At 31.7% G+C, this 138,872-nt stretch overlaps 20 protein-coding genes and 1 non-coding gene across 27 annotated transcripts in view; 7 read left to right on the top strand and 14 right to left on the bottom strand.

The window, feature by feature from the left end:
* LOC114185402 (U11/U12 small nuclear ribonucleoprotein 35 kDa protein) overlaps positions 1 to 3,516 on the bottom strand; it is a 3,681-nt gene extending 165 nt beyond the window's left edge. The window contains exons 1-8 of one of the 2 annotated variants that reach the window (XM_028073106.1): positions 3,271 to 3,510; positions 3,091 to 3,188; positions 2,605 to 2,656; positions 1,833 to 1,903; positions 1,516 to 1,606; positions 1,355 to 1,430; positions 726 to 804; positions 1 to 565 (exon numbers count right to left, since the gene is read on the bottom strand). The exon at positions 1 to 565 is cut by the window's left edge and continues 165 nt beyond it. In XM_028073106.1, the coding sequence (XP_027928907.1) occupies positions 71 to 565; positions 726 to 804; positions 1,355 to 1,430; positions 1,516 to 1,606; positions 1,833 to 1,903; positions 2,605 to 2,656; positions 3,091 to 3,188; positions 3,271 to 3,415 (1,107 nt within the window). In that variant the 5' untranslated portion in view covers positions 3,416 to 3,510 and the 3' untranslated portion in view covers positions 1 to 70. Of the gene's footprint in view, positions 610 to 725; positions 805 to 1,354; positions 1,431 to 1,515; positions 1,607 to 1,832; positions 1,904 to 2,604; positions 2,657 to 3,090; positions 3,189 to 3,270 lie in introns of both variants that reach the window. The other variant, XM_028073107.1, reaches the window with a different exon arrangement.
* A 121-nt stretch (positions 3,517 to 3,637) lies between these two features.
* Positions 3,638 to 7,746, top strand: LOC114185403 (translation initiation factor IF-2-like). The gene is made up of 8 exons (XM_028073108.1): positions 3,638 to 3,900; positions 3,981 to 4,109; positions 4,184 to 4,318; positions 4,517 to 4,609; positions 4,709 to 4,915; positions 5,342 to 5,439; positions 6,699 to 6,909; positions 7,464 to 7,746. Exons 2-8 carry the CDS (start codon positions 3,998 to 4,000, stop codon positions 7,547 to 7,549), a joined length of 942 nt encoding a protein of 313 aa, XP_027928909.1. The 5' UTR covers positions 3,638 to 3,900; positions 3,981 to 3,997; the 3' UTR covers positions 7,550 to 7,746.
* A 5,834-nt stretch (positions 7,747 to 13,580) lies between these two features.
* Positions 13,581 to 22,748, top strand: LOC114184077. 2 transcript variants are annotated; one of them, XR_003604544.1, is made up of 3 exons: positions 13,581 to 15,192; positions 16,010 to 16,076; positions 22,102 to 22,748. XR_003604544.1 is itself a non-coding variant. In XM_028071317.1 (1 exon), exon 1 carries the CDS (start codon positions 14,217 to 14,219, stop codon positions 14,985 to 14,987), a length of 771 nt encoding a protein of 256 aa, XP_027927118.1. In that variant the 5' UTR covers positions 13,581 to 14,216; the 3' UTR covers positions 14,988 to 15,298. The 2 variants fall into 2 exon arrangements, 1 of the variants encoding a protein (XP_027927118.1); XM_028071317.1 differs by lacking the exons at positions 16,010 to 16,076; positions 22,102 to 22,748 and having other exon boundaries at positions 13,581 to 15,298.
* A 1,689-nt stretch (positions 22,749 to 24,437) lies between these two features.
* LOC114185082 lies at positions 24,438 to 28,986 on the top strand. The gene is made up of 5 exons (XM_028072583.1): positions 24,438 to 25,141; positions 25,270 to 25,325; positions 25,435 to 27,213; positions 27,738 to 27,849; positions 27,978 to 28,986. The coding sequence occupies exons 1-5, from the start codon at positions 24,991 to 24,993 to the stop codon at positions 28,694 to 28,696; spliced, it is 2,817 nt and encodes a 938-aa protein (XP_027928384.1). The 5' UTR covers positions 24,438 to 24,990; the 3' UTR covers positions 28,697 to 28,986.
* A 315-nt stretch (positions 28,987 to 29,301) lies between these two features.
* On the bottom strand, positions 29,302 to 30,305 carry LOC114184047. The gene has a single exon (XM_028071281.1). It carries the CDS (start codon positions 30,266 to 30,268, stop codon positions 29,579 to 29,581), a length of 690 nt encoding a protein of 229 aa, XP_027927082.1. The 5' UTR covers positions 30,269 to 30,305; the 3' UTR covers positions 29,302 to 29,578.
* Positions 30,306 to 31,801: 1,496 nt separating this feature from the next.
* Positions 31,802 to 35,072, bottom strand: LOC114183494 (chloroplastic group IIB intron splicing facilitator CRS2-B, chloroplastic). The gene is made up of 9 exons (XM_028070525.1): positions 34,841 to 35,072; positions 33,898 to 34,114; positions 33,730 to 33,814; positions 33,556 to 33,623; positions 33,397 to 33,447; positions 33,225 to 33,298; positions 32,561 to 32,619; positions 32,404 to 32,480; positions 31,802 to 32,131 (listed from the first exon to the last, which is right to left on the bottom strand). The coding sequence occupies exons 2-9, from the start codon at positions 34,108 to 34,110 to the stop codon at positions 32,015 to 32,017; spliced, it is 744 nt and encodes a 247-aa protein (XP_027926326.1). The 5' UTR covers positions 34,111 to 34,114; positions 34,841 to 35,072; the 3' UTR covers positions 31,802 to 32,014.
* Positions 35,073 to 36,369: 1,297 nt separating this feature from the next.
* Positions 36,370 to 37,306, bottom strand: LOC114184056 (zinc finger protein 6). The gene has a single exon (XM_028071293.1). The coding sequence runs from the start codon at positions 37,072 to 37,074 to the stop codon at positions 36,529 to 36,531; it is 546 nt and encodes a 181-aa protein (XP_027927094.1). The 5' UTR covers positions 37,075 to 37,306; the 3' UTR covers positions 36,370 to 36,528.
* A 7,227-nt stretch (positions 37,307 to 44,533) lies between these two features.
* Positions 44,534 to 50,004, top strand: LOC114186039 (plastidic glucose transporter 4-like). The gene is made up of 13 exons (XM_028074036.1): positions 44,534 to 45,039; positions 45,555 to 45,669; positions 46,019 to 46,086; positions 46,271 to 46,403; positions 46,487 to 46,586; positions 46,673 to 46,785; positions 46,938 to 47,031; positions 47,651 to 47,804; positions 48,094 to 48,240; positions 48,332 to 48,405; positions 48,935 to 49,023; positions 49,137 to 49,251; positions 49,695 to 50,004. The coding sequence occupies exons 1-13, from the start codon at positions 44,892 to 44,894 to the stop codon at positions 49,875 to 49,877; spliced, it is 1,533 nt and encodes a 510-aa protein (XP_027929837.1). The 5' UTR covers positions 44,534 to 44,891; the 3' UTR covers positions 49,878 to 50,004.
* A 3,383-nt stretch (positions 50,005 to 53,387) lies between these two features.
* Positions 53,388 to 55,137, bottom strand: LOC114184285 (bidirectional sugar transporter SWEET9-like). Its single transcript, XM_028071574.1, has 6 exons — positions 55,010 to 55,137; positions 54,709 to 54,745; positions 54,390 to 54,600; positions 54,097 to 54,258; positions 53,890 to 54,009; positions 53,388 to 53,794 (listed from the first exon to the last, which is right to left on the bottom strand). Exons 1-6 carry the CDS (start codon positions 55,056 to 55,058, stop codon positions 53,588 to 53,590), a joined length of 786 nt encoding a protein of 261 aa, XP_027927375.1. The 5' UTR covers positions 55,059 to 55,137; the 3' UTR covers positions 53,388 to 53,587.
* Positions 55,138 to 60,697: 5,560 nt separating this feature from the next.
* On the bottom strand, positions 60,698 to 67,179 carry LOC114183427 (pseudouridine-5'-phosphate glycosidase). 2 transcript variants are annotated; one of them, XM_028070447.1, is made up of 13 exons: positions 66,989 to 67,179; positions 66,740 to 66,857; positions 66,549 to 66,659; positions 66,032 to 66,114; positions 64,610 to 64,669; positions 64,456 to 64,516; positions 63,705 to 63,811; positions 63,540 to 63,617; positions 63,377 to 63,422; positions 63,180 to 63,300; positions 62,960 to 63,045; positions 62,691 to 62,772; positions 60,698 to 61,134 (listed from the first exon to the last, which is right to left on the bottom strand). In XM_028070447.1, exons 1-13 carry the CDS (start codon positions 67,058 to 67,060, stop codon positions 61,125 to 61,127), a joined length of 1,035 nt encoding a protein of 344 aa, XP_027926248.1. In that variant the 5' UTR covers positions 67,061 to 67,179; the 3' UTR covers positions 60,698 to 61,124. The 2 variants fall into 2 exon arrangements, with proteins under 2 accessions (XP_027926248.1, XP_027926249.1); XM_028070448.1 differs by having other exon boundaries at positions 66,816 to 66,857; positions 66,989 to 67,162.
* Positions 67,180 to 68,223: 1,044 nt separating this feature from the next.
* Positions 68,224 to 73,711, top strand: LOC114186013 (chloroplastic group IIA intron splicing facilitator CRS1, chloroplastic). Its single transcript, XM_028074005.1, has 9 exons — positions 68,224 to 69,024; positions 69,563 to 70,058; positions 71,046 to 71,176; positions 71,628 to 71,978; positions 72,063 to 72,219; positions 72,404 to 72,696; positions 72,802 to 72,861; positions 73,014 to 73,197; positions 73,347 to 73,711. The coding sequence occupies exons 1-8, from the start codon at positions 68,317 to 68,319 to the stop codon at positions 73,062 to 73,064; spliced, it is 2,247 nt and encodes a 748-aa protein (XP_027929806.1). The 5' UTR covers positions 68,224 to 68,316; the 3' UTR covers positions 73,065 to 73,197; positions 73,347 to 73,711.
* A 3,324-nt stretch (positions 73,712 to 77,035) lies between these two features.
* LOC114185704 (proline-, glutamic acid- and leucine-rich protein 1-like) lies at positions 77,036 to 77,707 on the bottom strand. Its single transcript, XM_028073578.1, has one exon. The coding sequence runs from the start codon at positions 77,576 to 77,578 to the stop codon at positions 77,114 to 77,116; it is 465 nt and encodes a 154-aa protein (XP_027929379.1). The 5' UTR covers positions 77,579 to 77,707; the 3' UTR covers positions 77,036 to 77,113.
* A 4,009-nt stretch (positions 77,708 to 81,716) lies between these two features.
* LOC114185233 (LEAF RUST 10 DISEASE-RESISTANCE LOCUS RECEPTOR-LIKE PROTEIN KINASE-like 1.4) lies at positions 81,717 to 88,408 on the bottom strand. Its single transcript, XM_028072846.1, is given in 6 exon segments — positions 81,717 to 83,034; positions 83,194 to 83,514; positions 83,597 to 83,626; positions 83,856 to 84,667; positions 85,394 to 86,073; positions 86,993 to 88,408. Coding segments are annotated over 6 exon segments (3,528 nt in total). The 5' UTR covers positions 87,749 to 88,408; the 3' UTR covers positions 81,717 to 82,105.
* A 5,271-nt stretch (positions 88,409 to 93,679) lies between these two features.
* On the bottom strand, positions 93,680 to 99,416 carry LOC114185230 (putative receptor-like protein kinase At4g00960). The gene is made up of 7 exons (XM_028072843.1): positions 98,522 to 99,416; positions 95,341 to 95,520; positions 95,136 to 95,257; positions 94,858 to 95,068; positions 94,465 to 94,702; positions 94,222 to 94,375; positions 93,680 to 94,114 (listed from the first exon to the last, which is right to left on the bottom strand). The coding sequence occupies exons 1-7, from the start codon at positions 99,264 to 99,266 to the stop codon at positions 93,779 to 93,781; spliced, it is 1,986 nt and encodes a 661-aa protein (XP_027928644.1). The 5' UTR covers positions 99,267 to 99,416; the 3' UTR covers positions 93,680 to 93,778.
* A 2,780-nt stretch (positions 99,417 to 102,196) lies between these two features.
* Positions 102,197 to 105,687, bottom strand: LOC114185231 (putative receptor-like protein kinase At4g00960). The gene is made up of 7 exons (XM_028072844.1): positions 104,889 to 105,687; positions 103,966 to 104,145; positions 103,761 to 103,882; positions 103,483 to 103,693; positions 103,112 to 103,349; positions 102,867 to 103,020; positions 102,197 to 102,755 (listed from the first exon to the last, which is right to left on the bottom strand). Exons 1-7 carry the CDS (start codon positions 105,619 to 105,621, stop codon positions 102,423 to 102,425), a joined length of 1,971 nt encoding a protein of 656 aa, XP_027928645.1. The 5' UTR covers positions 105,622 to 105,687; the 3' UTR covers positions 102,197 to 102,422.
* Positions 105,688 to 108,669: 2,982 nt separating this feature from the next.
* On the bottom strand, positions 108,670 to 110,894 carry LOC114185232 (putative glutamine amidotransferase GAT1_2.1). Its single transcript, XM_028072845.1, has 4 exons — positions 110,522 to 110,894; positions 109,642 to 110,372; positions 109,335 to 109,541; positions 108,670 to 109,203 (listed from the first exon to the last, which is right to left on the bottom strand). The coding sequence occupies exons 1-4, from the start codon at positions 110,607 to 110,609 to the stop codon at positions 108,958 to 108,960; spliced, it is 1,272 nt and encodes a 423-aa protein (XP_027928646.1). The 5' UTR covers positions 110,610 to 110,894; the 3' UTR covers positions 108,670 to 108,957.
* A 4,631-nt stretch (positions 110,895 to 115,525) lies between these two features.
* On the bottom strand, positions 115,526 to 115,599 carry TRNAV-CAC. Its single transcript has one exon. It is a non-coding gene; the product is annotated as a tRNA-Val (tRNA).
* Positions 115,600 to 116,085: 486 nt separating this feature from the next.
* Positions 116,086 to 116,704, bottom strand: LOC114183238 (probable non-specific lipid-transfer protein AKCS9). The gene has a single exon (XM_028070173.1). It carries the CDS (start codon positions 116,617 to 116,619, stop codon positions 116,326 to 116,328), a length of 294 nt encoding a protein of 97 aa, XP_027925974.1. The 5' UTR covers positions 116,620 to 116,704; the 3' UTR covers positions 116,086 to 116,325.
* A 3,708-nt stretch (positions 116,705 to 120,412) lies between these two features.
* LOC114184912 (RAB11-binding protein RELCH homolog) lies at positions 120,413 to 130,137 on the bottom strand. Its single transcript, XM_028072307.1, has 20 exons — positions 129,738 to 130,137; positions 129,004 to 129,153; positions 128,170 to 128,354; positions 127,146 to 127,253; positions 125,792 to 125,962; positions 125,139 to 125,705; positions 124,719 to 124,793; positions 124,517 to 124,645; positions 124,366 to 124,440; positions 124,069 to 124,278; positions 123,699 to 123,851; positions 123,381 to 123,595; positions 123,057 to 123,174; positions 122,812 to 122,944; positions 122,540 to 122,741; positions 122,352 to 122,457; positions 122,135 to 122,275; positions 121,918 to 122,041; positions 121,660 to 121,776; positions 120,413 to 121,196 (listed from the first exon to the last, which is right to left on the bottom strand). Exons 1-20 carry the CDS (start codon positions 129,934 to 129,936, stop codon positions 120,817 to 120,819), a joined length of 3,558 nt encoding a protein of 1,185 aa, XP_027928108.1. The 5' UTR covers positions 129,937 to 130,137; the 3' UTR covers positions 120,413 to 120,816.
* A 1,004-nt stretch (positions 130,138 to 131,141) lies between these two features.
* On the top strand, positions 131,142 to 133,951 carry LOC114183303 (protein PLASTID MOVEMENT IMPAIRED 2). 3 transcript variants are annotated; one of them, XM_028070275.1, is made up of 3 exons: positions 131,142 to 131,627; positions 131,750 to 131,839; positions 131,918 to 133,951. In XM_028070275.1, the coding sequence occupies exons 2-3, from the start codon at positions 131,780 to 131,782 to the stop codon at positions 133,688 to 133,690; spliced, it is 1,833 nt and encodes a 610-aa protein (XP_027926076.1). In that variant the 5' UTR covers positions 131,142 to 131,627; positions 131,750 to 131,779; the 3' UTR covers positions 133,691 to 133,951. The 3 variants fall into 3 exon arrangements, with proteins under 3 accessions (XP_027926076.1, XP_027926075.1, XP_027926074.1); XM_028070274.1 differs by having other exon boundaries at positions 131,144 to 131,627; positions 131,777 to 131,839; XM_028070273.1 differs by having other exon boundaries at positions 131,145 to 131,627; positions 131,780 to 131,839.
* Positions 133,952 to 135,013: 1,062 nt separating this feature from the next.
* Positions 135,014 to 138,872, top strand: part of LOC114183304 (lipid phosphate phosphatase 2-like) — a 3,969-nt gene continuing 110 nt past the window's right edge. Inside the window, exons 1-9 of one of the 2 annotated variants that reach the window (XM_028070276.1) lie at positions 135,014 to 135,406; positions 136,507 to 136,599; positions 137,166 to 137,390; positions 137,472 to 137,559; positions 137,645 to 137,754; positions 137,832 to 137,922; positions 138,102 to 138,290; positions 138,386 to 138,445; positions 138,571 to 138,872. The exon at positions 138,571 to 138,872 is cut by the window's right edge and continues 110 nt beyond it. In XM_028070276.1, the coding sequence (XP_027926077.1) occupies positions 135,344 to 135,406; positions 136,507 to 136,599; positions 137,166 to 137,390; positions 137,472 to 137,559; positions 137,645 to 137,754; positions 137,832 to 137,922; positions 138,102 to 138,290; positions 138,386 to 138,445; positions 138,571 to 138,776 (1,125 nt within the window). In that variant the 5' untranslated portion in view covers positions 135,014 to 135,343 and the 3' untranslated portion in view covers positions 138,777 to 138,872. The remainder of the gene's footprint in view (positions 135,407 to 136,506; positions 136,600 to 137,165; positions 137,391 to 137,471; positions 137,560 to 137,644; positions 137,755 to 137,831; positions 137,923 to 138,101; positions 138,291 to 138,385; positions 138,446 to 138,570) is intronic. The other variant, XM_028070277.1, reaches the window with a different exon arrangement.

The following is a 138,872-nucleotide window of genomic DNA, read 5'->3' on the forward strand; positions in this document are numbered from 1 at the left end:
AGGATCCCATGCATAGACGGAACACAACACAAAAGCACACAGAAGGGTAAGAATAATTTGTGGAGTGGAGTTAGTCCTTGTGAGGGGAATGACGACTATATTTACCCTGTGTTTGAGACCGTTCATCTCTTTCTTTTCTCTTCCGTGAATGTTTGTCTTTGTCATTAGAACTCCGGTGGTGTCGATGTTCTTTCTCAGATGAACTCCTGTTGTCTTTGTCTGTAGATCTCCGGTGAAGATGTTTGTCTTTGTCATTAGAACTCCTGTGTGGAGGTTCTTTCTCAGATGAACTCCTGTTGTCTTTGTTTGTAGATCTCCAATGAAGATGCTCTTTCTCGGATGAACTCCTCTCATGGTACCGACCACTCCTCTCTGATGAGCTCCTCCCACGGGAGTGATCATCATCTCGGTGTCTTGAACTCTTTCTGTGATGTTCTTCTTTAATGTCCACTGAACTTCTGAGGGTATCTTCCTTTCTGTTTCTGTTGTCGGATTCCCTTCTATGTTTATAATATTGTTCTTCCCTATCTGAAAGACTCCTTTCTCTTCTAGGAGGCGATGGAACCTTTACAAGCATTGACGAAAGCAAAAACAATTTACCAAACAATCCTAGACAAATTAAAATGATTTTGTAATTTTAATATCTTGAAATATAAAGATCAAATCATTATAAATAAAACATCTTGTCCAAATGAGATATGCTCCAAATGGTAAAATAACACCACCTGAAAGCGTGACATGTATCTTCCTTCTGGCGGATGGGGTATGCCAAGCTTCTTCAACTCCTCATATGGGATTGGTTTCCTGGTCAAGCAATAGAATCAGAAAATGAACATAGCCAATAAGTATGAGTACCAATAACCCAATAACCACATATGTATCGGTTCATCGTATAAAACTGGATGAAACCATTGCTGGCAACATGACAGTATCAGAATATTTTGAAATCGTGTCACAGAATATCATTGCATTTTGGCCAAATTCCACCCACATTCTCTCTTGTTTCAAAAAATCACATAGACCTTCTGTGAGAAAGAAAAAACTGTAAATGAAAATATAAAAACAACCAAGTCTCATCTCATGTCACAAGGTGCAATTGGGCCATTTTAAATTTTTGCAGTCCCCCTTTGTACAGCCTTCCAATCAAGTGAGAACACAAAAAGTTTGTGCAATGCAGACATATTTCTAGGAAAGACAGTGTAATCTTACTCTGATAATCAACCAACTTTGATAATGGTTCAATATTCACTTTTTTCATTTAACACAGATTATCACAAATCTTTCAAAACTAGGATATAACAATTCAGAAAAATACTTTTCAGATATGACTTGGGACAAGTGAATTGAAACTTACAAGGGTGCACGAAATGGTTTTTCTCTTCCCCCAAAACGAAGTTGCCCTGATTCCTTCTTACCACTGAGACCACCACCTGTAGAAGAGAACCAAATGTAATCAGACGGATCCTGGTCCATTAGATAGAAATGCAACTTGAAGAATGAGTCACTTTAACTGACCTAACCTTCTAGGAATCCATCCAGGCATCAATTGTTGTCTGTTGTAATCAACTATGATTTCACAATCATCAACAATCAAATGATGAGCATCCTGCAAAACGAGAAAATTCAATAATTTTCTATGCAGTATCGTTTAATAAAAAGCCATTTTTCAAGTCAGATGAAATCCTGATGATTTAATCTGCTATTTTCCCTGAGGATGTAAATTCAGAAGATTTTAGATTCAAAACATGAATGGTATGTTCTAATTTGTTGTTGAGTCATAAAGATTTGCTTTTGTAAGCTAAAAATTAAAGAGTTTTAATATGTTACCACACCATATATGCACGTCGCATCTCCCTTTCAGTTTCATATTCAACAAAAGCATAACCACGAGATGCTCCTGTCACTGCAACCAAATATAAATAATTTCAATGTTAAAACTTAAATCCTACAGCTTGACAATAATATGGCTAAAAGATAACTATATACATCATTCAAGGGAATGAACTCATAAAGTTGCCAAATCAATGGTAGGAATTTAAGACAAAAAATGTGGCTACACAAAATGTGGTACAAATAGCCCAGCTGGAAATGCTACATCTTTTTGTGAACGAACATTTAAAGAGACTCAATACGTATATTTTTCCAGTAGTTGAGGCAGATTATCAATAGACCAACAAGTCATTCCCAGATCTGTTGATAATTCTAACAAAAACAACTTCATGAATGAAATACATCGTTTTCAACCGTGTACAAATGCTACGACCACTATATTATCTACATAACATGGAAAACAATTTGTAGTGGAAAAACAATTTGAAAAGAACAGTATCCAGAGATTCCTGAGAGACTAGTTTAACATGGTTCATAAAATGGCTTAAATACAACAAAACGTAGTCAAATGCAGATCATTATACAAGCAAAAAATCAAGAAATCAAGAAAGACTCAATCATATTGACCTGCATGCTCAAAAGAAGCACCACTTGCATGTTTTTCAAAAGCATACAATATGAAAATGTAAGATATTAGAGCAGGAAGAAGAAATAACTAACAGGAACTGACAATCAAAGAAGGGTTAAGAAGTAAGGTAGATCAAAGAATGATACCAATGTCCCTGACCAAGCGCAAATTCTTCACCTGGCCATATTTACTCATAACCTGAAAGTTGAAAACACATTCCAAAGGCACTCGAATTAAGCTAGCGGATAAGTTAATTATGCTTTAAAAATGAGGTAGCAGAAGAAAAAAATGACAATATCCTCCATTATTTTGACAAAAATTGTAATAAACTCATGTCCATCCTGGAAGAATCTCACGAGCTTCAAGGACATAATTGATTTCAAATGTAGAAGCTATATGTTCCATTCCTACTATTGTTGATCGATTGTTTATGGGGTTAGGAAGGGTTAGAATAGAACCCTAAGCACGTATCCATTATTTCTTATCTCCCTTCTACAGAAAAATAAAATATCTACATTAACTAGAAAATAGGAAACAATTTTCTAGTTATCTGTATTTATCATGTATTGAAGGCAATATCGCTTGAACATATCATATTTGCACCCCATAGAAAAGAAAAGAAAAAATTGTACTTTGTGGAGAGTATCCTGTGTGGTGAGGCGAGAGAGACGAGCGACGAAGAGAGTGCAATAAGGGTCTCCAGTGGCCTTAGGATCACCAAGTGGGTCATCTGCAAAATTCAAATTTTAAGAATAGAAAGGAACCAAAATTGAAATAATTTATTAAAAAAGGAAGGAAAAAGAAAAACAGACAGAGGCCAATAGAGGAACATAATTGAGCACGATAAACGGCATTGTCGTGAGGAACAACATCGGTGCCGTCGATACTGCCAACTTGAATGGGATGGTACGAATCTGCATAGAATACTGAGCTCAAGTTTTTCGACCGAACACTCATAGCATTCCGATCTTCTTCACCACTAAAGGATGTAATGTTCTGGAGTCTATGGGGAAGAAGAAACAGAGAAAATGAAGATGAGGAATAATAATTTTGTTCAATAATATAGTTTTAATTTTAGAATTATGATAAAAGTTATTTTTTTATTTTATTTTCTTAACTTTTTTAACATAAAAAACAAAAAAGTGAACAAGTATCTTCAATAATGATATTAATAAATAATAATTCTAGGGTTCATGATTCTCTCTCATAATCACCTTAAACCCCGCACCTTCCTCCTCGGCGACTCTTCTAGGTTCAGCTCAACCTTGCACTTCTATCCTCTTTACTCACTTCGTGTAATTCTCAATCAATTTCACTCTTCCACATGTGCCGATTCTAGCAATTTATGTCACTTTTGAGTTAATCTGTTAAATCAATTTTCGTCGTCTTCTCGCGGAGCTTCTCCTTCACGGGCGCCGTCATCCTTTAGTTGCTCCTTTCAGGTTCGTTCTTATGAGTTACCAAAGTGTATACTTGATTCATAATTTGCGGATTAACCATAATATTATTGGTTGATTCACAGGGTGAGTATTTGCTACAATGAAGGTAAAGAAGGCTAAAAGAGACCTCCATAGAGGAGAAAAAAAGAAGAAAAGGAACAGGGAACAAAATACTGAAGTTGAGATGCATGCTACTGTGGAGGGCCTTGAAGGTGACTGTGCTTTGTTTTCATAATCATCATCACCCTTTTGTTTGGCTGTGTCTGATGTACAGTGTTTGTTTCAGCGGATAATGAAATACATGTTAGTGACGCAAAGAAGGAGAAGGCTTCTATCAACAAAAAAAGGAAGAACAAGGACAAAAGTCTACTTAGGAAACGAAAACCAAAGGGTGAAGAGGTTGATTTGGAAGAGAAAAGTGGTGAGTTGTAGAACATATATTCTATTTTCGATTGTTGTAGAACAATTGCTCGTACTCCTCTAATACTATATTGTGTTATTTTTTATTTGCTAGCAATGTTTGTCCCTGTTCTGGCATTTCGTATAGACATCTTTTTATAAAAGATTTGTTAACTATGTCATACTGGTGATGTTCATATATTTGGTTAAATGGTAACAGATGGAGTAGTAGACAATTGTCATTCTAGTGCTGAGGGGATCCAAGACTTTGGTGGTCATAGAGATTTGGATATTGGGGCTGTTGTCAAACCCGGTAAGAAAATACATTTTCTAGTTTAATTCGTTTTGTTGTTTTGGAATGTAATATTTGAATTTATGCATTGGTTTCCCTCATGAACTTTTTATCTTGTAGGTAGGTCAAAGAAAGATAAGAAAAAAAGGAAAAAGGAGGTTCAAAATTCCCAGGAAAAGGGAGAAGGGTACAACAATCAGAAGGAAGTTGAAAGGAAAAAGGAGGTCCAAAATTCCCAGGAAAAGGGAAAAGGGTACAACAATCAGAAGGAAGTTGAAGTTTATACTATTTCCTCTGGAGATGATGACTGCTCAAAAGGAATGAAAAGTATGAATTGTTAATATTAAGCACATTTCTTTTTGTTTGATTTAAAATCCAACCTCTGGACATCCATAGCTTTCACTTGTGTTATACATATATGAGGCGATGGGCATATATGTTTGCAATGCCAAAAATTGTGTCATATTTACTTCATTGCATTGCAAGTCTATTTAAATGCATTTTTGACTTTATTTGCAATAGTAAATGCCATATTAAAGATTTTTTATATCTCTGTCATCATTGGCCATCATCCACCACTACTACCTTCAGTGTTTGAACATTTAGAGATATCTTTTAACTTTATTCTTTCAATCTGTTGGACAGAATGGATTGTGATCCCTCTTTTTATGTTGTCCATATTTATTACCAATTTACTATTAATGATTATACCTAGTATAGTTTTTGAATGGGGCCTTTTGAATGAAAGTATAGAATGGATCGTGGAATACCATCAAAGCAGACCAGGATTGGAAGTATTGCAACATCAAATTGATGACTTTATAATTGCTCATGAAGAAAAACTGGAAGAGGTAAATTTTTTGACAAACATGCATGAAATGATAACAGAATGATTAGACACATTTATCATATTAATTTATTCTGTTTTGTGGCTAAATGGAAGTGCCAGTTAACCTTTTCCTTTGGACATAATTATAATATGAGTTTTGTGTATATAATATAATACTGACGTTGGCTATTATGTATTCAACTGGAGCTTCATATCCATGCCTTTAAAAAATATCTTCATTACAAAAATTGGGGTTTAACATATGAATCCCAGTTATAGTTGTCTCATTTTTTAGAGTTGTGTTGCCTCCATGTATTGTGCATAGGGTGATGCTTCCAGCTGATGAAGCTTGTATTTTTTGAGAATGGTATTTGGATCTGGAAGGGTGTTAGGATACAGAGTTATTCCAATTTGTACTTTATGGAGTGTACTCAAAACTGAATTTATGTAGTTCTCTGAACTTGCAAATTCAAACGTTTATGAAGGATTAGAAGTTCATTTTGATGTTGACTTTGTGGAGTGTACCATTTGTATAATTTCTTTCTGGGATATTTTTTTACTGCACAGATCAAGATCTACGATATTTTATTGTCTTATATGTTGAGTCAGTGGTAAAGAGCCAACAAGAGAAGCTCATGTTAGTGTTGTTGCAGACTTGAGGATGTTGTGGTTGTTATGAGTAAGTGGGCATAAAAGACTCGGTAGAATTAATAATGGATATATTATATAGAAAGCTAGGTTAGCATCTACTGAGGAAAGAAATGGTAGAATACTGCTTAAAGTGGTTTGATTGCAGTAGAAGATGATAGAATAGAAATCTCAATAAGGAGAGTGTCTCAGATGCAAGATAGCCCCAATAGTTAGAGGTGGAGAAACCAAAAAACAAAAAGCTTAGGCAAAATCATTCATAAAGGACTTAAATCTGAATGGAATTATGAGGTTTTGGTTTGTGATGAATCACAATGGTGCCCTTTTTGGAGGGGAACTAATGTTGGATTGGAATTGTATTTGCAGTGTCTGACTGCAAATCTAAATGGAATTGAGGTTTTGGTTTGTGATGAAACACAATGGTGCCACTTTGGGAGGGTACTCTGTTGGATTTGAATTGCATTTGCAGTATCTGACTGAAATGAAGTTATATGTGCATGTGACGAATTCTCCATTTTATCCCATGAGCATCTTTTTGAATTCCTTGAATGTTTAAGATTTTATGTTCATGACGTATGAATGCTCCCACTTTTTTTGTCTTTAATTTTGTTTTACATGTTATGATCTATGCAGGAAAGAAAGGAAAAAGAAGCCCTTGCTGCAGAAGGGGGGTGGACGGTTGTTGTACACCATAAAGGTAGAAAGAAAACTACCGATTCTGAAACTGGAATTGCAGTAGGTTCGGTTGCTCAAGCAGCCGTGGAAAATAAAATGGCCAAAAAGAAACGTAACGAAGTGGGTCTAGATTTCTACAGATTTCAAAAAAGAGAAGCACAGAGAAATGGTATAATTTCTTTTCTTGAAATTGACCTAAATGTTGATTACGGAGCTTTCTATCAAAGTTTGATAAAATTATTTTAGAAGCTGATGTCATTTGCTTTTCTTTTGTTTCTTATGAATTTCTTAATGTGTAAGAAAAGAAAACCCTAATGATTTCCGTTTCTATTCCCATGCTTGATTTATTTATTTGACTTTCCTTAACTTCTGTTGTGGTGAAGATTCACACCTCATCTTGGTTCACAAAATGAATGTCGTGTTGCTGTGGATTGGACTCCCTTAAGGAATATTTGATTATGTTTTGAAGTCTCTTGCTTTGTACCATGTATTGTATCATTCATAACTGCTGTTTGTTCAAGATTTTAAACCCATTGTGCTGCCAAGTTAAGATTTTATTCACAAATGACTGTCAGGAAAGAATATTTCTGGATATTCATGAAATGGATCTTATGTTGTTGCTATTGGTTGGAACTGCTTGAGGAATTATATGATTTTGATTAGATTTTGATTATCGTTGGTGGTCAAAGTGAGATTGATAAACCCTTTTTATTTTGTTTGCAGAGATCATGACACTGCAAAGCAAATTTGAGGAGGATAAGAAACGTCTGCAGCAGATGAGGGCTGCGAGGAAATTTAGGCCTTATTAATCAATGTTAAGATTTTCATTCCAATTTTGTCAAACGTATTTGTAGGCAATAGTTCATAACTATTGATAGAAAGGAAGATGGTTCTTGAATGTTAGACTTTCTTTGATGTTACAATTATCGAGGTTCTTGAATTCTTCCGTTATTACAAGATGACCGGGAAAAGATGGATACAAAAGATAAATATTTTTTGTGCAGTACCACTATGGTCATTAAAAATGTTTAAAAAGTCAACATAACTAATTTCATCGAAATTTCATTTCCCTTATTCACAAACTTGCGTAAAAAAGAAATAAAACTCATTAGATATATATGTACTTTATTTCTTCTCTATTTCGTACAAACATGACTCTTTCATTCTTTATAATATCAATTATAAATTTACATTGAAATGTGCATTTGTTTCGTTAAAATTGTGAGAAATAATTTTTTTTTAACACCAGTTCTGCATTCTCTGTATCCAATCCAAGTTATGCAATCGAGAAGGAATCTAACATATCACAATACAAGGCTTTGATATCACACTGACACTGTTGTTGATATGAGCATGTCGTGTCACAACTACGATTCACTTCAATCAATTACAGTATCAACTCATGCACTGTTCGCTGTTCAGCAACAACCTCGACAACACATTACATGTCTTTCGTTACGTGTGAGAAAACAGCCACTAACATTTCATGGCTTCTGTTTATGTATCAAGTTCATCACTAGGGACCCACATTCCATGCTTCTTCTTTTTCTTTCGTTTCAAAACATTGCATGCATGCATGCTTCTGAACTCTTCTCTTATTCTCCATCACAGTTTTTTTTACTTGTGTGCACTTTTAGTTGATATTGATCGTGCATGACACTGCCAAAACACGTCACCAACCAAATCGGAGCAGCAGAAATGTGGTTCTCTCTGTGTAATCACTCACATCATCTACACACATCCCCAGAGAAAAACTTTAATGTAAACCAGAATTTGAAACATTCTAAAGATAAAAACCGAGTTCACACAGCTAAATTAGATTTTTTAATTGAGGGGCTTCAAGCATTTCTTTTCATTTATCAGAAAATTATAACTTGCTACTAATGGATCAACACAGTACTAATGAATTATAATAAGGATATATGCAGAGTAAATAACCATAATAGTTACATAGGAAGCTAGTAAGGGATCTTCAGTTCCCACTGGAGTACATTAATGACCTGCAATCAATGTTATGTTCTATCATTAAGTGCATGTTTGTTTGATTTTTTAGATATTTAAAATGACTAAGAAAGACCATTCTTTTATATTATCTAAAGTAAACCAAACACGTGCAACTGAATCACCTGTGAATCTTGAAACTCATTAAAAAAAACTAATTATATTAGATTCCACTTTTAAATCTGAGAGAAAGTATTAGAAAGTACTGTCATTGGTTATATTTTTGTTGTAACAATCCAACACATAAATGGTAGTTGGTTTTTGGTGCCTAATTATTCACAAATTTCAATGCCACACTCACACACAACCAAAACAATACGCCAACGAAAGATCAAACAAAATCATGTAATCCAACTTTCTAATACTGATAAAAACAAAACAAAAAAAAAACAAAACTTTCTAATTCTAAGACTCAAGATCAACCACCTCAATATTATTAATGTGTTAAACATCTGATTAGAAATAAGACGAATTAATAATATATAAATGAATATACGAACTTCATTTTATAAGCAGTGTTTAATGTTATAAGATTAAAATAAATTTAAAATTCACATTTTAATATGATATCAGACTTGTGAATTGAGAATTGAGGCAACAATATATCATTAAAGACAAATCTTATTTTATAGACCGATATTACAAGAAATTTGCAACTTTGAATAGGTTCAAGAAAGTTTCTTTGACATGAAGTGGTAGAAAGATTATTGGCGTGTGTGGGAAGATCGGAACAGAGGCAAAGTTTTTTCCAATGGTCCAAAATGATTTGAAATAATATCTACTACAGTACAATTATATAAGGGTAGCCTAGCCTTCATAACCACACTAATTAATGAACTTACCAAAACCTTGTAATAGGAGTAAACTCCAATTAGTTATAAGAGAATAGAGAGTAATGGATGTTATACAAAAGAACCTAACCATGATCTAAAGTAGACAAAAATGAAGACTCACCCAAGAAAGTAATAGAGTGCATGAAAGTGACATTACATACTGTGGGCAATGACCCAGTCAGAAGAGTAAAGAAAGCAGGGATTTTAGTTGGAGATTGAGGAGGAGAAACTGTAATAACCAAGTTGTTTCTTCTTATCAAGCTGCATATTTATACCAATTAATAATCATAATTTAATACTAGCTAGTTAGACTTCAGATTCTCTACGAATTCTTTTGATAATATCCTCTACTGAATATTAAAAATACACTGTATTAATATTTTAAATATCTTTTTAATATATTTTAAAACGTTAAAATAAGTGATAATTAATTTATTATGAAAATACGATAAAGGCACAGTAGAAGAGAGAGCAAAAACAAAACCACCAGCACATAATCCAAATTCGTTAGTTACCAAATGTGCATAACTTCATTCATGACTTATAAATGCATTTCAATTCCTATGAACTGGTTATTATATTTATCAGTTCTTGGTTTGCATACTTTGTCAATCAATGACCAAATCTTCATTGATCAGTGAAACTGTTTTGTTAACACTATATAAGTAAGACTTATTCAGAAGAACTTTCTATAACCACTTTTAGGAAGAGAAAATGAAAAAAAAAAAGTCGTATTTTTGTAACTTAAAAAATATATAACTGCAAGAATTGAAAAGTTTTAATCTTTGAAGTGTAATATGTATATTATTTTGAATAATCTACCAAGTTATTGCATTAGTAACCACTAAAATAAACTAGTAAGTTATTTAGGTTGCTCCTTGAATTACTCGTAGTTGCTACTCGAACTACCCCTTTTCAATTATCTTAGTCATTACTAGTTTGTTATGTATATTAAAAACTTTAATTCGGTCTAAGCAATCTGTTAATTGAATTAGCATTTCTTAATTTAAAATGTGGATTCAAAAAATTTTGTCTAACCCACATATTAAAGATTTTCTACATTAATTGAATGAGCAATCTCGATTTTAAAGGTTTTCTACATTAATTGAATTGGCATATGTTAATCTAATATGTGGGTTAAAAAGTTTTTATTTAAGATTGTCTCATCGGGCTTTGTAGTATGAAAAATATAATATCAATAAATAAAAAGGTATAAAGTAATTAAAATAAAAATCTAAAAAATATATAAAGAGTTTAAGTAATTTTGCTATGGTTGTTAGGTGGTGATATGTCACTTTGATTTAGAGTGAAAATATGGATTAGATACACCCTACAAATGTTTCTAGGTGACTTAATATGGAAATTATGTTACTGTTTTTGATAAATAGTTTTTTTATTAAGCAATTCATACCTAGATTTGTTGAAAAACCGACGTACATGTTCAAATTCTAAATCTAATATTGAACATATAGAGAAGTGTTTTTGTAAAGAAAAAGGTTTTTTATATCATTGATTATTTAACAACTCTTATAAAAATAAAATTGTTTTATAAAATTGTCTTAATAAAAGTTAATTTCATATCTCTAGAAGAAAGAGAAAGTGAATAATAATAAACGATAATGTTAAATAATAATAAAAAAAGATGTGGTGTCAAAATATCTGCATCTAAAAAATTTTAAATACAAATAAAAATCAAACAATTCGTAATGTAATAATATCTTCCTTGCTTTTTTACCTCTATAAATATCGGAGAGTTAGGATAATTACAAATTAATAAAATTAACGCAAAGATGATTTATGTATACCTCCTTAAGTAATACATGTATTCATAAAAATGTTGTAATGTTACAAAAATAAAGAGTTTACAAAATCATTATCATTTTAAAAAGAAATATATATAAAGTATATATATTCATTAACTATGCAATAAACTTTACTATGGATTCACTCATATAATAAATATAATCACATTATATTTTTACATAAATAAAAAATGATAAGATAATATTAATAATTATATATAAATCAATCATAAATGAGTCTTAATATAAAATCGTAACCATTTCATTACTTATAGATCAACACATGAGTTCAACATAAAAGATATTCAACAAGGAATATATCTTTATGTTTTCATAAATATATATATATTATATCCTAGTTTTCATAAATCAATAATATATATTATATGTTCTAATAAAAAAGATTAATATCTAACAGATTCTAAACTCTTCTGGTTAGCAATTTTAGGTTTCAGAAATCAAAGTAAATTCAGTGTATTCTATTCAAATACATAAATGTGTTAAATGTAAAATAAAATTCCTCTCCAAGTTTCTTACCACTTAAGATCTAAATCTATATGTATGATTTAAATGTTCATTGAAACTAGGATATCTCTATACTAAACTAAGGTTCACAAATATACAAATTTTGAATCACTATAATATTCGAAAGAATCTCTATTTGAGTCATATTTGAATCAGAAAGATGCTTAGAGAGAATGTCTAAATTTATATTATATGAAAAATACTTAAACCTTATATTACTAACTAGCTTTCAAACAAGTAATAATATAATTAACACACACAAAAAAAAAAAAAACTTTTTGAGAATAGAAAAAAGAAAATATTTTTTGTTAAAAAAATGTGCAAGGTTGAGTAGTAGTTCTCCTTAAATCTATATTTATCAATGGTTTAGGGTTTCTTACAAGACACGAAAGTAATTAATAAAAGACTTTATTACTTGTAGAATGTGTAGTTCCACATACCTCTATGATCTATAGAATATCTAACAACACCTCAACATTTCATTGAATTGCAATTACAATTTTCAACTAACCAAAAACACTTGTCAAACACTTCTATGTAGCTTAACTGCACATATTGTAATCATGAATGTAATAAAATAGAAAGAAAAAAAGATATGCAATTTTTTTCTTCTTCATTACTATATATACAACTTTAATTAAATGCAATTCAACTCCTTTCTAATTTTAAAAATCTAAACATTTGAACGGATAGAGTAGGCTGTTAGGATGTCTATTTTCATAATATATTAATCTTTTAATTTAAAAAAAAAAGTAGAAAACGTGTATTAATTATTTTTAAACTTAAATATGAAATAATTATCGTGTTTATGATTTTGGTTTGATGTAATTAAAAAATTAGAGGGTGAAAATTGCATTGCATGATTACTTCTGCCGTAGTTACGGAAACACCACGGCGTGTTCCCCTGTCGTTTTAGGAACCTGCTAAAGGTACAAAATTTAGGGTTTTTTTTTTCATTTCAAAAATATTTTAATAAATTTTTATAATATTAGTTAATTATATTTAATTTTAGACATATTTTTAAATGATTATCATAAAAGTTAACATTCTTTTTCAATTTATATTTAGATTGTTGTAGTCTTTTGCTTATTAATTAATGTACTTAAATTGAATTATTTATTTAATATCTGACATGTATTTATCTTTGCTAGTTTATCCATAATTTGCAAATTATTCTTCATTAACTCAAAATAAATAACGAAAATGCAACCGATTAAAATTCAATTGAATTACACATATCTAAATCTTTAGAAATTAACCTATTCTTCAACCAGCAAGAAGATGATACTTTTTAAGATAAAAAAAAAAAAATCAAAACAAGAGTAATCAATGTATAATTATTATGTAAATATAGAAGTCACATATTATCTCTCCTCGTAATGAAATTCAGTTATCTAATATAATCAGAAATGTATATTAAGTTAATTTAAAATTAGAAAAAAGAAATAGGTTATATAATTGATGAATGATGATGCAAGTGTATATTAAAAATAGGATGGATTTAACAGATGACAGGGACAGTCTTTTTGACATTATATGTAAAACAAAACAAAGCCAAATGTAATTTAGTTTACACTTTATGGATTTGGTTTTAGATAACAGTGAGGAGACCCTAAAGCTGTGTGTGTATTGAATAAAATGCATAATTGCCTGCATAATAAAATTGGTGTGTCTATGATTGAGTACCAAATGGAGTACAAACTCATGCGTTGGCATCTTTCTGGTTTTGTTTCTTTGTAGGTGCGGCAATAGCTATGTTATTCTGCATAATTTTATCATTTTTTCTGCATAACTCTATCATTTTTCTGCATAATTTATTCCTTCTTTCTCTCTACTCGCTACTTAATTTCACATTTAAAACTGGTTAACCAGTTTCAAGTTTCAACTGAAGCCGGCTTTTAGCTCACAACACAACACAAACACTCTCTGCACGTTCCTTCATCAAAAAAAAAGTTTCAAACTTTGCTTCACTTGAAACAAAAACCAGAAGGCATATCCTCTTTTAGCCATCCCTCTGATCCCGTTTTGTCCACTTTGGACCACTCAGTAAAGTTGCAAACTCAACATCCTCCTACCTTTTTTAATAATTCAAACCCCTCTTTATGGCATTCTTTTTCATTTCACTCTTAGATGCTTCTTTTATTGCATTCCTTGTTAGGTTTGAATCAATCAAATTCACTGCTCTGCTAACTTTTCCAACCATTTAAATCCTCTGCTGTACTCTCCTCTTTCTCTTATCAAACACTTTCCTTTTTTTCCTTTACCCTCTCACCCTTTCACCCTTCTTCCACCTTCCAAACTTTTTTTTCAACCAAATGGCCGTTGATCTTTGCTCAGAAAACTGCGGAGTTTCTTCCTCTTCCGTCAGTCCAAGAATCTCATTCTCACACGACTTTTCCCACTCTGATGTCATTCCCGTTGAGCAACTCCCTTTCAGATCAAATTTGAATTCCGGCATTGATTTTGATTTTTACGTGAGTGAGAGCTTCGAGCTTGAGTCATCTTCAGCTGATGAACTTTTCTCACACGGGAGGATCCTTCCCACTGAGGTGAAGAGAAAGAACGTTCCTGCAAAGCAAACGGTGCAATCGGCACCGAAGAATAATCCTCCATTGCCTCCTCCTTATGCTGCTTATGCTCCACCTAACACTATCTCAAAGAAAGAGAACCCCAAAGAAAGCAAGTGTTTGAACGATGAAGTGTACGAGAAGCAAAGTTCCAAGTCCTTCTGGATCTTCAAAAGAAGTAGCAGCTGTGGAAATGGACACAGAAGGAGCTTCTGTCCCTTGCCACTTCTATCGAGAAGCAATTCAACTGGGTCATCAACACCGAGTGTTAAGAGGAATAATCCACTCTCAAAGGAGGGTGTTGTGAATGTTAAGCCAAATTCCCAGAAACATTCTTCCACAAGGTTGACTCACCCCTACGTGGGTTATTATCAAAAACCTCCGTTGAGTTACAAGAATCATGGATCCTATGGTAGCAGTGTTAGAGTGAATCCTGTCCTGAATGTTCCTCCTGCAAACCTATTTGGTTTGGCTTCAATCTTCTCCGGCAATAGAGACAAGAGCAAGAGGCAGCATTAGTTTTCTTGGGGTCGGTCTATGTTGTTTTTTCTTAGGTTTACCAGTTACCATGTGAACTAGAAAAAAAAAATGAGGTATAGGTAAAACTTTGAATGGTGAATGGTTTTGCATCGTGAAGACAAAGTGGTACAAAGAGAGATGCGTGTGAAGGTGATGGACAAGAATGATATAATGCAAGCACATGTTTTGGGGCACAAAATGACAGGTAACTGTTGTTTTCGTGGCTGTACCTTGTTGTTCCTCTACTTTTGTTCTTTGGACTATGTGTAAATACATTGACTTTCATTTTAGTATCTCTTCTTCCTCTGTTACCCTGCATCTCTCTTTCTCTACATCGATAAGAGCCTAAATGGAAAAATTAATCATGCATTGTCTCATTCAGTCACGTCAGATTCTACAAAATTTACGTTCAAAGTAAATCTATGTTTAAAACCCAATCTTATTTATTTGGATAAAATATCCTTCATCTTAAGATTAGTCTTAATCAAAATCAATAATTCTTTCAAATGAACACGACGTGTTTCTCTTCTGCATTCAGTTGTTGTTGTTGGTGTTGCATGGATTCATTATTTTCAATAATAATGCTTTCTGACTAAATTTTTCATGATGATTGTTCGAAGTTTAATTTACAAGTTAAATCCCCTATTGGATGCTTTTTGGGTGGCTTCAAATAAGTCAAATTGAACTTCAATTCCCAACAAAATAAGGCATTACTTCATGTTTAAAAAGTAGTAAGTACCTTGAACTTTAAGGAACCAACTACACAAACATTCTTCCGAAGAAATCTTCAACTATTTTTGTTTTGAAGATATTAATTTGTTGAAGAAAAGAGAAAAAGGTTAACCCTTAATAATAAGAGGTGTTGAAGGAGTAAAGACAAGAAGAATAAGAAGAAGAAAAAGGCAAAAAAAAAAAAAGCTTGAGACATAGTTGTAAAGAAAAGTTGATAGATGGAATAAAGAAGCATGAAAATGGACAAATAGAAAAGATGTGATTTTTATCCTTTCCTTTTTCCTTGCAAGGACAAATTCTGCGCTACTCAAACTTTGGTTCAAAAGTTTATTCAACAATGTGCTTTCAATCAACTAGGTACGTTCATTTTCAAGTCACTTCATACCATCATTATTCTTCGTCAATCTGCACAATTACCTGTTACTTTCAAAAATTTCATGACTTATAATAAGGTTGTGTTATTTTTTTGGAAAATGATATTTTCAGATTCAATTTTTATTCTTATTATTTATTTTTTGACGTGACGTAATTTATATGTATTATTAATTTTTTTAAAAAAATATAATAATAAATTAATCAATAAGTCATATTAAATTATATCTAAAAATAAAAGATAAGAGTCATAGTATTATTGTTTTTTTTTTATCTGACTGTTTTATTCTTTGAAAAAGTTCATAATTTATTTTCAACACATTTTGAATGCAGGTAAGTAATGTTACAAACTAAAATAGATTAAAATTTAGTATTTAATAAACAAATTTAATAAAAATGAAATTTAAAAATGTTAAATTTACAAAAAGTTTAAAATTGAATTAGAAAAATGAAAAGTAAATGAAGATGATTTATGATAATAAGAGAAGGATGATTGATGTGTGTGGAAAAGTAATGAAAGGATTTGTAGCAGTGGAAGGTAGAAGTCATATCAGATTGTGAAAAGAAGTAAAAGAAATGGAGATGCGAATTGCACACACTTTCTTGCCCAAAACCATCAATCATGTGACACTTTGAAATGAAGGTTGCAATGACAAAACATGGACGGTGGAAATCACATCTTATATAAATACTTCTTTCATACAAACTTTCTTCATTTTCTTCATAAATAATTTTTCGATTATAATAAAACTAAAATGTTTCTAACTTATTTTTATTTTGTTTCACTTACATTTTTTTCTTCGATCTTTAACCTTTTCTATTTTTACGTTTTAAAATTTGTTTCTGGCTTTTATAAAACATTTTTAGAAGTAAAAAAAACAATTTTTAATGAAATATTGTTGAAAATCTAATCTGGCTGTTTGAACTTAAAGATGGATTTTGAAAAGTAAATTTAGAAGGAAAACGAAGTGTATGTGAGATTGATTGGATTAAAAAAAAAATAGTTTTAAAAAAATTAAAAATTTATAAAATTTAGTAAATGATTTTCAAAAAAAATTGAAAATCTAATCTTTCTATTTGGGTTTGAAGATGGATTTTAAAAAGTAAATTTAGAAGAAAAGTGAAGTGCATGTGAGGTTGTTTAAATTAACAGAAAGACATTAAAAAAATTAAGAAATTTAAATTTAAAATTTATGAAAATTAGTAAATGGTTTAGAAATTAAGATTTAAGATTTAGGATCGAAAATAAAATGTATAATTTCATTATTTAAGGTTTTGAATTTGATATAATATCGATTCTTATATATGAATTCAACTCATATTTTATTATTGCGTCTCTCTGTATCCTCTTTGTAAAAAATCAACATCAAAAGAGGAAAGTTAAATATGAACATTATTTTAAAAGTCATTATCAATTAAAAAAAAATCATAGATCCCGGTTTAACTTAATTTAACATCAAATTTTTAAAAAGTTGCTTTTATATTTAACATTTTTGTAATTTAATATTATATTTAAATATAGTATATTTAGAATTGTGTGTGCAAAGCTTTTTCAGACCATTAATTTTGTTATTTCAATTTTTTTGTAAATTTGATCTTTACTATATTTCTTTTGTATACATATGACTTCAGTGCAAAACTTTTTCAGACCATTAACTTTGTTGGTTTATAATGTTGTAAATTTGATGTTACTATCTTTCTTTTATATACATATTGAAACCTAAATACAAATTCGGCTTAGATCAAAATTTTCTCTTGGATGACACTATTATTTTAAAAAAATTTACACTAATAATATTCATTCCTATTTACATGAAAATATACGTATATATAGTGTGAACGTAGTGTTGCATTATTAAATTTATCATATTAGCAAATTAGTACATTGAATTGATGCAAGGACCAATATCTTAAAAAATAAATACTTTAAGTATCACAATGAAAAATTTTAGATTGAAAAAGAAAACGATACAATTGGTTTTTTAGTGAATTAAAATAATTTTAACAATTCAGTTTGATATTTTGTTTTGTAAAAGTTCAATTTTAAGAATTTTAACTAAAATAAAATTAATCATAATATACTTAATTAAAAACTCTCAAACAAAAAGGAGAAAAAACTAAAACTACACCTGATTACCGGAAAACTTATGAGGAAGGCATCAACTTATATTGACAGTTCAGTTTTGCAGGTCACTTCCATTACATTTTTTTTTTACTTCAGGATTATTATTATTATTATTATTATTATTATTATTATTATTATTATTATTATTATTATTATTATTATTATTATGGGTTAAATATAAATTTTAAAATTAGATAATTTCGAAATTTTGGACCAATATAATCCTAACAAAATACGTGAATTTGATGTTTGGTACATATTTCATGATTGTATTTGATGTTCTTTATATTGTTTGACACATTTTTTTAATGTTAAGTCAAATATTATTATGAAACACGTTTAAAATGTCAAATAAATTTAATAAAATTTGATTAAAATGACTAAATTTACATATTTTGAAAAATGAAGGACTAAATTGGTCCAAAATTTTGGAATGGAATAATTCCAAATTTACTGAAAGGACCAAAAACATATTTAACCTATTATTCTTATTATTATTATTATCATCCTAAGAAAAAAATTATATAAATATTTTCTTAATAAAAAATGTTTTAATACATATGTCATATTTCTAAAGTTAAAAATAAAAATAAAAATTCATAATATATCCCATATTAAAATATTGTTTTTATTAATAAAAAATTCATATAAATATCTGGTATATATTGATAGATAGCTATCACGTTCTATAAAATTTATCTACTGAATTAGCTTATATAAAATGAAATGCAAAATAATTTATTGTTTCCTCTAAAATTGGTAGCACTGTACATGTGGACGAAAGATATGTGTAATTTAAGTCGGTGCAAGTTGAATGTTTTTCCATGTGCATATTAATTTTTTTTCTTGTATAAACCATACCTATTCTGTATCAATACTATTCTAATTATACAGAATTATCTTTAACAACAAAATCCCTTCCAAAAATATTTAAAATATTTATGTATTCGGAATTTAAATCGGAGAATATTAATAAGGATATAAATACTTGATTTTTTTTTTTGTTTGTTCACAAAATGAGTAAATTATACAATCAAAATAGGAACAAAAATAGTAAGCAATGTATATGATGTGATGGGTATGCAGGTAGTTCAGACAAACACATGACTTGAAGAGTATAGTGTGCCCTACCGTGCTGGTAACGAAAACCTCTTATCAACATCAAATACAAAAATTTAATTAATAATTTAATTTATATATTTAGGTTTTTGGCTCGTCTTTTATTATTATTATTTTTAATTATTTATTAAAATATATTTATTTTTTTGTAAAAAAAGTTATTATTGATATTTAAATTAAATTGACGTTAACTTTAAGAGTGTTACACATATAAATCTAAGTCTAAAATTTATGACATTTTCCATTTAAAAGTACCATGTGACAAAATTATGGATTTTGACAAATTATACTTTTTTAAAGGATGTTAACATTAATCTAACAAAAAAAAAAATCATATTAATTTCTTTTACGAAAGATAGACTTCATCGAATAAAAATAAATATAAAGACCACAATATTAAATTAAAAGTCTAAATATATATAAAAACAAAATTACTGATTAAACTAAAATACAAATGAAATTCAAAAGTTTATATTATATATTTTTATTCGTATATTATCTAATTGAGTATTTGATATATGTGAATTTATTGAAATCAATATAATTGCAGTCATAATATCACAAAAAAAATTACTTTTTGATTTAGGATTAGTAACAAAAATTACTCTTTGATACTAAAATATTGGTTGAAAAAAAAAATGGTTGGACAAAAGAAAACAATGCATGTATCTATCTTCTTCGATCCAAATTCTTGACACTAACAGGTCATAAACTATTGTCACCCAAGTCTAAGACCAACAGCATGTGATATCTTATTCATATGCTGAGTACAACAGACACAGTACATAGAACTCTTCTGTCTCCATTTCATATTGCTAAGGATGTAAGCATAATGTGAAGTTAATAATCACAAAATAATTTCATTCTAAATCAATAACATAATTACTTGACTTAAAGTTTGATAAGAAAGACTAATATGCTTAAACACAGTGATGAAAAGAAAAATTAATGTATGCATATAAAATATGGAATTTATGAAAGTCATAAAAAATCTCTTTTGTGTTGTTATGTAAAGAAAAAATTATTCCAACCTGTACAAATATTCTTAGTCCATCTTTCATCTTGGGTCTTGCTTTTCACAATCATGTTGTGATCCTGTCTCTCTTTATATTGATGCAGTTTTATAAATTAGGATGGGTAACATCCATAATGTACCATTAATAAATGAATAATACAGTACATGTCCTCTTTGACTTTTCCTCCTGTATCATTGCACTGATATTTTTTATTTTTACATCCTAAGCATATTTTACTTAATCTATTATAAACTAATATAAGTGTAATTATATTTGCTTGGATGGTAACTATTGGATTGATGAATATATTTTTTAAGTCCATATCATTAGGGTATGTCTTAGAATAGGTGTGTGGTTATTTAATAAATTTATTGTATACTAAGGATGTTTCTTACTTAAAACATTTTAAGTTTATTTGACTTTTTTTTCTTTTCTTGTAGTGAAATACGGTGAAATTTAGGTTAAATTGTTACTTTGAGAATGTAATTAGGAAGTTTGGGAGTTTTGTCTGTGTTGTAAGAATTTTCACATATTATTATTTTGGTTAAAATACTCTTTTAGTCTATATTTTTGTTGAAAAATCTCAAATAGGTCCTAAGATTTTTTTTAGTCTCAATTAGATCCATATTTTTGAAAATGTGTAACAATTAGGCCCATTTCGTTAATATGATGTTAACGGTATTAAGGACATGCCACGTGTCAGCTCCTCATTTTTTTGAAGTTTTATATTGAATTTTTTATTTTTTTAATTTTTTAATTTTTTTTTGAAAATTATTCATGTCACGTGTCACATCAATATTGTGCCACGTGTCAAGTCAGTAAGGTGACACGTGTCAAGTCATTGTTTGAATCTCAATTTGGTCCATATATTTGTTATTTTAATTATATTTTAGTCCATTTTTTTTTAATTTTCAATTTCATCTTCTCCAAATTGAGATCAAATTTAACTTTTATATAAATTTTATAATGATATTTTTATTAAACAATTTTAATAATATTAATTTTATTTTATATTTTGTTTTAAAATTTTAAAATATTTATTTTAACTTGTTACAAAATTGTTTTAAATAATTTATATACAAATGTTAGAGTTGGTTTAAAAATAAAAAATTTATAAATTTAAATATAAAATTTTAAAACAATTTTGTAAAAGGTTAAAATAAATATATTTAAAATTTTTTTAAAAAATGGACTGAAATGTAATAAAAATAACAAATATATGGACCAAATTGAGATTCAGATAATAATTTGACACGTGTCACCTTACTGATGTGACACGTGGCACAATATTGACGTGACACGTGGCATGAATAATTTTCAAAAAAAAATAAAAAATTAAAAAAGAATTAAAAAAAAAATTATAAAAAAATTATAAAAAAATCAAAAAAATGTGGAGTTGACACGTGGCATATCCTTAACACCGTTAATATCATACTAACGGAATGGGCCTAATTGTTACACATTTTCAAAAATATGGACCTAATTGAGACTAAAAAAAATCTTAGGACCTATTTGAGATTTTTCAACAAAAACATGGATGAAGGGAGTATTTTAACCTATTATTTTTTTAGTGGTTTTTCTCTGTATTTGAAATTTTTACATTTTGTTCTTGTGTTGATTGTGTTGCTTATATTTATTTGTTTGTGGAGTGATTGAGTAGGAAACATTGATTTTTACCAACAAGTGGTATCAAGAGTCTTTGGTTGGGTAGGATTTTTTCTTAACATCAAAATTATTAATTCCTTGCTAGAGAATCATCCTTGGTTGCAATGATATTTGCAAGGGCGGTCAAGTGTGACATGGATAAATTTAATGGAAGGATCAACTTTGGCTTGTGGCAAACTCAAGTCAAATATGTGTTGATACAATTCTGGATTGCACAAGACTTTAAAAGGAAAAACTTCTAAATTGGAGGAAGAGAAGTGGGACTTGAAGGCTTATATCAGGCAAAGAGCATCTCAAATCGGTTGTTGTTAGAGAAGTTTCATAACCTACGCATGAGTGATGATACAAAAATCTCTAATCATCTTAGCAATTGTCTCTAAACTAGAGATGATTGGAGATAAGATTGAAGAAGAAGATGTAGCTCTAAGGCTCATTTGGTCTCTTCCGTCTTCTTACGAGCTTATCAAGCCAGTCTTGATGTATGAAAAGAAAACCTTGACCGTTAATGAAGTTGCTTGTAAGATTTATTTTGAAGAAAGGAGGATGAAAAGTGATGAAAACATGTCAACTAACTCTATAATCACCGTTAGGAGTGGAACACATGTGAACAAGAACTACAAGAAAAAAGTAATATATTGGAAATGTGGAAAATCTAGGCATCTAAAGAAAAATTGTCCAAATGGAGGAACATCATGGAAAGATAGTCATATTTAAAAGGAAGAAAGAGCTTTTTACATTATTATTCCAATTGAACCTGTTATGTGGACGATGAGGGAAAGCAAACCATGAGACCAGATGAAATTGATCTTGATAAGTATGGAACTGATTCATACACATATATTTTGATATATCGATTCCAGAAAAAGAAAACAAGGAATTGATCCTATACTATAATGTAAAGTAAAAATTGATTCTTATTTAAGTTTTACAAAATAAAATTTCTCTTATATATTGTATTTCTGGTACATCTTGCATTTTCTTATTAGCTTTTTCGAACATAGATCCTAAAATATATTGAGAGTTCGTGTTTCTATTGGCTCTTATTCTGTCATGGGTTGAAACCAAATCTAACGTGAATCTGTAGCAGATTTGTGTGCAGTCTAAATCTAACATCGTAAAAGATAAATCATTGGAATCCAATTAGTATATAAGAACAGTTAAGAACAACGATGATTCGATTGGACACTCTATAAAACTTCACTTTCAGGCACTCTTCTTGTGACCACACTACTTTATTCACTACCACACACATATTTTTACCTTTGTTACTGTTTTGCCCTTCTTTTGAACATGGGTCCACCAAAACTCACGTGTAACTTCTATACTTTGTTTCATTTTTTTTATTCAACACCACCTTTTACTTCATAATAGTTACCATATATAGCCAACAAACAATGCATTTCACTCACTGTCAACAATATATTTTAATTATTACTACTTTACAATTTATTCATAAATTAACATAATATGATGAATCGATTAATTTCATAAAATGCTTAGAAAGATTTTAACCCCAAAAGTGTAGCACATTACACTGTGCATTCTGCATTCTCACACCCTTTTCTTGGTGAAATAATTGGTAATAATAACGGAAAAGAAGGAAAAAAAGTTTAGAATGATTAATGGTATCCTTTTCGAACTTTATGCCATTGCAAAGTGTTCTGCTTCAGTTTCATCACTCATTCCTACAAAAGATAAATGCTCTTTGTTACTTATCAAAACTTATCTACATATATGCCGTTTTTCTTTGGTTAAATATGTTTTTTTAACTTCAATTTTATACCAATTTAATTTTTTATTTCTAGAAATGTGTATGTTTACTTTTTTTTATTAAATTTTATTAAATTTATTTGACAGTATTGAAACATAGATATATCAAACGGTGTAAATAATTCAAATACTATCATAAAATATATTTGAAATGTCAAATAAACTTACCAAAATTTAATTAAAAAAATTAAATTCAAATACTTTTAAAAATGAAAGATTAAATTAATCAAAAATTTTGAAAAAAAATTAAATTGGTTAAAATTTTGGAAAAAAGATTAATTTTAAATTTTACTTGAAAGAAAAATATATTTAAATTTTTTTTTTTTATAAATTTAGATGAGTGTGATGAAAAAAGAGCGTAAAGCATATGTCACGGTGACAAGAAAGAGCGAGTGGAATGAGGGCGCGTGAATTAGAAGCATGAAAAGCGATGAATTGGCGCCCCCATAGCGCAGAATAGCAGAGAGACGTAGACCCAACGTTACCCAACAAACCAGACCACTGTTCCCTGTTTGTTGTCCCGATGACGAAAATATTAATATTTTTGGGTGTGTTGACCGATGCTTGCATGCGCATGGGTGTCCCAGTTGTCTGGTTCGCCTTATCCTATGCACCCATGACACACTCTCTTATTCCCACGCGCCTCACTACCATAACCACAAGAACCTTACCTTACCTTAACTTTTTGGTTTGCAGTAGCATTAGCAGCATTGGTGCTGCTTGTGATTTAACTTGCCATGTAATTGTATTACTGTTCTGGAAGGGTATTTGCCTTTTCTTTTTTCTGTGTGCCTTGTGACGGTGTCGTTTTTTGCATCAAGAGTTGCTTTCTGCCTCAGTCTTTTCGTGGCTGTCACAGAGGTCGAGCAGAGTTGTTCCCATGTCTTTTGTGGATAACATTATTGTACCTTGTTTCCATAAGTGAGAGTCAGGTTTTGCAACTGGGTACCTAAAGGGAAGAGAAAGCTGCTTTCTTTTTTCCTCTTTTTTTGTTTTGTTTTCTTGGCCAGGGAATGTGAAGAAGTTCTTTTCTCATCGGTGTGAAAGAGAGAGAGAGAGAGAGAGAGTTTTCTGAAAACTGAATGCGTTTTTTGGTTTTAACAATGTAGAGTAGAGTAGAGAAGAACGACACCCTTTGCTGAGGAAGGTGGTTTTGACTTTTGGTTCCATTACAGTGTCGGTGGTTCTGGGGAGTGTTGCAGAAATGAATGATTCCACGGCGAAGAATTTGGCCATCACGGAGAGGAAGGTGCAGCAGAAACCGGGTGGTTGTGTTGGCATTTTCTTTCAGCTCATTGATTGGAAGAGGAAACTCTCCAAGAAGAAGCTCTTCTCCAAGAAGCTTCTTCCTCCTGGTTAGTTTCTTAGTAAATCTACGTTCATACGATGTAATAGTATTATTCAGTATGATATGAATTTGGCCTGAAATGTGTTCTTGGTTTGTGGTGACTGATATGTGTTCTTGTTGTTGAGTGTTTATCAGCTCGTGCGAAAAAGTTCAAGGGGGATGAAAAGATGCCAAATTCCAAGATTCACTTGGTAACATTCTATGCTTGAGTGGTTGTATGAATTCTTTTTTTCTATTCTGTTCAGTGTTTGGCGCTAACGATTGTTTCGTTTGGGTATTGTGGCTATGTTCAATATGCAGATTGCTAATGAGAACAGTGGAGGTTTCCCAAGTGCTAATAAAAAAGGTGGGAATCATGGCGTAGATGTAGAGCAGAAGAGTGAAATGCGAGTTCCGAGTCTGGTAGCCAGGTTGATGGGTCTAGAATCTATTCCGACCGCTCAGCGAGATAAGTCCAAGAAAGCGTTGTGTGCTGATGAGAAGAACGAGTCTTTGGGTGGTGAGCATTGTGAGTTGGAGAGGCAAGGCATGGGTTTGGAAATGGGAGTTGTGAAGCATGATTCAAGACCTCAGAAGCTTCAGAAAACCGGGTCCTATGAGAGAAGGGCAGTGACTAGATTTGGAGCTGAGGCTTTCCAAATTAAGAATGTATTATCACGAGGAAGAAAGTATCATCACCATCATCATCATCATCCGAAGCTTGCTTCTTCTTTGAAGAGCCCGAGAATTCCTTCCGGAAAGAGTGCTTCTCGAAGCTCTAGGTTAATAGGAGCAGCTACTAAAATTTTGGAGCCTGGACTGCAAAGCAGAAGTAGGGCCAAAGGTTCTCTTACATACACTGCTTCCATGTACCCTCCCAAGACTGGTATTATGACCAATGATGTGCAAAATCAATCTTGTTATGAAGCTGGCTCTTGCAAGCAATTGATGGAGCAGACCTCTTGCAAAAACTGTGGTAATCTGCTAGATGTAGTTGACTGCAGGCTTGAGGTTGGGGGAGAGCCACTGGATCCTCCACCCGTTGTTTCAGATGTGATCACAGCTACCTCTATGGAATCATCAGAGAAGAAGGGAAAGTCATTCACTTCCCTTGGACATGACAGAGATGTAGTTCTTCTGAGAAGCCAAGAAAAGTTCATTTCTCTTGATACTGAAGAGAAGGGGAAAAATAATGCACATAAATCATGGAATGAGCCCACTGTTAGAAGATTGTCAATGCCCCATGATTGTCTACCTAAATGGAATTCATCTTGCCAACCATCAAGGACCCTGGAGGATGATGCATCTTCTTTTCGCCCAAAACACAAAACTCAAACACAAGAACAGATGTTAAGCAGTGAAAGATATTCATCTGGATCTACAATGAGCGATATGCAAGTAAAAGGGGTGTCATCATCTACGAGTGATATGAATGGTGCTAAAGACTTTGTTTCTATGAATAGAAGTCTTACTGGTCGAACAAGGACAAGATCACCAACCAAAGCTGATAGTTCTAGATTTGACCTAGAGAGAAAACCGTACAGTCGACAGCATAATTCTTTGTCTCACGTAAGAACATTAGAGAGAAAAAGAAGGATCCCACATGCCACTCAACTAGAAGGCACAGGTTCTGTTTATTCAGTTGGTGCAAAACAGAGAAATCTCCATTCTAATGGATTGGGTGGCAAAAGGAGGGACTCCAGTGCTTCTTCCTTGAACAATTCTATTATAAAAAATAAACAAGTTGCTCAAGGAGAACGAGTTATTAAGGTTAAGGACAACAAGATCAATGATGTAGTGTCATTTACATTTAATTCCCCCCTGAAGCAAAAGATAGGAATAACTGCCGAGAGGGAAGAGACAAGCACTGACAATGAGAGTATTAAAAGGCCTAAACCCTTGAGAGTTGATGCTTTAGGTGCCTTTCTAGAACAAAAATTGAAGGAATTGACCTCTCAAAGGGACGAAGAATTGGCTACAGGTGTTCCGCCTAAAAAATCAAGTGCCATGATTCTTCAAGAGCTGATATCTGCTTTAAGTTCAGAGCATTTGATCTGTCATGATGGTCATCATGTGTTTAATGAAAATGTTGGTTTGCATGTAAGTCTTTTCTGTCTATATTGTCTCACTGCTTCAAAATTTAGATTCTCCTGTCATTTTGCATTTGTTATCAATCATCTTTTTATAATATCCAGTTGCTCAATTTCATTGTGAATTTGTAGTCAATGTTATCTACGTGTCTTGAGTCTAAGCAAGAAAATATAATTAGATGGTACTGCAGCTTGAAATGCTTTTATATCTTATTTATGATTATGTTTATGAGCATTCTCCATTTGTGGCTATTTGTGTCAGTATAAATGACAGACTGCGGCAATGGAGGGAGGGTGTCACATTTTTTTTCTCTTTCATTTGCATCAAATTATCGTCTGGTATCTTACTATATTGTTTATTATTCGTCCTGTGTATAGAAAAGGAAGGAACATGTTATTTTTTAGTATAGTGAGGCATACTAATGGAACATGGTATCAGATGTACTAAACTTTGTGCTGTAATTCTCATATGCTTTTGGCCCATTGGTGGAAAATTGGAATTCTGACATGATCTTTGCTTTATTTTCTTCTCAGTATGGGGAAAAACAAGAAAGGTTATTAGGAACCTCTTGCAATGGTAATCATCTCAGTCCTGGATCTGTTTTGGAAGCTTCCTTTTCTTCCAGTAGTCTGGATGAAAGCTCAGGTAAAGAAGAGTTTCAATAAACGTGATTTATGAAAAAAACAAAAAATTCTGTGTATACATTTATTAAAGCCATGTACTTTTGACCAAGTTTCTCTTTTTGATGTGTATGGCCTTTGATTTAATTCCAGGGCATGGTTTTCACCCTGATTCCATGAATCACTCATGTTGTGGTCAACTAGAACATGATACCGAACTTTCAGATTCTGCAACATCCTTTACCAAAGGGAAGATAGGTGAGATACTGAGTGATCTTGTCAGCCAACTTCCCAGGGCATTGGAAAGTTTGCACACTTATGGGACAGAATTAACAATAAGCAAGCTTAACCATGTGAAGGATATTCTCTTGCATGCTGAGTTGGTGCTTGGAATTACAACTGATCGCAGACAGGATGAAGGGCCACAACTCATAATTCATCGGTTTCTCGTTGATGATCTTGAGAGCATGACTAGTGATACCATGTGGACAGATTTGAGTTGTGATGATTCTAAACAGAGAAAGGAACTGAAGGGTTTTCTCCTTGATTGTGTTGTGGAATATCTAGAATCAAACTGCAGCCTTTATTTTAACTCTGGATTCAGGGCATGGACAAAGTTACCCTTATGCATGAGAGCTGAGATGTTGGCTAAAGAGGTGAAGAGGGAGATCAACAAGTGGTTATCTATGGTTGGGATGGTACCTGATGAAATAATAGAATGGGAAATGAGCCACTCCTTGGGGAAATGGACTGACTTTGGTATTGAAGCATGTGAGGCTGGTGTTGATATAGATGGGGACATACTTCAGATTTTGGTTGATGAAGTTGTTGAAGACCTTGTAGGTTCCACTCATGGCTCCATCACCTTCTAAAGTTCCATTTTGCTGATCATGCAACATCTCACTAGTCATTTCTCTGGCGAGATGTAATCTAACAAGGTGTATTTTTTGTACAAATAGGATTATGTTTTGGGCTCTCTGAATTAGTGGACAAAATAACGTCCAGTGACCAAGTTTTTATTTTTTTTCAATTATATATGGCTGTGATTTGCGTAGTTTAGACACAAAAATATGAGTTAATGCATTGATAGCCAAGCCTTAAATCAAATATTAGTTAATGATGCTTTGATGACGAAAAGACAAACATCAAGGGGTGGATTGAACAAGGAGTGTGTGTTTGATTGAATCTTACTTATAATCTAGTTAAGTTTACTCTAAACACTTGAATAAATATTTTAGAGAGTTTATGATATGAAATTCCCTTCATTGCTTTTAACAAATTTCAATCAAAATCTTCAAGTCACTTAATGATTATTCAGTAAGAGTTAAACAGTTTATGAAAGCTCCATTTTTTGTAGTGCTGATAAACAGGATTTAGTCTATTTATTCAGTAAGAGATGATTAATAACAGTCTAACAAGGGAAACATGCTGCATATTTTAATATATTCCAAAGCACAGTAGGGAAAATCCTTCCCAATAAACACAGGAATATTAAAAACTATTATTCTCTCTATAACAGTGTCATGGTGATGGATAATTGGATACTCTCACAAATAATAAAAGCTTTACACTTACATGATAATAATGTAAGTAACTTCCTCCAAAAACCAATTAAAAATAAAAAATTCAAACTGAAACTTACAAAAAGAATGAACAGTGAAGATAACTATCACAAACCTACAAAAAAGAGAATTAAAAAAAAAAAATCAAAGGTTGAAGGAAACTCATTCATTGCACTCCAGTTTCCACACTCCTCAAATGTGCTGTCTGTACCCTATAACACTCTTTCTTGTCATCACTCTGCTACTCCTTCCTCCACCTCTACTCTCACCATTGATGGCATTAGCAGTAGCAGAGGACAAACTCTTGAGTTCATCAATGCTGGCATAGCTCTTCCTCGGCATGAGAACTCCACCACCCCTTTTCTTCTCACCTGCATTCGCTGACTTACTCCCTCTTGCACTCGACAAAACACCACACGCACTCTTCAAAGGAGGTGTCAACTCCATCAGAGTAGGTAACACGTTACCATTCACCGGCTTCCTATTCTCCTTCCTCAAAGCAGCAGAAAAGTCAGGAACAGACTGTGCCACAAGAGAGGAGGAGGACCCTTTTCTCCCAGAAACCCCACTACCTTGAAACTTCACCTGTTTCTTCCTCGGTGGGGTCAAAACCTTTGCTTCTACCTCCATTTCCACACCCTCTTCCTCTTCTTCATGCTCTTGCTGTCTCATGTTCTTCATGCGAAGCTTTCTTTCCCTCAGCTCAGCGTATGCTTGATATCTCGGTCCTCTCTCCAAGTCCATCATCAGAAAGCCTTGCATTTGCGCCGAGGTTAGACTGATGAGAGAGATGGTGTCAACGGTGGGGTTCGTGTGCTGTTGCAGAGAAACGTTGCAAGCCTCTGATATTGCCATGTTGTGTTCATTCGTTAAGAGGGTCATTTCCTTTTTTGTTGCTCTTATCGGAACTTTTCAGTGCTTTGTTCAGTAAAATATTTGAGTTCGCAACGGTCTAATAAATCTAAGTCCAACGTTCTAAATATGCTGGGTCCCACACGGTTGAAGAATCCCAGGTTCTCTTATTATCACTATTAATTGCTATTATAGACGTTTTTGTTGAGAAGAGGAAAAATATTTAGTATATTAAAAATATAAAAAATGGTTAAATATTTATTTACTATTGAGATAATTAGGAAATTTTAATTATTTAATAATTTAATAATTCTCTGTTTGCTAAATAACAGATTTTTTTGTGCTTTGAAAGTGTAACAACTAGGGTACCCCCACCCCATCAGTGTTCTGTACGGAAAGTGGATAAATCATCATACAACAAAAAGTTATAAAAAAAAGGTAGAGGGTGTGAAATCGAATTTACCGTTTCATGAATTATTAAAAAAAAAAAAAAATCAATGTTTGACTAATTTTGTCTGACAAAATTAATAATAATAACTGCTGCAAAAAATATTATCAGCAAAGAAATGAATGTGTCTCCAACAACTTCAGACAATTTCATCAATAATGACGGAAGTGTGTTAAAGGTATAATTTCTTAATATATATTCTTATTGACGCTCAGCTGTTAATTGAAATTAACTAAAAATATAATAAAATGATCATATGTTACTTAAATTTCTTAAATACAATCAATTAAAAACTGATGTTTTGATATGTGATGTAAAAGTGAAGTCATGAACTTAATTGAGGTACCAAGTTAGTAATGAAACAGGTGAATCATTAATTGGCCTTTTTATTGTGTGAATATAAGTTTAAATTTTACGTTTATATTCAAATGTTGAAATTGACAAGTGATATGGGTTTCAATTTCAACCCCCTTATATTAAAAATGTCTAACTTTTATGGCACCTATTTACTCAGTCATCTTTTCTTACACAACCCATTTACTAAAATAATCTACTTTTTCTTAAAGAAAAATTTTCACTATAATGTCTTTTCTCTTAAAATCTAAAATTATTGTCTTAATAGCAGTTTATAAATTAGGTAATAAACAGACTATTCTTTTATATTATATTTTGATCTAAAATATTTCCAGATTAACTATTCGAAATTATTTTTGAGATTTTAGATTATATTTTCTAATTACATAATCCAACTCATACTCTAAATATTTAGTTCAAAATTATATTTTAGGTTACATTATCCAAAATTATAACTCATATTATCGAATATAAAATTATTTCAAATTATATAAATAAAAAATACCATTTCAGATTACAGAACATTATGGAATAATAGAACAAACCACACCTTATCTGAGTATACTATGCAAACTAATTTAAACTCACTAAAATGCTTAATTAGATTTACCTTTACATTTATTTAAAACTTTATTTCATAGGGCCTAGTTCCGGAATCATCGGCACATGTACCATAGACAATGATGTTTGTTTTGGGTTCACCCTCTTGATCACTTACTATTTAGCATAACATTATTAGCTAGGTTTCCAAGGGTCAAAGGTTGCTTCCACATGCCCTACCATTTTCCATTTTCTTTGATTGGTCTATGCAACAACATCTTCCAGACTAGAATATGACCACTGACTGGTGTATGTGCTTTACAAAAAAATGCACTATTCATGACTCATGACAAGTTTCTGAGGTATAATTGCTATCTGCTAACATACACATCAATTTCATCTAAGCCAAAACTGGCTCATCCATTTGAGTGAAATTACACTTTATGGTACTTGTACTTTTGCCCTAAATTGAATCTATTGACATGCTGGTCAAAGCCTCTAAGCACAACTGTTCTTACAGCTACAACTCCTTGCTCCAATGAAGCATCAATCTGTCATTTGGAAAAGGAAAATCCTAATCAAATTTCAATTTAGACAAAAAGAATTGCACATCATAACTTATAACACAGTATTTGACAGACTTATCAGTATAAAGTGCAGTGCAATGCAATTATAACAGAACTGATTGATCTTCTGCAATTAAGTTCCAGTCAAAATAAATTGCAAGACATAGTATTATGCAAATAGCATAAGCACACAAAAAGGTGTATGCTATTATAAAAGAACTAAACCAATTCAAACTTGGTATAAGACTAGACCAAACCTGCTTTCGTTCCACAGAACTGAATTTTTGTAGAAGAAATGCTCTCAAGTCCATAGTTCCAGGAGGATTTCCAATTCCTACAAACACAAATTTGAAATTCAGTACTGCTGGAACAACTGAAGCAACCTTGTGAAGGTGACTGAGACAAGGAACTAACCTACTGCAAGTCGAGGAAAAGCACTGCAACCATCCAAATGGCCCATCACATTTTTCAATCTGTAGCAATGTAAAACCAGCTATAGAATTTAATATTTCCCATTACAGTAAAAATATACCAGTTCGCAAATTCATTTCTTTAAAACAAAATCGGTTTGTATTAGGATGATTTTCTTGGTGTGTTATCTATAAGTCATATGAGATACTTTACAACAGATCTTCACCATCAAACTGTATTGAAGTAAAAGTCTTATAAGAAAATTAAACAGCTACAATCCTATGTTTACAGAGATAGGATTCAAATCATTATTTTACTTCAAAGAAAACAGAGAATTAATGTTAGAACATAATAAGTGTCAATCAAGTTAAAATTCAAACAAAAGAATTCTACTCTAGAGTTTAAACCAAATGTGATAAAGCTGTGTTCACAAACCACCTCCTCAATAAGAAATTTCATTTTCTATCCAAGTGCCACGATTACTGAACCGACTGTAACCTTAAATTTTGATATTTCAATTTCTATCTTATGTCAAGAAGTTTAGAAAAGGCCTGTTCACCGTCTCTCTATTCATACAGAATATTTGCTAAACACATGATTCCAATTTCTGAAATCATGTTTTGTTCTGATATATAAAAAGTATTAAAATGAATTCAACAAGCATTACCCATTGTGATGTCCATGTCCACCTTTTGGCTGAAGCCTTAAAACACCATTTGGCAGGCTTGTTTCATCATAAACCTACATAAAATTTCCCGAAAACTTAGGCTAAATGAAAATTGCAAAACACATGTAAATTGTCGTTAACTGCTATTAAACAGAAGGTAAGAAATACATACTAGTAGAATATGACGCAAGGGTACTTGATAATATGCAGCAAGTGGCCCAACCTTCAAGAATATTAGAAATAAGATAAAATTAGGTACAAATTATGATGAAAACTAAAGTATGTGTATGCTTTATAAAAAATCTATCAAATATTTACGGTGAAAACTGACCGATTCCCCACTAAAATTCATGTATGTCTGGGGCTTTGCCAACAAAATTGGTACTTCTCCGATGGAACCTGTACAGATCACGGAAGAAAATGTAAGTCAGTGTTAGAATTTCCATGTAATTCAAAACTAGGAGGGAATGAACAAAATAAAATCAATGCTTAGGGGATGATGCACCTATTCCAATCAAGGCCTTTGACTGTATTGTGTTCATCTTAATCCCTTCTGCTTGAGAAAGGCTATCAATTATTTCAAATCCAACCTAATAGAGGGCAAACCATAAGATTCACTACAAATAGCAGTGTATTCAATTTCAAGCAATTTCACAAAGAACTGAATAATTACATTGTGCCTAGTGCCATGGTATTTGTTTCCAGGATTACCCAAGCCAACAATGAGCCAAGGAGTATATTCCACTTTAGCTCCATTACTTGTCTGTGATACCGAACAGCGAACAGAATGTCTTGTTTTAACAGAAGGTGTTTTCAAATAACGAGGATGACGAATGTTCCTGGGATAGCTTAAACAAAGGCCTGGGGCAGATGCTGCATGCAACATTGATCTGTCCAAAGATGAAAAGGATATGTAAGTGAGTATGAAAAAAAAACATCTCATTATATAATTGACCATAACAACTAAGGTGTCAGCAAACCCAATTTTCAGTAAAGTCACTTACAACCTCAACATTACACACTTTTGTTTGGACCAATGTTGTCAAACTCGTGTAACTCATAAGAGATATGCATACACCAAACACTATATTTATAGATATCAACGTAAATTAAAGATAAATCACAAATACTAAGATTGAATACATAACACCACTTCTTTCACAAGTCATTAAATAACTCGATAACTAATAAATTCATAATTGCTAAATACAAATCATGAACATAACAGAACACTCCAAATCTGAATGAAGAACAGAAGGAAAACCCCAACAGTTGGTATCACTCTCCGCGAAGAAAACCTATCATACAAAGGGATTCTTCCATAAAACGCTTTCATAAGGTTTTCAAACAAATCTAAAGTTTTAGACTGTACTATAACTAAAAGGAGATTACAAAATCATCATCACAAAATTAGGTGTAAAGGGTGACCCATTAAGAAAAAAATTGTTCAAAACAAACTACTGTATTCGCAATAAGTGTCCCAATAAGTAGTAAGAAAACCAAAAGCAATGAGCGAAACGGAAGAACAGACTTAGATGAAAAAAGAGGAGAAACTAAGGGAAATGAGAAGATAGTGTAAAGATATGTATGGGAAAATGAACAGAGACAGTGCTTACCGGATAGATAGTGTAGCAGTTGCAACTGCAATTGCAAACGAAACAAAATCAGAAAACAAAACACGAAAAATAGTTAGCGAATATCTTATGTTGTTCTTCACCCTTTCCCTTTCATCTAATCCTACGCTCTGTGATAAACCCTCCTTCCCAGCAGTTGGATTTAGTTCTCAATATCAAGTCCCAATTAAAGCCTCTCTTTTATATTAACCAAAACTACAACTCAACTCAACGTACTGAAAATTATTTCTAGCATAATATAATTCCTAAATTGATAATTAAGCAATTGCATAATTACCTAATTTGATGATCGCTAATAGAATTGATGTTCTAGAGGTACGTACTGTGTTTTATATAAATATTACGAACGATCATATTTTTTACTATTAAATTTTGATAACTTAATAATTTTATCTTATAACATGATATGTTATTTTTTTAATGACTTTGAAATATTGAGAACGAGAAAATTGAAAAATTACTTAAAATATATTACTTAAAAATCATAAAAGATAAATTCGAATATTAATTAAAAAAAATAACACAAATTTGTACATGTAAAATATCAGCCAAATATAACATTAATAATTATTATGTTTTACGGTTTTGATTATTATAATGCCATTTCTTATTATTGTGTTACTATTTATATACTATTATGTGTAATTATTTGCCATGACAAGTCCAAACAAAAAGAAAAAACACAAGAATAACTAAAAAATTGATTGAATCTAAAAAAATTTACATAACTTGACCGACGTGATTTAATCCAATTAATCAAATTTATATTGGTCTATAAATGGTTCAATTTACAAAGAAATTATTAAAAAAAATGGTTGTTTTGAGTTTGAATGTTATTCTAGGTAATTAACATTTGCCAAGAAGAAGAACAACTCCCTCTATATATATATACATAGATAGATATATCTTTAGTAAGAAACTTTAGTAAAATAAACTTTTGGTAAATGTAAAAAGTAATAGTATATATAAGTTTTACCATAACTAAAACCAATTTGGACTCATTTTAATTCGAATATTTAACAGGGTGTGATATGTAATATATAATTGCACATGCATCTTCTATTCAGCAACGACAGCACAGAAGACAATTATGGAGAAAACCCCCCAATTATGCTGCATTTACTTTCTGGAATAGATTGTATCATCAAAGTCAATGCATGTTTTAGAAAGATAATCGACGCTTAATAGAATCTCGTCAAAGAGGGGGTGCTATATTTCAGTGCCTCTGTCATATACATGTGCTAACAAAACAACCACACAAACCACGTTTTCTTTGAATGTAAAAATTTCAACATCATGCATAAATCTAACAAAAATCTATCCGTAGGATCTAATCTGATATAGTTTTTTTTTTTTTTTTTGTGTGTGGAGGTTGAAATTGTAACCTTCGGACTATGATGTTTTTTGGGGTTATATTGAATGTAAGACTGATCAAGTGGTCCATTTTGTATATAAATAATATCCTAAATGTGAATGACCCGTGACATGTATTTGTTCGAAACGGATCTCGATTTAGAAGTTTATCAGATCGGCATGAAAAATGTATAAAAATATCTCCCAACGACTCTAAATACTTATATAAAATTTACATTGGCATTAAACTCAGAATACAAGGCTGTTCACACATGGTGCTAAATTGAATGAAAAATTAATCTACCTCACAAAATAACTCATAGGCTAAGATGCAAATCCAAACCACCACCACCGTTGAAACTGTGGCTGTTGAAGCCACCGATCTCCGGCGGAGGATTGCGGTTGCGGTGGCCAAGGCCACCAGTGATGGAGGCACCGGCTGTGGCATAGACTCGTCTTCCTGGAGTCACAAAAGCCACTCCCGAGTCATACGCACCACCACCTGACCATGCATGTGGTGTGCATAGCCACGATAACGGTGGCTGAGACTGTGGTGAGAAGGTTGATATGATGGTGTTGTGAACGTGGGAAGCCACAAACCCGTGAGCAGCTTGCATTTGAGCACGCTTCAAGAGCTGTCTCTCTTTCTTGTGCGCGTTTTGGTGCCCTCCAAGTGCTTGTGAGTTTGCGAATTCTCTGAAGCAGTACTGACACTCGTATTTTCTTGCGATGAAAGGCTCAGAATCGGAACCTGCTTCATGATCATGAGTTTGATCTTCTGGGGACTTGTTAATGTTGATGCCAAAGAGCTTTAGGGGTGGGGTATTAGTGGTGGATTTTGCATGGTATTCAACTTCAGCCATGATGAGTTATGAGAGGGAAATTAAGATATCTCTGTTGGAAAGAAAAGTGATTAAGAAGATGATGCAGAAAAGATGCACCAAAATATGTGGTTAAGCACTAACTGTGGGCATGGATGTGTGTGTGAACTACAAAGTATGAGAGGCTTTTATAAAAGGGTTCAAGTGCATGCTTGGAAACAAGAAAGCATAATAAACCTTTGTTGGAATAAAAAAATGGACAAGTGAGACTTTGCTGTGAAAGTTTCAACAGATGAAACGAAAACCAAAGCACCTTTACGTATACGATTTTTAGTATTTTATGTTTGTGGAAGTAGCTATTATATTAGGGTTGGGTAATGGCCATAATATAGATAAGTTTACACAACACAAGTAATCCAATTCTATTTCTTTTATAATCGAGAAACTTGCAGTGTTTTGTATTTTTGGCTACGAAATTAACACTTTTGTAAAATTATCAAACCTCATCTGCATGATCAAGCGAGTAATGCATCTTGTTATAGTTTTTGATTCAATGGTAAGACTTGATGTAACATTTCTGTCCTTAATAATTCTCGTACAATTTAGTAATTTATGTAATAGAAAACTGATAGAGATGATAAATGATGTGGTAAAAAAACTACTTCCACAAATCAGTACATTAAAAAACCAGTTTATGTAAAACTACTTCCACTGATATATACATTATTGATAGTAGACACCTATTAGATAAAAAAAATGGCAATAAGTGAGGATGGTTTAGGCATATAAAACAAAAGGGTATCTAGGTTTTGGCTGTGAAGGCTAGATACGTTAGCAATCTAGCTCAAAGCATATATATATATATATATAATGACTCCACCATGTGTCAGAGGTTTTTTGGCATGGCTTGCAAACCAGGAAGGTGTATATGAACTGAGTATTAACAAGTTGACATCATTGGAGGCATAATTAAGATCTAAAGTGATGCTTAATTTGTTGATCTTGTTTGATTAAAGTGTTAGTTTAATATTGCGATAAAATGATTAGTATCCAAAAAGGAAAAAAAGGGCCTTTTGGAAGGCGAAAAACATACAGCAATATTCGAGAAGAGGTTGATTGATTGGAAGTCAAAGATGGAGAGAGATTATTGAAATGAATGATCCAAGTGGATTGAGGTAAGGAAAATGGTAGGTATGTGAAGCATGTTTGCGTGATTGACGTTGAGTTAGTCATTAATTATTGGGACAAAATCTGCAAGAATCTTACTAACTTCCATCACTTGGGTTCAATGTATTATCATGATATCACCACTCCACATGTTTAATACATTTCAATTTCAATGCTTCACAACACACTCAAAACTCGTCCATGATGCACGTGATTACTATTACACCACACCCAAATTTTCTATAAATTAATTGCTAACCTTTGAATTTACTTTCATTCACATTTTCTTAACTTAACATCGGACTAGGGTTAGCTAAGCTTCTTTAAGGAATTAACTCAACAATTTTCTTGAAAAACTAAATACCATGTTCATTCTAACGTTTTCTTTTACCCAAATGATGTAGTGAATGAAATTCGGAAGTGAGGAAAAACTGATTTTTCTTTTTTTGTTGAGCGATGAAAAATTAATTAAAAATAATGGTTTTTTCAATTTTTTTTTTTTATCTTGAGAAGACATTCTATACATTGTTACTCAGACTCTACTCACTTTCATTGCCCTGCTTTAATAGTCAATAATGACAAGCACAGCAATCTATCATAGGGCAGAGACAATGATGCATTTAGCTAGAGATAAATGTTTAGGATGTTTTGCAGGGAGCTTACACTTTGTGGACTTTGTTCAAACACTTAAAGTGCAATCCCTTCATGATTCATTATGATCATTAGTTATATTTTTGTCATCCATCCAATTCTCTTGTTATATAATAAATTATATTCTATCTGTGCACTTTAAAGATGATTCAAATCTATAAAAATAAAAATATTTTTAAGACGAGATTTATATCTAATTATATATTATACATTATTTTTTGTTTAATAATATACACAGATAAATATAAATATATTGACGAGAATTTAAGTATGAGTTTAAATTTTATATTAAAAAAAAAAAATTAAGTACTGAATAAAGATTATGATCCATAAACTTATCATGTCTTAAAGTTTTAAATAAAGAGTGGTGTCAATTAGATTAAATTTATGCTAGTATTGCTGGTGATACTGCAGAGGGTGCAAGGTGGAAAACAAATTATAAAAGTGGCTAACTAAAATTTCATGTGAAAGACGGTTAGGTGGAGAAAGTATATTATAGAAAAGCACATGGCAATGATGATTGTTTTGAATCACTTGATGCATGAAAACTGAAGTGAAAAGAATAGGAATAGGTCTCATCAGAAGAGAACAAAAATGGCCTTAATGATTCATTATACTATATTATATATTATTATCTTCTCCATTGTTTCTAATTTTCTGAAACTTAGTAATCATGAAAAGTTAACAGGTTCAGTGATGTTAATCAGAGGTATTTATAATTAATAGACAAACTTCACCTGCCGACTTGTTCTTAATCAAATCTACAAAGCTAACTATTAATTTATTTATTAATTCATTGAAGTTGATGGTGTTACTTTCTCAACACCATGCATTCATTTAGAGTAGTGATTTTTTTTGTGATCCTGAATATTAAAAATATATTGTATTAATATCTTAAATATTTTTTTAATATATTTTAAAATTTTAAAATTAATGATAATTAATGTATTATGAAGATATAGTAGAAAAATAACACAAAAAAATTTAGTGAAAAATCCAAATTTATTTATATACCTGAATTTACACAGTAAAAGTTTGAGGTTTAATTTGATGATAAGTAGAAAATTAATTAATAATGCAATCACTGTAGACCGATCTACAGTTGTAACCAATAATATATCATATTATATCACAAAGAGACAATGTCGTTGGTAAAGTAAATTCATTTCTTACTTATTTATATAATCTATCATGCTATAATCATGTAAACCCACCATGCTCATATTAATCATTTACTTTTATTAACAAAATTTAGAATATCGAGACAATATTAACGTTGGACAATTTTTATTTATTTTTTGTTAGCGTTCTAATCATGGAAGTTGGACAATTTAACAATGCTTAGGCTATATACTATAAATCGAATAATGAAAGAATGCTACACATATTACAAAACATTTATTATAAAATATAGGCTTAAATACTTTTTTGTCCTCATTTTCGTAGTGTTTGTTGCGGATGGTCCTCATTCTGACAGAATGTTTAAAATGATCATCATTTTTACTGAATATTTAAAATGGTCCTCATTTTCGCAATTCGTGCTTTATTTGGTAATTTTCTGTGATGCCGTTTAAATCATTAATGGAGCATTGTATAGGTGACACGTAACACATCCTAATACAAATTGCGCCACATGTATATTTTGTCAAAATGAGAACCATTTGCAACAAACACTACCAAAATGAGGACCACAAAAGTATTTAAACCTAAAATATATTACCCATTTCTTTGTAGCGTTATATAAATTGTTAAAAATGTTTCATTTCTGTTAATTAATTTTAACTGTCATAATGAGTTGTGTTATTTTAAATTTAGTTATATTAACTTAATTAATAAACTAAGCTTAAATTTGAATATCTTCAATTTCTGTATATTACAATACAAAGTTAGAATTATACAGAATTTAATTATATGTTTGCATGAAATTTCCGAAAACTTGTTTACAGAATCGTAAATATAGGATATCTTGTGTTGATAATTTCTTCATATTTTAAGTAAGATTTTTCCTTCTTATAGTGCAACATATTTCAAGTTATCCTAACATAGGTCACAAAACCTTTGAAAAACATGACCTTAATTTATTTGTTTATTTAGAGGGGAAATTATATCTAACAATTTGCCTACTAATAATCAATTAACGAGAAGAATAACAGTGACAATATTTCAATAAATTGTTAGAATGGTATATTATAGTAATTTCAGTAATAATATCATAAACTTGACAATGTATAATCTTATTGTGTATTAAGCCTAACGAAGAAAAAATATATTATTTTCTGAAGAGGAAAGAAAGTGCATTTTTTTACGTAGGGAAGTGTATGATATTGGAGTTTGAATATGAAATTAACATAGATATATAAAAAGAAATTTGTAATATCTAAATGTAGACTGAAGTTATATTTTTATACAAAAAAATATATATATAAACAGATATATTAGTTTGATTATTCTTTCCATGGTCTAGTTGAACTAACTCAAGGTTGAAAATTAGAACATGCAACTTAAACTATAAAATATATAATGAATATTTTACATCGGTTATAGTAATAATAAAAATATCGAAAGTATGACTTAAACATTTCAGATCGGTTCTTTGTATTTGACTTTATGTAAAAAATTAGCGAGAAATTAAAAAAATTAGAACTATAATAAACACGTTAAATTAATTATCTTAGTATTAATATTAATCTTGGAAAAAGTTTCCATCTTAGTTCTTAGTATAATCATCGTAAAAAGTATGCTTATCCTAAGATAATTATCGTAAAATACACATCTTGATACCGCGAGAAAAAAATAAAATAATAATAATTAAGCTATAACAAAGCCGTAGCTTTAAAAAAAAGTATATATATATATATATATATATATATATATATATATATATAATCATTTCAAATTTTGTGTGTCTCAAATTTTGTTTTTTAAAAAATGGATAATTTGTTACGCTAATCCTATACCATTAAGCTCTAGAAGGTCAAAACTAATTAATTAAGATATATACATTGTTAAGCAAAATGTTGAAAAAGAGGGTTCATCTGAGTAGATTAATTAGGCACTTACTTTAGATAAGTGTGCAAGTTAAAATCCTCAGACTATATATATATATATATATATATATATATATATATATATATATATATATATATATATATATATATATATATATATATAATATAAAATAGTAGCTTTAATTTTACTCAATCATAAATGAATGGTTTTGGAGATGTTGCATGCAAAAAAGAAAAAAAGAAAAAAGTAACGTGATCAAGTATCTTATTTTAATTTAATGGATAAGGAAAACCACATTCAATTTAAATAGAAAAAAATTAAAGAAATTTGGTGAAAAGCTTATCCTTAAAAGTAGAATATTTATGTTTGAAGTTATATTAGAAAATGGAAGGTAGGCACCAATGGGTTGGAAGAAAATACAATATTTGAAGTTGTGAGTGTAGCCATTTTCTTCTAGAACATGCAAAACTTGTTATAGTGGGTTAGATTTCAATTAGAAAAATAAGTAGAATTTAATTAATATGAAGCAAAATAAATTATAATTATTGAATTTTAATTAAAATAACACTGCTAATATTTTTAACAGTTTTCTTAGCTACTGCCAATAAATGTGACATTTTTTTCTTTCAGATTCAGTTAAATATTCCCATTATTCATGTAAAAGTTATTATTTTTTGTATAATCATTGTTATTAATATTTTTTAAAAATATAAACAATTTTACTCCTAAAATTATAGCCCTACGATGAAAAATATAAACACTTATTAAATGTTGTTAACATATTTTGAATCAAAATGGGTTTTGAAAGTTTATACATACTCTTTTTTTTTGCTATTATAACTATTATATATTTTTATGTCATGTTAAAAGTATATAATATGTATAATTGGTTTCAATTCGTTAAATTTCTAAGAAATTGCATGTCTTAATTTTTTCAAAATACAAAAAAGTCAAATGGCATTGTTTTGTATAGTAACTAAATAATGTTGTTTTCTATATTTTTACACGCCATCATCCTACTGGAAATTTAATAAATGAGTAAAACATTTAAACATTAAAATTTTGATGATAAAATTGTCTAAAAGAAAAGATAAATGTTAAAATAATAGTTGTGTGGTAACATATATAACTAAGTTAAACAAAATTAAAGAAAAAAAGATATGTCCATATTATTTTTATTTGGAACTACAATCCGTGACCCTTATAAAATAGTAAAATTTGTCGAAATAAATAATAAGATTATTAAAGTATTATAACCAGTAAAGACAAAAGTATCTGAAAGTACAAATAAGAAACCCGATTTAAATGAAAAATAATTTTGAATTGTACGAGGGTATAAGTGTGAGGGTAAATGAAAGAAATACAACAATTAAAATTTAAAATTGATTTTGGATGAAGTAAAAGTAACTCCATTTACTTAAATTCGAAAATTGGAATAATTGTAATTTAGTGTTTGTAAATTTTGCCACGTTTTTCTTGATCGTACATGGGCTAGGCCCTAGAGGCTAAAAGAGCCCAATTAGACTTCATAATCGAAATATAAATGGGCCTAAAATGCAATCCAAATGATGGAAGCGACAAAAAGAAAACACTACCATCTTCATTCTTCAGTTTCTCTGTAATCCTTCGAAACAATACGTTGAGATAATTAATATTTTTTAAAAATAATATTTTTATTTTTTAACCGTCATTTTTTAATTATTCTATTTAACTGTTATTTTATAAATTTTAAGATAACATGAATTATTATTTTTTTATTATTTGTAGTTTTTATCTTTCACCTAACTTTTAATTAGAAATAAAAGAGGTAAGTAAAAATAAATGTAAATACTTTATTAAAGTAAAATATAGATACATAATTTTTTAATTTCTCAAAAAAAAAAAAAAAAAACAAACCTCAAACTACATCTAAAAACAAACGGAAAAAATAATATTGAAAGTCTTAACAACACATTCTCCAGCACATCTTTAAAGCCATTAATATTTTATATGTTATCATTTATTAAAGGTTACGAAAATAAATAGTCATTAAACGAGAGTTAAGACGCATTGAAATTTGTGGGTTTTCATAAATAGTAGCATTCATAATTTTATGTAGAAGAATGTACTGTTAATATTTTTCTTTCATATAATAAATAAAAAATTATATAAAATTTTTATATAAGAATTGAGGATTTATATGTCTTCAATGGAAAGGAATAAAAAAGTTTAAGTAAGGTCAATAAAAAATCGAGACAATTATAGGAATAAAAAGGTTGAAAAATATACAGTAAACACCAAAAGATTAAAAAATAAATTATACAAGAATAAAAAATCATTAAATATTTTTAAAATAAAAAGTGAATAAAATATTTCGAATTTATTTAGAATATATTAGCAATGTAATATACTGTTGTTCAATTCTAAATTAACATACACAATAATATTGTTATTTTTATAATAACTATTCAAAAAATTATATATACTTATTTTATACCTATACTTACATATTTTATGAATAAATTTTTAAGCGATAGAACTAAGAAAACCTAAAAATAATATATTTGTAATATATAATACTAAAAATACACCATACCAAAAATTCGCGTACTTTTCTTACAAGTGACGCTGTGTTACATTTTTATATGCCACCATCTCTTGACCGAGCGAAAGAACTTTTTTTTCTTCATTGACTTTTATTTTTCCATGTATCAAACATTTGATTTGAGTTTAATTTTCATGCATAAATTTTTATATTTTTTTTGTAATTATATAATCTGAAATAATTCTCAAAAATATTAATCCCAACGAGCAACGAGTCGAGTATCTTAGTTTCGTCAATTGTTAGGTAATTTCCTGACACAGAGGCAATTGGATTTGGAGTGTCCTAGATTCGGTTCCTGGTTTGGTTCGTACTATTGTACTTGCTTTTACTTTTCATGGGTTCGGAGTTCTGAATCAGAGAATGTGCAAGGTAACCACTTTGTGGATTCAGAAGCAAAGGGTGTTCGTGAGTTTTTGTGAATTCAGAAGAGAGAGCAAGAAGAGTGTGCATGAGCATGAGTAGTGGAAGCAGCTGGTGGTGTGGTTTGAGGCCTTCTTCCTTCAACATGGATACCGAGTTTTCTGTAAGAGGAAACACTTTTGGTGGCATTTTTGGCTCCTCTGCTAAGCCAAGATCACTCAGGGTTCAGCCTTCTGGTCTGTTCATGCTTTTTCATGTTGTTGTTGATTCTCAGAATCTCTTTTTAGTGCATACCTGAAACATGCTTCTTATTGTGGTCGATTTGTTGACTTGTTAAAAATTGTTTGCTAATAATACACTAACACGAAATTTCATTCAAATGTTTTGGAATTTCCTCAGTTAGAGTTTACTGTAGGACAATAGTTAGATGCATAGGTGGTGTAGTTCTATTTTCAGAATTAGAGTTTTCCATTGGTAGCATGCGTCTTTTTAGAATTGAAGTTTTACCTTGGTCATCTACTTTGACCTTTGATGCAGACCTTGCTCTGTGAAATTTCAATTCTAATTAGACAACAGCACAAGAAACATCTAACGAATTGTATCTAGCTTTGTTCTTTTTATTGCATTATCTCCTTTACAAACTGCATTTTATTTTGTCAATTGTTGATAGATCTTAATATCACATCCATAATTTGAATGATATGAATGTGCTTATGTTCCTCGAATATTACTCAGCAAAATCACGTTGCAGATGAAGATGTTGAGGATCTTCTGGCCAATAATATTTCGGGCAAACCTTCTGGGACTGTTCTGCCTTATGTTGGTGTTGCTTGCCTTGGAGCTATGTTATTTGGGTATCATCTTGGGTATGAATTTCATTTTCATTTGATATAAAGATCAATGAACTTGTAATGCAGGGTATCATATTCTGTATATAGCAATCTCAAAGATGATTTTTAACTTATGCATAAACTAGTTTAGTTTATTGAGAAGTTTGGTTAACTTTCTCCTTCTTATTTTCTTCTCTGGAAAGTGTTTATCCTAACAGTTCCTTAGCGAATGACTTAAGCCACATCTTCTTGTCTTAAGTTATCGGCAGTAAGAAGAAACCCACTGGAGTTCTGTGTTGAATTTTCCTTGTTATAGTACTAATTGTCGTCACTGATTATTATTATTCTTAGGTAGGAAACTCTGACAATACTCTTTTTGGTATAGGGTAGTAAACGGTTCTCTTGAGTACCTTGCCAAGGATCTTGGAATCATCCAAAACACTGTTCTACAAGGTACACACTCTTTTCCTAAATTGTAATTGCAAATTAGTTTACATAGTTTGATTCATATTATCAGAAAAAGAAATTATAGATTTTAAAGTATATACTCTTTCCTGTTCTTTTGCTTGTTAATTTGTTAGGCCTATTTCCAGCATATATTCAAACATGGTTTTTGGACTTGTTAATCCATGAGCAGGATGGATTGTGAGTGCACTGCTTGCTGGTGCTACTGTTGGTTCATTTACTGGTGGAACATTGGCTGACAAATTTGGCAGGACTAGGACTTTTCAGTTGGATGCAATCCCTCTGGCAATTGGAGGATTTCTTTGGTCTGTCAATTTTCCCTTGGGTATAAGGTTTGATCTTTTAGGTATTTTTGAGATTGATGGATAAAATTATACTACATTTACAGTGCTACTGCTCAGACTGTTCAAACAATGATCATTGGTCGCTTGTTAGCTGGTATAGGAATTGGTGTAGCATCTGCAGTTGTACCACTTTACATATCTGAGGTGATCCCCTTATAAACAATTATAACCTTTGATCATATATGTACATATTTTCTGTGGATCACGTGGTGATTCCTACTAATGGACAGATTTCTCCAACCGATATTCGCGGTGCACTTGGATCTGTTAATCAACTTTTTATATGTATTGGGATTCTTGCAGCACTGCTGGTTGGTTTGCCTCTGGAGGGAAATCCTATATGGTATTGACTGTTGAATTGTTTCATTCTTGAGTTTATTTTGCACAGAGTATGTATATTAGTGATGTAAATGACTATATTCAGTGTGAAAATTTTAGAAGTAAAATGTGTGTTCATTAATATGCACCCTCTTCTCCCTCGTTTAATTTTATCAGGTGGCGCACAATGTTTGGAATTACTGTAGTTCCATCTGTTCTGTTAGCACTTGGGATGGCTATTTCTCCAGAAAGTCCTCGGTGGCTTTTTCAGGTTATTTGGGAGTATTATACATTATCTTATTGCAGACCAACACATTTACAAGACAAGCAGCTTGAATTTCTACTCTAAGTTTCTTTTCTTATAAAAGATTACTACTTTCAGACACATCAATAACTTTCTGTTAAATATACCTTGGATTATAGTTTCCTATGGTGTAAACTTTTCAAACTAACCATCAACACGTTCAAAGGAAAGAACTTATGTTATATTTTAAATGTCTAAAGACACTATTGGGATCCTTAAAGCTTTTAAATGGGTTAATTTTTACAGTTATGGTGGTCATCTATAATCTTTATACCAAATAAGATGCCTAGTTTCTTGCGAAGTTTGTAATTGTTGGAAGTCCCACATTGACTAGATATAAGGCAATTTCATAATATATAAGTGAGGTACAAATATCATCTTACAAGCCGTTTTGTGGGGCTTGAGTTAGGCTTAAATTCCACCCTTTAACATATTTGAGTACTTAGAGTCTCTATATTTAGAGTATGCAAACACCTCACCTTAATTTAAGGTATATATGTGTGGTTGCAAACCTCACATTCCAAGCCGGTTTTGTGGGATTGATCTTGTATATGTTTTTGATAAAATTACATTTGTTACCTTGTAGCAAGGAAAAATATTGGAAGCTGAAAAGGCTGTTAAAACACTGTATGGAAAAGAAAGAGTGGCTTTGGTTATGCAGGACTTGACAGCAGCAAGTGAAGGTTCTTCTGAACAAGAAGCTGGATGGTTTGATCTGTTTAGTAGTCGATATTGGAAAGGTATTCCAAACTTCAGTTTAATTCCAGGTCTGATTAACAAGGTCTATGGTTTCTAGGGTATTAAGGCAGAATTTCTATAGCAAATATCTGTGGAAGTTAATTTTCTACCTTCTTTTTTACCTTCTGAATTTGTTAGTGCATTTTTTCTTTCCATTTCCCTTGATATGTTATGATGGGATATATCTTAATTGTATCATTGCAGTTTATGTTACAGATTTTGTGATCTAATGTCAACTTATTAGTTTCCTCTGGATTTGATTAATGCTTAATGAAACATTCCTTGTTGCAGTTGTGAGTGTAGGGGCAACACTTTTCTTGCTACAGCAGTTATCTGGAATAAATGCTGTGGTCTATTATTCGACTGCAGTTTTCCGCAGTGCTGGAATCTCTTCTGATGTTGCAGCAAGTGCACTGGTTGGTGCATCAAATGTTTTTGGTCAGTATCTTTCATTCCAAAAATTTTGATATCATGATGACATTTGCACAAACTTGATATTGTTTCTGGCTGATATTTGATTTCATTGCAGGCACAATGGTTGCTTCGTCCTTGATGGACAAGAAAGGAAGGAAAAGTCTCCTTATTATAAGTTTTAGTGGGATGGTAATAATTACCTATACTTTAATTTGTATCAGATATTTTGATACTTTAGGATATTTCAAAACTCTGCCCCTGTGAATTATTTTTCTCTCTGTTTGGTTTAATCATAACAAATTTTCATCTAAACAACTTAACTTGCGTTCCTCGATAATATTAATGAGTTAATCATGTTTTTATCCCTATTTGGTTTTTGTCTTTATCTCAAACTTTGGTCTGTTAAGTCTCTATCTTATGCATGGATTCAATCCTTTTCGTTCATCACCGTTAACTGTTTTTTGACTTGACAAATGACAAATCATGTTGAATGTCGTTCACAAATTCCCCTCCTGTCAATATCTTAAAAGGTTAGCATGATTCATCATTTGTTACGCTGGACTAGAAGGATTGTATCCATGCATTTCAGACGTATTAGGATCAAGGTTTGATATAGGGGTGGAAACCAAAATTGCATTATAGTTAAAGGTCCAAAACATAATTAACTCAATATTATATATTCATGTTCTTAAACTCACTCTTTTTCTCTCCTTCCTAGGGTGCTTCTATGTTGCTTCTTTCTGTTTCATTTACTTGGAAGGTCCTTGCACCATATTCTGGAACTCTTGCAGTCCTCGGGACTGTCTTGTAAGTCATTTAATTTTGTCAGTGAAAGTAATTCCACAAGACTACCAGTCTGTGTTATTTGATTTCCATTTCTCTTTCGATTTGTCACTCTCTGACCTATGAATTTTAAACAGCTATGTCTTATCCTTCTCTCTTGGTGCTGGTCCTGTGCCTGCTCTTCTTCTACCAGAAATATTTGCATCTAGAATCAGAGCAAAAGCAATTGCTTTGTCATTAGGTACACATTGGGTAAGGAACTTCACTGTGGAATCCAATATATCATTACCTTTTGAAACTCTAACTTGTTACTTCTTAAATAAGAGAGTAATATACATCTCGTGTTTGAGACTAGACATTGATAGATGGTAATCCATAGTTTTGATACCTAGTTAAGAAATAAACTTTAAATCTAATTCAATTTTTTAAAATTAACTTGTAAGGTACGGTTTGTACCCACTTATATATTGTGAATTAGTCTTTTATCTCTGGTAAGGTGAGACTTCCAACAGAGGTAACTAGGAGAATTCTTGTGATAATCATAGAGTAAGCATATCAATACTGTCTATACCAAATTATCATGTCCAAAAACTACTGCAATGAAGTTTCTTGGAGCTGTTGGGAAGATTTATAACATGCATTGGTTTTATTCATATTTTGAACACTAACTCTTGATTTTTGTTTATTATTTCCAGATCTCCAACTTTGTGATTGGGCTGTATTTCTTGAGTGTAGTAGACAAGTTTGGAATCAGCAGTGTGTACTTGGGCTTTGCAACAGTGTGTCTTGTTACAGTCTTGTACATAGCTCGTAACGTTGTTGAAACAAAAGGTCGATCCTTGGAAGAAATCGAACTTGCACTTGGCCCTTCAACCTAAGTACACTTCACAAATGCATTTGATCTTAATTCTAATGCTGCTCTTACAATTTTTGTTCCTTAGAACTCTTGGCACTTGTTATTTTTATATTATTTATCCAACTTGTTTTGCTTTTTTACTTCTTAAATTACTCCACTCCTTATAATTTTTCTAGATCTTTGAATAATGAAAGTTCTATCAATCAAGTCTTTATACGTATAATTTTTATAGTATGTCCATCTAGTTTAACCAAATTTATAGTCAAATCCTTATTTTATAATTAGGTTTCTGAAATTTAAGTAAATATTAAATATAAATATAACTGAGAGGAGAAGGATAACTGGAAATATTCTCAACCATTAAAGATTTGAAAGCTTCATTGAACTTTATTTATCTACAATTTTATCTTTCAATGAGTTTTACTCCATTTAGCTGCACCAACATCTTTCTTTCAATGGAACCGTTCTTCAAGATTTTGTATTCTATGCAAGAAATGTTCTTAGTCAGGTTAACTTGCTATTGCCTAAAATGTGATGCACACGTACGTATTGAATACTGCGTTTAGATACGTGTGTGTATATGTATATATACTTGAAACGATTTCATCATATAAATCATAAAATTTATATATTTAATGTAGTTTAATTTTTGAAATAATATAAAAATAAAAATAATTATAGTTAAATATAAGGTTATCACTGTGAGAGAATTTGATTCATATAAGTTGATCAATCACGAATTGGATTAAAAATAAACTTGTTCAACTTGATTTATTGTTGTAATTTGACTAAATTTTTTATAGAAGTATAATCAAAATATTCACCAGATTTTCTTTAAATATTATTATAAAAATAATACTTAAAATTAAAGTGTCAATTTACATAATTTATTAAATAAATAATAAAACATCAAAATTATTTAAATATTATTGAATAATATTTTAATCTTTAAAAAATAATTAAATTGTCGATTAACATAAATAAAAATAATAAATAATTAAAAAATTATGAAAAAATGATAAAAAAAATGCAAAGAATGTTTATCAGTGAATTATGAATCAATTGATTCTCATTAAATTCGAATCCATTTAACTAAGAGTATAAATGAAACTAGTTCATTTTACTCAATATTTAGAAAATGAAAATTTTTCAATCCAACCTATTAAACCTTAAGTGAGTTGGAATGGTTCATAAATTATTTAACTTATTTTGATATCTTTAATTATATATATATAATAAAAAAAATTGTAATTGTTATAATATCTGTAAAATGTTATATCTGAGACTAAAGAAGATGAATAGTATAGATTTTTGGAAATAATTTTTAAGATTCTTTATATCTATCAATGTCATTCGATAAATTTAGAATCGGAACATTTTTAAATATAATAAAGTTAAACATCACATAAAAAAATATTCATAAATTTAGAATCAAAACATTCTTAAGTATAATAAAGTTAAACACTATATTAAAAAAATATTCATAAACTCGATGTATCAAGATTTTAAATTAAAAATTATATCAATCTATTATGTTTGTTAAACAAATTACATATATAATGACTCTTTAGTAAATCTTCTATAAAAAAAGAAAAATGGTTCTTGTTGGTGACAATGAAAGGTTGGATCGAAGTCACGTATGTATTCCCTCGAGAAAAGAAAAACCATCTGGGACGTGTTGTTTTATCGAGCATGGATAATAAAGTCTTCTATTGGATTAACGTTTAAGGCAAAGGGCAATGCAAATTCACAAAACAGGATTATTAAAAAACAGGATAATTATTAGTTGTAGGCCAATAAGCAATAATGTTAACTTGTAAACATCTTTTGAAGCACTTTTAAAATTTTTAATTAGTGACAACTTTACACATACGTATTTTAAACGTATCTTTGTGAGATACGTCCTCCACACGAATACCCTGGCTTGATGAACATATTGGTGCATCACACTCTTCATCCAACATCAATAAAGTTCCTACACTCAGTCACAATCATGGTATTCTGAGTTAATAAACTTTATAAAGTAAATACTTTAAAACTCATGCTTACTATAACTTTTACATTTAATTGCATCAAGTAGATATATTAGTTAAAACCTTCAAGATAACATTAAAACACATTTTAGTGCATGCTCTATTAGATACTTTAACGCATCATCACCTTTCATTGCTTCTGCTTGTGGACACTGCTTACACTGGAATTTGCTCCGTACAAATTGTGTGGACCAGGTTGAATCATTATCAATGAACTAATCAATTTTCTGTCAATGACAACCAGAGCGGTGGGGTGGAGCAACATTCATGGATTCATTCCAGAAAATGCACTTTATATCACACTATGTGACTTCAATCATAAGCTTCTCAGGCTCCTTAGATGAATTAGGAAGTGGTGGCAGAGTAAAGTATGATAAATATCGGATTTTAAGTCTAATTTAACCTTATAGACCGAATTATAAGACTAAATTTACATTCATTTATACATTGTAATTTAGTTTTATCTCTAATCGATGTAAGACTTCCAACATAATTTTCCATGTAGAACAATATACATTTCGAATGTGGAACTAGACATTAATAGATGGTTCGAAAGTGGATAAAACAATGAATCCAACAAATAAACAAAGGACAATGATATTTTGACTCTCATCTTATACTTTCTGACATGATTTATTATTAGACATTGATTTTTTCAAAGAATACATTGATCAATGCTCCACACTAAACTACATCAAGGAGTACAAAATGAGAGTCAAAATATGATTTTCTAATAACAAATTTCGTTAAAATAGACTTTGACTCATGACTCTAATACCATCTTAAAAAGTGGACTTCCACCTAAATGCAACCCCAAGAATAAGAATGTGGCTCACAATTGTGAACTTACCTTTCACTTTGTTTCTGATACCAAATACATATAGTTTGGCACTACTCTTTTACACCATGATCTGCAAAGGAACATTATGTATCATTTTTGTGCATACAATGTACCCTTAATTAAGCAACAACCGTGGCCTCACTTGGGTGGATTGGTTTCTCATCCTAGAACATTTGGGTCGAAACATATTACAGATGAGTTCTGAATCACATTAATTTTGGATCCACATGTGTTAATTATGATGGCTACCCCACCAACATGTGCTTACTATTTGCAAGAAAGTTTCACCCGAGCGCATTTTTCTTAAAATTGATGGATACTTAATTATAATCCTGGTATAATCTTAATAATGTTACTAAAAGAATCTTCGACCAACTCTATCTGGATTCTGGAATCTACTTTAGGACTGTTATGCCCTCATTAATTTCCAGTGAATAGATCTTGAATATATTAACTTTCAGAAAGAAAGATCTGGAATTTACTAATTAAGACTATACTTTAGAAAAATATTTTCTTCCATTATTATCAAATTTATACTTCTCTCCAGTTGTCTGTTTTGATTTTTGCTAATAGAAAGAGATTAACTTAAATGTTACATATTTCAAATTAATTGAGTGCTTAGTGTTGCTTTAAACAAGTAGAAGTAGAACTTTTGGGATTTCAATAAGAACACAAACATATACTTCAACCAGAAATATAATCATTAGCTATTACATAATCAATGCATGCCATGTGGCAAAAGCGGTTATTCAACAGTGTAATTAGATACCATACATTAGTTATTCAGAATTCAAAAACTAAGCCTATTTATAGTCCTGCACCAACGCTGGACCTTAGAATTTTATCAACATAATAACTTCAAACTTGATCAAGTGGATTCTCTTTCATTTCCACCACCGAAGGGAAATCATGTTTAGTGTCATCACACTCTTTTGTGTTCACTGTGCCCTCACTTTCTTGCTGCTGTGTACGATTGGCTTTCGTGTTCTTCTTCTCAGAATTCTTGTATACCATGTATAAGATCATTTGGGTGATGCCAAACAGAAATCCTAGCACATTTGGCAGCTGAAAAAACCCAAAACAACACATTCATCAGTTTTTCTTTCAAGAGAAAATTACAAAGACGTGTAATAGATATAGAAATGTTATTTATTTCTCACCATAATGAATGGATCCTTGTCGAAGAGCCCGTAGAAAAACCACATGGTGGCGCAGAGGGTGAGAAACAAGGACAGTGAAAATGGCATGTACTCAACACTTTTGGTTTTTATGACCTTCCTCTGCAATCAATGTAGACATTTTACATATTTTCAGAAACATAACTTTACAACATCTTTGTCATGTGAATAATCGAATATAGAATATACCATTATGCTTAAAGGAGCAGCGAACACTGCAATGTTGAAAATGGCACAAACCCAACCCACAGCACGAACACGGTTGATTCCAGTCATGGAGAAGATGGTGACCAACATGGTTAAGCCAAAACCTCCAACATCAGCAATGAGTATCATTATCAAAGTCGAAATCTGCAATATCCATCAAAAAATTAATCATGCAACAAGCTTTAAGAAGTGTATGCATGTCTTTCAAACATGGTTATCGAGATAGAACAACATGAAAAAGTGTAGATAACGAAAGATCGTGATCTTGGTTTCACCTTCTGCTTCTTGGGAGCATATATAATGTACATTGCAAGGTATGTAACTTCTATGAAACATCCAATACTGTTGATGGTGACAATCAAAATAGCATTGGTTTTTATGAAGCCATAGTACAGAAGCAAGAGTGCACTAAGAAGTGCGACAACATATGGAATCGATTGAAACCCCGCAGATGATTTGGTCTTGAAAATTGTATAGAAGGTTGGCCTGTGACAGACACAAAAATTATAGAATAAAAAACAGGATCAGTATTCCAAAGTGTAAAGTGGGGTAGCGGAAAACTATGATTCTATTTTTGTTTCAAACAGGACTTACAAGGGTGCCAAGAACACCAGAAACGAGACAATGTTACCTATAGACAGAAAGAAAACAGAGAACATCAGTGAACAAAAGTGAACAAAAACAAAATCAGCAGGTAAAATTTGTTGGTCACTGTTACTAGATAATGCATTCTGCACTCATCATGGTGCGATGAAAATCGAAAATATAGCATGAAAAGAAAAAAGTTACAAAACAAAGATGGCTAGTGACTAAACATAAACACAAACACTTTGATGGTGATACCAAAGTTGAAAATGTTGTAGTCATAGGTTGTTGTAGTGAGACAAATTAATACCTAGAAGACCAAAGATGAAAGCCATCTCTTGAGCAGAAAATGCAACCATTTTTAGATGTTGAGGCGTTTGCTAAAATGTTGGAAAAAACTAGCTTTGCCTTTTGTGCTGTATGTGTAGGACAATGTGTGCTTGAACAAGGTTTGCAAGCTTCTATATATACACATGGTAACCCGTGACAATGTCCGACACGTGTACACTCCCACATAGTTCCCTTTAAAGAGCACTAACGATTTATCATTAAAAAATGCAACCAAATGTCAGTTTGGCAACTTCTCAAACCCCGCATCTCAGACGTGCTTAGTTTTTTCTCTTGTCAAAGTTGTAATTTGAGAAGCAGTGATAAATTATGAGCCACATTCTTAAAGTTTTTGAGGTTAATTAACCAGAAAAGAAGGCTTAGGTAGTAACTAATTTGTGTGCAATGTGAAAACATTACTCTTTATCGCTTATACACAGAACATTCATAACGGTTACATGATTGGTAATAGTTAAAGATTATGACATGATGAAGTTACGTGTTGTATCTGTCCACTTTGCGCCACAATTTTCATGCAATAGCTGAACAATATGTGTAACATCTTTTACCTCTGAGCGGGAGGGGCAAATTAATTTGTGGTTTTAATGCATGGTCCACACACTCGAAAAATAGCCATAATAGTGCTCCTACTTTTCTACCTAGCTATTAGCCTCAATGATGCGTATACCTCGCTCTTCTTTATGTTTAAAATATTTGCTTCTCGTGAGTCTTTAGTAGAAGACAAAAATATTTTATTTAAAGTATGAGATTAATTATTTTATAGATGTGAAATAGGCTTGAATATAAAAGGAAAATTCAAATAATAAAAAATCATAACAGAAAATTTAATGGAAAATCATAATAGAAAATTTAGCAATATAGAGAATCTTGAGAATCTTGAGAAACTTAAGGATGTAAAGAATATTGAGAACCTTGAAAAATGAGAAGACTTTGAAAAATGTGATAATCTTGAAATACGGAACCTTGAGTAATGAAACCTTGAGAAATGTGATAACTTTGAGAAATGTGATCATTTTGAGAAATGGGATAATCTTGAGAAATTGGAGAACCTTGAGAAATTGAAAAAATCTTGAAAATTTTTGATAATCTTGAGAAATTGGAGAACCGTGAGAGAAATTGGAGAACCTTGATAAATTTAGAGAATCTTGAGAAATTTGGAGAACTTTGATGCTTTTTTTTAATTGCTTCAATATGTGGGAGTGATCGATCAAAAAATTGTACAATCAAATTTTTGTTACTGATAATTGATATTAGCAAGAAAGAGTATTGATAAGAAAATTGTACAATCGAAAATTGTACAATCAGATTTTCATTACTAATAATTGTTATTAGTAAGAAAAAGTATTGATCAGAAAATTGTATAATCAAATTGTCATGACCGATAATTGTTATCACCAAGAAAGAGATATAAAAGACTAAGCACATGGTTTTTTTTTTCAAACTAAAAATATAAAGGGTCAAGAGAAGCAAAACTCGCCATGGGTGAAACCACGATAAGAAGGTAATGGTGGAAGGTGTGGGATGTGTTCTTCATTTAATACTATGTGAGTGAAAAAACACAAGTAAGAAAAAATTTGAAGAGAAATACTTTATTGAAAGTATGAGAATGAGTTATTCTGCAAAAGTGAAACATGCTTAAATATAAAGGGAAAATCCAATAAAGTATTTCTCTTCAAAGTTTTCCTACATGGTATCAAACAACAACAATTCATACAGAAAATCATAATAGAAAAAAACTAATAGAAAATCATAACAGAAAAAAAAAAAGATATCAAAGATATCAACACAACCCAAAAAACAAACAAAACCATCTTAACTATTTTCAAATGATTATTCCAATAACAATTGAAATACACAAAAGGTAAAGAGAAACCACCAATTGGAACAAATCTTAGAGATACAATGAACGTTTAGACCCTTGTTTATTTGGACTACTATTGTGAAAGTTTATTCCTCTATTTTTTTTTTCTTTCAGAAGTAGTAAGTGTGAAATTTAAACATGTCAAAATGAGTTTTAATCCGTGAATTGATATGGTTTAGTATGGGTTCAAGTTGGATTGGATTAGCTAAAAGTTTAACCTTTTAAAATGTGGGCAAAATTGTATCTGACTCACTTAACGCGTGGATTATAGGGTTCAAATTAGATTGAAGTAGGCTGACCTCTAACTCAACAACAACAACAACAACAACAATCCTTTATTAATTATATTTATAATTTTTTTCATAAAATATCATTAAGTGGGTCAACCCGTGGTGGGTTGAGCTAGATTACAAAGTTTTTGACTAACAAAACAATGAGTCGGGTTGAGCCGACTCATTTTTGAGTCAACCCATGATGAGCCCACACGTGTAAGTCAGATTAGCTCACTTTAACATCTCAATGAAATGTGAATAAATATATTTTTTTATCATCATATTTGCTAGAAAGTTATATTTTTTAAAGATTAAATGTTATTTTTCACCAAACTATTATATAAAAAAAGGTTAAATGATTTCAGTGGTCCCATTTTGGTAGGAAAATCTCAAATTAATCCTTTTTTTATCAATTTGGTCCATAATTTGGAAACTTTGTTGTAATCAAGTCATTTTCGTTAGTATTGCACTAACAACATTAAAGAGGGGTCATGTATCAATATGTGATTTTTTTGATTTTTTTTTTACTTTTTTTAATTATATCTTTTTTAAATAAAAAATTTGTCATGTGTTAAGTTAACGTTGTGTGGCACATGACAATATCAGTATGATGTGGTAGTGGCAATGACACATGTCACCATCTTGTCCCTGTATTTATATTTTGTTTTAATTGAGTCTCAATTTTTTTTAATTAAACAATTTTATTCCTTTCTAAATTAAAACTAAATTTAATTTTTACATAAATGTCAAATACTTTTATTAAAATATATATTTTTGTTAAATATTATTAACAAGATTAAATTTATTTAAATTTATATCTTACATTGAAATTTATGAAAAATTGTTTTAAAGTTGTTAATACAGAGTCATGTTAATAAAAATAATTCAAAATTAATTTCAACTAATAAGTATATTAAACTTGTTTATCAATTGCATCTCATAAAATAAATCTATCAACTTCTCATAAAATAAATCTATCAACAATTTAATTATTTTTAAAATGTATAAAACTCAATAATTTCTATAAAATTGTTTGGATTAGTTTAAAAATATAAATTTTATCAAACTATATGTGGATGTTTTCCATAAAATAAACAAAGTTCCACAGTAGACTATAATATAATCGATCTCCATGTGTCATTGGTTGAAAAGGCATTTTACATTATTTTACCAAGTGCAAAGAATAGATACTTTATAATTTAATTTAGAAACAATTTTTTTTAATAATAGGTTGGAGATGAAAAGCATGCTTAATATTTTTTTTATGATATCGTAATTTTTATATTAAGAAAAGTCACGTAATTTTCTTTGTGGTGAGTTTATCTTTCATAATATCTAACATTGGTGTTTAACATACATAAATTAATTTGACATTAATAAGTGTGATATTGATTATTAAGTGTTGTACATGTGCTTAAATTGTGATGGTGACAAGGGTTAGGAAATTTTAAGTCTAGATTCTTTATTAATTTTTTAATGTTATTTTTTGTTGAACATTAAAAATATACTATGTTGATATTTTAAATAACTTTTTAATATATTTTAAAACATTAAAATTGGTAGTAACCGATATATTACAAAGATATATTAAAAAAAAACAGCATCAGAAAAATATAATACAAAATCCAAATTCGAGAATTTTAGGCATTGTAAACGTAATTAATGTTGTGCTTGTTCTTAGTTGACTAATGCAGCATGTTGCACAGATTAAAGTCCAAGGTGGTATACCAACCAGGGGACATGACCAGACGTTAAAGTTTCACACCACAAAGGCCTTCTTCGTTCTGTCAAACGTTAATAATACTCTCAGTTCCAAAATAAAACAACATAGATTTCGATCCATGAATTTATGTATCAAAAAAGATACTGATTAATTACTAAAAAATCAAAACATGATGTGATTAAGTGAATCAACAAACTTAATCTATCAACTTAAAGTAAAATCATGAGACTAATCCATGTTAACTCTGTTGATAATGAGTTAGGTTGGTTCACTTTAAGGTCTAAACAAAAAGTAACAAAATAATTTTGGCTAATAAATAGATTGGCCTGGTTCTAAGGGCGTTCACAAGTGTTTGCCTATTTCTAGCACTACCAAACAATTATTTGTTCACTTTAGTTTAGGTTTTCACTTCCATTCATCATGACGTGTCAAGATATTTTTCTCTTTTCTTTTTTATAATATATATATATATATATATATATATATATATTATTCTTAAATATTCTATGCTCTTGAGTTCTGTTTGTCATTAAACATCATCCACTAAGAAAAGGTTCCAACTTCTATTTACAATTTTGGCTAGAAATAATGTCTTAGCAAGTACAGTAAGTTGAAAGAAAATAAAAATTATCTTTCCATGCATTAAGGGACCATGTTGATTATAAATTATCTTTCATTTCAGTTATTAAGTCTAGAAAAGTGAATAATGTTTAGATTAGTGAAGTCTAGAAAAGTCAATAATATTTTGATTAGGGAAATCTAGAAACGTTACCAAAAACAGTTATCTAGATTTTCTTTTTCATAAAGCTCACTAACATAAATTAAATGGTTTTAAAGAAAAGTCAAATTATTTTCAAATAAATTCTTTTTATATATATTGTCAAGTGAGAGAGAAAAATAATTAACAAATTAAATAGTAAACAAGTAAAATAAATTGGATTTCTTTTTGGTTTGAGAAGAAAAAGAAAATACACATATAAATTCGTTCTTCTTAACAAGCAAAGAAAAGTGCAAAAAAAAAAAAAAAATTGACAAGACAATACATTTACCATTGTATTTTGAACGTGTAACTTTCGAAAAATGTGTTTTTATATGTAAATATAACAAACAAAAATAATAATTTCACACCCTCAAAAAAATACATCCATCTTATAATTCATTTTAATAATATAATAATGTAGTAATATATTAAATTTTTAGTGTGATTTTTTTCTTTTTTCTTTTTTATCTTCCACCCTCTATCAAAGAGAGAAAAACATTTTTTTTTTTTGTGTGCGTGCATTTCCCTCTTCCCCGATTTTTATTAGAAATAAAAAGAGAAAAATGAAGAACTACAAAAACAGTTTCAAAATGTGAATCAATCAATGCTGAAGCAAATTGGCAATTTGACAAATATGTTTATGAGATTTGTATTATATATATAAACCAGTCCTCTTTTGTTTCCATTGCATAAAGTAAAGCTTTTTGAGACACGAAAGGTTTTATTTTGAAGGCAAGGATAAACACCACATCTCGGTTAACAAAAGACCCAAATACGAAACGATGTGTGTGAAGCTTTTTGTATTTTATAAATAAGAACACACACACAGACACACCATGATATATATATTTGGAAGATGAGAATCTGATGCACGTGGCAGCAAGGGAGTGGGAAATCCTAAGGCAGAAACAATGTGATGGAATTAACACTGCTTTTGATGTTTTTGTTGATTTGGTTTGGGATTTGTGGTGGTAAACGTGGAAGAAAACTGATAAACATTATCGTTTTAGGAAGATGGAGGAGGGACAAAAACAAAAGCATGAAACATCGACCACATGCAGATGATAATTGATAAACCTTGACGTGACAAAGCATACGCATTATAAGGGTGGACATGACTCGTGCTGCTACCAAACATGTCAGCACCACCACTTTCTTATAACATACACACCTTCTTCTACCACATGAAACAAAATGTCAGAATCCATTCACCCAATAAAGGCACGTATTTAGAGTACCAATTATCCAACACCAAAAAAGTAGTTAAATTTTGCGTTGGTAGTTTTAACATTTGCGTTCTTCGGGTGCTCGCAGCTTTACGGCATTTCCAACTGTCTCGCTTCGTTTTAGCTCAATCTTCACCCATTCTTCATCATTCATTGCACACTTTCTTCGGTCTTCACAAAGACACGTACCATTCTCATACCAAATACCCTTTTCCTACCTCTTTTCTTCAATTTCCTAATCCATACTGCATCAGAACAAATATACAACTTTTATTAACAATCAAAATTCGCCTCTCAATCATAAGTTAAACGCCTAAGTAACAATTAACATAAATTTTTCAAAGAACTCAACAACTTTATTACTAATTTTGTACACTCAAGCCACGTAAACAGAAACCATATAAAAGAATATCTTACTTTCGTATCAAAATTATACATGTCAATGTAAATGCATGTAGGTACGATCTATAAATCTCAGTTGTTCTGTGTGTATTAATTCTAAGGGTGTCAAAAAAGGTTATCACAGTGAGCCAATCTGGCAACCGATTCAAGCTAGGTGGAGTTAAACAAAAATCAAAGTTTGGTCAATTATGGACCAAAAGAAACCTGACTTATTTAACTCGAAGGTTAAATGGGTCGAGCTAGGTTTCCAGTAGATTGACTCATTATTAAGACTTCTATATCTGCATTTTTTATTCTATCCTAATTTCACGACTAACCAAAAACAAAATTGCAATGAGATCCTGCTCACGCTTGTAGGTAGTTTCGTTCTTATTACTTTCTGCAAAACTAAAATTGTTCATAGCCCTTCAACCAGTTGGGCTTAACACTATTACGTTTGACTGCAGTTTGTCGTGTTGGCCTTGCTGCTTCCAGTTGGTCTGTCATCTCAATTGGGCTTAAAGAGTCAGTAGCTTGGGCCATAACATTCTATTACAGAAGTTGTTAGTTATTTCTGAAAGCCTTAGTTGTTGTCCAAGGTTGTTAGTTGGAAAGGAATAGCTTTTCTGGAGTTAGTTAGCTGTGGTAACAGTTTTCCCCAACTGTACAACAAATACTAGATGTAATGTCCCGTCGCTTATTTCACCAGATAAGAAAATAACAAGCTTCATTAGATATTCTCAGATATTACTCTCCGCTTTCTCATAAATTCCCAGAGTTTTATTTTGTTGCTCACGCTTAGACTTTTTCAATTTTGTTAGAAGGTTGAGTGCCTCTTTAACTATAATCCAAATTAAGTAATAAACTCTTGAATGGTTGTTCATCCCGAGACCACCTAATTAACAACTCAGTGTCCTAACTACCTTTGCTCTAAGTCAGAATGTAGTGTGTACCAACTATGATGGTGTGGTGGCTCAAAGGCTAGTTCCAATGTGTTGATAGACGAACACTCATAAAGAAGGAAAATACAACACAGCTCATGAAGGAGTGGATTGTGTGTTTCAGCGTGTCTAGAGGGTGGACCATGTATGTTAAGTTGTTCTCAGATGGCGAGTCGTGGTCAGCTTGTTGAGCCTGTTGGACACAGCATCAACAAGCAGTAAAAGCAGTTCCACAAAGTGTGTGTGCGCTTAATGTGACTACATGTCTTAAGTGGAATGTAATTTAATAAGTTTCTTCAATATAATATTTTCTAGTTAAAGAAAATCTAATAGCATAGAGAAGACAGAGGTGCTAACATTTGACATGGAAGAAACTTTTGACGATTACATTGAGTAAAATTTGCAGTGACATATCATAAGAGTTCCAGGCATATATATACATGAATTGGCCAAGAGATCTCGTTGAAGTATAAACTCACCTTTCACAATTTTTTCTTTTCTCGGCAAGGGCTACTGCAACTTTAGCTCCAACAAGAGCATTATTCTTCACAAGAGCAATGTCTAAATTGTTGTTAAGCTCCACTTTAACACTAGACAAATATTGAAGGTTAATTATATTTTTGGTCCTAAAAAATGTTTGATAGGTCATTATTAACTCTAACTTTTACACGTTTGAAATCATATTAAAGTACACTTTCAGTCATTGATTTATACTAATGTATAGCTGGAAAACTCTAAAAGTGGATACTTGCAGCAAGTGAGGCACCTCCAGTCAGGTCATTTAGTCTAGCGAGCAAGAAAGGAGTCTCAGCACTCCCTGTTATATTGTTTTCCCTACAGGTGAATATATTAAGTTAAAGTTTAGAAAAATCAATATTAAAAGTGTGAAATAAAATTAGGAAACCATTTAATGTATATCTTCCATATTAAGCCATAATGGATGTAGAAGAGAGAACAAAGACATTTACCTGGCTTCTTTAATGGCTTTTTGAATGGCAGATTCAATTATGTGTCCAGAAGTTGAGTGTTCTTGAGGAATAGGAACCGCTATCAAAATCCCAGTCCCTAGCTTGAGTTTGAAGCTTGCATCTGCCAGAAGAATATAAATCATGGAGAAAATACAAACGGGCAACAAAAAAAAAAGGAAAAAGAAGGTTTTCCTTGCCTATTATGCTAGCGCAGTCTTCTGGGCTGTCTACCCGACATGAAACCTGAAATTTTGCAATGATCATGAAGAAAATGTAGTCAAACACAACATTAAGCACTTAATTATGCTATTCATGGACATGTTTAATATTGAAAGCATACGAGAATCTGATTTACTATACCTTGCAGCCACTTGTTTCCGTGAAAAATGCAGGAAACTCATTGGTCTTGTATGCAGCAACACAAACTCCTTGTGTTTCCTATTCAAGATAAACATACTAATAATAATAATAAAAGCTACGACTGATTACTGCTTCAGTAATATTAACACAAAAGTAAAAGGGTACCAGGTATTCAAGCGTCCTGGGAATATCTAATATTGATTTTACACCAGCACATACAACTGCTACTGGTGTTCTGCCTAGCTCAACGAGATCAGAAGAAATGTCCATAGCTGGCCAAAAGTACAAAAAATAATAATGCTCGATAAAAATCTCAGACTTTCTTTGCAGAAACTACAATAATATAAAAATTGAAAGAAAAAGAAACATCTATTGCGTTTGTAGACTGCAACAAGAAATTTTATTTTTCAGGATGTGACAAAACAGTTCCATCCAAAGAGAACTGAAGTTTTGCAGATTGTATTACACAAACATTTCCACTATAAGCCTATAAAAATACCAATCAAATATAGAGTCCTTCGGTATGTTTAGCGAAGGAGCAACTTCAAACTTTAATTAGCAGAAAATATCTTACAAAGAAACAAAAGGACCGAGTATGATTATTGTTTGTATATATTGTATAGCGAGACAAATTACAACAAGTGTTTTTAGGTCATAATGAAACATGACAAGATTTTTCCTGCAAAGGGAAAACTTGATCAAATGTCATAGCTCTCCCTTTTCGTTGTTCAAGTTGCAAATTGCAGGACTTTCAAAGACCCTAAAAGACATAACAACTTGTACAACAAGAACAGGTTGATTTATTTTGGTCTCAATTTTAAACCAAAATGTGTCATCTCTTACAGGCAAGGTTTCTCGGCATCCGTCATGAAAAAACAATTTGTTTTTATTAATGAGATATAGGAGGTTAACGTACTATGCTCCCCGTGTCGGTGCACGCCCCCAATCCCCCCAGTCACAAAGATGGGAATATTAACCTGCACAAAATTTTCAAAAGTACAGGCAGTTAAACCAAAACGGCATGATACAATGACTGAGGCTGAAATAGAAGTGGTATGAGAGAAAAATACCATAGAAGCAAAAAACATTGTCGCAGAAACAGTAGTTGCACCATTTTCACCTCGAGCTACCTGAAAACATAGATAAACTATGATGATGCACTAATGTTAAATAAGACTAAACGTACATAAATTGTCAAATCATACATAACTTCATAAAAACATATAAGTTCTAAAGGTGAAAATATTTCAAAAGGGAGCCAATTTCATGAAATAGTTAGTCCTAATAAAATTTTGTAATAGTAAGTCAATGAAGGACAAAAATTACATTAATTTCAATCAAACTTATTGACTCGCTTCTTGACCTGAGTTCATGAAGTTCACACGAATGTAGAAAGCTTGCCTGGGTTTACTCAGAAAAATGTTTGATAGCGAGTTAACTTGTTTTTTTTCCCTAAGATTGTAAACTTGTAAGAGTTTAAGAGTTTCTTCAAGAGTTTGAAAATCTTATTGATAGCTAACTATAGTGTAAAAGTATAATTAGATAAAGTCCTAGAACATGTTTACCGAGTATTAAACACCAAGGGCACCAAATCGTGGAAACATACTAATGATATATGCATACGTATAGGTATCATCTGCTACAAAAAATGTTTGATACTACTACCCATCTAGCATATAAGGGATAACGTTACGTTACAAACACAGTAAAGATGTCAACCTTAACCTATATTGGTTGACAACTCAAGCATTTTGCTTTTATACTTTTATTAAACCCTGCCCTGATTATAGTTGTGAAGAATACAAGTAACAAAACTTAATAAAGTTATACTACTTTCCAACCCATTTGACGAGCTCATTGCTCCCAACTGAAGTCGTCTTTCTCTACTGAATGAGTATGGTATGACCTCAATTGTTATCTTGCAGGCTCACATGTTTCAGTAGCATATATATACATATATATATTTGTCTGCCTCTCTCTGATACTGAGATGCCACTCTTTTTTGCTTCAGCAAAAAGTTATGTTCATGTGCCTGTATATGCTTCTGTAACAGAACTACACTCCCCACTGAGAAGGTTCACAAACTACTTCTTCATTTCACACTTCAGATGCAGGTCATTAATGCCACAATCTGAAACAGATAGATTAGCCAACCCGGCAGTGAGTAGTGGATAAAGTAGGTGGGCAATCACAGACGTGGGAAGGGCAAGAGTGTTTTGTTGTGTGAATTGCAGAGGATGGAAGCATTTCGGAATCACTACAAAAGAGTGGGCCCACACACTCCCAACACCGAGAACGCCCTCCTGAATCAGATTTCCTCTGGGATGTCTTCAAGCAATTCTTGCTATACATAGAGTTGCTCAAAAATTTTGGACTATACAACATTTTCAATGTAATGGGTTTCCTACTTTTCTTTTTGTAAGGTTTCTAATGACATTCATACAGAGATATGCATAAATTGTTAATATGGTAAACAATGTCAAGACACTCACAACATTTGCAATGTCCCTTCGAGCTGTCTTCCGAGCACTGGTTCCCAGACTAGCTAGTCTTTCAAGTTCTTCTAGACTTAGACCTATCCAGATAAAACAAGCAAGCAAAAGAATATCTGTCAAAAAGATATAATAAAACATATTTGTTACCATTGCAACAACAAAATAAAAAATGGGATGACAAACTCTTCAGCTGGTATTTTCAACTTGGTTCGCAGATATCATTCGTAAAGCAAGCGACATGGTATATGAATGATATAGTGCTTACACTAGACCTAACCCACATTCAGGTTGTTTTATGAATCAAAATTCATTGTTATTTTGACTCTTCTCTTCATTCCAAAAGCCCATTTCAAACCAAACTCGATTCACAAAACAACTTGAAAAGGAAATCCAAAGTTGGCTAAGCGCAAGCACTCCATCATACTTCTCATAACAGATCACTTGTGCTTGTAAGTGAATGTAAAATATGAAATACTGATTCGATCTATAGTTTGAGAAGGGTGAGAATAAATACCAACACAAGGCGTGCCGTCTAAAATTGCAATGGTGGCAGGAACTGCACCATTCTCTCTTACAATACGTTCCACCTCTATTGCAGTTTGCAAATTTTGAGGATATGGCATCCCTACAAACAAGAGTAACACTAAGTTGTGGGTTTATATGCGTGTGTGTAGGATATAGGAGCTATTGTAAGACATTAAAAACCATGTGAAATGATGGTAGATTCCAGAGCAACAACTGCTCGCCCCAATGATAATGCTTGAGAAACCTCAGAAGCTACCTTCACTTTCATTGATCCTCCAATTCCATTGACATGTGCAACCTATATCAAAACTCATTTCACACTTTCCTTAAGAATAATACCAAAATGATACAAAATTACTACAAAGGTTGAGAAAGGGAATATAGCAGTAAATACAATGGATGGTTATGAGAGAAATCGATTATCACTACCTTGTTGACTGCTTCGGTCAAATCCAAGTGCCGCCGAAGATTGGCTAGTCGCGACGCCGGTGAGAATGCCATGTCACCTTCTTGCTGGGAACTTTTGCTCTCAGAACAATTCAGGGCAATTTATCGTGGAAATTACATCGGACCAAAAACTTCCTAAAAAAAAAAAATAGTTCATAATAGTTTGCTTCTTCATACACATTTCTAAATTTTATCCAATATATAAATATATAGGGAGAAATTAATTTTAACTTAAGAAAAAAAATCATTTATTTCTTTATAGGAGAAATTCATCACAACAAAAAAAAAGTTTATTTTTTATTTGAAATTTTTGTGAATCTACTCATCTAATTATTTTAAATGACATGTAAATGTTAAATTCTAAAATTACTATACAATATTATTAATAAAATTACAGCTTTTAAATTTGAATTTTTATCGGTGTCATTCATAAGATTAATTAAAACAAGTTAATAATCGCTATCATTAATAATATGACCATATGAGAGTTGTAAAGATGTTTCAGTGAGAATACTTCACTTTTATTTTTATTTTTATTTTCTAGCTAATGACTAACTACAAAATTTACTCAAAGTCTTCAATGAGGAAAAATAAAAAATATTGAATGTTTTATTGGTTTTGTAACTATGAAGAGAAGGTACAGACGTATTAATTTTTGTTTATCTTATTTTATTTTGTTGAACTCTAGTTGAGCTATTCATAATTTTAAACTATTTTATTTATTCTTATATTTATTATCCGGTAATTATAATATTGATAAGAATTACCCACCACTACATCAATGTCATTTTTTTTACCTATTTTGATTTCTCATTTTAATACTAATTTATAAAAAGATATTGTCTTTAAAAATGTTATGATTGTTTATTGTTGCTTTACTCTTGCAAATATGCAACTAAAGCAATTGTACCAGGCCTATCGTGATTCGCGATATTATTTATCAAATATAACTAATTCACCAATTAATTAAAACTTTAAATATTATTTTTAAATAGGTAAAATGTATTAATTATTTTTAATTTAAATTTAAGTCTGCTTTTGATTTGAATTGAAATATATAAATACTATTAATTAATTAATTAATTAATTAAAATGTTAAAATCATGTTTGATTATCGGAGCTAAATATTTTATACTTAAATAATCATGTTAAAATTACATCAACAGGTTTATTATAAGAAAATAAAAAATAAAAAGAAAAGGAAGTGAGAAAATATCAAAATGACAAGAAAGAAGCACTGATGAAGAAATGTTGAGTTGAGTTGCTAAGCTTCATCAATCCTCGTATGGTGTTTGTGGGTAGCTTCAATCATGCTGTTTCTTTCTCTTCGTCCTCGTTTCTCTCCAAATACAGATTCATATTCTCATATTCACATTTCCTCTTCACTGCTCCCAAGTTCCAACAACAGTCACAATCACCAACCCCCTTCTCAAGTTCCCATCAAAGCTCCCACTCCTCCATGGATGAAAGGTCCTCTTCTTCTCCAACCCAACGAGCTCGTTGACCTGTCCAAACCCAAAACCAAGAAGTTCAAGTTGGAAAGACAAGAACTTTCTGATAAAGATTTGATGGGCAAAGAGGCAAGGGGGAAGAGGGTCATGAAGAAAATTGTGAAGAAGGTTGAAAAGCTTCGCAGCAGTTACAATTCAGCTGAGGCTCTGATTGGTTCACCCAATGTGGAAAGCTTAGGAGGAGTTTTGGAAAGTTTGAAGGAAAATGAGGAAGTTAGAAGCACTAAGGGGAGAATGCCATGGGAGAACGATTCTAAGTTTGTTTACGAGAAAATTAAAAGGAAAAAGGCTGTCACTGCTGCAGAGTTGGCTCTTGATAAGGTACTATTTCGAAGGTTGAGGGATGAAGCTGCAAGGATGAGAACGTGGATCAAGGTTAAGAAAGCTGGTGTTACACAAGATGTTGTGGATCAAATTAAATTGACTTGGAGGAGAAGTGAGCTTGCCATGATTAAATTTGATATCCCTTTATGCAGGAATATGAGTAGAGCTCGAGAAATTGTTGAGGTGTTGGTTTGTTCATATCCCACTAGTAGAATTTTGTTAAACTGTTTGCCATCATTATATTGTTAGTGTACTGTACCTATGCATGACTGAAAGATAGGTTTATAAGGCCATTGTGCTCTGTGTATTGTTATTTCTTGCCTGCTGACAATCTAGTTGTATTTGTTGATGCAATTCATACTTTGTGCAGTGTGTTTTTGCTGGTTAAGCATTTGTTTTAGTATGATAAAATTTCCAACTTTTAAAGCTAAGATAAGGATTCACATTCACAGGTATGTTTATAGGTGTTCAATATTGAAAGTTGATATAATCTGGTTCAACTCTGACTAATATAATATCGAGTGTCTTGTTACTGCTAAATAATGCTATGTTTTATTTAGCAGACATGCTGCTACGTATGAATTAATTTTGTCAATGATCTAATATTAGTCAAACTGATCTGATATGTAGATAACTATTTCTGCTATGTTTTATACATATTTCATGTTATCCTTCTGTGTTATCTTATGATTTCATTAGTTTTCATTTACCATTTGAATAGACAAAGACGGGAGGCTTAGTTGTTTTGAGTAAGAAGGATTTTCTTGTGGTTTACCGTGGATGCAATCATCAGTTGACAACTAAAGGTTATCAAAGTCCAAGAAAAAATCATTCCAAAATGAGTGGGGCGGAATCAATTACCAATGGTGATATTTGCTCAGTTGATTCCAACCACAGTTTGAGTGAGATGCTGAACGTCAATGCTGAGGATAAGGATTATTTATCAACTACTGTACAAAATATGAATTTTCAAACGGCCAGCAGCTCACTGTATGAGAGGGAAACTGATAGATTATTGGATGACTTAGGACCTCGCTTCGTTGATTGGTGGATGCCCAAGCCATTTCCAGTAGATGCTGACTTACTTCCTGAAGATGTTCCTGGATTTCAGACTCCATCAAGGCTCTGTCCACCTCATTCTGGTGCTAAACTAAGTGATTATGAACTAACATACTTCAGGAAGCTTGCTCATCCTTTACCGACTCATTTTGTTCTCGGTACCCTCCTGCTCCTTGCTATCCTTCAATTTATTTTCCAGACTTTCCTTAATATGTGTGCAATTTATATAAAATAATTACCTGGATAATTCAGCTTAGCAAAATATATAATTATATTTTTTATTTGCTTTGGTTTCTTATTTGACCATTTGGTCTTGTTATCATCACCATCGTCATCGTCATCATTATCTCGTGATATCTTCACTCTTCAACTCTTGATATCATTATGAGAAATGCTGGCAAAACACTTTCTAACACTGTTCATTATTTACTGAAATTTATTGAAAATCATAATATTTTGAGTTTCACATTATATAATCAGTCTCTTGCATGATATCATAGTTTTCAATACACTTCAACTATAAAAATTCACAGAAAGAGTCTTTGCTAGCAATCTTCGTATCATTAATTTTCTGTTATGGCTAACTCAGTGAATTTTTCCCTATTCATAATTGAACAACACTGTTTTTTTTCATCTGGTTCTGAATTCTGTCATCCTTCTTTCCTCAGATATAATAAATTGTATAAACATAGTTTTCTGCATACTAGCTTATAGGTAGGTTATAGCCAACAATTTATTTTGTTGTGCACAAGACAAACTCGTCTTTACAAGCTTGCCCATGTTTGTTTTTATGACTTATTTTATACTTGTAGAAAGAAACTCGATGCAAGGAGTCTATTGGCTGGTATTCTTGGGTTGGGAATAACTACATACACAATTCAGTGTCAGTTGCCACAATTGGTGATAGGTCTTATGTATTAATCTTATGACCTCGATGGTATCAACTTAGAAAGCAATATCGTACTTGAATGGAGCTGAGTTCTTGATGCAATATTTATCCACTACGTATACATGGTCAAGCAGTATCCGTATCAATTAAATGTAAATTAATATTAGCTTTAATAAGCAATTGCCAAGCTGAGCTATTTTCGTAAAAGTATTATGCATGAAGTTAATTAAATGTTTTTTGTCTCTTTTATATGAAGGGAGGAACAAAGGACTCAAGGGCTTAGCAGCGGCTATCCTAAAGTTGTGGGAGAAGAGTCTTATAGCGAAAATTGCTATCAAGTATGGAATTCAAAACACTGACAATGAAATGATGGCCAATGAACTAAAGGTAGGTTTGCTAAAAATTTGACTGTCCCATGTAATGAGATGCAATGCAAGACATCCTAAACCTTAGGTGTAGGTTTCATAATAGTATGCTTGTGAGTGAGACTTTTTCATGTTGTGTTGAGATGGAGACTGTTAAATGATTGTCCTGACTCACTTTTTGGGGAAGAACTTGTCGCTTTGGTTGTCCTAGCTGGAAATGTAGACTGATACAAGAATGGCTGTGTAAGTCTCTACAATGCGAGGGCCTGTTTAGAATGAGAAGTTCACAATGCCTACTGGAAGAAAAACTCATTTGTTGCACCAACCATATTTTTCCAGATTAGTTTGCTAATATGCAATACTGGTGGAGTTGACCGCTTGGGCTGTCTTTTGTAGCTTGTGTATTAGTTCTTGTAATGGTTTTGGTATGTGCATCCGTAAACAGGTCTAAATATTTTATGTATTTAATGCAGCGTCTCACTGGAGGAGTTTTGTTATTGCGCAACAAATTTTACATAATACTCTACAGGGGAAATGATTTCCTTCCAAAAAGAGTTGCAGCTTTGGTAGAAAACAGAGAATTGGAGCTTAGAAGTTTCCAATTTGATGAAGAAGTTGCACGAATGAAAGCACTTGAAGCCTTTTCTCCTATCGATGAAGTGCCACAAGACACTAGTACAAGTGGAACTTTAACAGAATTCAAGAAAATTCAAACAAAGTTTGAGGATACAAAAAATAGAAACAAAGAGTTAAACATTCAACTGGAAGCAGAAATATGTAGACTGGAGAAGGAATTGAAAGATAAACAACACAGAGCATTTATTGTAAGATGTAGTTAATTGAAGTTTTCCTTTTGTATTTATCATATATTGATTGATACTCTTTAATTAGTTTTGATGATTCTGCAGCTGAACAAGAAAATAGAGAAATCAGGGAAGGAATTATCAAAGTTAAATGCTGCATGGACACCTAGTGAGCAGGATACTGATTTGGAAATAATGACAGATGAAGAGAGAGAATGTTTTAGAAAGATTGGATTGAAGATGCAAAGTTGCTTACTGCTTGGTATAGAAATTCCACTTCTATAATTTTGATTAGATATACACATTTACAGACTCTTCATTCTTTTGCCTACATTTTTTTTTTCAGCATTCTTGTGTCTACATGTCTTGCTTTTTTTTCTCATTGTTTTTAGCTGTTAAGATGTTCCACATCAGTTACTCAAAGTACACCTTATAAATGAATGCAGGAAGACGAGGAATCTTTGATGGTGTATTGGAAGGCCTACATCAACATTGGAAACACAGAGAAGTGGTGAAGGTCATTACGATGCAGAAACTATTCAGTCAGGTCATAAACACTGCAAAACTGCTGGAGACAGAAAGTGGTGGAATTTTAGTTTCAGTTGATAAACTGAAACAGGGCCATGCTATTATTATATACCGTGGAAAAAACTATAGTCGACCTTCAGTAAAGTTAGCAAAAAATCTTCTAACTAAAAGAGAAGCATTGCGTAGATCTCTTGAAATGCAAAGAAATGGAGTAAGTGACTACCTTCTTTTGCATCCATTGTTGCCATAGTTCATATCCAATTCTCTTTTTTGTACTTTCCATTGATTAAGCTTCATTTGTTTAATACTGTTTCAGTCGCTTAAGTTTTTTGCTCGTCAGAAAGACCAAACAATCTCCGAGCTAGAGCTGAAACTGGTAAATTCCAACAATCTATGCTTGAAACTGGCATTCATGTATAGCAATATTAACAAATAACAAAGTATTTCTAAGTGTCTGTCACATTTTACCAGAAAACTCAAACTTTATTTGTTATGCTGTGTAACTGGGATTGTTTTTTGTAATTGTAGGAAGATCTGCATCAGAGAAAGGAAATTGAGCGGACAGAATCTGAAAATTAATACATGCATGTATGTACAAGACATGTATGATTATCATGTTACAACCTCTCTCTAACTAGCATGCTCATTGATGGTGGACGAGACATATGAGAAAGTCAACAAGCATTTGTAAGAATGAAAACATGTTTTGCAAGTAAGCTTTCCACTAATTTGTTCTGAAAATTTTTCGTTTGAGTTCAGCTGTTCAAACTGTTTCTTGTTTGATTAATTAATGAGTAGGTTGTGGAACATGTTCATTTGAGTAGGTTGTGGAATTTAATTTGATTTTTTTACCTCTTGCAGAAATCAAGTGTTAATGTAAAGAGATTCAAGCAATTTTCACTCATGTTCAACCACTCTCAACTTTCTGTAAGTTGAAGCTGAATCCTTTGAATATGTTCTTGATTTTGCTGGTGGTGGTGGGCATGATTTTTTACTTTATGAGGAAAAAAGATTGATCGTACATCACAACCGTCCATTGCGGAGGACACTTCGTGGATTGGATCCATCTTGTTTGATGTAAATAGTTAGAACTCTTGGATAACTATAATATGTTTGGATGGATAAATTTTATAAAGCAACTCATTTTTTTATGATTTATGAAAAAAAAAATGTATTGTTTGGATGAAGAATTTAAAAATTTATAAGAATAATTTTATTATTTAAAACGATGGAAATTTGAAATTTATTTGAAGAGTAAGAATTTACTCTCTTTTTTTGTTGTTTTTATTATTTTTTATTATTTTTTTAATATTTTCTTTTCGATTCAGTTTGGACAAGGTCATTGTTTTTAGTTGATTATGATTCTGTCATTATTTAGTTTTGATTGGAAAATACCAACATCATTTCATTATCTGATATTTTGAATGGTCTTTCCAAAATATGAGATGCTTTCTTGAAACAAAATTTCTAAAATAAGTTTTCTAATATCTTTTCAAACGAGCTTTGTGAAAAAAGATATTTTGATCCTTTTGCTTTAAGCATGGTAGTGCAATTAGTAATATTTGGGGTGTAGGAAGAAAAAAGACCAGGTTTTGTTTGTTTCTGGATACACAATAGACCAGATTAACAAGAACAAAATATCTTGTTAGACTGGAGAAAAATTAAAGAATCAAACTATAACAGCTTTTTTAATCACTTGAATACCTTTACAAAAAAATAATTTTGAATAAATATGATTGTTTTCTGTTCAAGTGATGTTGTTATTATCCGGTTATAAACATTTTAAATAGTTAACTCATATTTATAATCGAGCTTTTCATAAATTTCCTCAATTATCATTATTTAATTTTAAAATTATTTCATATAAGTTATAATTTGACAATCTAATCTACTTTATTTCATGCAGCAAGTTCACATTTTCAGTGAACAGATGATAAGGAGGACAGAGTTGTTGGAAACTATAAAGTTAAACAAAAATACAGAATTAAAATACTAATTAATAATAATAATCCATTAATTTCCTATCTTCAACTTCGTTAACTTTGCAAGCAGTTCTTTTATCAGTTTTGATGGAATGGCTCCATTTTCATCGTATATTAGAAAGTGCAAAAAAAGAAAGAAAAATACAAAAAAGGAAACCTTTGGCAACAAGCATAGGTCATATTCTTCAACTTTGATGAGTTTGGTCAAAGCATTAGGTAAAAAGTAATTATAAGTTGTAACAACCATAAAAAAAAGATTAATTCAATTAAAGTGGGATATTAATAATGAAATCCAAAATTTTAGTATAATGAATTTATAGATTCTTTTATATATTACTCAATTATTTTTTTTACTCAATATTACACTTACATTTAAATTTTGCTAGTAGTATCATTCAAAAAGTAGTATCATCAAATTTTACTCAATATTACCCAACAAAGCAAAAGTATTAGCATTCCATGTGATGATCATTTGCTTTCCGTTAAGAGTTGCTTTCATCTTAGATCACATTTTCTAACTCCTAACTTATATATTTGACTCAAACTATAAAGTGAATCATAACCACACAACAACTTTTTCTTCCTCTTATAAACTATTACTCTATGTTTTCATCTTGAAATTAATTATAAAAATGATTAAAAATATCAATGTTAAACTCAAATTGTGCTAGGTCGGTATTGTTAAATCCGAATCTGACCCAACCATCTCAATGTTCATCGCCACTATAGTTTTTGGAAGTACCTATTAAATTTAGTTCTAAATGTGACCATAATCGGATGTAAAATCTTCAAACAAATTCGCATGTGAGGTACGATAGCAATTATATCAATGACTGAAAACAATACACGGTGCTATTTTTTGCCACGTGTTATTATTCAAAGAGAAAAAAAAAACTTAAAACTGAAAATTGTTGCGAAAGAAACATTTGAGTCAAACGTATTTAGTAGCAGAAGTGTTATTTTCATTGTCATTTGGTTTTGTTGTGAGCAGCTAGTGCGAGAGAGATTCCCCCTAACGTGTCCAAAAGAATTTCACGCCACCACTACACTTCAAGCCAAAGCAACAACCCAATTTACTCGCATCTTTCTCTCTGTAAATAGAAAATTCTTTTTATTTGCATTAAGTTTAACTCGACCTCACAAAATCAGTTCGTAAAATGAAGTTTATACTTTATTTATATATTATAAAATTGTCTTATTTTTAATTAATGTGAAACTTTCGACAAATACTTTTTTGAATATTTCTTTCTTATAGTTATTATTTTTAGCTTGCTCAGATCATGACAATAAGGGGAAAGATGCCCTCGATGATGGCATGGTGGGGCTGTTTAGATTCTAAATGGGATGTTAGGGAGCACAGCAATTCACCCTTTTTAGGTTACTTCAACAAGATAATGAAAACAAAATGGCTCAAAAATGGGTCACTCAGACACCAAGATTCCTTCAAGGTTTGAACAAATCCAAAACTGTTTGTCATTTTCACTGGGTCTCTAGTCCCTATGCAACAGAGACAAATCATGAACCACAAATCAAATATAATTAAGCCCTTAATATACTTGTTAGATCTCAAATCTCTAGCTAGAATAGAACTAGAATCATTGCTTGCCCACACTGTGCTCAACATCATTATTTTAGAACCCTATAATTAAAGCTTCAAAAAGTACACCTGTTACAGTACACACGTTACGCAATGAATCAACACACGTACATACATTGGACCTACCTTATCAGAGAGTATAAACCCTAGACAAGTACAAAGGAATGTGCATTATCCTTGCATAATTTAGTTCGGACACCGTTCGATACTATACTACTCTAATGTATTATTATTGCTACCTTTTTAAGCATACCCAAAGAACAGGATATGAATTTCATTAAAAATATAGAACTTTGCTACATCAGGAAAATATGATTATTTTTTACATTCTCTATCAACAAAACCCTAAATAAAGAAGCATTGCTTAAGTGTTACAACAAAACAAAAGCTCTTTTGATCCAATGGGACAGGACAAAAACAGAAGACCATCGATAATAATAATCCACCTTTGAGCAGAAACACATGGGAAGCTGCGAATAGAGACACAGTTGTAGGAAAGTATCACGGTCTTTTTCTTACAACCACTTATCTCTCATCACTCTTCTTCTAGATCCATTCTAATAAACACAAAAATAAGCACCCTACTACTTTCCATGTTATGTTAGAAATCATGTCAAATCCATAAATAATAACTTCACATTAAATATTAAAAATATAACTGTTATTTTATGGCAGTATTAACCATTAACAAATCTTTTGGTGAATAATTCCGAAATTAATCGGCGTGTGGTGAGAATAAAATATTCGTGGAAAAGTACTTGATATACGTATACGACGTCGCATCATAACCGTTCCGCTGACGCGGCAACGGGCAAAGTGTTAGTTACATTGATTACTTACTGCCTTCACGGCTTTACCAGAAGCGCACTCGGCGCATGTTAGCAACTAACGTTTAATTTAATATAATATTATTATTTTTTTGTATGAAAATTATAATGTTATTGTTATATGTGGAAGAATTCAAAATAATAGAATAAATAAAAAATAAAATTGAGTAATTGAATTAATCCGTACAGTTATGACACAGTGGAGAGAAAGTATGAGTGGTACTATTCCGGGATGGTGACAAGCACCGGCCGCCACGCTCTTCTCAGCAACCGGTAGCGGAAGACGGAGGATACCGGGCGGAGAGCTGCGGCGGAGCGCCGGAAGGGAGATCCGGTGCGGAGACGGAGGCCGAGGGCGGAGTTAGGGATGAGTTCGACAGACTGATCTTCTTCTTTTTCTTTTTCTTCTTCTTCTTTTCGTTGGTGTTGCTGTTGTTGATGGAAGATTGTTTTGTCTTCGTTGAGAGGTGGCGGCGGTGAGGAGACGAAGAGGTCCTTGAGCTTGTGGCGGACGCGGGGCTCCGGGAGGGGCGGGGGATCTTGCGGCGGGGGATGGAATCGGCGTCGGGCGAGGAACATGCGGAGGGTCTTGCGGCGGCGCAGGTGGATGACAGGGCTGGTTGTTGGACTGCGGGTGGGACTGCCGGCGACGGCGCATTGGGTGGCGAGAAACTTGAATTTGTGCATTGAGAATGAGGAGAGAGAAAGAGAGAGTGAGATCTGAGAGAGGAGAGAGAGAGATTGATTGGACTGAGAAAGGAAAGGGAAGGGAAGAGGGCTTTATCGGGGAATATAAAAGCTGCCTTTTTTTTTTTTCTTCGCCCCAAATTCTACTACTTCACAATACTCCTGATGCTATATTTTTTGTTTTATTTGTTTTTTCCTTTTTCTTCTTTTTCTAATGCTCTTTTTCATTACTATTCAACTTTTATTTTTTATTCTACAATTCAAAATGGTTTAAATTTCTTCCAACACTATGACACATGCAAAGTCTTGAAATACACTAATTACAGTCTTGAAAAAATACATAGGAATAAAAAAAATGATTATTTTTACATAATGAACATCAAAGTCAATTAAAGCCAGAATATAAATTGAAGAAGTTGTGTGAAATAACTTTCTCATTTAATATCTCTCTCATATTTGTATATATGTTTGATGAATTATGTGTGATTTACATTTATGAGATTGAGATGTGTTGATGAGAAGTAGTGCAACAAAGAAGACCAGAAAGATTGAATTGCATTGAGCAGCCAACCTCCCAAGAAATATGGGCATAAATCAATTAATGCATCCAAAACAGAAGAAAAAGTCGAATTCATTGAAGTGTAACTTTGACATGGAGTCACCAATTTCAGAAGATTTAGTTACTTTGTTTTGGGTCAGCATGATTTGGTTGCTTAGGTTGCAATTATACCTTTATAAAGTAACCTTGGAGGGAAATGTAATCACAAAAGTCTAGTAGTAAGAATCAAGAGTTAAACCAAAACCAATTTTATATGTAATCAACAAATTTAGGGAAGATTGATGATCTAGCAAAAAAATAAAATATTTTATTAAGTAATATAAAACTTTATATACACACTATAAATATTTAGTTACAAAACTTTAAACTTAATTCAATCTTATAAAATCAAATTAAAAAGTATAATTTGTACTTATTTATATAGTGTAAATTAAGAATGATATTGTAGAGCAGATCGTGCGGACTAATTCGCAAATCCACAAGAAAAAATGTAAGTTTGTTTTGACTCGTCCTACATAATCATAACATGTAGTTCATGCAAACCGACCTGCGTTGTCCACATGAATTTAAATTTTGAAAAAAAAAACATATGTTTTTAGATTAAATGGAAAGAAAAGTACCCCATGATACAACAATGATGATTTTTGACCATTAGGTGGGTATAAGTATAAGGGTGTTAAGTAAACATTTAGATAAATGCATGAACCTAACTATTATGGTTAATAATACTCATCATTTCAATAAAAAAAAAATCTAGATTAAAAAAGTTCAATAGTTATTTTTAAATGAATATTTTATTGATTACGTTTAAACTAAGTTTCTTTTCCTTCTTTGAATGTAATGCATTATGTTTGTTAATCCAAAATAACAAAATTGAAAAAAAAAAAAGCAATCCTTATGTGGGTCGGCTCACAAGCCCATAAGTCAAATGTTATGTGAGGTGGACTGACCTGACCCACTTTTTGTAGGCCAAATGTGAGCAGGTCCAAAACGGAATCGGCAGACCCTTATTATCACCCATATTGTAAATGTATTTTATCTCTAATCGATGTGAGATCTTTGTCACACCCTTCTCATGTTAAGACATACATCTTGAGCATATGATTAGATATTAATGATGATCCAATAATGGGTATGGATGATACAATAAACCTAGCAAAAAATAAATCTTACTATGATAAACTTAATATGACTTTGGTACCAAATTAAGAGGTAAATTTTAAGCCTAATTTATTCAACGGATGCATCGACATGAAATATTAGAAATCCTACATATAACAAGATATAACATGAATTTATAATATATAAATAAGTATAAACATTACTTTACAAATTGATTTTATAATATTGAATTACACTTACATGTTAATTTAAAAAATAATTACAATTTATATAATTTTAAAATATGTAAATTGATGAAATAAAATAAGATAAATAGTCACCATACTACAATAAGTATTAATATATTTTATTTTTAGTGTATTAAAGAGAAAAAGTTACAGTTTTAATATTCACTTTGTGACTTACTGACCATACTTTTTAATTAGCTTTTAAACCACTTTATTATTTAACGAACTTAATCTTTAATTAGTGTTTAATTATTTGGATATTTATATGAATCTTTATTTCATCATAAGCTTGAGTATCCATACCTATATTCATATAAATTTTTTTATACTAACACAATTGAATGATTTTCCATAAAATATAAAATCAATCGATCTAAGTTCACAAATTTCTTAAAGTTAATTACTTATTGGTATACTTTAAATTATTTTTTCTTGCCATGTTATCTATAAAAAATACTCTTTATGCCCGTTGAAACAAATTGATGCAATATAACATCAATTGGATTTGTCTTTATGAACTTTTGTTAACTTAATATGATCTACAGAACTTTCAATCGATGATTTGGTTGGTTAATTTTATATTTTGCAATTAGTGAAAGTATAAAGTTTTGATGTATAATAGTATTAGTCTATATTTTCCTCTCTCCCTCTCTCTCCCAGTATATATAATTATAATATTTTTTTTATTAAGAATAAAAAGTGTGTTAGGAGGAATACGTTAGAAAGTTTGTTCTTTTTTATAATACTAACATTAACATATTAACAGTGGAAATTGTGTTTGTAGTAAATTTATGTTGTGAAGTGTGAAGAGTTGGCCGCGAAAACAGGGTGCTTGAAAAGCAGTGAACCAAACTATAATTGATTTGTGCAGTACTGAGTCGTCCGCTCCAATTTCAATCATTCATTCACTTCTTCAAAAACTTAAAAATAATATTTCATTTCATAATCAAAACTCAAACTCTTTCATTAAAACGACGTTGACGTAACGGACCTATCTTTCTTTACTAATATTTAACTATGCCTAACACAACTATTAATTATGCCAACAATATACTTAAGACATGCTTAAATTACCAAAAGTTTTGGAGTTTGAATTTACACACCGACCCGGGTTCGATGACCCGGTCGGGCCGGTCCGACGACAGATATGTCGATCAGGTTTGACGATTTGAACATGTCGGGTCGATCCTACGATAAGATCGGGTCGGACTGATTCAACGATCCAAACAAGTCAGACCGATTCAATGATCTGGACAAGTCCGATCCGACTTAAAGATAATTTGACCCGACATGACAGCCAGAGTAGGCCAAACCGACGTCCTAGACGTGTCGGTACTGAGCCAACAACAGAAAAGTTTAATAATATATTTTAAAAGATAATATATTTTTCATGTTTAAGAAAAAAATCCATGAAATGACGGGACTTTTGTGATATTTTTGATCCTGTAGACTTCTTTAATAGAGACTTTTTGAACCTGTGGGCTTTTTTGACCATAATCTTGTGGATTGGACCAAATTGATAACTTTATATATATATATATATATATATATATATATATATATATATATATAAAACTAGTTATTAACAAGTTATCCGATAACGGTATTTGATAACAGATAAAACAACAATTAACAAATTTTATTATGATAGACTCTAACATCACGACTTTCATATCATGTTAAGAAATATATTTTAAGCTTAATTCAATATTACAAAATCGATTTGTAAAATAATATTTATAATAATTTAGAAGTTGTAACTTTATTATAAATTCACTTTTATCTTTTATTGGACGTGAAACTTCCAAATATGTACCAAAAGTATTTTCCAATTTATTACAATACTTTCTCTTGTTTGTCTGTAATATCCGTTTTTTATTTCTCATTTTTCTCCGCAGGTGTGGGAGGGAACATAAAGGGCCTCATGTTTTCTCTATCGAATGGTATAAGACACAAACTAATTACTGTAGGTAACACATGCTACATATAATTTGTGTGGAGTAGACTCTATAGAACTAATTATTCTGTCTCTGTCCATGCAAGCTAACACGAGACAGCACGACAGAACAACATGAGTAAATCCAAATCCAACAGATAATACTCGAAAAATGCTTCTTCCTCTCACCCTGTCTGAAGATAATTCAATGGACTCTAACCTTCTAGTAATCATTTATCATTACATATGCATGTGGATATTGTCAGAAACTAAGACTTGATATACCGGTAAAAATGTAATAAATAATGCCATAGGAAAGGTAGATACAGAACAGAACATTGTACAAAATGTTGTATGAATTCTTCTACGAATAACGTAATTCTTTTCAAAAAATACATCTTAGCTACAAAACACGAGAATATTTACACCACCAAATAAATAACATATATATCTATGTTATTTCTCTGCCCCCTATGCATATTACCTTTTTTGAATCAGCAGTGAATTCAGCTTCTCATCATCATAACATACAAGCCCCAAATAAAAGTTCAAACCAGAAGCTTTTAGAGAAAAAAACATGAGAAGGCTATGACTTCTAAACTAGCTCACTGACATTTGACACAGTACACAAGTTTCACTATCTAAACTAGATCTTCACCAAGACAAAAATGAAAACTTAGAAACTATGAGGAATTAGATACAGAGGAGCCACTGATCCAATTGTCAACAACTGAATTTGGTGAAACAGGGGAATGAGCCTTCTTCAAAAGTATAACTTCATCAGTCCTAATATCCAATGTTTCTGTCTCTTCCCGTGCACCAACCCCATCACTTTTGATTCCTCTTAAGATCTCTACCACTTCATCCATGCATGGTCTCATATCTCTTTCCTGTTGCAAACACCTAAAGGCCAATTCTGCCACTGCTGTTGTCATCCTCCTTATACCATGATCCTTCTCAAACCCAAGATAAGGATCAACCAACTCATGCAGTTCCTGGTTTTGAATTTTTTTGATAGCCATGTTTGACAAGTTCACATCACTGCGATTCCTGTTGATGTCCACAGCTTGTAGTGATGATATGAGCTCAATCAAAACCACTCCAAAGCTGTAAACATCACTTTTATCAGTGAGTTGGTAGCACTGGTAATACTCAGGGTCAACATAACCAGGTGTTCCCTGTGGAGCTGTTGACACATGAGTGACATCATTTGGGAAATCCCTTGAGAGACCAAAATCAGCAACCTTGACGCAAAATTGATCATCCAAGAGAATGTTGTTGGTTTTAACATCGCGGTGTATGACATCATTTGCATGTAGGTAGGCTAGAGCCTCAGCTGTTTCAACAGCAATGTTCAATCTTACAGGCCAAGGGAGTAGAGTTGATTTTGAGCCTCTTCCTTGAAGATGATAAGCCACTGTTCCATTAGGTATGAATTCATAGACAAGGATAAGTTCTCTGCTATGTTTAGAGGTGCATCCAAAGAGTGTCACAAGGTTCTTGTGCCTTAAGCGTGCTAGAATCTGAACTTCATTCATGAACTGCATAATACGCCTAGAGTTGCTTTCATAATGGCGTTTCACTGCAACTGTGCGTCCATCTTTGAGTTCACCTGTTTAACAAATATAAGATTGTTCAAGAAAAACAGATATCTTTCCTGGTATCATATCATACACATCTTTAGAATAATTATATCATTGTATCAGAAACATATGGCATGTGACAGATGAATTGTATCCGTGCATCATGGACATGTAAGTTATTTTGTTACCTTTGTAAACAGTGCCAAAACCTCCCTCACCAAGTTCTCTAGAAGCATCAAAGTTTTTGGTAGCTTCCTCCAGTTCCTCATAGGTGAAGACCTGGACACCAAAGTAGTAACTCCTGGCCACTGGATCAGTCTTGGAAGATTGGTAAGAAGATAGACTTTGAGAGGTGATAGTAGTGGATGCAAAAGTGTCTCCGCTTGAAGTTGGAGCTATGAAGAGCTCCATACTTCTTGATTTTTGATAAGTTTTTCTTCTTCTTTGTACCATACAGTACACACATCCAAGAATGACAACAAGGGCTGCAACTCCTCCTACAGTAGCGCCTGATAACAGTACCAATAGTAGACATTAGTACAATTCGTTTAACAAAATGGAAGCATTTAAAATTAACAAAATGAAAGTTACCTATTGCTACACCTACATTGTTGCGTTTACCTGCAATAATTCCAAACAAATAAGATGTCAAAACAACGGATCATAGGGATGAAAAGGAAAGGTAGTTAACACATGAAGCTAATAAAGCCTCAATTCACCATAGTTTTCTACTGCCAAATCAAATACACTATATAACTTTTAGCTTCTTAAAAATCACATTGAAGAAGAAAATCACATCTGAGATGTGTGTTTGATGTGGAACCAAACCTACTGAAAATAGCTGGAATACCTGGAGTTGAACACAATTGATCCCCACAAATACAAATAGGTTGGTTCTTATCAGAATCAAAGCCACAGTGGCCACCAGAACCAACACACTCAACGCACACACTCTCAAAAGGATTCCAATAGTTCACATTAAACCCCTTCATCAGAATCTCCCCAAGCAAAGACCGGTTTTCCACCAGTCTATCAGCCTGCTCTTTCAGAATTGGAACTGCAATATGTTGAACGCATTCAACAATTGGAACTGCAATAGGGTCCGAAGGTAACGAACCAACCAAAGAATAAGACTCATTCAAAACCCCTTTACTCTCACAGTGAAACAGATTTTCTGGTGTTTTGGGGAACGCTGAGGTGGGTTTGCACTCATAAAACAAGGTCAGGTTTTGGTTCCCGGAACCATAGCTGAAGATGGGGTCATCAAAAGTTGAGTTCACGTAAACATGCGTGCATGTCTCGTTCCAAAGGTCTAATCTTGCCAAGGTGAGGGTCTGAGCCACCGAGTTGATACTAATGACTCGGTAGCTGACTGATGAGATGTTCAACTCGGGGACGACACCGTCTTGGCAGTTCAAATGGAACTGTGGTGGCCCACAGAAGGAGGGGCGGTCACCGCCGGTGAAAGGGTAGGAAAGGTTGGTGATGGTGCCGCAGTTGAAGGAGGTGACTTGGCAGGTGGAGAGTGGTGCATCGGGTGGCAACGACGTCGTGTGGTGGAGAGAGAAGATGAGGGTGATGACTACAATGGTGGTGGTGGTAGTGGTCGACGACAGGGACAACATGGTTTATCGTTCGTCGGTGGTGGCAGTCCTATGAACTCTGGTTCTATGATTTGAACTTTAAACGAAGTGAGAAGAATGGAAAAGAAAAAAAAAAACATGAAGATGAATTTGTTTGACTTGGACTTTGACAAGGTTTGAAAAATAAATTATAATCTGAGATATTTGAGGCTTTAGCAATAGCAGCCGAATAAACTAATACTGTTAATTTTCTTTTTCATAATTCACACACTTTAAAATAATGGGATAGTGGAACAGGAAATTATTTTGTTAGGGAAGGTGGTGAAGGATGCGTATATAATATTGAGTTAAGTCAATACACAAATCATACTGTTATAGCATGGTTCAAAATGGTGGCTGTTCAAAATCTAGAAGTATGACAGAAAGGTCTCAATCGGTGATAGACATGGTTTTTGGATGTTTTGGCCGGTTGGTTCAGACGGAGGAACTGCGTTGGAATATGTTATAGTTAAGGAAAAGAGACACACGCGGTGGCATCTAATAACATGATGTCACAAAACGTATATTTAACAGAGTTACTGGCCCCATAAAATGAAAGATAGTATAATTGCAGTCAAAGATGGCAACAAATATGTTAAAGCGAGATGAACGTGAATGTGTGAATCCTTACAGCTAGAAGAAGCATTCTTATCCAGATCTTCCTAAAAAAACTATGTCAATCTTATTCTTATCATCAACAGCAGAAACTTAAGATGCATCTGTGACTGTGAGTAAATACTCGGTATAATGATGAAGACACAGTTACTCACCTGAATTTTTACATGTGGATGGAGAAGAACCATTGCTGCAATAGCAAGAAAATTCACCCGAGCTTGGATTATAACCACAGTACCCACCAGAGTTTTGGCATTTCTCACACAAACTATTGTTTGCATCCCACTCCGCGTCAAAACCATTATCAAGAACAGCCTTAAGATTTTCCGTCGTTGAGTTTCTTTCTAGAAGTTTAGCTTCTGACTCCAAAATCGGAACAACTACTCTAGATTTGCATGCTGCCATGATTTCACCTGACTCAGAATTCTCAAGCATGCCCTCCGTCACAAAATAGTTAATCATTTGAGTTCCATTTACGCTACAGTTAAACCAAGGGAAAACGGTATCTGATTGAGGAAATGAAGGACAATCATAGTAGAAATAGAGGTTCTGAGAATCTGAGCCATAATTAAGGAAAGTGCCATCTACAGTGATGTTCCTGAGGATAGTTGGACAGATGTTATTCCAGTAGTCAGTTCTTACAAGTTTGAATCTATGATCCGAATCATTGACTTCAAGAACTCTATAAGTCTCCGACATCAGGGTAAGCGTTGCTACTTCACCTGTACATTGAAGGTTAAACGCAGGGTGGCCACAATATGGGGGTCTACCATATCCCCAGAAAGGATAACTCAGGTTTTTGAGATTTGCACAATGAAACGGAGAACTGCACTTGAGATAATGCTCATCGTCAGCACAAGATGTTGGAGTTCGGTTTAAGGTGATGGTTATGACCAAAATTGAGAAAAAGGTGCCTTGAAGAAGTTTCATCTTCAGAAAGAGAAAAATAGTATGGTAGAGAAGAGAGACAGAGGATTTGATTTGACACTGCAATTGATAAAGAGAGAAGAGGGAGATTTCAAGTGAATTGCAGCAGTACTAGTGATGCAAATGTAAATTTAGGTGACCTGTTAGGCTTTGACCAGACACCAACTATTCTTATTTTCAGTTAAAAATTGTCAAATTGGTGTTACCTAACTCTGATTAAACATTAAACAAAGTTTATGGGTTGGTGCTCTGTGTGTGTAACCGCTCAGGCTAATTATGACCAAACTTTATGCCTAACAACTCCAAACAACTCCAGCTTATTCGTTTATCATTCATACATTAAAAATCAAAAAAGGCTTCACACGTTTACTCCAAGAATAAAATAAAATCTGATGGTTGGGTGAAAAAACTACTTGTGAAATGGTCAACAGGAGAATTTATCAGGAGTTTGATTTGTTGTGTACATAAATATCCCGAAAGTCAAACATTATCATGCCCTTTGTCTGCAAGCAAACAATTGCTGACCCGGTTCTTCGGATGCTATGGCGTTTTAGGGAAGAATCAACATCATCGGCACCATTGACATGCCAAATGATCTTGAGTAAAAATACCTTACAACCCAGTTTTGTTCCATATGAAGTTCTGTTCTCTCTCATTCCTCGTTTGAGGTACAACCTCGTTGATGTTCACAAGGAAATACAAGGATCAAATATTGGACCCTTTTCTTCTTTATAAAAAAAGTGTTGTTTGCTTGTTAAAATATATAATAACACGCTTCTTCAATCAGAAGAAGCCATGCATGTTGATTTTTTACGAACTAAACTAGAAATGGAAATACAGACATACCTGTGCATGTAGCAGAATGGGGTCCATCCTTGCAGAAACATTGGAATCCTCCATCTCCATCAACCCCACACTCACCACCAGAATCACTGCATTTGTTGCAGTCATCGTAATTTCCCACCCAATTCAACTCAAAACCATTCTGTAACGCTTCACTTATTTTGTTGTCAATCACAAGTGAAGCGTTGGTTTCAAATATCGGAATCACCACAACCGTGCAACTCCCCGTGTAGGAAAGTTCAGACTGGGAAGTGTAGTAGACATATCTATCAGCAGCACCACAAATAAGAGGACCAAGTGGATTCGTCGATATAGAGGGGGGTGAATTGGAAGGGCAATAAAAGAGCGTGAGGTTGGCAAGATCATTATATTGATGATCATATCGAAAGTGAGTGTTATCAAAGGTGTTGTTCTTGTACTCACTCACACAGATACCATCCCAATAATCATCTCTGGCAATTGTTACTGTCTGTGTTGTATTATGCCAATCCAGAATACGGTACTTGGCATCGTTGAGGGTTATCTTGGGGACTCCCCTTTCGCATGCGAGCCTCTCTTCACCGCAATAACTATCTCTGTTTTCTCCGAAGAAGGGGTACCTGAGATCCAGATTCGTATTTCCGCATGTAAAAGCGTTACTACAGTTGCTGTATTGAGCATCGTCCTCACAAAGATAGGTTGGAACATTGGTTGAGATGAGCAACACGACGAAGACGAAGCAAGGCTTAGGTTTCATTGTTGGAGGATGAGAAAAGATGTGGGATGCAGGTCGAGAGTAAAAGGAAGAAAAGAAGGATTGAATCAGTAAAAGTAGCGCGTAGATTATTATATTGGGAACTCTTTAACATTTGGTGTTTCACTTTCAAACATGTAAATTTCAAAGCTTGATGTTTCTAAGAAACCCAAGCCAAACGGCAACTAAGCATGTTTCTTTGTTTATTTATTTATTCTGGGTGTGATTACGTGACCTTAGCTTATGTTAGATGCAGTTGTTGTAGAATAATGTTGTTACATTGCATACACACTAACTCCATATTTTTGTCTCATTCCAAATTTCCCTAAGTCTGCTTCCAGAAGAGTAGACCGTACTAAAGAAATTGAAACCAACCATATTCTACGTCTTCTACTTCATTGTTTTTTCGACCTTCAATGTAACATAAATGTGTTTGTATCGTAAAAATGAAAATAAAATCTCGGACTTGACTGAATAAGAAAATATATATATACAGTCGAAAAAGTATGAATCCCGAATAGTGATGCAAATATCTTAATGACTACACTTTCTTTGAGAAAGATAAAATATTTTGCTAAAGAATATATATTTTTCAATTTGACTGGCTAAAATCAAAACTCAGCCTTTGACGCTGAAAATAAATTATAAAGAATGTTTATGAAGGAGGATTGGTACTTATCAGTTTGGATAATGACGTATTTTGAACAGAAAAAAATATAGCTATATAATTAGGGATAAGAACGTGTAATATATTTTAATTGTAATAATAACTATTTAAAAATAGCATAATAATAAAAGTCTTTAAGATGCATAATATTAACTAACATTCATATAATAATAATAAGTTTTCATCTTATAAAAGTGTAATTCAAATATAAAAGTTTGTCTATATATATTGTAAAACATATATTATTCAGAAAGATATAAGAAATAAAATGGTAATTTCAATTCAAACTACTTTTTAATTATACATGTGTGAAATTTTAAATAAACAATTATATTTATCTATGTGCAAGTAGGGGTTTATCTTCATCCTTTCCTATTTAATTTTGAAGGTAAAGTCTCGTTCTCAAACCTATCTTTATTTCACAACTACACATTTATAACCAATATATTTGTATGGGTACCAATAAAGGAAATTTACAATAACACTGTAATTTTGACTGAATTTTATTAAAATAAGTAACATAAAAAAAATACCTTTATAGATGAATCGTATTAGAAAACAGGATCTTAAAAATAATAAGTCGGCGTTTGCAAGCTGATTTTATTTATTTCTTTAAATAAAAGTCTTGCTCATTGTATATACATTTTTGTCTTTTTCTTCGTGTTTTCATTCAAGACTTATAACTTTTTTTTATTGTAAAATTGTGTTTGTCAGAATCTCTAATTTTTCTTTTCGACTTCTCTTTTAACCAGTCAACTTTTTGGCCCATATAAAAGTCATCATTTGAAACATATAAAATTTGTGTAGTGTGAGAGTATGTATGCATTATTTATTAAAAAAAAATGAAAGGGACTTAGCACGAAGTTAATTTTTTATTTCTTGAATATTATTTATATTGGGAATGATTTCATTTATAAAATGTTAATTTTTTTAATAAAATTATATTTTTTATGAATTTAGTTTAAAAAAAAATGATTCTTATATGTAGACGTCATCTCTTTAAAAACCTAATTATAGATATACATGATTTGAGTATCGAAAAATCCTAATTCTCACATTAGAAATTAATCTTAAATAAGTTCTACTTCAGATCTGGACTACAAATATGTTTTCCAACTCATGAAAAATTGCTTAGGTTTGAAGATTGTGAAGAAGCTATCTTTATTTTTTTTATAAGTGTCTTTAAGGTATCCTTGATTACATCAAGAAATACTTTTTTTTCAAATTTATTAAAATATTAAAAATATTTTATGTTTTGTTATTTTTATTAATGCATACATGTAAATTAGTGAAATATTAATAAATTAATTAATTATGAAGTGATTGATAAAGATATAAATGATAAAAGAATGGTTAGTGTTATCTTCAACTTCGAAAAGGACAAATATATTTAAAAATATCTCAAAATGTGACACTTAGAAATATATGTTTTATATTGAGAAAGTAAAAAATATTGAACTGTAAATAAAGTCACATTGATTAGAACTCAATGACTTTATGTCCTAAGATTTTAGATTAAGTATAACAGATCACATATAATATTATTAATTCTTTGAATTCAAATATAAGAAACCTAATATTTAAGTATTTATAACAATCCAATGGTATAGTAGTATGACCCTTAATTAATGTGAGTTAAGAAATGTTACAAGAGGTAGCTCATATTAAGATGAATAAACTCTAAAAGTTTAATAATGGTCCACAAGAATAGAGTATATTATATAAACAATGTTTTAAGATTTTTAAGTGAACTATGATATCAAATTCACTCTTGTATATTTGATATACAATTGACCTTTTGACTATTTATAACCATCTTGTTTTAAAAACAAAATTATACTATGTACGACCCATAATTAATAAATGAAGATGAAAATAACATTCTAACATCCATAAATCAAATGAGTAATTAATACGGTATTGACATTTAAAAATGATGATTAAATATGAATAAAATTCTTAAAAAATTACGACATATAAACAGAAACAAAGGGAATAATCTAAACATTCATATAAAAAGAGAATTTTAAGTTTTAATATTTATTCTTAAGAAAGGCAAAGACTACCTATGATTTAGTTTTTTATTTTTATTTTTTTTGTGTGTGGTCATGCAATTTGAGACTTCCAAGTAGCATAATTATGCATACCTTAAAGAATATAGGAATTATCAAAGTTATATATGTTCATAACTTATGTCCCTTTCAGGTTTTGAGGAAAATGTGTTATGCTATTACTATAAGAAATAGAATAGTAATAATCAACGCAAGAATTAGTAGCAGATAGAAAAAAAAATTCATGTTTGATCGAGAAAATTGAGGCTCCATACTAGAATTGGTGAATGGCTTCACCAATCACAATTTCTCAATGTGGTGACGGAACTGAGAATCAGACAACGATATATGTTTTCCTATTTCCTTTCATTTTCTCTGCATTTTCCATATACACTAATTTGGAATTTTATTCCCCTAAAGGCCTCAACATGGTGTGAAACAATGGATCAAACTCTCATTAGCTTAAGACAGAGGAACAAGGAACAAGGAACAAGGAACAAGACCAAACATATATATAGTTTGACCCACATGATAAAGAACCTTCATACTTAAACAAGGGGTTTAAGTTTTCAGTTCAAACTATTCAAAGGATGAATTCAGACAAAATTAAGTGACATGTTCATATTACATGAACATTTGATCTGAAAACGAACTTAATTCCTCGTCAAAAACAAAGCAGAAAACATAAATTTTGAATAAACTTAGACGTACCCGAAGATGCTTGGGTATCTGGTGAGAAATTAGGACAAGGTCCTTCTCTGCAGTAACATGTTTGGTGTGAAGAGCCGTCAAAACCGCATACTCCACCTGATTTTTCACACTTGTCACATTCTTCAACACCTATTATCCATCTCACCACAAACCCTTCTTTGATTGCATGGTATACTTGGATGAAACTATTAATCTCCATGAACGATAGAGGAACGGGAACAACCACACTTGTTTTGCAAGACTCGGGAGAAAGTGACCCAAACTGAGTATAAACAGAAGTTCCCCCAAGAACTCCATTACAAGGAATATAGGTGGGAAACAAAGCACAATCATATGAAAGGGTAAGGTTTTTATAGAGTGACTCGTAAACGTAGAGCTGAGAGTCAAGGGTGGTGCTGACATGTGTTGGTTGGCATAAGTCTATCCAGTAATCTTGTCTGGTGATTTTCAAAGTATGGCTATCTGGGTTTGCTTCCAAAACCTGGTACTGGACATCCTTAATGGTTATGTAGCTGGTGTCGTTTTTGCAGATGAGTTGCATCAGAGGGTGGCCACACTCTTTTGGGCGGTTCCCTCCCCAGAATGGAAAACTCATGTTTCTTATTTTGCCACAGCTTATCAGGTTCGCGCAATTGCTGTAAGAATCGTTGGAGCTCAAACATGGAGGTATCTGAATGAGTAGGAGGAAGATAACTGAGTGATGAAGGATAGTGAAAAGAGGGAGGTGAACAGTGTGGGAAGCCATTGGAGGGTTAAGAGAAAAGGTCAGAGAAATGTTTGAAGGAGAGAATGTGACTCAAAACGAGGAATTAGTTTTTTAAGATATAGAAACTGGTTTCTAATAACACAAGTAACTGTGCTTGTGGAAAAGTTTAAGTTGACTTACGCAAATTTAAGTATGAAATTTAACATAACTTGAACTGGCTTTCCTGACTCCATTTTTTAGTACCTTGCGGCGAAGAAAGAAAGCAACCCTTAATTTTATACTTACTTTCATTGTACGATCATTAATTAGTATGTATGTTCCATACAAGCACGTGGGTTATTTTTGTTGAGTTCCTCTGTCTGTTTATTTATATTTTATGAGCATGAAAAGAGCTTAATAAAATTTAAAAATAATTAAGATATAATTCAGTGTAAATTTATCGGCATTTTACAAGGAATTAACATGTTCATATCTAACATATCAATCTGATGTTTTGTTCATTTTCAAGTAAATATTTATCAAAGTCTCATAAGTAATATGAAGAAATATTATAAAAATAAAAATTATTTTTATAGTTGTCATCGTAATTCAATAAATATCTGATTGAGTGTAGAAGGGACTTGGGTAATCCTGTGTCCTCGAAAAATTTGTAATTTTTATCCAAAAAATTTTATTGAGTATTTGTGGATTTGTAGATATAAGCCTTATTAAATCACGTTATAAATAAGTGTATTTTTGCTTAAAAATATTATTTTCTTACTACTTGATCGATATCATTTTTACAAAAAGGTGTTTGATCCTGTTTGTTTAATATCTTTTCTCTTTTGTAAATCTTTGTGTTGCTCATCATTATTATTAGCTTTACTTTTTATGAATTATAACTTTCATCGACAAATAGTTGAATATCATTTAAGAAAAAAAATATTATTTTTAGATTTTAAGTTAAAAATAATGTTAATTCTTTAAGTGTTTCCGGCGCAGTGTTATTTACTACTGTATTAACAAAAGTTCAGGATAATTAATGTGTCCTGTTACACACGGCCGTATTATTTGAGTATAATTTTTACAACTTTTACATTGTTTTTTAAAATTCGTTTATTAACCATTTTATTAATGCTCAATTAAATCCATTATACAAGAAAATAAATGTATGTTGAGTATTTACAATAATATATAAAGAAGATTTTTTCTTCTGTGTCTATACTTTAAAGTATTAATTTTATCTTTTGAAATATAATTATTTATTAAATTTTTTAAAATTAACTGTTATTTTTACAAATTTTTTGTAACATTGTCTATATCTGCTTCTTCTTTTTTTCTCTGTTTATCAATAGTTATTCTCTCATATTTTCTGATATATTTCACTTTATTTTTAATAAATATAATTTTATTTATATATTAACTTAATAACATTACATTATCATCACTTACTAATATAATATCATATATATTTAAAAAATACGTAAACACATGTATGATAGCGCCCGTGTTTACGCTAGTTTTAAAATAACTAAAATCAAAATATGTTTTAATACCAAATAAAGTCATGTTATGACATAATTATGAACTTTTGACAAAACACCTACCCTAATACCCTAAAATCCATCAATAATTTGTCATCACATATTATGAATTACTAAGTAAAAGGGGAGAAAGAAATCTTAATTTCCATATCATATCTCAAAACCGATATACTAAATAAAACATGATAAAAGTTTATATTAATTCATCACAAATGATATAAATTACATCGATTATCAAGAAAGATGTTAATATTTCATTACATCATATTCTTCAAATCGTGGAAGAATATTTCTTTTAATATTCTCCAAAGTAAAATAGAAAAAACTTGCATACCAATAATCAATTACTAAACAAAAATACCAAAGAAAAATAAATTACTGTCGAGGTAAAAATTCACTTACAGACATCTTATTTATAGAGAATGGAATGGAGTTGTTGATAGGTTGACTAATACTTGATTCCCGAGCAAATATTGTTGGATTCGTGCTTTCATTCAAGAAAAATGCCGGTTCTTGTGGACTTGGTAATTCATTGAAATAACTACTAAGGTATGATAGAACATCGGTCATTGTAGGTCTAACTTCAGGATTTTGTTGAACGCATAACAAACCAATTTGAATACATTTAGTAACTTCAATTTCTGAATAAGTTTCTTTAATATTAGGATCTAATATGTCTAACCATGTTTGATCTCTCCATTGCCTCCATACCTATAAAATTTTGTCAAATGAAAAACCCACTGACATAACTATTAATGAACATTGAAACATATATAATTTAATTGTAAATAAATAATTGATTGAATTATTATACTCACATAACTTAAGAGGCCTTTAGCAACAAGATGTGGTTCGTGAGAACTCAAATTCTTTTTTCCAGTAATAATCTCTAAAATCATAACTCCAAAACTAAAAACATCTGATTTTTCTGAAAAATGTCCAAGCATTGCATATTCTGGAGGCATATATCCACTGTAAAAAAATGATTAATTAGAACAAAACATACTCTAAGATTAAGAAGGTAATAAATAGAATAATCATAAAAAAGTATTTTCACTTACAATGTCCCAACAATTCTATTAGTACCGACTTGGTCTTGATTTATTTCAACAATTCTAGCTAACCCAAAATCTGAAATTTTTGGAATCATATTTTCATCTAATAAAACATTACTTGGTTTGAGATCGCGATGTATAACTTTGAGTCGAGAAAGCTCATGTAAATAAAAAATTCCTCGAGCAATCCCTCTAATAATATCATATCGTTCCATCCAACTTAACAATTTTGATCGCCGAGAATCTACATGTTAAATTCAAAGAAAAATATAAGATTGAAATATATTTTGTAGTTAGAGAAAACACAAATATATATATATATATATATATATATATATATATATATATATATATATATATATATATATATTAATAGTTTAAGGTTGACGAAAATCATACCAAATAAAAAGTAGTCAAGACTCTTGTTCGGTACATATTCATATATAAGAATCTTATTTTGCTCTTCGAGACAAAAACCAACGAATGTCACAAGATTTCTATGTTGAAGTTTAGCTATCACCGAAACTTCGTTTTTAAACTCCTTTGCACCTTGAGAGGAATTTTTTGAGAGCCTTTTTACTGCTATGTGTTGTCCATCAAGAAGAATTCCCTGGAAATTAAATTACTACTTATAAGTAAAATAAAAACTAGAAAGTGATTATACAACATTTTTTCACCTTATAAACTTCTCCAAATCCTCCTTTGCCAATCCTATTCTCATCTGAAAAGTTGTTGGTTGCTGCCTTAAGTGTAGCCAAGTTGAATTGTAGGGGCTCTAAAGTAACACTTTCATTACCAACTGGTTGACACAAACGTTATTGAATTGTAAACGGGTTAAGTTGTTAAACATCTTGAAACCTAAAAACTACATATAATACTTACAATTTTCTCTTAGAAGACTCTTAATGCTCTTTTTCGATTTTCTCTTTATCAGATAGGAGCACAAAAAGATCTTTTTTGGTTTTCTTTTTATGAGATAGTAGCACAAAAAGATGAATGTCATAGAAACAGTTGTAGATACAACAATCAAGATCCATTTTCGCAATGATACTTTTCCTTTTCCTGCAAGATAACAGTCAATAAATCATGACAAGTTATAATATATCGATTATAATAAAAAAAAAACACATTTTTGCAATTCTTTTTTGAAAATCTTTTGTTAAAAATACTTATAAGTTTTCTTATGAATAATAATTTATAAAAAATTATTATTTATTTTTTTATGAAATATGTGATAACCCTTTATTCCATCCTTCTCCCCCTCATTCCAGCACACTAAACTCCACACTTCACTCTCTGCTTCACCATCATCCCCTACACAGTCACCTTCAATCCTAACCAAATCTCTTCTTGCTCCTGAAACAAATTCTGGAGAAGAGACCACGACAAATCCTCCTGCTGCCTCCACTCTTAGCCTTCCTTCCTCCAGGTAAGTTCCCAATTTCGTTTTGAGGTCCATTTCCAGATTTCAACTCGAAATCTTGTTCTTATTCTGAGTTTAATCAAGTGTTCCTCACTCCTCTATGTCTGAATGATGAATTTGCTAGGTTAAACTAAAGAATTCTACCCCTCCTCTCTAAGTTGCTCTCACCCAAAGCATTCTCCATTAATTAGGTAAGGGAAGCTAACTCTTCGCCCAAATTTCGTATGAAATGTGTTCATAAGTGATAGAATAGCTTGATCATGTGTTTAATTTGTGTTTGGAACTGCTTGTGTGTGGAATTGAGTGTTGGATGAAGTTGAGCGAGCCTGCATGTGAAGAACATATGAGATATCTTGGTAATTTCGTCCAGGCGAGCAGCTCTTGCCTGAGCGAAAATACCAGAAAACCGCCTCTGTCACTGCGCAAAATCTCGCCTAGGCGAGCTGGAGTCGCCTGAGCGAGATAACTTCTCGTCTAGGCGAGCCAGTTTAGCCTGAGCGAGAGTTCGCCCAGGATTTTTATTTTGCCACTGTAAGAGGTCTCGCCCACGCGAGAGCAGCTCGCCGAAGCGAGACAAACTCTCTAGCTTAGGCGAGACCCTCTAGCTTGAGCGAGACTCACTGCAAAATTGAGTTTCTTCCCTGTTTTTGATTAATTGTAGCTGTATTAATTGAATTGATGTGATAATGGTTAGTCTTGTATGTGAATCTTATGCATGATAGTCAGTGTGATGATATTGTGTGGAATTAGTTTGTATGAGTATGAGTTGGAGTTAGGATTTCAAGGGAAATTCTAAGGAAGATGGTTTTAGTAAATGTAAGGACATGAGGACTCATATTGGTGGCATCCTGACGCTCTTAGTAACCATTAAGACTCATGTAGAGTATGATGAATTACGTCGGAGGGAGTAGCAGGAGGTCCTGGTCTATGGACCCGATCCGTCATAGACGTGAAGTTTTAGCCATTTTGAATTGAAAGTGTAAATTATAAGAATATATGATTAATAATTATTTTTAGTGACCAAAAGTTGTTAATCACTAATGAACAATTTAGATATCAATTTATAAAATAAAAATTATTGGTTACTAAAATAGTAAATATTATGAACAAAAAATTATAATTGGTCCCTAACTTAGTTTCTGAAATTTAGCTACCAATGTTTTAACTATCAAGAAAAATTGGTCATTAAACATTAACCACCAAAATTTTTGCTATCAAAAGACTTGATTTTTAAATTAGTCTCTAATTATTTAACGACCAAATTATAAATTTGTATTCATAATAATAATTATTTTAATAATTAATAATTTTTTATTTTATAAATTGATATCTAAATGGGTGGTTATAGTGACTAACAATTGTTTATCACTGCAATTAGTTCTCAATGAACGATTTTCTTTGTAATGATAATTTAATGACTATTTTCTACTTTATTTATCTTTCATTAAACATATAACTAATCAACGAGTATAAAGTAGTAGTAGAGAAAAACAAAACTTCTTTTAACAAAACTTAAAACCAAAATTAGCTAAAATATTAAAAGTCAATTTAATTCAGGATTTAAATATGAATAAATGTCATATATTGATTTGTTTAAATGAACTTTTATTACATTTTTCCTTCATGAGTACAGAGAGGAGGAGATATATATATTTTTAAGCTTAAAGTGACAACTAGTAAACTTATAAACGCGCTATTAACGAGTTTGGACAGACACTACACGACACAGTAATTACTGGACTGGACCCCTTGGGGATGAATAAGCAATTAGTCAAAGAAGGCATCCCGTATTTGAAATGGGAGAAATAATATATGGGCACCATTTTAAATATTCTATTAACATTTGTTACTTTTTCTATTTTTACGTTCTTATCACGTCAATTACTTATGTTATTTATATTTCTCTTTTTTTTTTTTAAGTCTCATTCCTTACTCTGTGTGTCAAATAACAAACATGAGATCACCTTTAAATGTTCCTTACTCCTATCCTATATCTGAATTCAAATTCTGTGTTAAATTTTGCTTGTGTTGGTTGTCTATTAGACTTTTAAAATACTTTATGATTACTAATTTTAAAAATTTAAAATATATTAAAAAAATGTTTAAAATATTAACATAATGTATATTTAATGTTAAAAAAATAACATAAAAAAATTAATAGAGTATCTGAACTCATATATCTACCATTTTATCTCCAATATATACGAAGAATATCAGTCAACGGTAAGCAAGGTGATGCGGTAATGTCATTGAAAATACAGGTTTATCTTGTCATTCCTTCACTTTCCTCCCTATTTCCTTTCATTTTCATTACAATTTCCAAATACATTAATTTGGAATTTTATTCCTCTAAATGCCTCAAGATGTGGCGTGAAACAATGGATGACAGTGTCATTAGCTTACTTAAGATTTAAGAGGTGACTAAGGGAGGAATTAGACCAAACATACCCACATGATAAATAACCTTCATACTTAAACAAGGGTGTTTAAGTTTTCAGTTCAAACTATTCAAAGGATGAATTCAGACAAAATTAAGTGACATGTTCACATTACATGAACATTTATTTGATCTGAAAATGAACTTAATTCCTCGTCAAACACGAAGCAGAAAAAATAAATTTTGAATAAACTTAAACGTACCTGAAGATGCTTGAGTATCTGGTGAGAAATTAGGACAAGCTCCTTCTCTGCAGTAACATGTTTGGTGTGAAGAGCCGTCAAAACCGCATACTCCACCTGATTTTTCACACTTGTCACATTCTTCAACACCTATTATCCATCTCACCACAAACCCTTCTTTGATTGCATGGTATACTTGGATGAAACTATTAATCTCCATGAACGATAGAGGAACGGGAACAACCACACTTGTTTTGCAAGACTCGGGAGAAAGTGACCCAAACTGAGTATAAACAGAAGTTCCCCCAAGAACTCCATTACAAGGAATATAGGTGGGAAACAAAGCACAATCATATGAAAGGGTAAGGTTTTTATAGAGTGACTCGTAAACGTAGAGCTGAGAGTCAAGGGTGGTGCTGACATGTGTTGGTTGGCATAAGTCTATCCAGTAATCTTGTCTGGTGATTTTCAAAGTATGGCTATCTGGGTTTGCTTCCAAAACCTGGTACTGGACATCCTTAATGGTTATGTAGCTGGTGTCGTTTTTGCAGATGAGTTGCATCAGAGGGTGGCCACACTCTTTTGGGCGGTTCCCTCCCCAGAATGGAAAACTCATGTTTCTTATTTTTCCACAGTTTATCGGGTTCGCGCAATTGCTGTAAGAATCGTTGGAGCTCGAACATGGAGGTATCTGAATGAGTAGGAGGAAGATAACTGAGTGATGAAGTACAGTGAAAAGAGAGAGGTGAACAGTGTGGGAAGCCATTGGGAGGGTTGAAAGAAAAAGTCAGAGAAATGTTTGAAGGAGAGAATGCGACTCAAAACAAGGAATTAGTTTTTTAAGATATAGAAACTGCTTTCTAATAACACAAGTAACTGTGCTTGTGGAAAAGATAAAGTTGACTTACGCAAATTTTAACCATGAAATTTAACGTAACTTGAACTGGCTTTCATGACTCCATTTTTTAGTACCTTGCGGCGAAGAAAGAAAGCAGCCCTTAATTTTACACTTACTTTCATTGTACGATCATTAATTAGTATGTATGTTCCATTCAAGCACGTGGGTTATTTTTGTTGAGTTCCTCTGTCTGTTTATTTATATTTTATGAGGATGAAAAGAGCTTAATAAAATTTAAAAATAATTAAGATATAATTCAGTGTAAATTTATCGGCATTTTACAAGGAATTAACATGTTCATATCTAACATATCAATTTGATGTTTTGGTCTTTTCATCTTTTGTTCATTTTTAAGTAAATATTTATCAAAGTCTCATAAAGTAATATGAAAAAGTATTATAAAAATAAAAAATTATTTTTATAATTGTCACCATAACTCAATAGATATCTAATTGAGTGTACAAGGGACTTGGATAATGTTGTGTCCTCGAAAGATTTGTAATTTTTGTCCAAAAAATTTTATTGAGTATTTGTGAATTTGTAAATATAAGCATTGAGATATTAAATCACGTTATAAATAAGTGTACTTTCGCTTAAAAATATTATTTTCGTACTACTTGATTTCTCGATATCGTTGTCATTTTTACAAAAAGGTGTTTGATCCTGTTTGTTTAATATCTTTTCTCTTTTGTAAATCTTTGTGTTGACTAGTGCAGTACCCCCTTTTGGTCCTGATTATTTTCGAGATTCTACTTCGGTTTAAAAACCGAGGCATATTAAAGCGAGGTCAAAAGGCACCTCTTTTGGCCTCGGTCATTACCCGAAGCCATAGATCTCTTTTCTGCCTCGGTTGCAGAGAGACCGAAGCCATAGATTCAATATTTTTTTTTAAAAAAAAAATTCACAGGACCGAACTTCATCTCGTCGGCAGCACCCACCTGCACCACCATTTTATCATTGCACCTCGCCTCATCTTCCAGCAACACCTGCACTTTTGTGAGCCACCGCGAATGCCAATACTACACCGCTCACCATGGAAGCGCCTGGAACAGTTGCAGCAACGAAATGCTATGTTGAAATCCTTTTCTTTGTTTCGATATTTCATGCTAGTGGCCTTTGAAGCGGGAGGGCTCCTTTTGTTTGCGTAGTAGGAAGCGACATGGGGTTGAAGATAATGGTGATGACATGCTTCTTCGGGATGAAAGCATCAAGCTTCAGAGTGGGATGCTCCGTGCTGCCAAAATTCTTGTTGGAAGACATTGGTGCTGAAATGTTTGAGACACTCAAAAAAGGAGGGAAGCAAGTGGGTGTGACCAAACTCCCTCGGGTCATGGTGGAAAGGTTCTTGAGAGAATATCTGGAGATCAATTTCGTCGTAGGAAGAGAATTAGGGAAGAAGATGAATAGTGATTGGGGTTTGCGATTTGAGGATTTTAACAGGCTTTATGGCCTCGGTTATTCAAAAAACCGAGGCCTAAAGTGGCTCAATGGCCTCGGTCGTAGGGGACCCGAAGCCAAAGGGGGCGGCGCTGATGAAATTTTTAAATTAGGGTTTCTGGACAGGGTTATAGGCTTCGGTTCTATTTCAACCGAGGCCCAAAGTGGCTCAATGACCTCGGTCGTAGGGGACCCGAAGCCAAAGGGGGCGGCGCTGATGAAATTTTTAAATTAGGGTTTCTGGACAGGGTTATAGGCTTCGGTTCTATTTCAACCGAGGCCTAAAACTGTCCAATATTGCCTCGGTCGAAAAGCAACCGAGACTAAATGTGTTCTCGCTGGCGCCAATTTTAAAATTTTCATTTCTGAGCTGCCTAATAGGCTTCGGTTCTTAAGGAACCGAGGCCTAAAGCTGCTTACGGCACCGATTGTTTGTAGAACCGAAGCAATATAGGTTGCTAAAATTGTAAAATTGTCACCGCTTTCTTATAGGCTTCGATTCCGCCATAACCGAAGCCTATAAGGCGAGATAAAATATCATTATTATTAGCTTTACTTTTTATGAATTATAACTTTCATCGACAAATAGTTGAATATCATTTAAGAAAAAATATTATTTTTAGATTTTAAGTTAAAAATAATGTTAATTCTTTAAGTGTTTCCGGCGCAGTGTTATTTACTACTGTATTAACAAAAGTTCAGGATAATTAATGTGTCCTGTTACACACGGCCGTATTATTTGAGTATAATTTTTACAACTTTTACATTGTTTTTTAAAATTAGTTTATTAACCATTTTATTAATGCTCAATTAAAATCATTATACAAGAAAAGAAATGTATGTTGAGTATTTACAATAATATATAAAGAAATTTTTTTTTGTCTACATTTTAAAGTACTAATTTTATCCTTTGAAATTAATTATTTATTAAATTTTTGAAAATTAACTGTTACTTTTACAAATTTTGTATGACATTGTCTATATCTGCTTCTTTCTTTTTTTTCTGTTTATCAATAGTTATTCTCTCATATTTTCTGATATATTTCACTTTATTTTTAATAAATATAATTTTATTTATATATTAACTTAATAACATTACATTATCATCACTTACTAATATAATATCATATATATTTAAAAAATACGTAAATACATATATGATAGTGCCCACGTTTACCATAGTTTTAAAATAACTAAAATCAAAATATGTTTTAATACCAAATAAAGTCATGTTATGACGTAATTATGAACTTTTGACAAAACACCTACCCTAGTACCCTAAAATCCATCAATAATTTGTCATCACATATTATGAATTACTAAGTAAAAGGGGAGAAAGAAATCTTAATTTCCTTATCATGTCTCAAAACCAATATATTAAATAAAGCATAATAAAAGTTTATATTAATTCATCACAGATGATATAAATTACATCCATTATCAATAGATGTTAATATTTCATTACATCATATTCTTCAAATCGTGGAAGAATATTTCTTTTAATATTCTCCAAAGTAAAATAACAAAAACTTGCATACATGACCAGTAATCAATTGCTAAACAAAAATACCAAAGAAAAATAAATTACTATCGAGGTAAAAATTCACTTACAGAAATTTTATTAATAGACAATGGAGTGGAGTTGTTGATAGGTTGATTAATATTTGATTCCCGAGCAAATGTTGCAGGATTCGTCCTTTCATTTAAGAAAAATGCTGGTTCTTGTGGACTTGGTAAATCATTGAAATAACTACTAAGGTATGATAGAACATTGGTCATTGTAGGTCTAATTTCAGGATTTTGTTGAACGCATAACAAACCAATTTGAATACATTTAGTAACTTCAATTTCTGAATAAGTTTCTTTAATATTAGGATCTAATATGTCTAACCATGTTTGATCTCTCCATTGCCTCCATACCTATAAAATTTTGTCAAATGAAAAATCCAATGACATAACTATTAATGAACATTGAAATATATATATATAATTTAATTGTAAATGAATAATTGATTGAATTATTATACTCACATAACTTAAGAGGCCTTTAGCAACAAGATGTGGTTCGTGAGAACTCAAATTCTTTTTCCCAGTAATAATCTCTAAAACCATGACTCCAAAACTAAAAACATCTGATTTTTCTGAAAATTGTCCAAGCATTGCATATTCTGGAGGCATATATCCACTGTAAAAAAAAATGATTAATTAGAACAAAACATACTCTAAGAGTAAGAAGGTAACAAATAGATTAATCAGAAAAAAATATTTTCACTTACAATGTCCCAACAATTCTATTAGTACCGACTTGGTCTTGATTTATTTCAACAATTCTAGCTAGTCCAAAATCTGAAATTTTTGGAACCATATTTTCATCTAATAAAACATTACTTGGTTTGAGATCGCGATGTATAACTTTGAACCGAGAAAGCTCATGTAAATAAAAAATTCCTCGAGCAATCCCTCTAATAATATCATATCGTTCCATCCAACTTAACAATTTTGATCGCCGAGAATCTACATGTTAAATTCAAAGAAAAATATAAGATTGAAATATATTTTGTAGTTAGAGAAAACACAAATATATATATATATATATATATATATATATATATATATATTAATAGTTTAAGGTTGACGAAAATCATACCAAATAAAAAGTAGTCAAGACTCTTGTTCGGTACATATTCATATATAAGAATCTTATTTTGCTCTTCGAGACAAAAACCAACGAATGTCACAAGATTTCTATGTTGAAGTTTAGCTATCACCGAAACTTCGTTTTTAAACTCCTTTGCACCTTGAGAGGAATTTTTTGAGAGCCTTTTTACTGCTATGTGTTGTCCATCAAGAAGAATTCCCTGGAAATTAAATTACTACTTATAAGTAAAATAAAAACTAGAAAGTGATTATACAACATTTTTTCACCTTATAAACTTCTCCAAATCCTCCTTTGCCAATCCTATTCTCATCTGAAAAGTTGTTGGTTGCTGCCTTAAGTGTAGCCAAGTTGAATTGTAGGGGCTCTAAAGTAACACTTTCATTACCAACTGGTTGACACAAACGTTATTGAATTGTAAACGGGTTAAGTTGTTAAACATCTTGAAACCTAAAAACTACATATAATACTTACAATTTTCTCTTAGAAGACTCTTAATGCTCTTTTTCGATTTTCTCTTTATCAGATAGGAGCACAAAAAGATCTTTTTTGGTTTTCTTTTTATGAGATAGTAGCACAAAAAGATGAATGTCATAGAAACAGTTGTAGATACAACAATCAAGATCCATTTTCGCAATGATACTTTTCCTTTTCCTGCAAGATAACAGTCAATAAATCATGACAAGTTATAATATATTAATTATAAAACTAATAAAAAAAATACATTTTTATACGATTTTATTTTGAAAATATTTTCTTAAAAAATATTTAAAAATTTTGTTATGAATAATAATTTGTAAAAAATTATTATCAATTTTTTTATGAAATATTTTTATGAATAATAATAAATAAATATCTCTGTCTCTCGTCTCTTTTCTCTCTCAATATAAAAACAGTGAAGAAATAAATGGACTTTAAACATAAATTACATCTAAAAATATAATTAAGTTGCTATTGACGGGTTTCCCAAATAATACATTAACTATTTAAACCAACCGTTTGAGAAGGAAGATAAGCGATAAGTGTAGTCAAAGAAGGCAACACATATTTTAAAGAGTGGAAAAAGTATACGGGCACCATTTTATTACAAATATTTTATTAATATTTATTATATTTGTTTTTCTCTTTTTTGAAGTCTCAATGGTACTGTGAAATAACATATATGATGACACCTTTAAGAAGAAAATGAGTGAAGTGTAAGAAGTTGATGAAGTAATGGTTGAGGAAGTCACTGAAAAAGCAAAGAATGATGATTTACAGCATAGACCTTGCTCCCTTTCAACCCTATCTTAACAAGAGAAAAGAAAAAACATATAGGTAACACGCTTCTTCAATCAGAAGAAGCCATGCAAGCTATTTTTTTACGAACTAAACTAGAAATGGAAATACATACATACCTGGGCATGTAGCAGAATGGGGTCCATCCTTGCAGAAACATTGGAATCCTCCATCTCCATCAACCCCACACTCACCACCAGAATCACTGCATTTGTTGCAGTCATCGTAATTTCCCACCCAATTCAACTCAAAACCATTCTGTAACGCTTCACTTATTTTGTTGTCAATCACAAGTGAAGCGTTGGTTTCAAATATCGGAATCACCACAACCGTGCAACTCCCCGTGTAGGAAAGTTCAGACTGGGAAGTGTAGTAGACATATCTATCAGCAGCACCACAAATAAGAGGACCAAGTGGATTCGTCGATATAGAGGGGGGTGAATTGGAAGGGCAATAAAAGAGCGTGAGGTTGGCAAGATCATTATATTGATGATCATATCGAAAGTGAGTGTTATCAAAGGTGTTGTTCTTGTACTCACTCACACAGATACCATCCCAATAATCATCTCTGGCAATTGTTACTGTCTGTGTTGTATTATGCCAATCCAGAATACGGTACTTGGCATCGTTGAGGGTTATCTTGGGGACTCCCCTTTCGCATGCGAGCCTCTCTTCACCGCAATAACTATCTCTGTTTTCTCCGAAGAAGGGGTACCTGAGATCCAGATTCGTATTTCCGCATGTAAAAGCGTTACTACAGTTGCTGTATTGAGCATCGTCCTCACAAAGATAGGTTGGAACATTGGTTGAGATGAGCAACAGAAGGAAGATGAAACAAGGCTTAGGTTTCATTGTTGGAGGAGGAGAAGGTGCATGGAAGGAGAGCAAAAGGAAGACCAGGATTGAGTTATGTTATATTGGGAAGTCTCTAACCAGTGGGCATTTCACTTTCAATGCATGTTAAATTTCTAACACTGCTGTTTCTAGGAAGCCCCAGCTAAAGTGAAAGTTTGAATTTTTGAAAAAAGTTGTGGAAGCTAATGGGTCAACGTGACGAAATCATAATCGACATACACAGTTGTTTGAATGTGATGTCCAGTGAGAAATTGTATGTGTAGCTTCTGGGTCTTTTGCCAAAACTTAACGTCAAAATTCACTCTCTTCCTCTGTCGCTGGATTTAAATTTGTCATTTTCGATGTAAAACTTTAAAACTTTTAAGATAATGAATTTATAAATTTTTATCTTTATATAATACTATACTTTTTCATTATTATTCGACGTGACTGATATTCGAATTCCTAACAAAACCAGAGATACATCATACCCTACTCCACAGTCCCTCAAAAAATTAATACTTTAATTACAAACATCAATTTTGGCTTAACTCATTTTAAATTAAAAATAAAATATATAAATTTTAAAAAAGGTTAAATGATATTTTTTATTAATATATATATATATATATATATATATATTACACATTTGTATATCAAATTGTTAGATTGTGTAATTAAATATTTGATTCACTTTTAAATTTAGAATTATTTATAATTTTGTATTTATTTTAAATTGAACCGAAAAGTTTCGTTTGTAGTCGAACGATTTTTTTTTTTACATAGCGTATAGTTAAACACGGTGATCCATAATTCAGGTACGAGCTAAAACTATTTTAAGTAATTTGTATTTTTTTTATATGCAAAATGTAAATAAGGCCCTTTAATTGCATGCTAGAAACTAAAAATCTCACCTACAGGTTGGATGAAAATTAAAAACATGTTAGGCGTGATAAGTTTTAATTTTCGATGCACTTTTATTTGTTGAAAAATCAATTTCAATTAAATTATTTACAGATTAAAAATTAAATAAAATTTTATACTTGATACCATTAATAAACATAAATAATGTCTTTGGTATCCCGTTATAGTCAAATTAATTTTGCGACTAGTTCATGCACACGCAACGTCTCTTTTTCTACCAAATAATAATAATAATAATAATAATAATAATAATAATAATAATAATAATAAAACAGGTGCTCTGCAGGTAATTCCGAAAATGCTTGTGCTCACCAACTTTATGGCTTAGGCATTTTTTTCAACCTGAAAAGGTAAGTTTAAGGCTTACATTTTGTAAAATGTGAGGAGATAATATAAAATTAACTATTCACGTAACAATTTTAGAGACAAATATTATTAAGGATTTTATAAACTTTTAAATAGAAGTAAAAAATTATTATAAAGTATTAATAATAATATAATGTAATAATGTATCTATAAAAAAATAAATTAACATTTCACGGTAACATTGTAATATATATTGTGAGTTACACAAAGTGACTTAAGCAGGAGAAGGATTAGGGTTTGAGTTGTCAAAGATTCATCATTACAGGTTTTATTCGAATAAAAAAAAACTCAAAAACTTTATAATTGAACTAAAGTCAATTCCGTCCACTTAATCACATTTTTAAATGAGTTTCAATAGGGTTAGTTTATTTTACTAATTTAAACACAAAAATATATAAGTAATTTGACATTTTAATGTTTGTGTATCAATTATTTTTTAATGGTTAATTAGTTTTTTTTAATGACGATCTTAAATTATTAAATGATATAATTTAGACCACATTATATAAATTGTGTTCTGTTTTCTATTTGTAACATTTGAATGGCGAATTGTTTAAACTTTTTGAACCAAACGGCGTAATACTTTTTAACTATTACTTATTTGTATTTGAAGGGTTTGAATTATTGAAGACCTGAGAGAAAAATTCCATGCATTGTTGATTTATTTATTTTAATTTTGTTTTAAATTTAGTAAATCATCTCTCTAAAGCTATCAATTAGATTGATTTGGTTTATCTAAAAGTGTATTTTAAAGAAATCAATGAAAAACTAATAAAATATTTATAAAAGGTATTTTATTTTGTTAACTTTCATCTTAAAAGCATTTCAGACAAAAAAAAAGGTGCATGAGTTGAGTTTTATGGAATTTTAAATATTTTGTTACGACTTCAGAATATGAATATCCAATTTATTCACAGTTAAAGGAAAATTAAGAGAGAAAATCCTTGTCTCTATTTTCATATCCTCGGCAAAGAAACAAATGTTCTCGACACGAGATCACGCGAATTCAACCCCGAAATAAAAAGAGTATTGATAAAGTAGTTATGTTACTTTTCTAACGAAGACACAAAATCAATGAGAAGTAACTTCTATTCTAACAATTTTTTATCTAAATAATCTTTTTATGTTCCTTTACGTGAATATTTATCGGACACGAATATTTTAAGTTACGAGTCCTCTTTATTTGTATTATATTTTACTAATTTTGATATTATTGATACATTTTTTAATAAAAAATCATCTAAAAAATTCAACAGTAATAAAATGTGAAAATGTGAGTTCAATTCACATATAAAAAATTAATACAATTTTTAATATATCATTTCACCTCAAAACTTTATTAAAATAAATTTATATAAAGCGGAGGGTTCAACTTCATCCTTTGAAACTAAAATTAATTTGAAAAGATTGTAATTTCAAAAAATAAATGAGACGATAACCACTAATCTATATTCTTAGGATATATATATATATATATATATATATATATATATATATATATATATATATATATATATATATATATATATATATATATATATCAGAAGTTGAAATTAAAAGAAGGGAGAACCATAGTTTCAGAGAGTTTTTCTTGATAAATTTTAACAAACTTTTCTTTTCAAATCACACCAAACTTTTTTTTTTAATTACACCACATCAAATCACATATACATTCTCTAAACTTTGTAAAAAATCCTAGTTAAAATATAATTTTCTTAAAAAGAGATACAGAATAGTAGCTTATAATTTTCTTAAAAGGAGATACAGAATAGTAGGTTTTTATATAAAGAATGAACTTTTATTTCCTCAATCCTGCTCTTGAAATTTTCCCCAAAGCTAGTAGTGGCTTTACAGAAGTGATTGACATTTGACGTATCATCCAAAATACAAGAATTTAACATCAGAATCAAACAAAGGAATAAAAAGACAAGCCTCAATTTCCCATAACAATCATTGGATTTAAAGGACCACATCATCGAACTTGACAGGCAACATAGAAAGAAACAAAAGTTGGTTGAGTTGCATGATCAATTAACGAAAAGGAACAAATTCCTGAAGTGAAACTCATTGAGGAGTGACAAGGCCATGTATCTTTAAGTCCAACACTTCTGAACAAATTTGTCCCATTGTGTGATAGAAAGACAAAAGCTCTGACAACTGTTCCACTGACATTTTCCTCATCACACCTCTTGCCATCTTCTCCCTTTCCTCATTCAGCTTCACTCTCTCTTTGTATGATCTTGCATTCCTAACCGTTGCACCCATTTGCTTTAATCTGTTTTCTTGCTGCACACTCAAGGCCGTGTTCGACTGCAAAATTTATCATCAATCAATACACACAACAAAAACTGATAACTTTCACATTCCTTACACAGACAAACATGATTCACGAATAACAGAGGAAAACAAAATGTATGCATATAATAGGTACTTTGTAATACCTCAAGAAACTCTGCTCCAATTTCAAGTTCGGAGTCTCTGGGGGAAGTGGTTCCACGACCAGCGTTGTAGAGGTTTTTGGCATGTGAGAAACTACGCACTATAATCTTCCTTTTGTTTTCCATTTCCTTGTTAAGCTTAACAGGCTTTTGCACTGTTGTTAAGTTGTTCAACTTCTTCTGATAAGCAACAACGGCCTTTACAAATTCCTGCACTTTCAATGAAATTGCAAATCTTAACTCAACTGTAACCAATATGGACCAATGAAATTAAACAGATATCCCAAAAAAAATTGATATATTTTCAAACCTTATAAGCAAAAGGACATCCTGGGTAATCAAACTCCTCCGAATCAGGCTTCCTCATACGCTCAGGGTGAAATTGCAATCCCATAATGAACTTACCCTCTTCTGGATTATAAGCATCAGGGTCATAAAACCCTTCAATCAAACCATCAGGTGCAAAAGCCATTGGAACAAAACGCTGTGCCAATCTCTTCACCCCTTGATGGTGATAGCTGTTAACCCAAATATCCATTTTTCCATCTTCCAAAGAATCCTTAAACCAGTGATGCAGAGGGGTGTTCTCAACCACTTCCACATCGTGTCTATGCCCATCATAATTGTCATAGTTTATGTGCGTCACCCTTTTATTCTCGGCACACTTCACTGAAAGCTCTTTCCCTATGTCCTGGTAAAGGGTACCCCCACATGCTACATTAAGAATCTGTGAGCCCCTGCAGATTCCCAAATAGGGAATGTTCCTCTCCAGGCATAGCTTCGCGAGGCTCAACTCAATCGAGTCTTTTTCTTTATCAATGGCAGTGTCACTCACATGGAGCCTTCTAATCTCGTCCAATTCCTCTTGTGAAAGACCCGAGGTATCTTCTTCGTACCAAGAGGGATCAATGTCTTCCCCTTCGCACAGAAGCACGCCATGGATTGGCTCAAAGCTATCCAACAACATGTGCACCCCAGAAACACGAGGAACAATCACGGGCACAGCGCCATACCCTACTATAAGATCCAGGTGATATTCACCTGAAAAAGAAAAAAAAAATCATATAAGAACACGTTTTATCAAAAAGGGTTACGTTAATTTCCTTGTGATTGAAAAATAATTAAGGAATTGCACTGAAGTAGTAGATTTAATTGAAAATTAAAGAAAAAGGAGGAAACATATAACATACCGACGAAATCGACGAACTTGTTCTTGCGAACGCTTCGTCTAGAGACAATGAGAACACGAGGGAGAATGACGGAGAGATCGGTGGACATTGGTGTGAGATGGAGATTTGATAAGGGCTACGATGCGTATATTCTGTACGAAAAGGTGAGACTTTTTTGGGCAGAATATTTATAAACGATGGTATAGAGAATGAGAATGGATAAGGATGAGGATTAGGATTAGGGATTGAAATTGATAATTAATGAGCGTTGATGAAACCGTGGATTTCGTGAGATATAGCTGACAGGGCCTGCTGCAAGAGATATATACTGAGAGAAACAACGTTAGAGCGCAGAAAAACAAGCAAACTTTTTCGTGCCTCCGCGTATGATCGACGTTTTAACAGCTTTCGATTTCGTTTTGTTCTTTTCATGTCTTATAAATAGGTCGCTCGCCACCAATTAGGTTTTACACACGTTTTTTTTTAAATAAAAATTCTATCTGTTGACCGTTGACTTAAATTTGGAGGCTGTGCATATAATAGGTTAGAATATATTATTTTAAATGATATTTTTATTAGCTGATAAATGGTTATGGATTGATATGGTAGAATAAAATAATATATCATACTCTGCTTAATGATTTCTTATTTTTTTAACCCTTATATTATCTGTACGTTATATAAAAATATTATTTGTAATCTTGTACAGATGGTGCCTAAATAGATATTACTATAGATATAAGAAAATTTTCTTTCATATTATCAATAAAAGTGTATATTATTCGGTACTCAAGATAATGTGGACCAACAAAAAATAATATCATCTTGGATCAATTGTGTAATTTATATATTTTACATCCTAATTATCAAATCAAACATTAATTAGGAAATAGGAGAAGTTAGACAACTAATTTAAGTCCCATTAAGATAGAATACCCGTTAAAATATTATATATATGTACATTATTCATATTTATTACCTTATTGATAATATTCCTTAAAACATGAAATTGTTTTTGCAGATACACTAGGTCAAATTATCTTTGCAAATATACTTATGATCCTTCAAAGGGGATAACAAGAAGGATACACCTTAAATTATTAAAGTATGAAGGATAAAGTTATTAATATTAATATTAATATCATGGTAAAATAAAGAAGTTGAGGGGCATAACATGCAAGACACTTGGCTACTATTTTAGTAAAAGAAGAGGAACGTGGCACTTTGGTGGGTCAACACATTAAATTGGGGTTATAAGTTATATATAAATAGCATGAGGTGATTATTAATATTAATATTAATATTATGGAGAGATAGATGAGAATTTGTAGAACTTATCAAGTTTGGGTACATTAATTGGAATAAAATGCTCTTTGTAGTCTTTGATTTATTCATAATTATATGCCATTTGAGTGATGTTTTAAGTTCACAGCGTAACAATGTTGACCGTGATGCGTACGTTAGCAATTAGAAGTGCAACTGGGGATACGATACAACTTGCTTCGTCACTGCCTACGCAATAACTTCATCCAATTAGTAATTAATAGCATAATTAAAGACTGTAATTGTTGACAATCATAGTATCGAATAATAAATTTAGATGCTCAAAATAGGATAAGATGATATTTTGAAATGATTTTTAAGTAAAAATTATGAATTATTGATTGATTGACGTAATAGTTAATTTCTCTCGTCATTACTGATCTTAATATTTAGAAAGTATAATTCATTTCTAAATTATTTGTAAATTTAAATATTTTTTATTAATTTCTGATTAAAAAATTGATTATATTAAGTGATGTGAGTTAGAAATATCAGGTAATGTTTAAATATTTGTAATTAATTTTTAATAAAAAAAATCTATTTATGTTTACTTATTGTAATCTTAACTACTATTCAAATCCTTTAGTTAGAAACTAGACTCTTTTTTATCTAATACTTTGTTTCAAATATTAAATAAAATAATATGACTGTTGGTTATTTATTACTATTATTATGTGTGGATGTGTACCCTTCTTAATTACAAAGAAGTTATACTCAATTTTTAATTATTGTTTATTTCTATTTTATTCGGAAATATTCACAATATACTAATTCATTATACTACTATATGACATTTCTCTCTAGAAAAAAGAAAGTCTAATAAAAGAAATAGAAGTAGCATACTAACATTTGATATCTCATACTACAAATTATTTATATTAGTATACATTTTGTTTCATAGAAATAAAACCATTAATATAAACATCGTGAGTTATAATTACAATGTTATATATTAAAATAACATTTAATACAGACCCAAATATATTATTTTCTCATACTTGTTTCATGACAATTTAATAGTTGATATAAATTATTTCAATTAGAAAACGACTAATATTTTATGATTTTTTTTTTTGCGTTTACACTACACGTGATTTTAATCTAAATATGCTAAGTATTTCTAAATATATAAGACAACTAAATTCATGACATAAATTGTTCAAGTTAAAATGTTTTTATGACACAATATTGACATCTGAAAAACATAATAAGTAAATTGTACTCATTATTTTTAAGAAAATAATGATTGCAGAGTAAGGGACACTAAATTTTTTAAATATAATTATAAACTAATTATGAATATAACAAAACAATCAACTCAAGACTTTAAGTCATTTTAGATGAAATCTTAGCTAAAAGAGTGTCAAATGATAACTCTATTGACCAGGAATTAATAGAGTATGAAGCGTGGAAAATCGTTTATCTTGAAATAGAATGAAAGATATGGAAAAAAAAAAAGGCAAAAAGAAATTTAAATAAAACTCTAAAACTAAATAATAAGAAAGATGAATTTTATATATATATATATATATATATATATATATATATATATATATATTGCTTAAAAAGTATAAAGAGATTGATGATAGCAAGTATATAATTACTTTTCCTTATTTATCCTTTCCAACGGGTAGAAAATATTACTATAAATGATTTTTTACTGACTTTAAACAAAAATTACATAAAATTCTGTATATAATAATTTTCTATAATTATTCTTCCACGTAACACTTATTTTATATATTTACAACCCATGTTTAATATGACATTTTTTTTTTCAAATTTGAACTATAATCTTTATATTGATTATAATCTTTATATTGATGCTTTCCTTATGATAGATTGTTTTCAAGTATTCAACTACTATCTCGATCTTTTAAATATTTTTTTTCTGTTTTATTTCTCCCCGTAATAAAATACAAATCTTCTTTCCATTTATCTTATATTATCATATTTTGGCATTTGATATCAATACACTTATGGAATAATGTAATCCTACCAGTCTTTTTCGAATTGAGTTAATTTTCATATATTCTTTATTTTTAATGTTTATTGCTAAAAATATTCAATACACTGTTTTTTTAAATAAAAAATTATAAAAATTTGATCTAAATTGCTAAAATATATTTATTTGTATTATGTCTTCTCTATTTTTATTTTTTTCAAAACATGTCTTTTAATCTTTATGTTTTTAAACTAATGTATTTCTTTTATATTTTTAAGGATTATATATATATATTTGAACTGAAATCAATTTTATCTTAAATTTTGATATTTTTGTTTTCAAAATAACATTTTTTTTGTCAAAAAGAAATTTATCTCCTAAACGCGATGTGGATTAATATTTAAGTTTAAACATGTTAAATAATGTAAATAAATACAAAAAATTTACATAATTAGATTAAAAAACTATATTTATAATTTGTAAAATTTGAAAACTAAACTACGATATTTTGGATATAAAAATATATTTAACATCTTTTATGAATATGTAAATTTAGTAATTTTCTTTGTACTTATACTTAATGATATTTTTTACCGTCATTATGAGATAATAACTAAAATTTGTATAGTTTTATAAAGTCATAATTCATCAATTTGAAATTATAAAAAACAAACAAAGTTTTGACGAAAAAGATAGGAATTATAAACATATTTTTCTCATAAGAAATCAACTTCGCAATATTTTCTCAGATAATTAAGAAACATTTAGGCATTGTAATAAATAAAAGAAAGAAAAATCTCAAATTATACGAAAGTGGAACGAAATTTCATTCTATTAATTTTTCAGCATACATAAATATCTTATATATTATAATCAATTATACGCTACATCCACGAGAAAATATTTGTTTATTTTATCTTTTTTCGTAGACTGTAATTTTTTTATTTAGGAGAAAAAACTGATTGAAAAATTAGATGAAACTGTCTCTTTCATGATCAAATGCACTATCATCATCATCATTTCTATGCAATCATCACATTTTACATTGTTCATTAATATTTCCATTTTTTTGTTATCATATATTATTAGCATTCTTATTTTTATTAATTATCAGTGTAATAGGTTTTATTAATATTATTTTATCATTTATCATTATTACCATCATTCTTATTTTTTATCATCTACCATTATTCTATTAATATTATTAATGTCATACTAATTATTGTTATTTTCACCGTTGATATAATTACCACCACTACTAATATTAACATTATCTTCATTATAAATAGGTCCACCATGATCTGTTTTAATCATAATTTTATCATTCTATATATCTCGCTATAACGTTTATTATGCTTTTATAATTGCCACCATAATTAAAAACGTCAAAGTAGAATGTAAAGTTAACAAATATTTATATGTAATAAAGCTAAAGGAAACGAATAATAAAAGTTGAATTTAGGGAGATGGGTTAGTAGTCTAGAAAATGGTAAAACACAGTTTGGATTTCTATCGAAAATTTGTGTTTATGTTTGTTATCTGATTATCTTTAGAGTAAATTATTTCACATAAATGATAAAAATAATCAATACTTTTTTTTTTTTTTATATCAGCAATAGATGACAGTACAAGGTAAAATTCATGATGAATTTCAAATGTTGCATGAAAATGATAATATTAAAAAAAAAATAGTGATTACGATGGTGCAAGTAAAAATTATTTTATTTTATTTATTAAAAGAAAAAATTAAAAACTAATGTCTGAGCCCGGGTTCGAACCGGAGACCTTTAGTGTGTGAGACTAATGTGATAACCAACTACACCACCCAGACAATTTCAAGTTCATGTCTGATAGCCCCATACATTTTTAAACTTTTGTTTTAATCATTGTTTAAATTTTTTAAACAGATATTTTAATCCCATGTTGAAGCTAAAAAAGTTATATCTCTAGTATTAGTTTTTGAAGACTTAAAATTGCTAAAACCTAATTATTTATAACAGTTTTATATCCAGAGACATAACTAAAAAAAAAAACTGAAAAGATCAAATATTGTAAGAGTAATTTGTGAAAATATTATAGGATCAGTTATGAATATGATTTGCTGTTACATAACATTTAATTTCCAACTCCACTCTTCTCCAGAACGCTCGAACAGAAAAATCATCAACAAAGCATCAATTAATTTAACAAACAAAAATATCATTCTGTCGTTTACTGTTTTTAGTATATGAAAACCTTAACCATGAATTTGCTGCTTTATTTATCCGAGTTTTCTCTTTGGTGCATGATGATCGAAAACGATGAAGAAGGAGAGAAGAGAAGAGAAGAGAGCATGAGTATCTCTTTATTTATAGGTGTGAACAGAGACAGACATAGATATGATGATTCCCTGGTGAATACAGGATGTGTATACACCGTACGTACGTATTCAGCTCTAGAAACTCTTACAACACATCCAAAGACACAGCAAAGTATATAATACGATAGAAACGTATTGAAGCTTAATTTATACGCAGTATAAATTAAACTGTGTTATTGAATTTGTTTGTATATGTATTTAGCATTTTGGTTTGGTAACGCCGCAACTACTAAGGACCTTTATGGCACCAGGAGAATTGACGTACTGCCTAAGGGACGGGTTTTTTATGTAACCGCATAAGCATGGCTTTTGCTCCTTCAGCTTGGTACAGCAAGCCCCTGAGGGTGGAGAGCTGCTGCTGATTGCTGCAGCACATGGCGATAATTCGGTTGGGGTGCAAGTTACAGCCTCAGCCACAGGTCCCACATCGATCAGAAACAGTGCCAGAACCACCACTGCACACACAACCGACATCTTCATCTTCATCGTCATCTTCCTAAAACAACAACACAGAGAACAAAGCCTGGTTTCTTAATGCTCAACTCACTAACACTCACACTCATACAATGTGGCAGTGGAAGAGTTATATATATATAAGAAGCGAAGTGAAAAGAGAGTGGGTGTGGTTTCAATTAATAATGATGGAGTGTATCGGTGGGAAGTGAATGGGAATGACCCCACCACATTAATGGGAGGGGCGTTGGGATGATATTATTACTTACAATTATTTTGCATTAACACCACCGAAAATTTCGTGGCATTCACTAGTGGTTTCTGTGTAATCGCACCACTAACATCACCTTAATTTCAATGCAATGGACCCTACGTGTTTCGTAAGTACTATGAAATTCTCGCACCCAGATATCTCTATACTTAATGTAATTCCGAGGTGGGCTTCCTAGGTAATTCTCTTTTGGGGTTATTTATTTCATATGGAAAAAAATTGTTTCACGTCAAAAATAACCATATTACAACTTTTCTTTATGGGTAAACTCATTATAAAAAGAGTGAAATTTTGTATTTGTAAACATATATATATATATATATATATATATATATATATATATATAAGAACAGAAAATGCTAATGCCAGATAGATGTGAAATGTTGATCGTTGAATTATCTAGAATCGTTAAAGTAGATCAAAATCCGTGGACTAACTCGGTCCACTACAGGTTTGGATTGAGTTGAGTTAAAATTCTTTTACAAATTTTAATACAGATTAATACCCGACCTACCAAGAATCCAGCTCATTTGAATTGAATCTGTGGTAAGCTGGGTTGGCCTACCAACTCATATAGTCACACACACTATGTTGGATTTTATAATGTTGAACTATTTTTTTAACCAAACAAGTTGGCAAATGAATTATCATTGTTTGGTATAAAGTTTGATATGTTTCCATTATAGTTTTAATCTTTTAAAAAACGTTTTAGTGGATTTAGTACTTTTATATGATTCAAACTTTGATACTAATTATTAGATTAAGTGTTCATTATTAAATTAAAAAATATAATTGATAATAGATGTTTTTTTTTGTCTTTACTTATTAATATTTTGTTGGTGGGAAAAATTGAATTTATAAATTCTTTTGTTCTCTCTTCTAAACGTACCAAATTAACCTTATAATTTCTAAGTGTTACTAAGATCGTCAAATCCATAATCTTTCATACTCTTTTTTTCAACTTTTATCGCTAACTATTTTGTAACTTTTTATAATTGATAATAATAACTCGAGTTACCTTTTTTTTCCTCTGTGACAAAATAAGTGATGTACTTTACACCATTTTTATCATCGTTTTATAATATTACTCAAAATATAATACTATATTTAGAAACTATAGAAGAAACTTCTCTTTTAGTTTTTAAAGCCACACCTTTAAGACACTAGTCAAATAAAAATGTGTTTATTAAATTACTGGCGATACGAAGAGGAAAAACAATAACTTGTTCAGAAAAGATAAATGATAGCTCTATTAGTTCATTTATTCCTTATTTGAAGATGACACACTAGGAATTTTTTTAGTGAAGAATTTTTCTTAGTTAAACATGCATTGCTATTGAATTTACTTCTCCGAAGTTTAATTATTGATGATAAAAGTAATAATTAATATTATGTATAAAATGAATTTTGAATTTATTAAAAAGGTTATATAATAACATATCCAACATATAGTCGTTTTACTAACTTCAGTTTCTTGAATAAAATATCAAGTGTGTCGTCCGAGTAGAAAAATGTCGGCATCTCATTAAAAAGAAGTGAACATAAATTACCAAAAAAAAAATAGTTATTAATAAAGTTGTGAACATTTTGTTGCTTATAATATATATTATCATATTTCAGAAGTTAAATATATTCTCATTCATTCAGCTGTTGCAGCGATATAATTAAAAACTTGAAAAATAAGCTCGTTTATTGACTTAATTAATACATATTTCTGTTATAAAATAGATTCAATGGAATAAAATAAATATATAAATCAAAAGACCCAGTTTACTAAATTAGCCAAAATAAAATAGGTGTCCATGTTATAGTTTAATAAATATGTGTATTTATGAAGAAGACAGGGAAGTTGTTAGCGGTTAGTTGTTGCTGTTAGTATTAGTTACAGATAACTGTGCTTCCTACTAAGCTATTCAATTTTAATAACCCATAATAATGTATACATGAATACGTGTGCCATGCCATGGGCCTGGTCTGGGCCCCCGGAATTTTTCTAAAAAATTATAAAAATAGGTTATATATTTAATATTCGTTTTCAAGTTGGTATAAATAAATAAGCTAGTAAATTATAAATACACCTAATTATTATAAGACAAAAAACTATATAAAAAATGACTTGTGAATAAATTATAAAATTTTAGAAGTGAATAAAAAGTAAAATAATAATGTGATACAAGTAATTTCCCTTATCTTTTGTTCTTTGTGTTTCTCAGGAAAGTAAAATTGGAAGCATGAGAGAATGTATGAAAGGGATAAAGAATCTTACCCTGCAAAAGGAAAGTTTCAGAGTGAAGAACACTTCTGGAAAAGAAGGAACATAAAGAGTTTTTGAGAAGGAAAGAAGAATGGAAGACACAATTAAATACTTATTTCCAAAGATTCCTTCAGTAATGTTGATGGAGGACACTGTGGAAGAGTTAAGAACAAAAAGCCAAAGACACAATAAAGGGAATGAGAAGAAAAAAAGTTAGAAAAAATGCATTATTTAATAACAATAATATGTGTTGTCGGTGACGGGTGAAAATGAATAATCTGAGGAGAAAAATATTACATGAGGATGAAATTAATTTAATAACCAAAAAGATATGTTGTTTGGTATTCCTCACACTTTAGTGTACAAACTACCTGTGTTTTAAAATTTGTTTTAATATGAATTTTACTTGAATCACTTTTAAATAACTTATATATTCGAATATGTTTTAATAATTAAAAAATATAACAATGATAAAAGTGTTATTTTGGTTTTACTTCTATTATTTTCAAACGGTTTTTTTATTTATAATTACTATGGTAAGATTAAAGCTAAAAAAGAAAAGAAAAATAATAACTAATAATTAAAGTAAAAAGGATTTCAAATTAAAATAATTATAATATAAACACATGATATCATTAAGTAATATATCTTTTATTTGATATAAATAAGGTGATCATATGTATTTTTAAGTCTTTCATATAATTTTCTTTTAATATTGTATTTGTATAAACTAAACTCTTTTTTAATTAGAGCTTATAATTTATTTATTTTTATCTTAATTTTTGATATTATAATATTTAATAATTATAAAATAAATGTTCCATATATCATAAACAAAGATTTTATCTGTAAAGATAAAAATAATAAATGTTTAACTTTTTCAATTAATAATTATCATATATTAAAATTGTATATAATTAAAAAAATACTAGTCTTTCTTTTTATCATTACACAATTCAAAAGTAACACAAAATATTTGATTTGTACATACTATAAATCCTTGTAAGTATTATCCAATCTAAAAACAATACTTATCTTAATTTATAGGCTTATTTTTGTCCCATTTGAAATGCTAAACGTTATTTTCATCTTGTCTTCCTTCTTGGCTGTTTTGGAGGCTAAACCGACACCAAATCCAAACCTAAACGCAATTATCATTAGGATCACATTCGCAATGAGTCACAAGTTCTTCTAACCACAATGTCGTTCAACAAAAAGAAACTAAAGTGAAATTGTTTCTAACCTTGTGTATTAACATCAAACAATAAGGCAAGGGAACCTCTCAAAATGTTCTTTCTCTATCCATATAAGAAATTTAGAGTTCTCTCCCAATCCATAAAATATCAGTAAAAAATCCAACACAAGTCATACGATAATTCATTGAATAATTACAAATCTACCGTGCTCATTCAAATATCTCCTCTCCCTGACACATGGCCTAATAAATTCATAATAGATCATTACACAGCAAAAATACGACAAACCTGCAGTAAAATATTTATCTATATTTTCCTCTTCTATCTAAAGAAAAATCACTGCAAAATTTTTGTTTTGTTCTTTTATATAAAATGACTATAATATTTGGGAAACAACAGTGGCCAATCTTACCTATTGAGACAAATCTTCGTTGTGTTTGTAAATATGGGAAACCACAGTGAACTTCACCAGATGTACCTGAACCAGCAAAAATATTACCATGCAGAAATACATCTTATTGATTGTGACCTTCCTCTGGGGCTTTTGCCTTGCCACGAAGCATCTCGCTGAAATTTCCCATCATGATCCGCCTGAATCTAGTGTCTTCTACTGGCGATGGTGAAGCTGCTTTGGGGGACACGGTAGCTTCTGATGATTGCTCGGCGGTTTCTTTCTTTCCGAGTAACCCACCCTCACCAAAGAAGCTGGTGACTGATGATGGAAGGCCAATATGAGCCCCCATCACCTTACTAATAGTCTCAAAAGTTCCTCCTGATCTTTCCTTCATAATAATTTCAAGGGCTTCTTTGTGTGCTGGATCCAGTGCATCTGGGTCTTTCAAGAGATTCTGTATAGCAGGCAGGAAGGAATCCCGAACACCGTTTGCAGGAAGATCTACAAGAGAAGCAATGACATGTAACGAAACAGTAAAACAATCTTTCCATGGAAAATTAAAAGTCGTATGCTAGCTCAATGGTGTAAATGAGTCCGCTTCTAAGGAGTTTGGGTTTGACTTGTAGAAAACAAGGTTGCTTAAGCTTTTGACTAATTTACTTAAAGTCAAATTTAAAGGTCTCGGCTAAAAGAATTAACAAATGGAATTAATATTTTATATTTCGTAAAAAATATTATGCAATTAATTATATTTCTCGTATCCAATTAAAATAGAACAAGTTTTATTTTTATAAATTGTCAAACAAAACAAGACAAATGGAATAAAAGAAAAATATCTATCTAGTAATCTTGAAATAAGTAGACTATGTTAGAGATTATCTTTATACCTTAAACACTATGTCAACAATAAAAATAGCTAAATAGTGTTTGTGGACACAAGATTAGTAGAATTTTTAAATGAAACCTGTGGCATCGAGAGCTCGGATTGCCTCACAAAATGCATTGGCTCGGTCCCGTCGACGCATCAAATCAGTTGCTGAGTTTGGCGTAGCTGTAAGTTGGGAAATCTTGGACAAAAGATGTATGTCAAGTTAAAGAGAAACAGCAAAAATTCAGAGATCTTGGAAGCCAACAAAATACGAGAAATTAGGTAAATGAGACTATGGTTGACATCAAGCAATTTTTCCAAGCATAATTTATTTATAAACAAGGTTAAGGATATAATCTCTAAGTCTTTCAGTTGTATGTGGTACCGCAACCACCAATGCGCGAATAACAGCAATAGTAGCTTCATGGGAACCATCTTCAAGAAATGCATCCATTTGAACGCGTATCTTGTCAACGATCTGGAAGATATTTTATTGGATCAGCAATTTGAAACGAGGAGCATAACATCATAATTTAATCAGAAAACAGGGAGAAATGTTAATGATGATTACCATGTCATTTTTGAAGTGTTGAGCCACGGCACCAAATACATCTATGCTAGCATACTTAACATTCAGGTTTTGGTCAGATCCAAGAGTAACTAGGGCAGGCAAAACATGAGTTGAAGCAACCTTTGCATCAATGTATGGCACCTACGAATGAATACTGCTGCGTTAGTTTTGGCAATTGTATGAGATGCAACCAGGTGTTAAGGAAGCATAAGCTTACAATAACTTTCAGAAGCTTAGCAGCATTTATTTTCATGCTCGCATTTGAGCTGACAACCATCTCCCATAGTATATTAACTATCATACCATGGTTTACTTCATATATGCTGCATTACGGAGGATGCTCATTATGAGTATTGGAAAACAATACAATAAATTTTAAGAATGTTTATGGTGCTAAAATCATACCAAATGAAGCGGATAGCATTAATAATCTCAGGAATGTGCTTGGTTGATGGATTCTGCACGGAATTATCTTCAAGTAGCAGCTTCCTCAAATATTTAGCTAATTGTTCATGTTTTCCAGGAGCACCCAAAACCCCAGCCAATAGAAGCGGAAGGACACACATTGTAGAGAGCCTAGCGGCGACAGCAGATCTTGGTCTCAAACCTGCAAGTGAAAAGTCAAATACATAGTAATTATGTCAAAAAAATCACAAATCTATTGAATTATCGGATACCTTTAATTTTTGAATGGATGGAAGTGGGTAAAAATGCCAAATCAGCATCATCTCCAACCGCTATTAAGAATACTGGTAGCATTATGCATGTATTATAGGAATCCCCAAAACTTTCAGAAACAACTATCAGAAACTGCATTCAAATGAGTAATGTAAGTGAAAGCTCAGAAATAACTATAATCAAACTTTGTTCAGAAGTTCTACAAAATAACTAATTATAAAACTTCAAAAGAGAGGTAAGTGACCTTTGAAATTCGACTTCTTAAATTATCTTCTTTCTGAGGTAACAGGCAAGCTAGTTGTATCAAATTAGGAAAACATTCAACATGCATCCATTCAAAGGCATCCCATTCAACTTCCCCTCTAACAAAAATGGAAATCATTCAGGATCAGTAACAGTTTAGACAGTGCAGTCATACAAAGTTTATCCTCAGCAGTGTATGGAAATGTGCTAGGCATGTCCGGAAGAATGCATAATCGCATAAAGATTTCAACGTGAATCACTCAGATGGTAGGATGTGACATAAAGACTATAGGTCATTGGCATAAGCCATTCTTGCTAAGCTTACCTAGCATACAATTCAAGCAAAGCAGTAGGTAGCACAGTTTGGATCGTTTCTGGAGTGGATGAAAAGGGGCATGTCTCAATTACTTTCTTGTGCACCAAAGCAAGCAATTCTGTCAGCATTCTCAACAGAATATCTATATTCCAGCGTTCTCTTTCACCCAAAACACGAAGATTTGACTCAACAGATCCTTCAACCCCAGAAAGAGGTGGGCAACGCTGCAGATTGGGGCAATGATTTCCACTTTATAAAAATAGTACTAATCAAGAATGAAATTCTTAGTAACAAGGGTGCAATGACATTACAAAGTCAAACAAATACCAGGGCAGAGTTTATAATATGAGAAAGCAAAACTCTCAAAACATGATCTAGTTTGTTTCCCCACTTCAAAACTGCAGGAACCAATTCCGTGAGAGCCGCTTCCACCACCACTCCTGATGGGTCGCACACCAATTGAAACATCATATCCTCCACCTATACAGAAAAAATACAGACTTGGAGCAACTTTTAATCTTTATTATAATTATTATTCTTTTTCTTTTTAGAAATTACTGTCATATTATGGTAATGGTAAAAGGCTCCATTCCCTAGACCATGTCTTGTCAACCTGTTCTAGAGCTTACATTGTAGCCAAGTCTCAAGTCAGAAACCTTCTCCATGATTGCCTCGAAGCAAATATAGTGAGGCTGACCTTGAAATATTTATCTATGTTTGGGAAAAGTGGAAGAAGCATGGCCAGATTATGAGCAGCAGCCTCGCGAACTACACTAGCAGAATCTTCTATTAGTTGCTGTACAATGGATAAAATAAGAGAATCTCGAATCTCTGGTCGTACAAAATCTGCAAGCTCTCCACATGATTGAGCAACAAGCAGTCTACGCTCCTCATATGTGTGACTGATCTAAAAATCATAACAATTAAAAAATGAAAACCTTGTTCCAAATTCAGAATGGCAAAGAGTAAGTTGAAAATTGAGGCTACAATATACTTGTTCCCAACACTGCGGAAGCAATTCTGTTTCTGTTCTCATCTCTCCAACATTTTTTGCAAGGCTGACACATGCCTGAAACAACAACAGTGAAATTCAAAGTTGCACTCAATCATGCATTGGAACAAGTTAAGAAAAAATCACAACATACATCCATTATTATTCGTCTTTGTTGTTCATCAGGACGCTTTATTAAATTAAACAATGTGTGGGTCAAAGAATCTCGAGTGCTGCTATCTGGGTGACGCTCAATTGCGCACATTATTAGGGGAAGGAGCTCCTGCAACCAAAGAAAACTGATGCAGCCAATATTGTACAGTGAACAAGTTAAATAAATGTATGGAGAAGCAAACCTCTCTATGGTTGATCAAGACATAAGGAACAATTTTAGGCAAAGCATCTGCAAGTATCTGAATGGTTCCTAACCCCTGTTAAAATTCAAATATATATATATAAGAAAAAAAATAATGAATACATAATAACATAGACAAAGACCTCTTTCGGTAAAAATTTAGTCAATTCTGACTCTTCCTTTTTTTTTTATATAAAGAGGGATAGATTTTTATCTTAATAATTTTCAGAGTTACTATAGAACTCGCAATGGAGACCAGCAAAAGTATTCCTAGTTCACCCTTTTTAACATGAACAAGTCCTAAGTCCTGACCAAAACTTAACATCATTTCTTCAGGCTCACTTATTCAAAAAGGTAAGCAATATGAAACCAATTAATGATGTTTAAGGATTTCCCCAAAACAAGAGTACAATGAACTTACTGTCCTTTCAGATATTGCTTCATCATTCACACTGTCTGATTTTACAAGTAAGCTGCTATCCACTGCTTGTAGCCCAACATTTTGTTCAGAGACGTTTTTTATATTTTCAACAACACTGTTTGTATCTGCAGGATGAAATAGCTCAGGCAATGTATCCTCATGTTTATCGTCATACTGATTAAGAGGCTGAACAACTGGTGATTGAGCATTTCCGTTGTGTTCAACACCCAAATCCACATCAACACTGTTAGAGACTTCACCTCGGTCATCACGAATCTCAACTGCTTTATCATCAGTCTGCAAATTTCCATTTTCAGAACCAACAAAATTTTCAGATTCAGGACCTTTTATATTTTTTTCCTTCAACCATTCATTTTCCTTCTGCAATTTCTTAATTTCTTCCTTGTACTTCTCCAGAGATTCAGATTGAACATTGTCAGTGTCACTGACAACTAGATTATTTCCCAATTGAGACCCTTCCATATGCATTTTCAGGGAAGTGATCTCAGCTCTGCAATCACTGAGTTCCTTTCTTTGGTGCTCCAAGGATTGCTTCAAAACGTGCACCTGAAAAGTTAAATTATTATAACAATATCTTTATTTGAAAATATAGACATTGTTTGTAAGCTTCTTTTAATATAAGAAGGCATTACCTGGTTCTCTTTGTCTTTAAGATCTTTCTGCATTGCATCCAAGGACTTAGTTAACGTTACTACTAGAGCTTCTGCCAAATCTTTGTTCTTCGACAAGTTCTCATTTTCTTGATTTAGACTCTTATTTGCATTCCGCAATGTTTCATTTTCTCTAAGTAGGGAAAATTTTTCCTGCATTAGCATCCATGTTTGATTCAGCAGAAACAGTGACTTGCAACGAACATTATAGGATTAATTTGGTAAAAATATTTACCTAAATCTTCAAAAGAACAAATAAAAGTCAATTCAAAATAACCAATGCCTAAAAAATATAGAGAATTAATTCCACCTACTAAAAGCAGGAATTCTTAAATTAAATTGCAAAGGAAATACTTCCTCTAAAAAACTTGTCTCCACAGAACTATTTTTTTAGAGAAAAGAGACTACAAAAAGGGAGACAGATTGTCAAGCCTCAGAAGTCATAAGTATCAAAACAAATCTGCTAGACATTCCTATTCAGGTGAGGGCTAAAAATGGATTTATTTTAGCTATATCAAACTTGCAGATGTGGGAACTGGTGCAAGAAGCATGTTGGTAAAGTTGGTGGCTGTGGGTGATAAGGGAAGATGGGAGAAATGGGAAAGGGGAAGTTTTCCTGCTGATTTTTGTTTTCTTTGTCAATTGCTACACTTTCTTCATATTGGCCTCGTAATCAGAGTGCTGCTCTGAGGTTTTCTCTATTAATCCACAGTAACCTCAGTTCCTATCAACATCACCGAAAGATCTGTAGATAATGGCATACAACATTTTCAAATATTTTCGGCCACAATTTTAAAATCCATGCAGACTGATCAGTTGAACTTGAAAATCAATCATCTAGTTAGCTGAGAAGTTACTCCAACCATTGTACCTTTGAAAACCTAACAGCATTTGGGATAGTTGGTCGATGACAGATAACATATAGAATTCATGTATTAAAGAAAACCCTGTGATGTTTGCAACCACAAGTTTAAAAGGTTGGATTATAGTTTCAAAACTCTGACAGATCATAAAAATAAGTACACGAGTTGTAAACACATGCCCCACTCATACTAATTTTAACCATAAACTAATAATACCAACCCTATCACTTAAACATCAATCATCAGCAAAAACTAACATAATGATAGAAGAAGGAAAAGGCACACATAAACCTACAAATTCACGGTACATGATATAAAACCCACCAAACGAAAGATTAAAAAGTCAAGCGGAGCATAGCCATAAAATATGTCAGACAATTTCTCAGCACTATTCTTTCTTGATTAAAATCTCAGCACTAGTTAGCATGCAATGAGAAACATTCTGATACAATAAAGATAAAAAGAAAAATTACCTCAGCAGCCTCTGATGTTGATGAAAGATAGTGATAATAATAATGGCGTAAGGCATCAGGTACAGATGCCGGTGTGTTGTGCCAATTGTCCAAATCCTGGTCTGTAACCTACAGCAACAGTTACAGCAGATCAAATTAGTGCTCAAGTTAGGCCAAAGAATTGCCCAGGCAAACAAAATGTGGCATACTGACTTTTCAAAAACATATCCACCACATATAATTAGAAATTCTCGTTCCGACTACTCTATAAAACATCTTCTTTCTTTCTCCTTCTTCTCTCTCTAAAATCAACAAGATCTTTGACACATATCACACACAATATCAATCCTATATTATTATTCAGAATCTCTCCTTTCCTTTGCCATTAAGCTAAAGGAGATTAATATCTTTTTTTATGTTTGTTCAAGATGTGTCCAACAATGTGTTATCATATATTCCTGTACGATAACACATTTGGTACATCTTGAACAAACATAAAAAAAAAGAACATTAATCTCCTTTAGCTTCCGTTTTAGTTTCTTGGGGGAAACAGCACAGATATAGCAGGACATTCAATGAAAAATAGATAAAATGACAAAAATATTCCATCATAAAGTAAAAGAAAATAAAACCGAAAGAACTAGAAATACGAAACAGGACCCATAAATCTCAATGAAATTGCAACCTCATCTAGCTAGTTGCTTAAGTTCTTTGGGTTTTTTATTCCCTTATATAGCATATGGATAAGACTGCTCCCCTCTGATTTTTATACACGTTGGTTAAGTTTAATGGGAAAAATTAAGTGTAGAACCATCATTTTAATTCATGATGTGACTGAGACTAATTCCTCATGCCTCATGGTCCATAACAAAGCAACTACAGCTGCTGCCAGTGTCACCACTTTAATTCCCAATTGCAAACCAAAAAAGGTAAAGGACAAAAGTATCCAAAACTGAAATCCTACGAAAGGAAAACAAGAAAAAACATATTGGGGGGAATCATAAAGTCACAGAAAGGGGGATACAGCCAATACAGAAGTACCAACCTCTTCATAAAATGTCATTGCAGTAAGACGGTATCCGGCTAAAAGCAAATACTCCTTTACAGCACAGTTAAGATCTTGACGTTCTGTTTCTTTTAATGACCCCAAATCGGTGGAAAAAAATTTCTTCTTTTGTTCAATTTTCTGCCCATCGTTTACTGAAACATCTCCACTTAATTTTTCAGCTGCTTCAAAAAAGAAAAGCATTGAAGAATAAATTAAGAGAAATATCAAGTATTCCAAGCTGTACTACATTTTAACAAAAAAGAAGAATTTACGAAAGAGGAGAAATAAAGAAGAGCTGGATGGAGCATGTAAGATATCTCCTACAAAGCCAAATTGCATCATAAGACAAAATGTAGTGGGTGTCAACAAACTATAAATGGGTTTGCTTCTGCAAAATATTGATTTTGGGAATATATTAACCAAGATTAAACTAGAACTGATAACTCAGCAATGTAGCAGTATTATTTACAACAGATTTATATGTAGGTAACTGCAAGTCACTCAGTCTTGTGATTACTTCATTTGTTCATCGAAAACTTGCACCAGCCCACTATTCTTTGTTCCACACGTCATCATCTACAACCTTTTGAATGCAGACTACAATCTCTTACACAATTTTGAACACAGTTTTAAGTAACTTCTTTGAATACTCTCTCCATGCCAAATCGTGTTATTAGTGGCAGAAAGTGAAAAATCAAAAAACTGTCATAACTAAAGGCAACCAACACAATCATATATATTTTAATGTGAAATGTATGACATTGAAGGCTAATTCAATAACAAAACTTAAAAATAATCAATATCTTGAAAAGAAGAGAAAAGAAAAGATACCATTTAGTTCATTAAGGTTTTCTGCCTTCTTCTGCAACTCACTCTTGAGTTTTAAGATGTCTTCTTGAGCCAAACGCAATTCATAATCACTGATAGCTAACTTTTCTACTGCTGCTTCTTTCTCTTCCAACAAAGTTTGAGCATCAGCCACTGCATTGCAAGAATGAAAATCAAGAAGACAGTACATCATAGCTCATAAGTTATGGATAGAATATATATGCTTTACGGAGCTCAACTCCCCGTAGATTGCACAACAGACAAAATCAAAGTCCGCATTAACGAAATCAAAAGTGTATTTCCCATAAAATGAACCAGTAAATTTGATATATCACGTTAATCCATACCTAAATATCACATGTACTTGAGAATGACTTAATGTATGATTCTAATCTCCCACAAAAAAGACCGCAATCATTCTTAACTTCTACTTCTGTTTCCTCCATTCCAAATTGAAACTCTCTTCTAATCAACCACGCATATCATCGTTTTCGGTTTTAAAGATCTATTCTAACTCAAAAAATTTCATAAGCACAAAATACATATCATTCACTAGTATAAGCATAATAATCAATTCATACATGCATACACACACGTGCATACATACATACATACATCCATTCCTATAGTTTACCAGCACCAGAACGAGCCGGCAATCAGAAAACGTAAATTGCAGCAGTGAAGGTGTGTGCCTCACAGAATTCATTTAGAGGAAATTGAAAAGAGCGAAAAACGACCTCGGAGAGTGCTGAGGCGAGAGATGAGATCGGGAGGGAAGAGAGAGGGATCGGAGAAGTACTGTTTGAGGCGAATGGCCTGGTCGTCGCGGCCGTCGTCGAGAAGCTCGTGAAGAAGCTCGAATGCGGTGAGAACGTAATTCTCCTCCAACAGAAAGTTCACCACGCAATTGCACAGCGACGATCTTTCCACGTCCATTTTCTTCTTCTTACCAAATCCTCAGATCAAAACCCTCTCTCAATCGCTCACTCTCTGATCTGAGGCCATTCAATCGAACACCACACTGTGACTCAGATCGTGTCGTGCTTTCAACTTCCAACACTGTGCTACCGCGCCGAAATCTCACGTGTTTATTTTTTCTTTATATTTTGCTCACACCACAATCGTGAACTGATTAAAAGGAAAAAAAAAAACAAATAATGTTAACTATGTCTCAAATGATTAACTTTCACCCTCGCGTGGAATTTATGTTTTAGTTTCATTTCTACTCTTCAAAAGTTTCACTTCAATGTGTTAAAAGTGATTTTATGTAGATTGCTCCTTTCTCTTACGTTTTTTTGCACAAATAAAAATTAGCACTGTAATTCTTTTATCACTGCAATTATATATATTTTGATTGAAAATTTTTCTCTGCTTGTTTATGATATGTAGTTACACACTTAATTTCTCTGGAAAAATCGTTAGCTCTGCTAAGATTTTTTGAGTTCTAACGAATGAGGTTATGAACTTGTTGAAAACGCGTGGACCAAGATGTGAAACAAAAACAAGAAAAACATTTCCTCAAAACACAAGTCTTAAAGAAACCTCTGGTTCACATTTTATCTGTCTCGTGATTATTACGTAACATTTTAAGAAAATAAATTTATTGATATTTCCAATTTCAACGTTAAAGAAACCTATAGTACATGCTTAACCTTTCTAGATAAAATATTGAATTAATTTCTCAGGAATAATTATTAACCAAACATATATTCTATACGAAAATAACAATCTATTAATATTATACAGATTAAAAGTTCAGAACCATAACAAAGATGGCTTTTATTTCTCACAGAATATTTTGTCGGTGTCAATATACTGCAGTTAAAAAGAAAGACAAACATGTCGATCTTAACAACAAGTGGTCATTATCTAAACTAAGGTTACTAAATTACTATAAATAATTTTATGATACCCAATTTATTTCCAACAGGTGTTGTGTTGGATGGGACATGCCACCTTAAAATATTAATATCTCGACCAAGTTTGATGGTGTTGCATTTGAAGATGTGGAGAATACTTGGCCAATGATTTATTGTGGCAAGGCTTATACACTCTTGTTTAGTATATAGTAAGGAACAACTTTAGAAAGAGTGGGTGTGATTGATTGCTACAAGGACATTCCAAAGCTATGACAAAAAGTAAAACTGTTTTGTTGCAGAGTTTTGTTTTGTTCAGATTCAATGCTGTTTAATGGTTTTGACGGCATTCATTTAAATCTCACCTTCATTTTCTGCATCCCCTTTATAATTTTTCAGGGATCTTAGTAAAAAGCTTAAACAAAACTCTATTAAGGCACAATTTTCCATTTTTTTTACTAGCAGAAACTCTGCTACCACTATGATATAAGAGACAAACGAGTGAAGATGAAAAGTTCGTGGTCCCAATGCATGTTTGAAAAACAAAAAATTGGGACCTGAAAATGTAACCAGAAAAAATCTATAAAGAAACAAGAAAGGGACAAGAAGCGATGTGTCCAATTCCAATACCAGCCAGTCATCGATATACTCCCTCCATCTTCTTGTTACTTACGTTCTTTGTTTTGGCCATTTGAGCACAGAATTCTCAGCCACAACATTTGCCTTAACTTTTTAGTTTTTCATCAAACCAACCAACAAGCACAGCCTCAGGTATGCACTTGCTTCCTTTGTCATATTTTTTTTTTCTGTATCACTGTTTACATGTCACACAGTGGCTCCTAGTTTTGGTAACAGAAAGAATTTGTTTTATGTTGGTGTTTCTTAAATTTAAGCAAAAATTGCTGATACCTTGGCTATAGCAGATGGATGGTAGCAGAAGTGTTGGATCAGTTAAAGCTACTGTTAACTTCTATGATGATAAGGTATATTCAGCTCCAAAGAACATTCTTCTATTAAATCTTAATTTATTTTATTTCATTTTTCATTCACATGATTCTCAGAGGCCATCTTCAAGAACAAGGGAACTCCAGAGAGCAAGATGGGATATTGGGAGGTACAAAGAGAGTAAATGGAGTGCAGAGTCTGCAAAAGCACATGCGGAATCTGAGCTTTCGAATGCAAAAAAGACAGTGAAACATCTTTCTTCTAAGATTGAGGAGTCAAGTTTCAATGCAAAAACGCAAAGGAGAGATGTAGAGGCACTAGAGAAGAAGGGGAAGGAACAGCATGGGGCAATGGTTGTTGCAAAGAGGAACGAGAAGAATGAGTATGAACAGGTCATGAGAGAGTTGGAATATCTCAAAAAGGAATTGTTCAAGCTTAAGCTTGATGTGGCTTCGATACTGGAAGAAAAATCGCGTGCAGAGAAGGAAATCGAAGCGTCAAACTCGAAGATGCTCTCGTGTTTAACAACTGCAGAAGAACTCAGGAAGGAGATTGAGGAGGCCAATGAGGAACAAGTACTTGCTGAACTGGCGAGGATTGAGGCTTTGAAAGAACTTGCAGATATTGAAGCCCGGAGAGAACAGGAAGCAAATGAATTTTCAATCAAATTGGAAAGCGCAAGGAAAAAGTTGAGGGATGCCAGAGAAGAGATTGATGAGTCAAAGGAGCTTGAAATTAAATTGGCTATAACATTATCAGATGTTGATCTCTTGCTGAATGAGTATAAGTCAGCTAAAGAAATTGAGAAAAGGGTTGAAGGAGATGGGAGTGTGAAGCACTTGGAAGAAAGTTTCAGGGAAGGGGAGGAATCAGAAGACGCTATATTGTTGAAGACTATAACAGAAGAATTAGAAGCAGCGAGGAAAGAATTAGCTTTGGTTAAAGAAGAAGGTTTTCAGTTTATGGCTTCCATGGATGTCATCAGAAACGAGCTTAAGCATGTCTCTGCTGAAACAGATAGATTAAGGAAGAACGAAGGGAAAGTGGATTCAACAGTTCAAGTTCTCAATTCAAAGATATTGAGAGCGAATTCTAAATTAGAAGCTGTGTCTGCTGCAGAAGTCAAGGCCAGATCCATAGTCACGAGTCTGTCTCATACTCTTGAAAAACTCAAGACAGAAACAGAAGAAGCAAGAAAGGAAAATGAGCATGTAAGCAAAGAGGTCACAGCTACCAAGGAAGAGATTCAAAAAGTTGAGTTTGAAATAGACATGACAGAGGAAAGATTGCAAGGTGTGATGCAAGAGCTAGAAGTAGCCAAAGCTTCTGAAGTTGTAGCGCTAGAGAAGCTCAAAACTCTCACTGAAACTACCATGAGAGAAAGAGCTTTGAAAGCACAGCATAGTTCCTTGATTACCATCTCAAAATTTGAGTATGAGTATCTGAAAAATCATGCAGCTTCAGCAGAAGAAGTTGCGGATAAAAAAGTAGCAGCAGCTGAGGCATGGATTGAAGCTCTGAAGGCCAGTGAGAAGGAAATACTGATAGAAACAAAAATAGTTCAGAGAGAACTGAAAGAAACAAAACTGGAGCAGGAGCTGAAGGTTTACACCAAAGAGAGGTTGGTTTCAAGAAGAGTGAGTAGTGAGGAGTTTGAGAATTGGCCAAGAAAACGAGAGAAGAGTTCATCCAAGAACTTCCCGAGAGCCATGTCTAGAAAAAGCATCAAACTCAATGGCACTATTACTCCTGCAAGAGGAACAAAGTTTCAGAAGAATGCTTCACCTGTAGTTAGACTTATCAGTCCTTTTACCATTAAGAAGAGAAAGAAGGTAATACCAAATTTGACAAAGCTTTTCAGAGGCAAGAGAAACTCTAGGAATACATAGTGAATCAAAATAGACAAATTCATAATCTCTGCTACAATTTAGAAGCAGAGAAGAGTGTTTGTGTCTATTAGTGACTGCTATGTGTAATTCACATCACAGTGTTCATTTTCTCACTGTGTTCTTTCTTCTCTTTTCACAGTATCATTCCCAGATGGTTCAAGTGTTTCTCATCATTGTTCTATCCATATCCATATCAAGGATAAAGGATTCTACTACCAAAAGACTTTTTGATTTTGAAATTGTAGAAAATATTTGATGATTGATGCATGTGTGATGATATTTGGAATACTTGACTCTTTAATCACAAGAATATTAGAAATAATCAAATCACACTCATGTGAAGTTGAAGATTTGAAATCCAAATTTGATTTGAAAATAGTTCTAGCAACGAAATTAGTAGAAGAACAAATGGGGTATAAAATGTTGAAAGTTATGATTGTAAAGTGTTTGTTTTTTCTATTGGAGATTCTACACTTAAAAATGCTACTAAAGTATACAAATACATAAATAAATTAAATTTTATCTTATAAACTATTTTTTATAAAGTTAAATTTATAACTCTTTTTAAGAATGATAATATTAAAACTCACTTGTTGTATTGAATAGTGATGATAATATTAAAACTATTCATTTTTTTTCTTTTTTTTTTCTTAGTAGTATTAAATGTTATATTTTTAGTTTATTCCAAATCTTTAAAATTTTAGTGACCCACAACCAATGTGTTTTCTCTGGTCCCCAAAATTTTAATAAAGGCTTTTTCATCTATCCTTCAAAAAGTTTGTATTTATTATTGTGAATGAAGGGTAGGTGAAGAAATGTACAAGAGATTTCACTGAAAAAAGTTAGCTTTTAATAAATTTAACAATCTGTTTTGTTCATATCTAAATGTATGTAATTTATTATTAAAATTAATTTTTAGGATAAGGAATATCACATATAAAAAATCGCGACGCAATAAACTTAATTTCATTATATAATTTTGTTGGTTGTAACGAATAAAATAGTATATCTAAAAACCTAAATTTATATAAACTCTAATAATAAAAAATCATAAAAATGTTATAATTTAATTAACTCTAAAAACCAATGTTTGAGATAATTTATTCTCCTTTCTTCTGTAACTTTCACTGATAAGGTTACTTTTTTAGGATAAGAAGAAACTCCTTAAAAAGTATGTACTATGGTGAGTAGTAGTATCTTTAAGACGAATAAAAACATCAAATTACAATGTTTCACAGTGACAAAGAAGAATAACCAGACAATTACATGTTTCAATCTCCAAAAGGAGGATTAATTAACGTTATTGGCGATTTGTACAAGTTTAATTAAACACAAAAAATGCAATAATTTAGGAGCCACAATAACTTCTCACTGCCTTCGTTTTCTTGTCTTTTCCATCACACAGTTTAGTGTATACCAGTAATTTGCATAATCAGTGTGAATGAGAATGACCTAACCCAGTTTCTCTCACACTGCATCTTTTGCCGTGTGGACACTAATTGAAATTGAAATTGAAATTCCCCACTTTTTTTCCATATTGCATATGCTATTATTCTCTGCAACCCCTTCACTTTTTTCTTCTTTTTAAGCTCTTATTTGTAACTGCCAATCTTGCTGTCTATTTCTTTGAATGGTTTTTCGTTGCTTCACAAAATGGCTTCTTGGTGGGATTTAAGACGCCTCTTTGGTTTTCAGTCTATTAGGACCCGCTTTCAGGTCAGCGCTTTATAATTTTTTTTCAACTCTGTTCTTCTTCCCTGCCATACACACGCTGATTCTATTGTATGTTGAACGTTGTTTCAAACTTTAAAATTAAGCTTTTGAAGCTTTGTTAATGGTGTTTAAGTAATGAATGGATGGATGGATGGATCTGTGTGATAATCGATGTTCTGTACCATTTAATTGATGCCCCCAGATTAAGGTAATGTTCATCTTTGTGAAGCTTTTATCCTCCCTTCTCGAGCAGAAATCGAGTTATATGTACACATTCTTCTTGTTCTATACTACCAGGTTAAGACGTCGCATAATGTTTTCTTCCAAAGCAGAACATTTATTGATTTTTATATATTTATTTATCTACTATTTATATGTACTATTTGTGGTTATAACCATGTCCATGCCCATCTTTTGTATTAATGTTTGTTTGCTTGTTTTTGGAAATTTTTTGCGGTGTTTAGTGCTGGACATATGGGCTGATAGTTCATAGCAGACTTGGTAAAAAAACGTCATATTTTTTGTCAAACATCTTTTTTAATCATGTCGTTCTTCTAATTTATTGCGGCTGATTTCATAAGTGAATTCTTGGTTTCAGCTCTTAACTCTTGAACTTATCTATTTCTTTCATGTAAACCAATTGTTTAGTTTCAGTGTGCTTTCTGGTTCGTTTATGTTTAAGCAAGCTGTATAATCTGTTTTTTAGTGGTCGGCTTGTCTTTGAAGGTTACATTACTTTGTACATTAAATTCATTTTTTTTGTGCTGATTTTCTAGAATCCTAAACTTCTGGTTCTTTGTGTTTGATTGATATTTACATTCTTGTGATTCAAACGCTTTTGCATATATGTAGCCAGAGATGTTGGCATTTCTGCTGAATAGATTTAAAATTTCAGTTATATTTAAGATGTTTATTTGTTACTCGTAGGATTCTCTAGGTTCCTAATTTGGATATTTTGCAGCTTTGTTTAACTTTAATGTATATCCCTTCTGTCTATGAAATCACAATAAAAAGAGAGGCCAAAAGTTTCAAGAGAAACGAAGCAAATCAGGGTATTTTCATGGTATTTTGTCCCTGATAATGCTTTCCTTGGAGTTACCTAGGATTTATCAAGCAGGAGGCTGGGAATCTCTGCTGTTTCTGGTGCTCACTTTTCATCCATTAATTTTCCATTGATAGACAAAAAGAATGAAGAGGTATACAATTTAATAACATTTTTCTTGAATAACTAAAGGAGGGTTTTTGGGCTAGACCAGTTGAGGTGGAGGGATTGACAAACAATTTAGTGATCATTTGAGAATAGGAATACTGGTTCTCATATATCTGTATATCTGGCATTTAACAACCTCTTCTGGGTACATCATTCTGTCTGCAGTTTAAAACTGCTGCAAATGACCAGCTTGTAGTTGAATCAGGTTGTTCATGATGCTTTTTGAGCTCCTTGCTATAGAGATATAAGTTCAGCAAAATGCTTATTGATTTTATTAGAGAAGGAGTTCCCCCATCTAATTACATCATATATTTATACTGTAATTTCTTGAGGGACTAGCATGCTTTGCTGATGAACTGATTGACCTCTGTCTTTTCTTTAAATGCTCTAATTCACTTTCATTATCAGTATATGAAGATACACAGAATGTAAATTTACTAGGGATGACTCTTGCTAAAATTGATTGATTGCTTTCTTATATTAAATGTGAAGAATTGAACATCACCTTTTCTGATCACTCCTTAATTCAATTCTGGTTTTTGTGAGCTATAGGATTTTAGAACGAGGGAAGTTCAACTTGGTTCACATACTGTGAGCTCTCATGGATATGCAGTTGCGAGAACACACAAACATGATTGGCTCATTCTCTTGCTCCTCGTGTTGGTTGCTATCGGCCTGTACGTTGTCCATCCGTTCCATCGCTTTGTTGGGAAGGATATGATGACTGATCTCAGATATCCCCTGAAGAGTAATACGGTTCCTGTTTGGTCCATTCCCGTAAGTTAATTGCTTCAGATATATAACGTGAATTTTTATCCTTCAATAACAGCATTAACAAGATTATCTTGTCATGGTTAGATATATGCAGTTTTATTGCCTATAGTGATCTTTCTTGTTGTCTATATCCGAAGGAGAGATGTCTATGATCTTCATCATGCTGTGCTGGGTATTATTACTCTTTAAATACCCCTCCTTCATTCAATTACTGACAAGCATATTCTGTTTGCTAAGGAGATTTTTTGCTGGAACAGGTCTATTGTTCTCTCTTTTAATAACAGCAGTAATTACTGAGGCAATAAAAAATGGAGTAGGTCGACCTCGACCAGACTTCTTCTGGCGATGTTTTCCAGATGGAAAGGATGTATGTTTTCTCTTAATGTTAGGTTTTCAATTCATATTTATCAATTATGTTTACTCTAAATTATACCTTTTTATTAGGTTTATGATAAATTGGGAGATGTCATCTGTCATGGTGAAAAAGGGGTCGTAAAGGAAGGATACAAGAGTTTTCCAAGCGGCCATACTTCATGTATGTAACATTTATTTAATGTGCTGTTTTGCATAGGTTTACACTAAGACTGGTTTTTCCATGATCATAGCTTTTATGGTTTAATAGAAATGAATGGTGGAATTAGTTTATCTCATTCAAAGCATGTGTTCTCAAATTTCTGTAGTTCTTTGCTTTAAATAGTTTCAATTTATTTGCAGGGTCATTTTCTGGTCTGGGATTTTTATCACTGTACTTATCTGGGAAAATAAAAGCATTTGATCGCAGAGGTCATGTTGCAAAACTCTGCATTGTTTTTCTGCCACTACTTTTTGCATCACTTGTTGGCATTTCTCGAGTCGATGACTACTGGCACCACTGGCAGGATGTGTTTGCCGGAGGCCTTTTAGGTTGGTCCACCCTTACAGTTAGTTCTAAACTAAGCCTCGAAAACTACTCAACTGTTTCTGGCACTTTACTCACTAAATAATATTTCTTCTTTCAGGGCTTACAGTGTCTACATTTTGCTATTTGCAGTTTTTTCCGCCTCCTTATCATTCTGAAGGTTTGCTTCAATGCAGATTCTATTGCAGAATAAAGAATTTCCTGTTAAAAATTAGCCCAAGTTCATATATTTGTTTCCTTCTGTCAAACTTTTTGATGTTCTAGATATATTGTTTTCCTCTGCAGGTTGGGGTCCTTATGCATATTTTAGGATGTTGGAAGAATCACGACAAATGACCCAAGTTCCTAATGTTCCAAATTCTGGTCATGCACAGTTAACAGAGGTTCAGGCTGAGGGTGAGGAGGGACAAGGTTGCCATGGGTGCATGGGGCTATCTTTATCACGGGATCGTAATGCAACACTGAATGACATTGAATCTGGAAGAGGATAAAGTGTACATCTAAATCTAATAATCCTACTCTTTGTAAATTAGATGCCTGTTCATATCCTAGAATTTTAACCAGGATCTAGAACTACCACATTTTGC

This window comes from Vigna unguiculata, chromosome 5 (assembly GCF_004118075.2).
Source record: "Vigna unguiculata cultivar IT97K-499-35 chromosome 5, ASM411807v1, whole genome shotgun sequence".
NCBI lineage: Eukaryota > Viridiplantae > Streptophyta > Magnoliopsida > Fabales > Fabaceae > Vigna > Vigna unguiculata.

Excerpts from the sequence above, each read along its gene's own strand:
- LOC114185231 (XM_028072844.1), bottom strand. The coding sequence starts at position 105,621 with ATGAAACCTAAGCCTTGTTTCATCTTCCTTCTGTTGCTCATCTCAACC. Across the intron at positions 104,146-104,888 it reads CCATTCTGCTACATGCCCAG|GAAAAGGAAAAGTATCATTG; the intron begins GTATGTATGTAT and ends GTTATCTTGCAG. Across the intron at positions 103,350-103,482 it reads TCTTGACTACTTTTTATTTG|ATTCTCGGCGATCAAAATTG; the intron begins GTATGATTTTCG and ends TTTAACATGTAG.
- LOC114183427 (XM_028070447.1), bottom strand. The coding sequence starts at position 67,060 with ATGGCATTCTCACCGGCGTCGCGACTAGCCAATCTTCGGCGGCACTTG. Across the intron at positions 63,812-64,455 it reads GCACCGACACGGGGAGCATA|CTATGGACATTTCTTCTGAT; the intron begins GTACGTTAACCT and ends ACTTTTGGCCAG. Across the intron at positions 63,046-63,179 it reads AAAGCCATTAAAGAAGCCAG|GGAAAACAATATAACAGGGA; the intron begins GTAAATGTCTTT and ends ATTCACCTGTAG.
- LOC114186039 (XM_028074036.1), top strand. The coding sequence starts at position 44,892 with ATGAGCATGAGTAGTGGAAGCAGCTGGTGGTGTGGTTTGAGGCCTTCT. Across the intron at positions 46,786-46,937 it reads CTGGAGGGAAATCCTATATG|GTGGCGCACAATGTTTGGAA; the intron begins GTATTGACTGTT and ends TAATTTTATCAG. Across the intron at positions 47,805-48,093 it reads TAGTAGTCGATATTGGAAAG|TTGTGAGTGTAGGGGCAACA; the intron begins GTATTCCAAACT and ends TCCTTGTTGCAG.
- LOC114185403 (XM_028073108.1), top strand. The coding sequence starts at position 3,998 with ATGAAGGTAAAGAAGGCTAAAAGAGACCTCCATAGAGGAGAAAAAAAG. Across the intron at positions 4,319-4,516 it reads TGATTTGGAAGAGAAAAGTG|ATGGAGTAGTAGACAATTGT; the intron begins GTGAGTTGTAGA and ends AAATGGTAACAG. Across the intron at positions 4,916-5,341 it reads CTGCTCAAAAGGAATGAAAA|AATGGATCGTGGAATACCAT; the intron begins GTATGAATTGTT and ends ATGAAAGTATAG.
- LOC114185704 (XM_028073578.1), bottom strand. The coding sequence starts at position 77,578 with ATGCACAAATTCAAGTTTCTCGCCACCCAATGCGCCGTCGCCGGCAGT.
- LOC114184285 (XM_028071574.1), bottom strand. The coding sequence starts at position 55,058 with ATGGTTGCATTTTCTGCTCAAGAGATGGCTTTCATCTTTGGTCTTCTA. Across the intron at positions 54,746-55,009 it reads TTTCATCTTTGGTCTTCTAG|GTAACATTGTCTCGTTTCTG; the intron begins GTATTAATTTGT and ends TTCTGTCTATAG. Across the intron at positions 54,259-54,389 it reads ATGCTCCCAAGAAGCAGAAG|ATTTCGACTTTGATAATGAT; the intron begins GTGAAACCAAGA and ends TGGATATTGCAG.
- LOC114186013 (XM_028074005.1), top strand. The coding sequence starts at position 68,317 with ATGCTGTTTCTTTCTCTTCGTCCTCGTTTCTCTCCAAATACAGATTCA. Across the intron at positions 69,025-69,562 it reads GAGCTCGAGAAATTGTTGAG|ACAAAGACGGGAGGCTTAGT; the intron begins GTGTTGGTTTGT and ends CCATTTGAATAG. Across the intron at positions 72,697-72,801 it reads TTGAAATGCAAAGAAATGGA|TCGCTTAAGTTTTTTGCTCG; the intron begins GTAAGTGACTAC and ends ATACTGTTTCAG.
- LOC114183494 (XM_028070525.1), bottom strand. The coding sequence starts at position 34,110 with ATGTTGCATGCAGCATCTGCCCCAGGCCTTTGTTTAAGCTATCCCAGG. Across the intron at positions 33,448-33,555 it reads TGAATTTTAGTGGGGAATCG|GTTGGGCCACTTGCTGCATA; the intron begins GTCAGTTTTCAC and ends ATATTCTTGAAG. Across the intron at positions 33,299-33,396 it reads CCTTGCGTCATATTCTACTA|GTTTATGATGAAACAAGCCT; the intron begins GTATGTATTTCT and ends AATTTTATGTAG.
- LOC114184912 (XM_028072307.1), bottom strand. The coding sequence starts at position 129,936 with ATGGACGTGGAAAGATCGTCGCTGTGCAATTGCGTGGTGAACTTTCTG. Across the intron at positions 129,154-129,737 it reads TCGCCTCAGCACTCTCCGAG|TGGCTGATGCTCAAACTTTG; the intron begins GTCGTTTTTCGC and ends CTTGCAATGCAG. Across the intron at positions 125,963-127,145 it reads CAACATCAGAGGCTGCTGAG|GAAAAATTTTCCCTACTTAG; the intron begins GTAATTTTTCTT and ends ATGCTAATGCAG.
- LOC114183238 (XM_028070173.1), bottom strand. The coding sequence starts at position 116,619 with ATGACGATGAAGATGAAGATGTCGGTTGTGTGTGCAGTGGTGGTTCTG.
- LOC114185082 (XM_028072583.1), top strand. The coding sequence starts at position 24,991 with ATGAATGATTCCACGGCGAAGAATTTGGCCATCACGGAGAGGAAGGTG. Across the intron at positions 25,326-25,434 it reads CAAATTCCAAGATTCACTTG|ATTGCTAATGAGAACAGTGG; the intron begins GTAACATTCTAT and ends TTCAATATGCAG. Across the intron at positions 27,850-27,977 it reads TAGTCTGGATGAAAGCTCAG|GGCATGGTTTTCACCCTGAT; the intron begins GTAAAGAAGAGT and ends ATTTAATTCCAG.
- LOC114185230 (XM_028072843.1), bottom strand. The coding sequence starts at position 99,266 with ATGGCTTCCCACACTGTTCACCTCTCTCTTTTCACTGTACTTCATCAC. Across the intron at positions 95,521-98,521 it reads AGATACTCAAGCATCTTCAG|GAAAAGGAAAAGTATCATTG; the intron begins GTACGTTTAAGT and ends GTTATCTTGCAG. Across the intron at positions 94,703-94,857 it reads TCTTGACTACTTTTTATTTG|ATTCTCGGCGATCAAAATTG; the intron begins GTATGATTTTCG and ends TTTAACATGTAG.
- LOC114184047 (XM_028071281.1), bottom strand. The coding sequence starts at position 30,268 with ATGACCCTCTTAACGAATGAACACAACATGGCAATATCAGAGGCTTGC.
- LOC114184077 (XM_028071317.1), top strand. The coding sequence starts at position 14,217 with ATGGCCGTTGATCTTTGCTCAGAAAACTGCGGAGTTTCTTCCTCTTCC.
- LOC114185232 (XM_028072845.1), bottom strand. The coding sequence starts at position 110,609 with ATGTCCACCGATCTCTCCGTCATTCTCCCTCGTGTTCTCATTGTCTCT. Across the intron at positions 110,373-110,521 it reads CAAGTTCGTCGATTTCGTCG|GTGAATATCACCTGGATCTT; the intron begins GTATGTTATATG and ends TTTCTTTTTCAG. Across the intron at positions 109,542-109,641 it reads GATGTCCTTTTGCTTATAAG|GAATTTGTAAAGGCCGTTGT; the intron begins GTTTGAAAATAT and ends TTGAAAGTGCAG.
- LOC114183303 (XM_028070275.1), top strand. The coding sequence starts at position 131,780 with ATGGATGGTAGCAGAAGTGTTGGATCAGTTAAAGCTACTGTTAACTTC. Across the intron at positions 131,840-131,917 it reads TTAACTTCTATGATGATAAG|AGGCCATCTTCAAGAACAAG; the intron begins GTATATTCAGCT and ends CATGATTCTCAG.
- LOC114184056 (XM_028071293.1), bottom strand. The coding sequence starts at position 37,074 with ATGGCTGAAGTTGAATACCATGCAAAATCCACCACTAATACCCCACCC.